Raw genomic sequence first — 144,179 nt, 5'->3', positions numbered from 1 at the left:
CTTTTGCTTTCTTTTTCTTTGCTGATCTGCCTGTATTGCAGATCATGTTTCAAAATTTTATATAAAACTTTCTGATCCATGCACCAGCCTTGTCTCTTTATTTGTCTTTTTCAAGTTAAACTCACTTACTTAAACCTTTCTGCCTTACACTAGTCCCAATGACACACATTTGGGATAGGCTCTTCTTCTCTTTCTAGTTACATTTTCTTTATCTTAAAGAACTATTACATTATTGTGGCTACTTTACCCCAGGTAATAAGCTCCAGGCACAATCAGCTGCTTTTAATTTACCCTGGGGGCAACTATGGCCATGCTTCTTTTTTATAAATGTTTTTTCTTTGCCTCTTGCCTTTTCTTTCTTTTTTTTTCTCTCTTCTCTGTCTGCTACTTTTTCTATTCCTTCTTTTCTACTTGCTTTTGTCTTTCTTTCCTTGTCATCCATTGGGAACCACACTTAGTATCATTTGGAGTTGCAACTAACACTAATCTGCAAATATCACATATATTTTATGATATTTAAGAAATCATAAAATATACACAACAAACTTTTTCTGCAATTTAATACAATGAATGGAAAACACTTTTTGCATGGTAAGGCATGATGGAGCAGATCCAGCAATCATACTGCTCTTCTGGCTGAAAGCTCAGGGCTCATCAAAATCAAGGGACGGGCATACCCACACACGCAAAGAGTTCTAGGTCACCATTTTTGCATCGGCAACTCCATGCTGCATGAGTTCTGGCAGAAGGAAATCTAAAAGTTATAGATCAAACTCAGCCTGCTGTACACTGAGCTGACTACAAACACAGACACACGGTTCACAGCGATGAGAGTTCAAGTTTATCAAAAGCTTTACAGCACTGTCCATGGCAAGTCTTTGACAATTTAAAATTTTAGTTCACGTGCAGAGTGTCTCTAAAAAGCTCAGATGATGATGGAGACAAACAGAGAAGGCTCTGGGCAATGAAGATGCGATGTTTTCAGCAAAGGCTCTCTACTTTTGCATCAGTTTAAAAAGGGAAAGTGTGGCCCTACACCCCTTCTGACAGACAAGGGCCTTTAACTTTTTAGCAAGGCCTCTGTCTAAACAGAGCGGCACAGCTCAGCTCTTTAGCCGTGACGCTTTAACCTGGGCAACTCTTCTGTAAATTTTATTTTACCTCTGTCAAGTTCTCACAGACTTACTCTTTAAAAACTTACTCTTTTTTTCCTCTCAGCTCGACCTTGAGCTTTTTGCTGTTTTCTCTTTCTATTCTGAATCTTTTTAAAAAAACCTTTTTCCTTCTTTGTTTGACATACATCTCAAGGGGGTGCAAGGTTTGCTTCCCCCACCACCCATAGCCTCCCTCTTAAATTGAAGACTGACACAATTAGGGAATGGAAATTGGTCAGTGAGTAAGGGGTCTCACTGGCCGACACAAGAGGATTTTTCACACCACGCACTTTGCTACTGGCCTGGGCACCCGGATGGTCAACGGTATGCTTCAGAAACCGCAGTAGCCACTCACACAATCATCAATCTCTCCACTACATCCATATGTCCCTGCCACCCACTTTTCCCACTTTTTACCAGAGCGGAAAACAGCTTCCCCAGCTTCCTCAGCTTCCTACTGAGTACTGGCGTGCTGGGTACTGGCGCCCACTCGGGGGTGTGATCAGGCCCCCCTTCTACCCGCAAGGAGTAGGTTCTTTTGTATACGTATACCACCAACACTGACCTTCTTCATAAGGCGGGGCCCTCTTTTTTTCTGCCCAGTGGCCTTTCTCCCTAAAGGCGGGGCCCTCTTTTTCCCATATACTTGCCTTTCTCCTGAAGGCTTCCAATGTGGGTTTCAACTCAATTGCAGCTGCGATACAGGCAGGGCTCAAGTTCCTTCCTCTGCTTCCCAAGGTTCTCTTGCCGCTCGCTACCGTTTGGGCGATCCCGGTGCAGGCTTTCTCCCATTCACTCGACAAAAAGGTCGGTGGCGCCAAGAAAGGGAGGCATGCGCCGAGCTCGTCTTCCCGGTGCGGCGATCAAGAGCAGGCAACTGCCACCTGTCTGGCTCAGAGCCTGCCACATCCGAGTCACGGCACCATTTATGTTGCAGAACCCAGAGTCAGAGAGACCACGGAGTGAAGGAAAAAGAGATTCTTTATTTAACGCGCGGGCTTAAGGCTGGAATCATTTCCAAAGAGCCAGAAGCCCCGATTTACATTAGCACATTGGTTTTATAGACATTGTGACACATATGAAATGGCTCCTCCTCTCCCTCCCGCATGGGGTTGCAATCCTCAACATTTCTTCTCCTATCACCATTGTTTATAATACAAGAACTGGGTTATAGGGTAGCCATGTTAAGGAGAGAACAGAAAAGAACAGCAGAGAACACGATATACAGCTGTATGACCTTTGACAAGATAAGGAATTCCTGTGTCTCGTCAGCTTACAACAATATATTCAAGGGAGAAAGAGCTCAGCAAGAACACGAAGCATGAGACTGCATGAGGCTACTTAGTCTGACCCCCGATATGGCTGCTACACCTTGACCATATGCCTATCGATCTCAAGCTGCAATCCTGCCCCTTCAGCCTGTACTTTGCCTTTGCCAGGGGGGTCATAGACCCTCTTTTGGGAGAAGACTGAGCCAAAGTAGGAATTGAGCACCTCTACCTTTTCTTTGTCATCTATTATCATTTTGCCATCCTTATTTAATAGCTGAACAACCATTTCTTTCCTCTGCTTTTACTATGCACGTATCCGAAGAAAGCCTTTTTGTTGTTTTTAGCATTCCTAACCTCAGCTCATTCTCAGCTTTAGCCTTCCTGATGCCATCCCTGCAATTCTGTGCTACCTGCCTGTACTCTAGGGATGTACGAAAGTCACCTTTTCGCGGATTGTGTTCGCGGTGGGGGGGGGAGGTGCTCCGTCCCTCCCCCTGGAATCCTCGACGGGGGGGGGGGGGAGGCAATCCGGTCCTCCTCCCCAGAATCCTGCCCAGCCGGCTCCGCTCTGTGGCAGCTCTGCAGAGCAGCCAGCCAGGGCCGTCCACAGCCGGAGTTCCGGCCACGGACGGGCTGCTGCGGATTCAAATGACGTCCGCCATAGCAGCCTCCATTTGCATCCAGCCAGGCTGCCATGATAGGCTATGTAAGTATTTATGGGGGGCAGGCCATTCCTATCACGGCAAGCCAATAAAAAACAAACAAACCAGCGTACGCAAATGGCGGCGGCCAGGGCGGCTGCCATTTGCGTTCCCTATTTTTTGCCATTTTAGTCTACGTAAATATTTACGTAGGCTATTACGGCAAAAAAAAGAGGGAACGCAAATAGTGCCCACTAAGCTATTTGCGTTACCCTTTTTTTTACCGTAATAGCCTACGTAAATATTTACATAGACTAAAATGGTGAAAAATAGGGAACGCAAATGGCGGCCGCCCTGGCCACCGCCATTTGCGTATGCCCTTTTTTTTTTTGCTTGGCTTGCCGTGATAGGCTACGTAAATACTTACGTAGCCTATCACGGCAAAGACCAGGATGCAAATGGCGGCCGCGGCAGCCGGTCGAAAGATCAGCCACCGGAGCCGCCACCGGAGCCGCCGCCGTCCGGAACATCCGCCCCAGGTAAGCCTCGTCCCGGGGGGAATCCGCGGGGGGGCGGGGGGCAGGCCGTTCCACCATGGATTTTGGGGAGCTGAATGCCAGTGCATTCAGCCTCACTGAAATCCATGGCGGAATCCTCCGCCATCCCTACTGTACTCTTCCTTTGTTACTTGGCCTTCTTTCCACTTCCTATATGTGGCCTTTTTTGTTTTCAGGTCATCTCTAAGCTTTTTGTGAAGCCACATTGGCTTCTTCTGTTGTCTTCCACCTTTTCTTCTTGTTGGAATTGTTTGTAATTGTGCCTTGAGAATTTCCTTTTTTAAAAGCTCCCACCCATCTTGGACTCCTTTTCTCATTAGAGTCGCTTGCCATGGGACCTTACTGATCATTGTTCTGAGTTTATGAAAATCAGCTTTCCTAAAATCCAGGGTTCGTGTTTGACTATACTGGGCTTTTGCTTCCCCTAGAACCAAGAACTCAAGTACAACATGGTCGCTTTCCCCCAGAGTTCCTGTAACTCTACTTTATCCACTAAGTCATCTCTGTTGGTTAGGATCAAGTCAAGGATAGCCGATCCTCTAGTTCCTTCCTCTACTTTCTGTAGGAGGAAGTTATCCACCACACAAGTCAGGAATTTCCTGGAGGGGCCATGTTTTGCAGAACGTGTCTCCCAACAAATATCGGGGAAATTGAAGTCCCCCATTACTACTGCATCATGCTTCCTTAAAACACTGGCTATTTGCTTTTCAATAGTTTCATCCTCGTCTTCTCCTTGATTGGGTGGCCGGTAGTAGACTCTAACCACCAGGTTCCTTTTATTCTTTGCTCCATTTATTTTGATCCAGATGCTCTCGATGGGGCTACCAAGCTCATCCTCCTGTATTTCTGTGCAGAGATATGCATTTTTCACATACAGTGCAACCCCACCTCCCTTTCTGTTCCTCCTGTTCTTTTTGAACAAGTTATATCCTTCAATGCTGTGTTCCAGTCATGAGAGTCATGCCACCAAGTCTCAGTTATACCTATCAAGTCATAATTTCCCTCTTGTATTAAGAGTTCAAGTTCATTCTGTTTGTTTCCCATACTCTGGGCATTAGTATATAGACATCGAAGACCATGTGCTTCATAGTCTGGCTTTCTTCCTACATGTGTCTGAAGACTATTATTGGGTGCTAATAGAGCTGTTCTCTTTGTTGTGGTGCATGAGACTTCATCCATTTTTACCCCCACCTTTATGTCTCCCTCCCCTGTAAGATTCAGTTTAAAGCCCTCCTGATGAAGTTCTTCATGCTGTGGCCAAACACATTCTTCCCATCCTTTGTGAGGTGCAACCCATCCCTTGCCAACAGCCCATCTTCCAGGAATCATAGCTCCTGGTCCCAGAATCCAAATATCTTTTGTCAGCACCACCTTCGTAGCCAGTCATTCACCCGGAGTATTTTTCGTTCCCTTTCTATCCCACTTCTAACTACTGGAAGTATGGATGAGAAAACTATCTGGGCTCCAAAATTCTTGAGTTTCCTTCCCAAAGCTTCAAAGTCTGATGTGATTTCTTCATAGCTCCGCTTGGCGGTATCATTTATTCCCACATGGATGAGAAGAAAGGGATACCTGTCACTGGGCTTTATGAGTGCAGGCCCACTCATTTCAGTCACGTCTCTAATCCATCCTCCTGGGAGACAACATACTTGGCGAGTCCACGGGTCTTTGCGACATACTTGGGTCTCGATCCCACGCAGCAAGGAGTCTCCCACTACTATCACTCTTCTCTTCTTGTTGTAGGCCTGGGTTTCATTTCATCACCTCTGTTTGACTGACCTTCAGCCTCTTGCTCACTCTCATGCAGGTTCCCCTGTGATTCTTCCTCTGCAGGCTGTCCTCCAGTCCCATCCGCAAGTACCTGGAATCGGTTCCACAGCTCCACTGCTTCCACTGGTGCAGAGTGGCGTCTAGTTATACGTACAAATACAATCATGCATACACAGACAGTGGAATTATATGCCAAGAAATATTTGTGTAAACTGGAAATCTGGGCCTTTCTGAAGAACATACAATATTTAGATCTGGCTATGCAACCACTTATGTTTGTTTCACATTAGCCCACCTTATTCATAAGTACGTAAATGTGAAGAAGATGGGAGTCTATGAAGACTTTATGAATCTTGAAGCAGCATGTGATACAATAAACAGAAAGTTATTATGAGGGAAATGTTCCAGTACTAATCTAGATCATGGACTACAATTGATATTGTACTTTAGTTTTGTCTTTTATTCTTTCAATACTATATTTTATTCTTTTTCTTTTTTTTTGTGAGCCACTCAAACAATATATGTTATTGGATGGTCTATAGAAATATAGTAAGTAAGTAAGGGTGCAATCCTATGCGTGTTGAGACAGAAAAATGTCCTATAATTCCCAGCATGCCCTGGCCAGCATGGCTGGCTGGGGAATGCTGGAAATTGTAGGGTTTTTTTTCTGTCTAAACATGCATACAGTTGCGCCCTAAGTAAGTAAAATAAATGAACAATTAAATAAGTAAAATACTTATTCTGGTTAAAATGTTGCCAGATTTGTTCTACTCCTTAACAAACTTTGTTCTGCTCCTTAAAATGCACTTTCTGCCTCAACGAGGAGGTAAAACAATGGTGCATTTAGCTCCTTTCCCATTTATAAATATTATTTTGCACTTAAAGGTACTCAGTTACATGCACCGGTAGTCATAGGGAAATCTCTTTCCTTTTATAAACAAATAACGTGGTGCTCCATTCTTTTTGTTCATCATGGTTGAGAAGAATATCATCCCCATTAGGGGATTATTGTAAAGAACTTTCTTTCCATTAATTACAAGAAAATTAAAGTGATGGTCTTTAGTCAAAGCCCTAGCAGCACAAACGGCAAATTGGTTCTCACATAATTGAATAGGTCAAGTCTTTTGGATATCTAGGATTCTTTCCAATTCAGGTATGGTAGAGGAAACATCTGGGCTATGTTAAATTACCCATTGTCAGAACACAGGCATTTTAGATAACAAATCTGGAAAAGGAGGTTTCCTGAGTTAAAAAGAAAAGAAAAGATCTAGAATCTTCACTTTATACCCAGATCCTTTTGGACCTGAGGTATGGAGATTTAAAGGTCATGTACAGAGATTGAAAGATAAGACAGACCCTGCTCACAGCTTCAGAATCTAAGGGCGTAATCCTGTCGGATCTGCCTTGCATACTCGTAAGCCCCTGAACTCATGTGTATCCAATGCAGAGGGGGGGGGGCATGTTGCTGGCTGTGAGGGGGTCAGGAAGGGGTCAGGGAGCTTGATTTCCTGGCTCCAAGGTCAGTCTCCAGCCTTGGATCCAAGAATCCAAAATATCCTATGTCCCCCGGATGCTGTCTAGAGGACATAGGATTGCTCCCTAAAAGACACAATACAAAAGGGAACAGGGAGGGAAGAGTCCCAAGTCCAGTTTAAAGATAAAGACCCAAAAGAAGGGAGAGCTGGGCCTTGAAGTTGCCCATCAACAGTTAGTATGTGGACAACAGGCTGAGAGATCACCTGGTCACAGTCTTCTCCACTATGACGAGATGTATCATATTTCTATTTAAATTATAGTCATTATTTCTAAATTTGCATCTAGACCTATAAATAAGCACATGCACATTTCATGCAAAATGGTGTCCTCTTTTGTCCTTTCATTTTTGGTGATGCATTTCTTCTTTTTTGGCAATATGTAAGCAAACACCCTAACTGGACCCTATTTCCAGTAGCTATCTGGTTTTCTCAATATTTAGTTCATCAGTTCTTCACCAAGCATTTGAAAAAGAATGTCGTTTTCAATTATATACTAGGAACACAAACTAACACAGATTAACATTGGGATGTGAAATTGCGTGTGCGCGGGTCTCCATGCCACCTCCCACAGCTGTACCCTACCACCGGTCAGGGCTGGCCCAAGACATTTTGCTGCCTGAGGCGAAGACGGCACCCGACCCATTTCATGTACAGAAGCTGACTGGACTGGCAGGTAAATCTGTCTTCACTACAGATGATGGGATAGCATCCTCCACTGCAGCTGAAGGCAGCAGGCTAACTTAGGGGGTGCAGAGCAGGCTGTATGACACACAGGACTTTTCTCCAGCACCTTGCTCCCTCCTCCTAGCATCTGCCATCTGAGGCAACTGGTTCACTCTGCCTAAAGATTGGGCCGGCCCTGCCACCAGAGGTGGCATCTTGATTATCCTGTTGTTTGCAGGCCATGGGCCTCATAGGTCCATAGAAAGTTAGTCGCTTTAAGTCTCGCTGAAATCAATGGGAGATCTTGCCCCATTCTTTTCAATGGGACTTCAGCACAATTATCTCTTGGCACTGGAGCTATCGGGCAAAAGGGACTTTCCACTCAGTCTTTTCTCCCTGTTAACACCCCCCTCCATTCCCCCACTAATTTCTAGTCTGGTCACAGATTGTACTGCACCTTATTTAACACTCTTGCAGCAAAACTCTGGGAGGTGGAGGGGAACATCGGGGGGGAAAGCGTGATGTTTTGAAAAAAAAGAATTACTGTGCAAAAGTGATTTCATGCTCTGTTTACAGTTCACAAGTGTTTAGTGGAGTGTCCCATTTGCATTCTCCGCAACGCACATCACAAATAAATTTGATCATTGCTCTGTTTAGAAACATGAAGTCAGGTAGCATTAGCAAAATTGCTCACATTGGCTCTCATAATTGCTCCCTTTGTAAGGTAATGGCAAAGCCCGTCCATATAAAGCTGACAGCCCTCCTATTGTTGGCACAGATTCCTGACACAGAGGCCAGGTCAGGCAGATGGATGTTATTGCTTTCCCTGCCCACTCACCAGCCGTATCCCCACCCCCAGTTCTTTCAAATGAAAAGTAAAATATAACAATACTTTTATATCAAATAGGATGTTGTAAGGCAGTAAAAGAATATAAAGAAGCTCTCTCCAAATTCTTCCTGGAATAAGCTTTTTTAAAAACACACATAAGCAGCTGCCTGTCGAACTTCAATCCCACATCTGGCATGGAAACCTTTATCTATCCATTTGTTCAAAGCAGGACCCAACAGAATCAGTGTAGGCTTCTCTGGATATACTGTCCAGTCAGATAATCTGTGTTAAGAGGGGACTCTCCCAAACTTCATTTCAAGGGAATGAAGAGGAGAGAGTGGAATGCTCATGCAAGCTGCCTCTCTCAGATTCCCCCCCCCCATCTACTTTTGGGGGAAGCACCATGGGCCGCAGAGGGGACAAGGCAGGCCAAAGACATTTTGCTGCACAAGGCAAAGCACATGGCACCCCCCCCCCTACACACACACACCAAAATGCACAGTACCTAAGCCGAGATATTTTGGTACATGAGGCAGAAAATCCTATAAGCACCTCTCACCATCTCTGGCAGTAAAATACAATAATAAAAAATAATAACCAACAATTCCCTGCCCTTTTATGACACCCAAAATTTGCTACCTGAGGTGGCTACCTCACTCTGCTTAATGATAGGGTGGCCATGTGTCCTCTTTTGCAGAGCATGGTCCTCTGTTTGAAGGGATGCCCAGTCCAGGTTTATCCAGGTCTGGGATAAACATAAAGACCCATCGAAAGGAAGAGCTGGGCCTTTGGCCCAGGAGGTTCGCCCAGCAACAGCACTTGGACAGCAGACTGGGTAAGGCACACAGGTCACCTGGTCACAGTCTTCCACACAATGGTGAGATGTGCTGTATTTCTATTTCAATTATAATAATTATTTCTAAAATTCTATGTATACATACATTAGCATATGTAATTTTTATGCAAATCAGTGTCCTCTTTTTTTGGTGATGCATGACTGCTCTTTTGACAATTTACAGGTGGCCACCCTAAGGCTGGTCCTGAGAGGGGAAGATAACTTTTGTATACCACACATTAGCACCAATATGATGTGTCTTCATCAACTTTGACTGGCAGTAGCTTTCCCAGGGAACTACCCAAACCAGTTCTTTTGGGCTTCCAGGTACAATCTCTGGGGTTCTGCACATAAAAGATGAGCTCAGTTACTGAACTATAGGTATTTCCTTCTATTTATAAGTAGACTGTTGGTTATTATCAACATTCCATGCACAATATATTTGCTTATAGCAACGTCATTTAATTTCCTGTCTATAACCAGCACAATGCGCCGTAGGAGTTGAGCCTGAAGAATGGCCCTTCCCAGCAACGTGCAAAACTGCAGAGGTTCGCCCTCCTTCTAATATGATCTCTGGAGTGTGTGGAAGTGTATCCTCTTCACATTTTTAGCCCAATATAAAATGGGTATATTCTTCTTTCAATAAACATCACTGATGGCTTCACACCAGCAAAGGAATCCCTTTGAGGCCTAGTTCACAATAATGCGATTAGTTCGTGAAGTAACTACTAGTGTTCACTCCAAAGTAAAAACTGGTTTGAGTCCAAAGAAGGGTGGGTGGGATTCTGCTCATACCACTGGACTTTCCTGGCTCCTTCTCCCCACTGCAGTCCCCTGTCCCCTTCCTAAAAGGTGCTCCTGAGGATCTCGGGATCCTTAAGGAAGACCTCTGAGTGCAGTGGGACATGAGAACTGGTGAAAACCAGGGAAACCACTTGCCCAAGAAGAAAGTCTTTTCTGCTCATGGAGGGCATGGCTGAGTCCAAACATTCATTTCTCCAGAAGCTGAAAGAGTGACACCACAAAAGGATAAAGAAAGTTGAGTGATGTTAGGGGAATTAGCTATAGGAATTAGCCCTCATTCACCTGCATAGAGAAATGGGCACTTGTCCACATAGTTTGAATAGATTCAGTCTGCTAATCAAGAAAATGTGCTTTTAGTTGGGTTGTATTTAAAAATTTATTTATTTATTTATTGCTTTTATATCCTACCTTTTTTCCTCTTCTTAAGGAACCCAAGGCAGCTTACATTATCCTCCTCTCCATTTTATCCTCACAACAACCCTGTGAGGTAGGTTGGGCTGAGAGTCTGTGACTTGCCCAAAGTCACCCAGTGAGCTGCCATGGCCGAGTGGGGACTAGAACCTGGATCTCCCGGCTCCCAGTCCAACAGTCTCACCACTACACCACACTGGCTCATTTAGTAGGCTTATCAATAAGGAACATCAGAGAAGTGTGCATTTAAACCATTTTTTAAAATCTAAGAAGAAAGCTGACTTGCCCTGACAACAAATCTGCATGGTTTAGACATGCCAGAGCTTGAATATGCAAATTAAAAGAATGTATTAATTATCATTAGACGTTCCTTCACAAAAGACTAGAACTAATTGGAGAAATAATTTGGAAAAATTGAGCTACATGACAGAAAACATTAAGATTCATCAAGTTTCAATTCTCTAATTCTGTCAGCTTGTCAAAAGTAGGAGTTTGCTATTAATACCAGAAGACTAGAAAGGATTTCATCTCCCGCCTTCCTTTACTCCTCACCCAGGTAGTACAACTTAAATCCTCTTAAATATTTACTTTCAAATTAGAAATGGTATGCCCTCCCCCCCTTAGTTGAGGGTTTTTATTGCAAATATGTTTGAGAAATTTCTATAAGAGTTTTCTAAAAATGTAAACTGGATGCATCTCTTGATTAGCAACTTGGGGGATAGAATGAACTATGACTAGAAATCCAGAAGATGGCATCACACCAGTATACATTTCTCAGGCTCACCTCAAAGCCTCACACTGTCTTGGAACCTAAATGAGTTTGTGGATGGAAGGTTTCCTGTCCTCCTCTCTCTTGCAGTCACCAGCATGCTCCAAAAAGCCTCTTCAGCGGGCCAGGGGATACTCTGGAATAATGTGGGATGGGTCAGTGCTGGGAAAGGGAAAAATTACACAGCAACATCCCACATTCCCTCTCACGTTGCTCAGGTGGGCTCTTAGTCCTCCAGGGGACTACAGGAGTGAGGAGGGGACAGAAAAACTCCTTGGTGGATTACTTAAGCTGGGAACTGGGGGGGGGGGCAGGGAGTATGGCCCTATAAGTCTCCTGGACCTATCAGGATCTTTAGACACCATTAACTATGGTATCCGTCTGGACTGTGTGGAGGGTTGGCCTTAGGGGACACTGCAGTGTTGCAGTCCTATTGGGTTGGGTCCAAAAGGTGGTGCTGGGAGACTACAGTTTCAAATCATGGCCTTTGGTCTATGGTGTTCCAGAAGGTTCTATCTTGTTCCTCTATTTTGTTTCTTATCAATATGAAGCCACTAGGAGAGGCCATCCAGAGGTTTGGAGTGAGGTGCCAACAATATGTGGATGAAACCCAGTTCTACTGCTCTTTGTCACCTAGCAGCAAGGAAGTGATCGATACCCTTGAACTTTTCCTGGACTTGATGATGGACTGATTGAGGGTAGGATGTTGGAGAAATCCACAAAGCATTCAAATAAGTTCAGATTCCTATTAATCCAACCTGCGGATTTCACAGCGGACTGGCTTTTTCCGAGTCACACAGATTCCACAGACTTGCAGATCAGTTTTTCACAGGGGGGGGGGGATTTGTGCTAATATGCATTTGCGCAAGGGCGCATTAGCATTACTGCGAATTAGCTAGAACAACATTCTGATAAAACAACAAGGATTCTGTCAATGAGCGGATGGTAGAACAAAGGACGTCTGACAATCGACAGAACACAGACGGAACAGATTAAACAAAATCTGTTCATCCCTAGTTAAGGGTGAACAAGCTGAGATAAATTCAGGTAAGATGCAGATGCTGCTGGTCAGGTGAAAGCCAGGCTCAGTGATTTGGACTCAGGTGATTCTGGAAGGGGTTGCACTTCGCCAGGAAGGTCAGGCTCGTGGCTTGGCACTCCTTGATCATGTGCTGTCCCTGGATTGTCCCAGGTGGCAAGAAGTGTATTTGCACAATGGCATGCAGTGTGCCAGCTGTGACCTTTCCTGCATCGGTCTGATTTGGCAATAGTTATCTATGCCCAGGTCACATCACGGTTAGACTATTGCAACACGCTCTGTATAAGTGCTACCTTTGAAAAGTAGCCAGAAGCCTGCCTCAATGGGTGCAAAATATGTCGGTGAGGCTGCTCACCAGTGCATGATATCAAGGTGATATTGCTCCACTACTGATCTGCACTGGTTACCAATTGTTTTCTAGGCTCAGTCCAAAATGCTGGATTTAACCTTTTAATCCCCAAACAGCTTAGAACCTGGCTATCGAAGGGACCACCTGACTTGCTACAAACTTGTCTGGTTATTAAGATCTGCAGGAGAGGCCCTTTTGAGGACATCATTGCTCATGAAGGCCCACTTGACAGGCATACGCAAGAAGTCTTTGCCTGTGTTGCTCCCAAATTGTGAAATGCACTCCCCTTGGTTTGGTGTCTGGCCCCCTATTTCTACTTCTAAAAAAAGGCAGCAAGGAACATCTTTTAAATTGGCACTTAAAATTGGCTTAGTGGTTTCATTGTTATTTTTAGTGTTTTAGTGATGGCTTTACTGCTAGTTTTAATGTTTACATTGTTATTGTTTTGAGCTATTGTATACTGCCTTGGTTGTTTTGACAGAAATGTGGTATTAACATACTTAAAATGAAAAAAACAAAAACCAACAACCAGAGAGCAATCTTATGGTCCCTGGGTGAGTGTCCCAGGGACCATAGGATGGTTTGTAAAACCCTTCTGAGGTCAGAGACAGCACTCCAACCTCGGAAGGGGAAGTTGGAGACCTGACCTCCCTCCCCTACCTCGTGGAAAGAACCTCACCAGTTGCCCTCCAAGATCGGAAAATTGACCTCAGAGAGGGGGAAAGGGGGCATTCCGGTGGGTGGGGAGGGGAGGAGACTGGAGAAGCCAGGATACAATTTATGTAGCCTGAGCTTCCCCCAGCCTCCTTCCCTCCCCCTCCAAAGCACCCTCATTAGGTGGGCTGAAAAGCCTATCTATCTGAAATAAAGGACATCAGAGGACAGGGAGGCAAAGATCACCTCTGCTGCTCCTCCTGTTCTGCCGGCTTAGGGACCTACCCTATGTTAATCTATTTTAGGATCTAAGAAATTACCTTTTGGGTGTACTCTTAAGACTGGGAAGGACAATAGTTCAATGGTGGAATACCTGCACTGCATGCGGAAGGTCCCAGGTTCAATCTCCCATTAAAAGGATGAGGTGGCAGCTGATAGAGAAGGTTGTTTCCCCTGAAACTTTAGAAAGCCACGACCAGTCAGAGCAGGCAATACTGGGCTAAATGGATGAAGAGCCTGACCTGGTTTAAGGCAGTTGCCTGTGTTTCCCTAAGTATTTAGTGTGTGCTGAACAATAAAGTGTGAATAAATCAAACTTGATAGCAGACATCCACAGCCCGTTAAATGTACATGAAAGTACATTTGGCTGTGGCTCACAATAGACTTCACAATTGTGTAGCAAATCCAAAGCTTGCTACCACATTATATGTGAAATGGTCTTCATTCTCCACTATTCAACAGTGCAACAAACCACTTGGCTCCAAGGAATGTCTGTATAGGACACATAAATAGAACTGCATTTTAATTCACAACATGAACGTTTGTCTAGACCTGGCAAGTCATCCCCACTCTTGAGGCCCTTGTGCTGTATCCCTTGGTCATAGGTGGACACCATTTTGACTCACATCAGATACTTTTCTTCTTCATTGAATGAATCATATTTTAAAACTGAAACTGTGCAAAGAGGTGCACCAGGTACAGAAAAAAAAGGGGATACTCGAGAACAAATTGCACTTCCACTCTGTACAATGCAGGCCTGGAAGAGTTTCAGTGATGTCTATGACCACCAGTATTGAGCCTTAAGTTAAGCCCTCTCAGAACTACTTCTCATGTTTATGGCTTGGATTGATGGACATGTTCCAACAAGTTACGCCACAATACAAGTCATAATGTGAAAAGGAATTATACCTCTTTGCCTGAGAAGGGCTAAGCACAATCATCACTGCTGTTAGACATACATTCTTCTTTTGTTGCAAATGTTGTTCAAGGAAAGACGTGAGGAAGCATCTCCACAAGTGAACAGTGCAACATAGAGCAGTGTGGACCTGTCAGAGCCTAAGGCAGACCTTTTGGAAAGACGCACTAGCCACGTGCATTAACATCTTGCACTGTTCAATTGAAGTGGATCCAAAACTAGTTTTGTGGCATATGATGGAATCAGATCACCCTCTAACCCTTCATAAACAGCTTCTGCTTTCCCCCCGTAGGAACTAAGGTAGCTTGGACAAGTAAGTCGAAGAAACACAAAGGTTGTGTTGATAAAAAACAGATATCTAAAGTGTGGGACATTATGATAACACACAAGCGGACTTGCCAGGGGGGTATCTACATTGGGCTTTTACACCAGTTCTACTGTGCCCCCGAGTTGATGGTGCCAGGCGACGCATGCCCTTCTCCATAGCCAGCACACTGTTTCTAGCTGTGAAAGATCTCTTGGATGCCCTGCTGGATTTCCAAATATGGTCCTGATTGGCTTCCCCAGAGCCAATCAGGACCCATGTATTTTTCTGTGAACAGAGCAGCCCTTCAGGAGCCCCGCAGCAAGTGTACTTTAGTTGTTGTTTGTTTAATTATTCTTCCTGGGCCTGCTGGGCCGTAGAGAAAGACTGCAAGAAAGGCAGCAAGAGCAGCAGCTGGATGGTAGGTTGCTTTCTTTGTGAGATTAAATTGCATGTGGGTGTGTGGTACCCACTGCTTTTATGTGTTGCTGTGCAGCTCCACACACACCCCTTCCAACCCTCTGCATTGCAGGCATGATCGCAGGGTTAATTCGCCTCAGTTTTCTGTCCAGTGGGTTGCTACCTTGGCTCCACCTTCTGCAACCCCTCCACCCCCAATAGGCTCCAACTGCCACTGACCAGATCTAGTCAATGTATCATAAGCCGCAGGTTAGGGATCTCATGTTTTAATGCCCCCCTTCCCTCGCATCAGAAATAATCCAATTGTGGAAAGCTAGGAGAATGCTAGACCTGATCCCTCGCCTTGACATGCTGGTTTTCTATATAGCCCGAAGATCATTCAGCACCATCCATTGGCGCAATGAGAAGCTGAAAGCAATAGAACACTTACACCAATGTTTAAATTGCCATTTCCTCTCATGGGTAGGATAGTTTGTAATGAAAATGGTTTGTAGAAATGGTGCAAATGCATTTAAATTTATTGTAGTTCTTAAACATTAAAAAAAAACCAGACTCAAGACCTGAAAGAAAACATAACATCATACTCAGTAACTGAAACATTCTAAATATTTTCCAGAACAGTTAAGCATTTTAAATATATTTCCACTCATATTAATGCTTGATCTGGGAGACAACATCATGCTGAATATAAATGAAATTATGCAATATGTATGTGCTGCAAATGCACAGAAAAACAAACTGAAGGTGCTGAAGTAAACAATCACATGGACTCTTGCTTCCAGCATATGTTATGGGACTTGAATTTGCTCATGTTATTCGGTTTTCCAAGCCTCCCTTTCCCACTGTTTCTTTCTCAATGCCTTGAGATTAAAAGACATCACATTTCTAGATCAGATGTTCTCAAACTGTGGACCTGAGTTCCACTCAGGTTGACAACCACCCTAACTTCAAATACAAACTAGGATGAGTGCTGAACCTGACCAGAGGGTAAAAATGGCAAACATGACACTTGACATCACAGAACTTTGCTCACCAAAATAGACACAACTTTCACAATGGAAATACAAGATTACAGTTATTAAAATATGTGCATTGATTTGTATAACAAAAAAATTATTAAGGGCACAATCCTATGTATGTTTAGACAGAAAAAATCCTACAACTTCCAACATTCCCTAGCCAACATGGCTGGCTGGGGAATTCTGCGAGTTGTAGGATGTTTTTCTGTCTAAACATGCATGGGATTGTGCCCTAAGTGGTCCACAGGGCTCCAACCATTTTGGGCCAGTGAATACATTTCAAATTATAAGAGTGCATCATGGGTGCTCTCACAAAATGTCTGCCACAGTGGGCATGGCTTGTCAAAAAACATCAATTTCCCAGAAAGCAAACTGGTGAGGCTAAAAAAAACAATAACTAGCTCAAGAACCTCAAGAACCTAAGTCCAGGCAGAGGTGGGGTTTGAGCTCCAAAACACATGACTACTTTTTGAACCCAGTTTTCTGCTCTAACACCCATTTCACAGAAGGCAAACAGATGAGGCTCAAAGCTGAGTAACTTGACTAAAGAATGACTTATAGGGCAGAAGTGTGGTATCAGTCTCAAATGCCAAATAATGTATTTCCTCCCACAGAGCAAAAATGCTAGTTTCACAGAAGGCAAACTAGTGATGCTCAGAGAAACACACCCAGACAAAATACATTAAAAAGCAACACCTCTCTCCCACAGGCAAAACACACACTACACCAAATAATAAAAAAGGAAACAAATACAGGCAAAATACCACCCTTGCTCCCCCACCAACCACATGCTCTCTAGGATACCCACCCCTCACAGCTTACTTTCCTTTTTTCAGGACATGCAGGTATACTTCAAAATGAATCTTTTTTTCTCCCTCTCTCTTAATACTAGAACCGAGAGTCATCCCATGAAGCTGATTGGTGGGATATTCAGGACAGATAAAAGGAAGTACTTCTTCACACAGCACATAGTTAACCTATGGAATTGGCTACCACAAAACGTCATGATGGCCACCAACTTGGAGGGCTTTAAAAGGGGGTTGGACAAATTCCTGGAGAAGGCTCTCAGTGGCAACTAGGCTTGATAGCTATGGGCTACCCTCAGTACCAGAGGTGGTATGTCTATGTACACCAGTTGCTGGGGAACATGGGTGGGAAGGTGCTGTTGCACTTGTGTCCTGCTTGTGGGTTCCTGGTCGACAGCTGGGTGGCCACTGTGTGAACAGAATGCTGGACTAGATGGACCCTTGGTCTGGTCCAGCATGGCTCTTATGTTCTTATGAAGTGATGGGCTATGGCCACCTGCCAGTTTTTATTTTCTAATGACTCTAGGGGCCCCTACAGACCAAGGTCCCCACAAAAGGGGCTGTTGAGAGTTGACTGACCCACCGCAATGGCATGGGATTGCACATGGTGTGCTGCAGTGGGACAGGGAAATGGCTGAGCTTGTGTGTTTTCTGAGGATGAGAGAGAATTAAAAACAGAAGTGGTCCCATTCAAGCAAGGCAGGACCTTTCAACTGATTCTCACTTAAACCTGTTCTTATGACCCTATATATTTCAGTATGTCCTTCTCCCCCCATATGTTCCATCCAATTATTCTGTATGTAGGGCAAGGGATGAACACCAGTGTGAAAACAACATTTTAAAAACTGAAAGAGCAGCTATTTACATTTTTCAGGCTACAATTTCAAAATCCTCCCCCCTCCACACACACACACACACACACACACACACACAATATTCCTTTGCCAACACTTAGTGTGAAACTATCTTCCACCCCAGGCTAAATGTTATTGGAAGAATTGTGTTACAGGGCTGGGTGGAATTCAGATTCATAAGCATCTGCTCCAAATCAGTGCAATTGTATGTATGTCACAGAAGTAAGCCCCTTGGAGTTCAACAGGGCTTTGTCCCAGAAAACTATGTATCGGTGCAGTATAAGTGATTAAAAAGCCAAGGCATTTTAGTTGGAAGAAAGCAATAAAGTACTCATTCGCTGAAAATATGTAGAAATCCTGTGAGAAAAAAAGGATTAACTGCCTTGTGAAGCCAATATAAAGATTTTCTCTCTCCCCCCCACAATCCAACAAGTGTAGAATAACTAAAAACAGAAAAGTGAACAAAAATAACTATTTTAATTTCCAAATGCCTGGCAGAATATGTATGTCTTAAGACGTATGTGAAAAGATGCTAGAGAAGAAGGTAAAACAAGATTTTCAGTGGAGATCAACTTCTGGTGCCATAACAGAGGAAGCCCTTTTCCCGGTAGATGAGAATGTTACAGGTCAAAAGTAGTAACTTGAAATGGGCTACCAGTGTAGCTGTTTCAAAACAGATTAATATGTTATACCTGCATGCATCTATATCAGTAGACTGGCAGTAGTATTCTGTACCAGTTGAAGTTTCTGAGCCGTCTTCAAGGGCATGTCCTGTAGGGCACATTATATTAGCCTAATCTGGAAGTCACCAAGGCATGAATTGGCAAGTAGCTCAGGGCCAAAACAGACATCATTTTTAATGTGTGTCTAGTTACTGCTCCCCCAGCCCTTTCATTTTTACTTTAGAGTTGGCACAAGGCCCCCAATCTGGATCTTAAAAGCCTCCCTATTCCCCACACTAGGTCCTGATCCAGATTAGTGCCAGGGCTGTGCACCGTTTTGGTCTGAAGCTTGAATAATACAGCAAAGCGGGCTGATTTGGAGGTGCCTCATTTTGATACGAAGTGGATCAGACCATCACCAACGTGCCCTGAAGTGAAATGGCTCCTCCATGAGGTGTCTCGTCCACCTCGTATATTCAGAGCTCTTCTTATGCCTTCTGAGTAGCCCAGACAGGCGGTCTCCAAAATGTGTCAACTTCCAAAAGATCACTCAGAGGGGCAGGAGGAGGGGGAGGGGGAGGGAGGGTGAAGGGGGGAGGAGGCAGAGGCACCAGATGTATCAATTTGAGAGATATCCAACTACTGGGAGGGGCAGGGGAGGGGAGAGGAGATGGAGGATGAGGATGACGAGGGAGAGAGCTTTGCTGTGACTTGTTTGCTCATTGTGAGAGAGGTGGTGTTACAGAAGAGAGGACTGTCTGAACATTATTTGGCTAGAGCAATGGTCTCCAAAGTGGGGTGCACACACCCAAGGGTGGTGCAAAATGATCCATTGGGGTGTATGAACCACCTAATTGAGCAGCCTCCTGCTGCCCTGACGAGCAGCCATTGTGTGAAATGATAGTGGTGGTGGTGGCAGGATGAGATGGGAGCCAAGAGGGAAGCTCCATGGCATTTCTCTCTCTGCTCCAGTCCTATCCTACCTCTGCTGCGGCCACTGAGAGCAACTGTGCCAGTCTCTGCCAGGCATGGCAGAGGAGACCTTAACTCTTCCCACTCTCCTTTTGCAGAACGAAGCCAAGAAGAAGCCTGGTCGGTCCAGTTGCTCCGGAACCACTGGAGCATTCTAAGGCCTCCCATGAGGCCTTGGCAAGGCACTTTGCAGATAAAATTGATTGGATTAGGAGTGTTATTCCGTGCGCCATGGATACAGTTAGCGAGCGAGAGATGGCCTGTGGCAAACTGGTTTTGTGGGATCGGTTCTAGCTTCTTCCTTCTGATGACGTGGACAAGGTGCTTTCATCTGTAAAGCTGACCACCTGCTTACTTGATTCCTGCCCATCTTGGCCCATTATGAGCTGCAGAGAGAGATTGGGTGAGGGGATCAGGGTGGTGGTGAATGCCTCCCTTGAGGAGTAGGGATGTATGAAAGTCACTTACCTTTTCAAAGGGTAACATTCGCGATGGGGGGAAGGCGCTCCATCCCTCCCCCCGAAATTCTCTCTGGCCAGCTCCGCTCCGTGGAGATTCCGCTGAGCTGCCGGCTGGGGCAGCCCGCAGCCAGACATCTGGCCGCTGGGCAGCCTGCAATGACGCAAATGGCAGCTGCTGTAGCTGCTGTCATTTGCGTCCCTGTAGTTTGCCGTGATAGGCTACATAAATATTTACATAGCCTATCACGGCAAAACAAAAAAAACCCCAGCGGACGCAAATGGCGGCGGCTATGGCGGCCGCCATTTGTGTTCCCTTTTTTTCACCATAATAGCCTACGTAAATATTTACGTAGGATAAAATGGCGAAAAAAGGGAACGTAAATGGCGGCCGCCGTAGCCGCTGCCATTTAAGTCCGCTATTTTTTTTTCGTGATAGGCTACGTAAATACTTACGTAGCCTATCATGGCCTCCACAGGGACGCAAATGGCATCCCTGCATTAGCTGTGATAGGCTATGTAAGTATTTAAATAGCCTATCATGGCTATAATGAGGAAGCGAATCGCGGCTGCAGACACGGCTGCCATTCGCAAGTCAGCGTGGACAGCAGCAGGTAAGTGCTCCATTTCGCGTGCCTTTTGTGGGGCAGGTGGGCGGGGGGCTTCGTTCCGCCACGGATTTCGGGGGGCCTAATGCATTGGCATTCGGCCTCACCAAGATCTGTGGCGGAATTCTCTGACATCCCTATTGAGGAGGCAGAGATGCCATCAGCCCTCAAGGAGGCAGTGATAAGACCACTCTCAAAGAAGCCCTTCTTGGATACCTAAGTTTTGAACAATTTTCGCCCAGTCTTGAATCTGCCATTTTGGGGCAAGATCATTGAGCAGGTGGTGGTGATGCAGTTGAAGGCACACTTGGAAGAAGCCGATTATCTAGATCCATTTCAATCAGGCTTCAGACCTGGGCATGGGACAGAAATGGCCTTGGTCGCTTTGGTGGATGATATGAGGAGGACTTTGGATAGGAGTGAATGCTCCTTCCTTGTTCTCCTTGACCTCTCCGTGGCTTTTGATACCATTGACCATAGTATCCTCCTGGACCGCCTGGAGAGGATGGGCATTGGAGACATCATATTATGGTGGTTCGAGTCCTTCCTCTCCAGCAGGTACCAGAGGGTAGCACTGGGAGAGGAGGTGTCGGATCCGTGGCTACTCACGTGTAGGGTGCCACAGGGTTCCATCCTCTCCCCGGTGCTATTTAACATCTATGTGAAGCCACTGGGGGCTATCATCAGGAGGTTTGGGGTGCGGTGTCATCAATATGTGGATGACACGCAGCTCTACCTCTCGTTCACCTCTTCACCAGGGTTTTCCGTGGAATCCCTGTCCAAATGTCTGGAGTCGGTGAGTGGCTGGATGGGGAGGTATAAGCTGAAGCTGAACCCTGACAAGACTGAGGTACTTCTGGTGGGAGACAAGAGTCAGCTGGGGGTTGTTGACCTGTGTTGAATGGGGTACGGCTACCCTTGAAAGACCAGGTCCGCAGCCTGGGGGTCATTTTAGACTCCCAGCTGTCCATAGAGCCTCAGGTGTCAGCCGTGAGGCAGACAGCGTTGTACCAACTCCATCTGATATGGCTGCTGTGCCCCTACCTTCCCGACCATCTGCTCCCATCGGAAGCACGTGCCCTGGTCTCCTCTCGTCTAGACTACTGTAATGCACTCTACGTGGGGTTACCCTTGAAGACGGTTTGGAAGCTGCAGCTGGTGCAGAATGCAGCAGTTCATCTGATTAAAGGCAGCTGCTGGCATGATCACATCACTTCAGTGCTGAAGGAGTTGCACTGGTTACCAGTTGTTTTCCAGGCCAAATTCAAGGTGTTGGTTTTGATCTTTAAAACCTTATGCAGTTCTGGCCCAGCCTATCTGAAGGAGCACTTCCAGAAACAGCAGACAGGCCGCTTAACAAGATCAGCCTTGGATGGCTTCTCTCTGTCCCATCAGCCAGGACAGCTAGGCTGGTGAGGACGAGGGAGAGGGCCTTCTGTGGTGGCCCCCACTCTGTGGAACTCCCTCCCTAGGGAACTCTACCATGCCCCCTCTTTAATGAGCTTCCGCCACACAGTGAAAACATGGTTATTCGGGGAAGCATTTGGAGTGGGTTAAGGTATTTCTTAAGGGGCCGCGGTGGCTTAGTGGTTAAGACGCTGAACTGCAGACTGGAAGGTCGGCAGGTCAGCAGTTCGAGACCCGAGTGCCGCGTGACGGAGTGAGCTCCCGTCTTCAGTCCCAGCTCCTGCCAACCTAGCAGTTCGAAAGCAAGAAATTGCAAGTAGATAAATAGGTACCGCTTCGGCAGGAAAGGTAACAGCGTTCCGTGCACCTCGGTGTTCAGTCATGCCGGCCACATGACCACGGAAGCGTCTTCGGACAGCGCTGGCTCTTCGGCTTAGAAACGGGGATGAGCACCGCACCCTAGAGTCGGACACGACTGGTTGGGGACACCTTTACCTTTTACCTTTTTTAAGGTATTTCTAAATAATGTTTTAATGTTAATTTTACTGTTTTAAATTGTACCATTGCACATCACCCAGAGTGGCCGGGTGACCGGCCAGATAGGCGATTAAGAAATTTAATAAATAAAATGTAATTTAATAAAGAAAGCCCATACTTTGCGGAATGGGCAAAACAAGGATCCATAAAATCAAAAACAGTTCCTCATGATTTGATTTTTACAGAGCAAATCCCCCAAACCACCATCATATCACAAAGCACATCTGCCTCCATGAACTGAACCAGAAAAATTACAGCTGCACCACTCATGGGCACAGCCAAAGCACAAAAGCAGGGATCTGAGGCAGGGATCCCCAGGGATCCTCAGGATTTTTACAAGATACCCCCAAACACTGTCATATCACAGAGCACGTCTATGCCCACGGATTGAGTGACAAAAAACATAGATTTGGGCCTTCATAGCACCGTCATGTTATAAAGCCATGCATAAGATGCCCAATTCATTATGGATCCTCTGAATTTTTACATGGGGTCCCCCCTGCCCAACCTCCCCATTAAAGCACAGAATTTATCTTTGTCCAAGTATGCACACTAAGAATCCCAGATCTCTTGCTTCACCTCAAATGGCGTGAACCATTTGTGAGACATGGTTCCTGATAGGTCATCTGGATTTTATAGTGCATCCAGAATCATAGCTGAATCACAAACCAAGTCCATGTCAGTGGCATGGATCCTATATTTCTCAGATTCAGGATGGTGAGAAAAAAAATAGATTCAAGATGCAGTTCCTTATGGGTCCTCTGAATTTTAATATTCGAAGCCTGGACCAGACAGGGGAAGGCACCCAGGACATCCAACAGAGGCAGGTGGGCCACCTTACCACCTTACTAGCCTTGCCTGGGACTGTGTAGCTGCCAGTGAGAAGCCACCGCCCTGGCTGGAGCTGAAGAGGGAAAGGAAAAACTCCTCCCAGCTGATTACGGCTGATTTGAGCTGGCTGGGCCAGAGCTCCCTGGGAAGACTCTTATCTGCCCAGCTCTGACGCAGGGGGGCAGCGCCCTGGCAGCAGTGACACTGAAGGTGTCGCTGCCCCTTTGGGGGGAGACGCTTCAGGGGAGACGCGAGGGCAAGGGCCACCCCCCCAACCCTGGGTTGACTGGTTCTTGTGGCTTCTGTGTGTGCGTGCTGGTTGTTGTTGTTTTTGTGTTGTTGTGTGTCTGTTTTGCTAGGATCCTGTTATGTGCCTGGATAAGACAGGTCCAGATTTCAAGCACTTCTGTGGAAACAGTGAAAAGTTATAGCTCTTTGCTCTGAGAGTTTGTGGGGAAAAAGCAATTTTTAACTCCGTCTAGCACAAAAATCACTGGTTCAGACTGTCTGAAATTTGGCAGGTGGAGTCCCCTCCAGGGTGGCTGAGAGGTCCCCAAACAATATGTATGTATCATGAAAACTGAAGAAGTTATGGCTGTTTGTGTTTTCCCATGCAAGTCAATAGGAAAATGTCAAAAACAAGTGATTTGGATGTCCGAATCTCACTTTGGATCCGATGTGAGATTGAACTAGATGGGGTTTGAATTGGAGCAGGCCGCTTTGGAAGATCCAAAGCATCATCTGAAGCAGAGCAGGGGGTCCATGCACAGCCCTAATTAGGACCCCCTGTGCCTATTGTAGAGTGGGAAAAAAAGAAAAAAAGATGTAGCTGCTAAATATACACTTAAAGTAATGTCTGGTATGGCCCAAAGTCCATAAGGACTCTCAAAGAGGGTTCTATCATGCTGACTAAGCCATCCAATTTATCTCAGCTGGCTACCAAACCAGCCAGCAAGGGCAACCGTCAAGATGACATTTTGGGGCTCGGACTTTTCAAGTACCTTGTCTACATCTTCTGGTGAAATTAACCATGGTTCATCTAAACCAATGTGACAAGCAAAAGCCAATTTGGCTTGTTTCAATATATTGTTCCTTGCTTTTAATGGTATTCTTTATGCCACTTGCTACAAAGAGTTGATTTTGTGATGTGATATCCCATTTGTCTCTCCAAACTCTACATGAACATAACGTATTGAAAAAAAGATGAACTTGGGTACCAGATGTCTACCAAGTGATCACATCCAACTACAAGCAGTTTTCTATTAGTACGTGAATAAATACAATGGCAAAACACACACTGAAAAATGTTATAATCATGTCTGCTGAAGTGGCTGTATCTCAAGGGAAATTACTCTGCAGCAAAAACTACAAGATCAGTGTCCAAAAAACAAGGTGCACAGAAGAGTTCTGAATAAGTAACAACTTTATTGTAACTTGATGTCCTGAAATGCAAAAATATTTTCAGCAGCAAGGTACAAAAAGTATTTCACTGTTAACATCAGGCGGATATAAAAGGCTGGATGGTTTGATGCAAGTGTTTTAACATGATAGGTAATATGAATAGCTTCCAACTAAGACCAGGTTGAAGTTCTTCCAATGCTTAGATTTTAAAACAGGACTCAAAAATAAACCTTCATTCTGACATATCAAAAATCCAGGATTAACTAGCTTACAGAGTATGATTAATGCAAACCACAGCAAACACTGACAAAAATAATGAGTGTCCATTTGCAAGAAAGTCCATTTGCTGCAAGCGGAAAGCAAGTAAATCAATGCAGTTGTGTTGTATAACAACTAACAGTTTATCGGAAATGTAAAGAAAATCCAATCAACCCAGCCAACAAAAATCAAACTTGGGGAAAACATCCATTATTTTAACTTATACTGTATGACCTAGAACAGAGAATCTCCAAATGGTTACCCTAATATTTTCTATAGGAACTTTACTAGCACAATTAGCCTTGAGTTTAAGGAACTTCCCCTTGATAAGGGGACCATCATGCAGACTGCACCTTCTAATACTTGCTGAAGGCAGAAGTAATAAAGAACTCATTGCCATTCCACACCTACTGAATCATCAAAAACACAAAAGCCTGAAGTCTGCCTCTTGTTAATAACCTCATTTTAGGACTCAGAGTCCACAGCAATGCTTGCAATGATTTCTGGAAGAAAATATACCTCTGAAAAATATGTTGCCTCCGTAGCTTCTGAAGATGGACAATTTGATGAACATATACTGCTCTATTCTGCACTCATTACTTCCTTATATATCAGTTCCTCTATCTAGCTTCCTTAGGAATTTTCAGTTTTTTCCATCCTATTATCTTGCATTTCAAAAAGGCACTATGCATTCATACTCCAGCATGCAGTAAATGGACTGTCAAAATCTGGATGAGTTACTGAAGTGTCCTTCACTGAAAACACTGTCACATAAGTTATTTAAGTGGAACCTCTGCCACTTTTAACAGCAAACTGAGTCCTATTTTCTGGAAAATAAATCTTCGTTAAAAACCACATATTTCATTACACAACACATGCAGGTGCTCCCTTAGGGGGAAACAATTTGATAGTGATGGTTGATAGGTATTGAAGGGACAGAGTTGGCAAGCCAAGTATGGCACTTTGATAATTCTGCTGAAAATCTTGTTAAGTGGGCTGTTGCCTACTCCCACAAAATTTCTAGTTTTCAGCCCCCAAATATATCTGTAAATAGTTTTATTCCTGCAGTACTTTTAATTTTACAATATATTTTATGGAAACATTGAAAATATAAGCAAGTTGCAGTGACTTGGAGGAAGTTGTTCTTGCCAGCTGTTTTGGAAGTGTGAGAACACCGTGTGGTTCAACTAAGGAAAAAAGGTGTATTAGTGTACCTATTGATCTTCATTTTGTGATTGTAAAAAAAAAAAAAAAAAAAGGAAAGGAAAGGAAAAGAGGAAGATCCCTTTCAAGAACATTTGTTTTACGCTTTTTGTGTCTTTTTTAAATAGCCAACAGATAAAATATAGTAGATCAACTGTCATGATTGGCTGTTAATGTAATTTTGAAAAGTGGACTTTTTATAGAGAAGCAGATATTCTTACAGCACAGTGTTTGATATTTTTGGTACAAATTGTGCCATTAAGTTTTTTAAAAACCTTTAAACAAAATGCTTAAGATTCTTCATCTGATTACTGTATCTAGTAATATCTGAACAAGCTGAAATGGACAATTACAGCATTAAATATTCAAGTCACTTTGTATATTATAGCTGCAACTTTCAAGATGCAAGGTTGCTCATTATGATTATTTGTTACATTGCAGCAGAAGTTTCTCTGTCACAGAGGAACACACATTCTTACACCTTATCTGATAACACCTGCAAGACCTTAAAGAGAAACTTCTGATACATGTTAAAAGCTATAATGCATCTCTGGATAGAACGCCTCTGTCCCACTTCGGTTCACTGAATAAAGTTTAGGCCTACTGAAACTACAAGAAGTGTAACTAAAATGGCCCTTTTAACTATGACTCAAGGATGCCAATTCAAATTTTGTATTGACTTCACCCCAAACAGTGAGTTCAGCCACAATGTGGGCTTGTTTTAAGTTTTTGCACAGTGCTGGCTTGTGAGTATTTCTCTTGCCCCCAATTGTTCTTTAAGAAGTTTTTAGTCAAAGTAATCGTTCAGAATAAATACTCTCCAGATCTTTTAACATGTCAGTGCCTCCTTGCTAAAAACAGAAGAGACATCTTTTGAGAAGGTAAAGAAACCTTTATGGACGAAGTACATGATGAAACCAATGGGCCAACTAAAATCTTTAGCTGTAAAATTCAGAGGAATTCCCTTTTCTCGTGACTAAATGCATTTTTTCTCACGCAACAGATATAGCACATCACAATTTTAAAAATAAAATTCAAATGTCGTAAGTCAAGAAACGTTTACAATGTGCACTGTTGCAGACAAATCCTCCCAAATGTAAACAACGGTAGCAAACACATTGGAAGTGGTGGCGTTAAAGCTAAGGTTTGTATAATAAAAAACTGGCCCATTACAAGCAGTTTACAGGTTGTTATATCCTTTTCACATTATGCAGAATTTCAATACCATCCACAATGCTAGTACAATAACGAATGCTAAAAACAGCAAGTCAGTGCTTACAAATACTGACATTTCAGACTTCTATTCTTCCTGCTAAGTGTGTGTCTGTGCAACTTCCACTAGTGTGAACAGGCTTGTGCGTACACACACTAAGGGAACATAGTTAAGCCTGTTTGAAGTGTGAAAATAGAATGGATTCTAACATGAACGCTTGAGATATTCACTTTAAATCAACATCTCCAACGTCATGCTTTCCTTGTTTGCAGTAACAAAACTAAATCCCATGTGGCTGTGGGAATCTTAATGTATTTCAAAAGTTAGGCCACAATTACTGTACCATATTTATCAAAACCAAAATATATATGTACCACACAACATACAAAAGTTACACATTAAAAGTGCATACTGAGAATCCATAATTTGGCCCATTTCTGAAATTTACATTTGGTCGTTCTTATGCATCCTTGATCTTCCATGTATTCCACTTAATAACCATTTCTTCCCCAGCACATATCACTTAATTCTCTCTCTATACTAACTTTCACTCTGGTTCAGTACAATGTAAAATAGCAATGAATCATAAAGCAACACAGGCCAAAAGGGTTACTGTGTGTTTCTTTTTATGCTTGATGGACACACTCTCAAAGTAAGCATTTACAAATTCTAGTAAAATACATTTCTGGGCCAAGACATTGCATATTCCCTCACTCACCTGAACCAATGAAAAATAAATTATATTCAGAGTAGTATATTGCCACAGCATGTCTGACTGCACCCTCTGAAGATAGGCAGATGCACTCTTAATACAGTACTTAGACTGGAGTGCTTCTTGGCCCCCAATTCAATTAATGAGAGGCTAGTTGAAACCTTCCAGTTACCACAAGACCAAATGATAATCTTCATTTTGGGATTTTTTAAAAAAAGGAAAAGAGGAAGATCCCATTCAAGAACCGTCTTCATTTATCAGCATTACTGCATTATGGAGCTAGTGCAATCCTACATAGCCGAGTCAAAAAGACGAGGCACCATTTAAAAAACAAAAACAAGAAAATCACAAATGAACTAGAGTAGTTGACGTTAAGGCCTTTCAGTGAACTGGAGCGTTATCAGTCTAATTTAAAGCTGATTATTAAACCATATATTATCCATTCTTAAAAGCTTTCAGGTTCTGTTCTGTGGACAGGGGTAGCAAATTCTGGCAGATGGTTTGTAAAAACCCCTCTTGGACGTGAATGAGGAGTCATTCATTCTCTATAGTTCATGGAAGATTTCATGACTGTTTTAGTCGTTTGCGTGGAATGCCAAACTGTGGACACTGTGCAGATGCTAGTGCTCGAAAGGCCTCAGCTACTAAGTGGGGATGGGAGTGGATCATCGACTTCCAGCCTGCTGTTTCCATTATGTCTGTTGCTTGGCTGCAAATAAAGTAAATTTACAAGAATCAGTTTCGAGTTTAGGATCCTAATAATGCAACCGTATGCATGTCCACTCAGAGGACAGGCCTTTTCAGTTCAGTGGGATATACTCCAGGTTAAGATAAAGAGATAACTGAAAGTTTTGTGACTGCAATCCTGTGCACACTTACCCAGGAGTAAGTGGCAACAAACTTAAGGAAACTTACTTCTGAGTAAACATGCTTAGGATTATACTGTTAAGGAATAATTTTCTAACTGTTTCACAAATGGAATGCTTGGCTACAAAGGACAATGTAATTGATAGATACAGTTCTTTGGATAGTCTAGCACACTTTCAATTTTAAGCCAATGACCACCAAAGCAGAATTTAAGAACAAACTGGGAAATGTTGATGTGACATGATTAAGTCAGATCATGATTACCAAGAGCCATCTTTCAGATCTTGGAGAGCAGGCAATCTTGTTTAAGGTTTCAACAAATACCTTCTACTGTTCCCGATAAACATTACAGAAATATCCTATATGATATTTAAGGCATTGCATTTGTCATATGGAAATAATGGAAGACATTCCCTGCTAATTTTAGTTCCCTATCCATACAGAAATAATTGTCTTAGTTTATCCTCAATTCACTTTCTGGGTAAGTCTATAAAGAGTGGATAGACAGGGAGAAATCAGTAACAGAAATTGTCTTCACTTTCCTTGCAGCAGAGAGACAAATCTTTATGGATATGGATACTTATGTGGTAAACTGTTTTAATCATTGGTATTTAGTACTGTTTATTCTGTTTTATTATAGCTCAAAGTCAAAACAACCAACACCTGATTACAGACAGCTTTAATGTGTGAGCAGTGTACGTACTTGCTGTTCCAGTTTTTCCCATCTTTACAACCGAGTTGCCTAAGAACACTGCACCTATAGCATGAGAAAGTATCCAGATATTAATTTGGGGGAGTTTTCACTTTAAAGGATAAGGAATTTTAAAAGAAGGAAGGAAGGAAGGAAGGAAGGAAGGAAGGAAGGAAGACAGACAGACAGACAGACAGACAAATAGATTACATACCTGTTAATGAAGTCTATTGCTTGTGCTTTCAGCTGTTCTGCACTGTGCAAATCTGCGAGAATCAGGATGTCTGCAACGTTTTCTACTGAGAGGTTACTACACAGAGCTTCTTCACACATGATCTTCAGTCGTTCCAGTGCATACTAACAAGAGAAAAAATGCTCATTCTTCACATTCTTTCCTACTGCAGTCCAAAAAACAAACATCTCTAATATATACACACACACATCTGCCGAGAACTATGAAGTACTGGGCTCCTCACAAAGAACTGGCAACTGCTTCAAATACATGGACTATAGACCACACGTCTATGCGTGAGCACATGCACACACGTTCAATGAATGTGCAAGAAGGGAATGGGACAATGCCAGCTAGTCATGCCTTCCAGTGGTCACATATCTGGTGAGACCCTATGTGCTTATGGCCCACTATTTGTTAGAAATGTGTTTGCCCACTATTTGTTAGAAATGTATGCAGCTCTTATTTATTTATTGCTCAAGATCAAAGATAAACAACAAGATAAAAGAATGAAACCCCATAATTAAAACAAATCATTTAAAAAACAGATTCTGAATTTAATAAACCATGGCTGGTCAGTCAGGGAAGGCCTCTCGAAATAAAAGTGTCTTCAGGAGGCACCGAAAGCAACACAACGTTGGTGCCTGCCTGACCTTCAAAGGCAGGGAGTTCCACAGGAAGGGGGCTGCTACGTTGAAGGCTCTCTTCCTGGTGGACTCCAACCAGGCCAAAGGCCCATGTGGAACCACCAGGAGCAAGCCCTCTGATGACCTCAGTGATCGGACAGGTTGGTAAAGAAGAAGGCGCTCTCTCAGCTCTTGTGCTAAGTTTTAAACAACAAATATTAAGGATTCACTTAAACTATCTGAACTTCACCTCTGTACCTTCCCACTGTGCTAAGTCTTGAAAGAGGATGACCTGTAATAGGTCTAAGAGTAAATAAACTTCCTTTTTTGTAAATACTCCGATCAGTTCACAGGGGTTGTATCCAATATTGGCAGTCTGCCAGCATCAATCATGTTGCGCTAGCAGGAACAAACTCAACTTACGCAAGCACAACAGGAAGCTAGCACTTCATAGCATAGCAGGAAGTTAGTTGAAACTCCCAATAATATAAAAACACCCAAATAAGCACTTTTAAAGGTTTTGTTTAAATTATCTGTAAGGCCCTTGTATGGCCAATTACTTACTTTGTCTGCTGCTGCCAACAAGCTGTCAGCCATTTTGTCAAGGTTTGGAGCTTTCCCTGTATAAATGAATCTCATCATCTCTTTAAAAACGTCAGGGTCTACATCATTTATTTCTACGCGATTCTGTTACACACAATAGAAAAATCTTGTCATGTAAAATATTAAGATCCACCTATACTGCATAATTTATAACACTTCTAAATTCTTTAAATGCCAAGAGATATTTGGTCCCATTATAGTTACTGAGGATCCTTAACTAAATCTAAGGCTGGTACATTCAAAACCTATTTAAATGTTAAAGAATGTGAGACTCTAATGCCTTAATACCTAACTAGTTAGTTCCCTGACTCTCTATACACATTTCAGACAGGCTTCTAGAGCATGCTGAACAATAAAAATTACACTTACTGCAATGCATGGAATTAAGGCTGCAATTCTGGGAGTAACTCCCACTGAATACAGTGGGACTTGATTCTGAGTAAATATGCTTAAGACTGTACTGTAAGAGTGATATGTGTAGCTCTTCTGAATGTAAGGTTAGACATATTGCTCTTAATTCTATGTACCCAGTAAGAAAGCCCCCACTCCCCAAATGCCATAGCTTTTTTGTGGCTGCTTCTTCATGGTCATGCCCCTGTCACTTCCAGATTGGGTTACTGTAATATGATCTACATGTGACTGCCCTTGAAGACAATTTGGAAGCTTCAGTTGGTCCAGAACAGAGCTGCCAGATTGGAGCATATACAGTTAGGGCCAGAAATACTGGAACAAGGATAACTGTTTTGGCAGCTGGCCTCTGTACACCACCACACTGAAGTTGAAAGGAAACACACCCAGATGGGAGCAAAGTCAGGACTTTCAGCTGTAATTCAAGAGGGTTGACAAATGTGGGGCACTAACCATTCAGGAAGGACAGCCAGTGGCATACACACACACCCATCATTGGTGGCTCATAAGTAATGGAACAAACCAACATAATTTCAAACGTAAGGATCGCCTTTAATACCTGGATGAAAATCCTTTGCAGTCAATGACTGCCTGAAGTCTGGAACAAATGGACATGACCAAATGCTGAGTTTCCTCCCTCGGGATGCTTTGACAGGCCTTTACTGCAGCTGCCTTCAGCTGCTGCTTGTTTGTGGGTCTTTCTGCCTTCAGTCTTGTCTTCAGTAAGTGAGAAGCATGCTCTATTGGGTTGAGATCAGGTGACTGACTTGGCCATTGAAGAACATCCCACTCCTTTGCCTTCAGAAACACTTGGGTACCTTTTGCTGTATGTTTTGTGTCATTATCCCTCTGCTATATGAAGCGGCGTCCTATCAGTTTGGCAGCATTTGGCTGAATCTGAGCAGAAAGTATAGCCCTATACACTTCAGAATTCATCCTGCTGCTTTTATCAGCACTCAGGTCATCCATAAACACCAGTGACCCAGTTCCATTGGCAGCCATACATGCCCATGCCATAACACTGCCTCTACCATGTTTGACAGATGATGTGGTATGCTTTGGATCATGAGCTGTTCTTTTCCTTCTCCATACTTTTCTCTTTCCATCATTCTGCTACAAGTTAATCTTGGTTTCCTCAGTCCGAAGAATCTTTTTCCAGAATTGGGCAGGCCTTTTTAGGTGTTTGCTGGCAAGGCTAATCTGGCCTGTCTGTTCTTGAGCGTTACCAGTAGGGATGGCGGAGAATTCCGCCACGGATTTCAGTGAGGCCGAATGCACTGGCATTCGGCCCCCCGAAATCCGTGGCGGAACGGCCTGCCCCCCCGCCCGCGGATTCCCCCCGGGACGAGGCTTACCTCATATTGGGAGTTCCAGTGAACAGCTACCAAATGCAAATGTAATACTCAGAACCACCTCCAGGCCTTTCATCTGCTTGATTGGTCATGGGGTACCCAGGAAACAGGCCACACCTGGCCATGCAGCTGCTTGTCAGCCATTCATTCCATTACTTATGAGCCACCAATGATGGGTGTGTGTGTATGCCACTGGCTGTACTTCCTGAATGGTTAGTGCCCCACATTTGTCAACCCCCTTGAATTACAGCTGAAAGTCCTGACTTCGCTCCCATCTGGGTGTGTTTCCTTTCAACTTCAGTGTGGTGGTGTACAGAGGCCAACTGCCAAAACAGTTATCCTTGTTCCAATATTTCTGGCCCTGACTGTAACTACAATATTGTATCTTCTAAACTGGCTACAAATTTATTTCAGGCTCAGTAACAGTGCTGAGTTTAATCTTTAAAGCTCGAACGCATCTCAGACCAGAATATTACCTCCATCCACATGAATCAGCCCTACCCTTGAGATCACCCAATAAAGGCTTGCTCTCTGTTTCCCTACCGTTTTATGCACAGCAGACATACATGAGAGACAGGGCCTTTTTGTGGTGGTTATCAAGACACTAGAATGCCCTGTCAAGAGAGTTCAGCTGGTCCAATTGCTGGTCCTTTTTTGGTAAGCAGCCAAGACTTATTTTCCAGTAAGTTTTTTTTTAATCACTCTATGAACGTTGATTTTTGACGGCTGCTGGTTGATATTGTCTATGGATATTGATATTGTCCATTTAATTCGAGTTAGTATTGTTTTAATTTTGGTACTTTGTCAGCTATCTTGAGTATCTTTTAGGAAGATGTCACAGAAATATCAGAAATAAACAACCTGAAAGAGGTAGTGGCTCAATTCATAAAACGGAAGATTGGAAACAAGATGCGGGCTCACACAATCCTTCCTCTCTCTTGCATACGGCTAATACGATGTATAATTTGACATGACATCCAAATCAGATGACTACCAGAAACTCAAGTTGGTCTCTAGTTCTGGTTTAGAGTTAGCCACTTGCTGATCTGGACATCATAGCAAATGCTGGCTAGCACTAAACAGGGAAGCTGCATGTGAAGGTGAAGGGGGAGAGAGTATGAACAGAAAGCAAGTAAGCCGTTCGCTCACTTCCAATCCACTCTAAACCATAGGTTGGAGGATCATCTCAGCCTGTGAGTATTCTATTAACAGAAACATGAACATCGTGTACTATGGCTATCACTGAAGAGCACTATGGTTATCATCCAATTAAAGGAAGCTTAGGCAACTGTGTTTATTTATATTTCTAATATTTTAAATCTGTTCTTCAACCATGGCTCTCAAGCAGGTTATAAAATACAATCAAAACTGAACTGTCATGGATCCACAGTAGGCAGTTAAAATTAAGCTTAAAACAAAAACCACCAAGGTCTCTACAAGGCCTGGCCTGGGCAAATGAAGCTTTCACCTTAGGCCAAAAAGAAAACAAAGCTAATGCTAGGTAAACTTCTCTGGCAAGGCAGTTCAAAAATAGGATGCCTTAGCGCAAAACTGTATAGTTTTTACTTAGTTTAGGATGCAATCCTATGCATGTTTAGACAGAAAAAATCCTACGACTCTTAGCGTTCCCCAGCCAGCATATGAATAAAAATAGTTTTAAAGAATAAGTCATATTTTCCAACTTTTTATGGATGCACACACAGTGTAGCAGGTGCCACCTTAGAACAGGTATTCCCTCTTGTGAGGGAGGGAGGGAGGGAGGGAGGGAGGGTGGGAGGGAGGGATCAGGAAATGTATGCCATAGCAGCCATATTGTAACACATACTAGTCCTACTGCAAATGCAGCCCCTCCTGGGAGAGCATGAAAACAAAATGCAATTTTAATATTTTTAATAAGGCACCCACTAGCTACACTTGTATTATAAATAATTACATTTTTGAAAACCATCTGCTGTTGAATTAAAATCTGTAGCACTTTTTTGGTTAATCATAAGATTTGAGATCAGTTAACCTAACCAATTAATTGACTAGATGCTGCAGTCCTAACTTACAGAAAACCTTAAGGTCTTCTGTAAACAGCTCATTAACTGATTACAAATCAGACGACAACAACATTGACTCACCTTTTTGCTTTCCTCCATTTCATGTTCAAACATTGCATTAAAAACAGGTGAACGAGCTGTAGCAAGGGATATAAGTATTAATACCATACCAAAACTATAATTTTATTAAACAAATGATAAAACAGAAGTAGAAGGTACCTGCTAGAACTGATTTATGAGCTTTGAACTCTTGTCCTCCTACATAAAAACTGCAATCTGTAAATCTTGTTGTTTCCCAGAGATTTCCTAGGTCTTCTGCTAGTCGGCATTCAGGTACCTTTAATGTGTTTGTACTGGACTGCCCCGATATATTCACTGAGTCTTGGACCACACTCACCTAGCAGAAACAGCAAGGTAATGTGCTAATAATCATAATGTCACAGCTCCTATAGTTTCAATATAGGTCAATATTACATAAAATAGACAGTTGCACTCTTCAGTCATCAAACAGTGAAGCACAGGTGAAGCTAATCTCACAAGCTCACAATTGCCCATTTGACTGACACAAGCCAAACAGTTTCTAGTATAATGAACATAAAGCAAGAGATGAAGGTCAGGGATGGACCTTTCTTTGAAATCCAACCCTGATGAAACACAAAAGCAACATGCAGGACAACCACTCTTGCAGCTCAAGTGGTTCCCCTAGTCAGCAGATTAAAAAACACAGTAGACTGTGGGCCTTGTTCACATGTCACGCTAACTCATGGTGAGTGACAAGCTATGCAAAGTAGGTTGTTTGGCAAACCATCTACTATGCTCCCTTCAGACGATCTGTCCTTTGTGCTGCTGCTATGATTTCCTAGCCCAATTTTCAAGCCTTTGCCGTGTCTCCTTTTCTCTGCCCATGTGCAACAAAAAGTGTATGTGCATGTGGGGGCCCCTCTAACTTCTTGAACGTTTGCAGAAATTGAATGAAATTTAATATACAGGCTCCCCTTATGGGGAACCACCACATGCCCTACTGTAAAAATGCACATTTATCCATGTGTAAAACAAACCATTTGCTTCCCTTCCCATACCTACCCCCTTCTCCCCACTCCCTATTCTTTACCTGCCACCTCCATTTCCAAGCCTTTGCCGGATCCCCAATCGCCAGCAACAAATGAACAATGTAGACTAAAAATAAACTTTTCAATGGTGTACAAGGTGGCTTATTTGGTTTGCTTAATACTGGGCTTGCTTAATACTGCTTTGAATCTACTAAGGTACTATCTGGCATCACTTTGAGGTTGGGGTGAGTTGGATGGTTGGCTTGAGTGGTGGTGAAAAGGGGGGGTGCATCTGCTGAGTTGGGAAAGGGTAGCCTGACTGGAATGGAGGGATGCTCACACTGCACCAAAAAGGGGGAGGCTCCAAGTCCTTGAAAGTTTGCAGGATGAAATTTAATGGAACAAAATTTAATATACAGGTTCCTGTTATGGGGAACCACCACAGGCGCTACTGGATAAATGCACTACTTTGCATTTTCATGGAAAAGTGAGGATTTATCCACTTGTGAAACCGTTTGGGAACTGCATGGGAGGAGGGAGGAGCTGATCTGGAGTCGGAGATATAGCTGAATGTGGCAGGAAAACACGCTTGCTCAGAGACTGGTTGAGAGGAGCAGAGTGGTGGCGGCAGCGTTGTTGGCTGCTCTTGCCGAGTGGCTCTCTAGGCAATCACCATAACCCACACTGATGTGCCAGACAACATGCTAGCCCACCGCAGGTAAAACAACCCCTACCATAGACTGTGGGTTCGCAGGGTAGATTGTTTGAGGGAAACAAGCCAGCGCGTGTGGAAAAAACAGTGCACAGAGGACACACTAACCCATCATGGATTGTTCTGGAAAACAACCCATCATCGGTTAGTGTGTCATGTGAACCTAGTCACTTAGTTAAGTGGTACATCCGAAACTAGGTGGAAAGAAATCTAGAACTGATGCTTTTGTAGATAATCAAAAAGTTCTGTTAGCTATTATCTTGTAGTTTAGTAAGCTGGTGAACCAAAGTTGTTTTTTTACATTATTGCAAGACAACATGGAATGCAAGTAGAGCAACTAAGTTCAAAAGGAAGTGGTTTCGATAATGACAGAGCACAAAAGGAGAGGCAGTTTCAAAGTTATTTCATCAGAGGTATTCAAGAAAGCAAACAGCCACTCTCTTCTGCAGTCCACATTGGGGAGGAACAGCTCAGTGATAGAGTGCATGCTTTGTATGCAGAAGGATCCCAGTTCAATTCCTGGCATCTCCAGTTGAAAAGATAGCAAGTGATATGAAAGAGTTGTTCCTGAGAACCTGCAGAGCTGCTGCCAGTCAGACTAGACATTAATGAGCTAAATAGACAAATAGCCTGCACTGATACCAAGCATTTTGCTCTGACAACAGAAGAACAGTTTTACACTGTGAAAATAGTAATAGCACCCTATGTTCTATGAGTACTCTCTTGACTACCAAGTGAGGTCAGCTTCCCAAAATCCACAGTTAACCAAGTGTTCAAAGCCAAGATGCAAAACTAGTGCTTCAGGCTTGTTCTGCTTTCAAGCAAAGTATTTTGAGATACTAAACAAGAACTGAGCAACTCTGAAGAGAAATGTCAAAACGAAGTGCAAGGATTGATTTTCCCAAGTCAAGCCACCTAAACCACTGCAATGCAACATATTTCATCTTTTACACACAAACACCTCACCTCCATCCTCATTAACTATTCCCTTATAATGCTAATTTGGTATATCGCACAAACTATTTGAATCAGGAATATTTTATAGAGTAAAAATCTTTTCAGACCTAGATATGTGTTACATCCACTTACCACTGGATAATTGTATTCATAACAAATTCATCACAAAGCTAATTTAGCCTGTCTATCTAACTAAAATAAGATGCAGTATATTTGCACCATTTAGTCTCAGGGGCCACATTTCAATTATTCTTCCTACACAGCATAATGACACATAATTAAGTTGTAGTCTTGCCAAGAAATTTTTGTACACATTTCTTGTAAATACAAAGATCAAAGCAAACTTATTAGCAGTTAGAGCATCTATCATCCTCCTAAGCCACTAATCAGTCCATGGCAGCGCTGATAACCTGCCAGTGTATATTTAACACTCAGTGTACTGGAATCATAACCTTCTTCACTAGATTCCATTTTATGTATCATACATAGTCTTACTGGGCTTTATTAAGACAGTTTAGGTTACTGGCATAATTTATAGTGATTTACATATATTCTTCCCTTAGGCTAAAGATCTATTTCACCACAGAATCGATATTCATTGGATTTTTCAATTAATCTAAGTAACCTGCATGTGCTCAAACACTCATGAATAGTAAGAGTTGCCACTATTTTGTTAACAGGCTTAAATCTGAAGCGTGCCATAATGATTTACTTCTAAACATCTAATACCATCAAGGGACAGTTGCCGTAGAAACCTTATCAATATATGGAAAGCTACAATGGCTTTTAAGAAAATAATTATGTCCATATTACTGAGATTTTACTAACTCCAGAATGTCAAATTCAGCACTATTTTTGGTAACCAGGGGCATAAAAATTCAATTCTTCAGTTGTCACTAGGGAATTTAAAAATGGAGCCTAGCAAACAAAGCAGAATTTGAATCAGAGGAGGAGTTTTCCTCCTCTTAGTCCCACTTTATATCTCCTTTCCTACCTGGCTTCCCTGTAGGCTAGCTGGCCAGGGAAGGACAGGTGACCAATGCCAGTGTGATCATCAGACTACTAACCTAGGAAATGGCACAATAACCCTGTCTTAAAACATTTTACATCCAAGCTCTGATCAGTTATACCATTCCTACTCTCTCCAAAGAGTGGTGCCTTTGAAACACCCCCTCAAAAGAAAGAACCAAAAGCTGACAGTAGATGGATGTACATGGCAGAGCTATGTGCTTCAATGGGGCAGGAGCAGCTCTGCTTATGTGAACTCTAAATTAAAAGCTAGACTTACATACTAGTTATATACAACTAGTGCTCAGACTGGATATCAATAATCTAGGCCTGTGTACATATTACACAGGTGACAAATCATATGCTTTGTAGATATTAAGAGAACACATTCAATCCCTGGTATATCCAGTTAAGAGATCTCAAAATTTTGAATAGCTACTGTCAGTCAAAGTATTAGCCCATGTGGGCCGATGGTCTGAATCAATGTATATCACTACATAATTGTCTCCAAACCACATATGATAGAAATCCAAAGTTACAATGCAAGCACATGGCTCTATGGAGATACAATCAGGATGCCTCACATTCCAATACCCCCTTCTGGTCGAATCACCCTGAAATAGCTAGGGAAACATAATTAAATTCAAGCATGCTCTGCTGCAGATCCCAATGCAACACAGGAAGAGGTGGACCATAAGAATCATTCAAGTGCTCTGTGGCAACCCTGGAGAGCCAAGTACATCCATTACATGCCAACACAATGAAAGTTCTTGCCATTTTATAGATATTTCAAAGAAAACATTACCCTCTTCCAGCCCCTACCTCATCGCCATAAGACGACTGAAGTTTTATCCCTGGACCATCCCCCAATTTGCCTTTCACTTCATGCCACGTAGCAATAACTGATCTATTTATAGAAAATGGATCTTGTATGAAATAGTTAAGAAAACCATTAAACCTTTGATCAGGGTGTTTCTTTAACACAGAGGGGATAAACACAACATTTAAAGCATTCCTCATTTCTCATTCATAGCCATGGAAACCAATATTCTATTTTTAAAAGCACTGGGTGATTACTTACCTCACAAAATAATGTAAGCTTATCATCTGGTAAAAGACCATTAGCTTCATCAAGTAAAAAGTCTCTCCGAATGAATTTTTTAAAACCCCAGTCTTTGCCTTGAACAAATCGATATGCTCTTTGGCTTTCTAGTAGCAAATAAATAAAATAGAATATATTCAATTAAAACAGACTCAAAGTTTTAAAATAGTTGCACATGAGAAACAAAATACAAGAGCCAAATGAAACCTAGTTTTAAGTCAATACATTACTATTAATAATGTATGTCTACAAATATTGTTTGCTTTAAAGGACTATTCAAGATAATAGAAATAACTGTTCCAGTTATTTGGCGTAAACACAACTTAGTAGAAGTTGCTATCAGTGAAGAGAAAATGTATTAGTGGCTTGATATGACTGAAATAGCACCAAAGAAAACCAGAGGTGGCACAAATGCAAACTATGGGTTGGCTGGATCCAGTGGTGTCGTTCCACCAGCAGAAAGGGAACCACTGGTATAACGGGTTTCCCCTTGCCCTCTACAGCCCCTGCTCACACATCCATATTTACTTTTGAGAATTAGGAGAGCCTCCAGAGCAGATTTGGGTGTGCAGGGTGGTGCAGAGGAGATGAGAGGATGGGGAAGCCTCATTCTATGAGCAGACCTCTGCTCGCACAATGTTAGATCCAATCCTATATTTTAAATTAAGCTAGAAAAAAGAGGTTGCACATTATGTTCACTTTCAGGATCCCAAGCACTGTGCTGTGTAACTTCCTGATGGTTTTGGAGGACCCTCTTCTGATCGCAGTTCTCCTTGCCATTGAAAATAGCACTGTACTGTGTAACTTCCTGATGGTTTTGGAGGACCCTCTTCTGATCGCAGTTCTCCTTGCCACTGAAAATAGCACTGTACTGTGTAACTTCCTGATGGTTTTGGAGGACCCTCGTCTGATCACAGTTCTCCTTGCCATTGAAAATAGCTGCTCCAGAAATTCAGGATACCCTTGGGAGCAGTTTTTGACACAGCACAAAGAGCTGCAGTCAGAAAAGGAAATTGGGGGAAGCCCTGGTATGTGGACTTTGCATCTACCACTGAGATTCTTTGGATCCTAGCAACTATCTTCAGTTGTGTAGAATTACCACATTCTTCTCTACATTGTAGAAAAAAGGGCCTTTCAGTACAGAAGCGTAGTTAGAAACAAAAAAGTACACACTTCTGGTTACCAGCTTTATACTGAAGATGGAAGTTGTATGCATACAGAAGTTTGCAAGTCACCAAGAAATACATAGCCGGTAAGATTCACTGAAGTAAATGGACCTACTTGTAAGTTTGTATAATTGCTACTACTGCCCAGTTATCCTCCCCCACCCCCAATCTGCCCCCTCGCCAAGCCAAGCATTTCCTGGAGGCACCTGATGTTGAGAAGAGGCTTTTAAGGAGGCTACAGTGGGGTGGGGGGAGGAGGAGGAGGAGATAGAGAATTCCCTTTGCATTCATAGCACTGGATATTACTCACTATTCTGGTGCTAAGTTCATGCATTTAGGGAAAAGCAGTCATAACTTTTCTAAAACTAAAAATTATTTTTTAAAAAACAAAATGCTGGCAGCAACTTAGACTACTAAAGGTAATGGATTGTATCCAATTGTGACTTTGTCTTAGCAGAAAGCTTCCGCTCACTGATTCCCTCCACCACACCCACGCTTCACCTTCTGCAGCTCCCCATGCTCTTTCATTTCCCATTCTGTTCTGGAGAGTCCCCCAACCCCCAGAAACAGCTTTTTGGGGGGTGGGAACAGGTGGTATATGTGGGAGGGTGGGGAATTGGTGAAAATTGGGTCCCCGAACTCATAAAAGTGGAAGCGTTTTCTGTTAAGGCAAAGCCTTCACTGGTTTCAACCCCATGGATTCATTTTTGTACTTAGCGGCCAAGATTACATTTTAGTGTACTAAATGCTTCACAATCCTTATCCCATTAATGACAGAGAAAGTTTTTTTTTTCATAAATGAATGATACAGAAACTAATCTAAACAACAGTTGATTTCCTGCCCCTCTTCAACAGAGGGTATGATGTCTGGGATCTGAACCAGTATTTTAATGAACCATACACTGAAGACCACATCACATGTTACAATGTAGAAAACACACATTTGACACCACATGAGCCTACAGCAAAAGAATGGACACCAAGCCCAGCTCTGACGCATATTTTTGTATGATGCATACAGTTGTGCACACACACTTACCTTTTTAGGTTTACCAAAAACATGTTTTGAGAATGCAGCAGCCTTCATTCTCTTGCTTGGGATAATAATAATGGGTGGGAAAAATTCAAACTGCACACATCTATATCTCTTAGGTCATACTTCCATTGGGCTTCAGCAGAGGGAGAGATGGGAAGCATGGCTATTCCATCTGCTCTGCTGAGAGACCAGGTCCACCAGACCTTCCCTCTCTCAACTGTCACCTGGCAGCAGCCCTTCCATCAGGCTACAGCAGAGAGAGAGAAGAGAGATGTGATGCAGGGTCACTCCATCAGCTCTGCTGAGAAACTACCTGGCTACTCCTCCCCCAGAACTGTTTCCAATCCAGCTGAGCATATAAGAACTACAGTTACTTTAAGAATTTACACCTGAGTTTGATTTTTTTCTCTTTCTTCCTCATCCCTTTTTCCTTTGGTGTCATGTCATTTAGATTGTTAAAACTGAGGGTAGGGACCATCTTGTTTTCATTAATCGTATGTAAGCTCCTCTGAGAGCCTTTTGGTTGAAGAGTGGAATACATAAATAATGACTTCATAAAGTATTTAGATAAGTGGGATTCTTGAAATCAAACAAATTTCTTTGTGCCATTTCAGTACAAGATATGTAGAACAGATTTTTAAACCAAACTTTAGTCTCATTGTTGGCAAATATTCTTAGAATTAGCCAAAACTGTGAATAGCCCTCTTTGTCAAATATTTATCTGGCAACATTTAGATAATTGTCATGGTGCCCTGAAAAACTGTTTTAAGATGTTATATTACAAAAATTTAGAGAAATACCACTACACAATCACTTTTGAGTAATGACAATATACAGACAGAATGACAAGCAGCCAAATTCACATCCGAATTTAAATAACTGAATTACCTCTACTGCAACTAGACCATTACCAGTTTAAACCTAGAGGCAACTATTATGTATGCAATGCTAAGAATAAAAAATTGAATTTATAAATGACCAGAGTTTACAACCTTTCTGGAAAAGTCTGATATAGCATACAGGAACTGGGATGCTTCTGGAGGTGTAAAATGGTGACAAAGTTTAGATTAGGATGGATATCTCTTTAGCAAGTAGAAATGGGCAAGGCCCAAGTATTTATTCTTCCAACTGAAAGTCAGCTATCAATGCTGAAGCATTTTTAAATACACTTACCCATTGCTTTTGTTTCCTCTCTCTTTGCATTTAAAAGAGAAAATTTAAATTTTGCTCTCACTTCACTTTTTGGACAACTAACTAGAAGTAAATACAATGAAAGGTAATCTTTGCTTTCATCGTCTAACCCTTTAGGGTTTACTCTCAGGCACCTGAAATGAAAAATATAAGAAGCAAGTCTTAGAAACACTGATTAGGCATCAATGATCTATAAAGTCCTATTTGTTTTATAAATTTTACCAGGAAAGTTCAGTTGAGTACACAAAAAGTTAGTAACAGTGGCTTCTCTTCCTCTTTGGAACTCCATCTGATAAAGGTCAGATGTGAACACACTTTTCCCTTTAAACAGTAACCACAATTTGTTACATTTGCATCTCACCCAAGAAGCTCAGGAAAGTACATCATCTCATTTTATTGACTGTATTATATTTCACCACTCAAGCTTCGGGGACGAATCCCGCCATCAAACAAAAACAAAAAAGAGTGGCTTATAATTAAGACAAGATTAAATACAATTGCATCAAATCACAAAAACAGAATTATACCAAGCCATTCAAAGAGCACACTAGCTAATACATTAAATTTTTTTTTTTAAAAAAAACAGTGAAACAGTTAAAATTGAAGCAGGATGCTAAACTCACCTTGCAGCCCCCAAAATCTTCTGAAAGAAAAAACAGGGGTAAGAGACACTGACCTGGTTCACATGTCATCCTAAGCCACAGTGGGTTGTTATTATGGGTGGTTGCAGGGTGGCTTAGCATGACGTCTGAACCGGGAACGTTTTTCTTTCGTGGGTTGGGGGGGCAAACAAGCCACCCTGAGAACCCACGGCTTGTAGGAGGGTTGTTTAGGATGCCTTCTTGTGATGTCCAAACTGGCAGGGCAATTTTATCATCGATTCTCGGGAACGGCTAGAGAGCTGCCTGGCAAGTGATGAAAACCCCTGCCACTCCTTGTGATCTCACTAGTGCCATTGCCATTCTCCCTAATTTCTTCTCAGTGCCCTCAGCCTCAGGATAGATTTTTAATTTTTTTTCCCCATAGAAATCTTGAAGGGACACTGGAGAGTGTCCTGAACGTATTCGCAAGTTCTAAATTTGTTTTTATTTTCGGTCCAAGAAAGAGCGCAGGAGTGAATCCCCCCCCCTGAATTTTACATCACTGTCCCTCAGTTTTACTGCCCTGTCTTGAAATTTGCACAGTTTTCCCCTCCATCTCACTGCTTTGCCATGAAATTTGTGTATTTTTAGCAAACTGCCATACTTGACTCCCTTGAAATGTGCATATGTTTACCCTTCCACCTCACTTGTCTGCCTTGAAATTGGCTTATCTTTACCTACTCAGTCCCCACTCTGCCTTGAAATTTGCATATGTTTAGCGATCCCACTCATTGTTGTGCAACTCTCATGTACATCTGACAGCTAGCAATGGAGACCAGTGGAGAGAAGTGACACGCATGAAGTGTGTGTGTGGTGGGGCAGGGCGGGGAGAGGAGACGAAGGAGCTTTAGGGGCAGGTGTTATTACTTCAAGAATGTGAAGCAGACTTTTTTTAAAAAAGGTGTTTGCTAGCAAGGGAAGCACCAGTGGAGGATGAAATTGGCAAGATCATTGACAAGAGTGGGATATTGATATGCTTGGCTAATTAGCAGCCAGGCGGTCTTGCTGTAGACCCTGAAAATATTTTATTAATGAATGAATGAATTAAATTTATTGGTCGCCCATCTGGCCGGTCACCCAGCCACTCTGGGTGATGTACAACAATAAAAACAGTTTACACAATAAAATTCAACATTAAAAATATCACAATTCTAAAATTACCCTAACCCACCCCAAATGCCTGCCTGAACAACAATGTTTTTAATGCATGGAGGAAGCTCATTAAAGAGGGGGCATGGCGGAGTTCCCTAGGGAGGGAGTTCCACAGAGTGGGGGCCACCATAGAGAAGGCCCTCTCCTTCATCCTCACCAGCCTAGCTGTCCTAGCTGATGGGACGGGAGAAGGCCATCCGAGGCTGATCTTGTTGAGCGGCCTATCTGGTGTTGCTGGAGGTGCTCCTTCAGATAGGCTGGGCCAGAGCCATATAGAGTTTTAAAGGTTAAAACCAACACCTTGAATTTGGCCTGGAAAACAACTGGTAGCCAGTGCAGCTCCTTCAGCACTGGAGTGATGTGATCTCGCCAGCGGCTGCCTTTAATCAGGTGAGCCACTGCGTTCTGTACCAGCTGCAGCTTCCAAACCATCTTCAAGGGTAACCCCACGTAGAGTGCATTACAGTAGTCTAAACCAGAGGAGACCAGGGCATGTACTACCGATGGGAGCAGATGGTCAGGAAAATAGGGGTGCAGCCGCCGTATCAGATGGAGTTGGTACAGCGCTGTCCGGCTCACAGCTGACACCTGAGCCTCCATGGACAGCTGGGAGTCTAAGATGACCCCCAAGCTGCGGACCTGGTCTTTCAAGGGTAACTGTACCCCATTCAACACCAGGTCAACATCCCCCAACCTTCTCTTGTCTCCCACCAAAAGTACCTCGGTCTTGTCAGGGTTCAGCTTCAGCTTATTCCTCCCCATCCAGCCACTCACCATCTCCAGACATTTGGACAGGGATTCTACGGCCAACCTTGGTGAAGGTTTGAATGAGAGGTAGAGCTGTGTGTCATCCGCATATTGATGACACTGCACCCCAAACCTCCTGATGATAGCCCCCAGCGGCTTCACATAGATGTTCAATAGCATCGGGGAGCGGCCACAAGTGAGCGGCCACGGGTCCGAAACCTCCTCTCCTAGTGATACCCTCTGGTACCTGCCAGAGAGGAAGGACTGGAACCACCATAATACGGTGTCTCCAATGCCCAACCTCTCCAGGCGGTCCAGGAGGATTCCGTGGTCAACGGTATCAAAAGCCGCTGAGAGGTCGAGGAGAACAAGGAAGGAGCATTCGCCCCTATCCAGAGACCTCCTCATACCATCCACCAAGGTGACCAAGGCCATTTCTGTCCCATACCCATGCCTGAAGCCCAACTGAAATGGATCTAGATGATCAGTTTCTTCCAAGTGTGCCTTCAACTGCATCTCCACCACCCGCTCAATCACCTTGCCCCAAAAAGGCAGATTCGAGACTGGGCGAAAGTTGTTCAGAACTTGGGGATCCAAGGAGGGCTTTTTAAAAAGCGCTCTTATCACTGCCTCCTTGAGGGCTGATGGCATCACTCCCTCCTCAAGGGAGGCGTTCACCACTGCCTTGATCCCCTCACAAAATAAAACTGTGAATGCGAGAATGCATTCATAAGGGGTCAGAAAATTATTTCCGTTTTGTGATCTGATGCAGGTGAGGGGGAGAGTTTCATTTGGGAAGCTCGGAAGTGCAGGATGAAACTGACAAGGACACTGACTGCCAAGAAAGGGATATGGCTATTGTGGGCTCAATAGCAGACAGGTGGTCCTGCGCAGTTGAACAAATTATATTTCAAACAGTGAGCTGAATTGCAGCCAATAATCCCTGGCAGTTTTTTACAGCTAAAACAGTAAAAACTGTTTTAATACTGGAGGAGACATACCATAAGCTTGACTTGATTCATGATATATTCATAGAATCTAAAAGACTGTATACTAAAGAGAAAATGAAATGACTAATACCATCTTACCATTTCATTTTGTCATTCGGCCCTGATGAAAAGGTAGAACTCTTTAAAACTTCACCCATTTCTTCTCGGCAGAAACTGAAGTTATTAATGGTCCACATATAAGAAAACTTTACAACTTTAACCTGAATAAGAGATGCAGACAATCACATAAATTTGCCAAGTTCACTTTTCTCCAAATTACTTTTTTTAAGCTGTTCCTGAAGAAGTAGGCTCAGCTGCACAGTTCAAACTGCTTAAGGGAAACCCATTCTCTTGTAGAATTAAGGAATCCCTTAAACTTATATTGTAGAAAACGTTTAAAAACCAATGTTTTACAATGAGATTGCATTAGCTCAGTCTTCTCAAACCTGGGTCCCTCCAGATATTTTAGATTACAATTCCCATTGTCCCTGACCATTAGCCATGCTGGATGAGGGCTGATGGGAGCTGTAGTCCAAAATATCTGGAGGGAGACAGGTTGGGAAAGGCTGGATTAGCTACTGATTTGCTTTGTGACTTTTGAGCAAGTTACTTAACTCCTTAGAGGAAACTTCTCTGCATTAAGGACAGTTCAGGACATAGTGTTTTCCTGGTGATTGTGACAGACAACACAGCTACTAATCCATAGTTCTAAACCTCTGCCGTTACAAGCTCATTATTTTCAGGTAATTCCTGTTACTGTTCTGGGTTTAATAAAGCAGGACTATAACAGAAAGAAAGAAAGCTAAAAACAAATTACTAACGGATTTATATTGAAAAGACCAGAAGCGTTTGCTGACAAAGTATGAAGTTGCTGAAGGAGTGGAGTAACTGTGGCTCTTAAACTTTAACAGGTAGAGGTAGGTTTGTGTGTGTACTTAAGAGTGTGTGTGTGTGTGCGTGTGTGTGCGCGTGTGTGTGTATGTATATAGATTTACATGATTTGTTATATTACAGAATATACCTTTCATGAATTTTATGTTGTGGTACATTTTTGCCAGAACTATAATGATTGTCATTGCACTGGTCCAAACACATAGATGCATATGAGTTGTGCAACATGGATTCCTGAAGTTTCACTCATGATGAAATGGCTAAATGACCAGCCACTATATGTCTTTTCAGGGCCAGGTTAAACACTTGTAGATTTTAGGTGCTTCATTTCTGTTCTAATACCTCAGCAAATTCCAGTATTTGATCTCTTGCCTGTTATGATCCAATACGTTAGGGTGTAATGCTATTGTTTCCACCCTCGGTGATCGGAAGCTCCTGAAATCGGAAGCTTCTGATCTTCAGTGCAGGGCAGGAGGAGCGGTAGAGGTGATCTTTGCCTCCCCAGCCTCCCGACCTGCATTTTTTGCTAGATGGACTTTTTTGCCCATCTAGCTGGGGTGCTTTGGAGGGGGGAAGGAGGCTAGAGAGGCTAGTTTGTATCCTGGCCTCTCCAGTCTCCATCCCTCCCACCGAAATGCTCCCTTTCTTCCCTGTCCGAGATCACTTTTCCAAACTCGGCAGGCAGCTGGCATGGGTCTTTCTACAACAGCTGTGATGGGGCAGGGAAGCAGGGGTTACATCTCCAACTCCCCTTCAGAGGTCAGAGTACTGTCTGACCTCAGAAGGGAGAATCTGAACAATCCTATGGCCCCACAGATAATGTCTAGGGGCCATAAGATTGCTCGCTTAATCTTTTTAATGTAAACCTGTTACTATATTTTGATCCTTCGTTTGGTACATTGTGTACTTTTTCTGATTTGTTATCATTATCTCACTTTTTGATTCTTCTTTCTTAGAACCAGAATGGCTGGTCCTTTCTTTGGATGGCCCTTCCAGGCTTGGCAATACCATTACTGTTAGGAGGTGTATCTATAGTATTCCTGCTTCTTAAGACAAATGTGAAAGCATTAATTATTGCAGTAACCATAAATAGAACTTAATCACTTATGTCAGATATGTAGCTTACCTGTGTGTAACACCAGCTTTCAGCTATAGGCCCACTGGACATCTCTCCAGGTGGTGGTGGAGTGGAGACTCTTGACATCCCCACTTTATTGCAGAATTTTACAGTATAACGGCAGAAATTCAACCATCAGTATTCTTCCTACACACATTGATGAAAGCAAGCAAACCATTAGTATTATCTGAAAATATTTATTTAGGTAATACTCAGTAAAACCGTACTACACCTGAGGACATTTGAAGACAAGTGAGTGGAAGATTTAAATAGAGTCATTCTTATCTTCAACTAGACAGTGGGACCAAACTTTCTGGGGCCCATGGATACATCTGGAATTCTGAGAAAGAACTATGGACACTGTCACAAAATAGCTGCCACAGGGGTGCCCATTCACAAAATGGCCACAGTGGTGGGCATGGCCAGTCACAAAACAGCCATTTCTCAGAAGGGAGACTGGTGAGGCTGAGAAACAAATAACATGCCCAAGAACCTAAGTACAAGGTCATGGGGAGAGGCCTGAGTCTCCAAACACAAAACTGCCACTTTGAACCCATAGCTTTCTATTCAGAGCACATAACACCCTTTTCACAGAAGGCAATTAATTTTCCCAAGTCATCTCTACATAAATTACTCTAAAATAAACTTATTCCCCCAACTTCATTTCCCCAACAGAAATATCATGCCCAAGTAAATTTTCCCCAACTCATTAGTCAAGGTGCTTGACCATATTCAGACAACCACTTGTATACTTGACCTTTGCCCCTCTTGACTTATTACATCCAGTAAGGCAGGGGATATCTGGGTGGGTCTGAGGCATTGTACATTCCACTCTGAGTGGGTAGTAGTAGCCTCTTTAAATGAGGCAGTGATCAGGAAGCTCCAGAGGAAACATAATCTGGCCCCAGAAGATAAAAACAACTATAGGCTAAGATCCCCTTCCCAGGCAAGGTACTCGAGCAAATGGCTACTGTTCAACTCCAAGCTCTCTTGGATGAAACTGATTTTCTAGATCCATTTCAATCCAATTTCAGGCCTGGATTTGGAACGGAAACTGTCTTGGTTGCCTTGTGGGACTACCTCAAGGCAACTTTGGTTCTCTTGGGCCTCTCAGCAGCTTTCAATACCATCAACCATGGTATCCTTCTGGATAGGCTGAGTTGGGATGTGAGGATTAGAGAGTACTGCATTGCAGTGGTTCCGCTCCTACTTAGATGGCCAATTTCAGAAGGCGATGCTGGGGGATTACTGCTCTGCCCAAAAGCAATTTGCTGAGGGGTTCCTCAGGTCTCTATTTTATCCCACATTCTTTTTAACATCTACATCAGGGGTGTGCAACCATTTCGTCCCTGAGAACCACATCGGGTGTCTGATGAGGTGGCAGTGACTGCACATACATGCACACACATCCCACTCAAATACACACACCCCAGAAGCAGCAGATCTTAGTCTTGCAGCAACAGCATCATCTCAATCTCACTGTATCAAGGTTGAGTCCACCTCCCCTCCCCAGCTCACCAAAAAAATGATAGAAAATGTTCAAGCAACAGGCTGTATGGTTCCTGCCAGAGAAGCCTTATTCCTAGAGCATCTCTAGAGCATCCTAGGAACTTGGCAGGAACCTATAAGCACTACTTCCTTGAACATTCCAGGAACACCCTAGGAATGAGGTTTCTATGGCAGGAACCATAGAGCCTGTTTCTAGAGTGCTCCCCCCTTCCCTTTCTTGGCAAAGGCAGATGCTGGGGGCCTGAGGACCACCAAACAAGGCTTGGGATGCTAACTGCAGCTTGCACATTTTGCACCCTTGATCTACATGAAACCACAGGGAGAGGATATCTGGAGATGGAGGGTGAGGTGTCACCAATATGTGGATTACACCCAGCTACACCCCTCCTTTTCATCTAATACAGGTGAGGCTGATGTTCTGAACCTTGGGCAAGGTGACTGGATGAGGGTCAATAAACAGACTGAATCCAGAACAAGACAGAGATACATGTGTTATGGGGTGGTTCATCTGTCCAGTTAACATTCAACCTGTTTTGAAGGGGGCTGCACTTCCCCTAAGGGAGCAGGTTTTTAGTTTAGGGGTGCTCTTAGAGCCACCACTGCCACCAGAGACTCAGGTGGTCTCGATGACTCAGAGTGCCTTTCATCAGCTTTATACCAACTATGATCCTACCTTGACAGAAATAGCCTTGACAGTTATTCATGCTCTGCTAACCTATCATTTAGGGTTTGCAATCCGTTATATGTGGGGCTGCCTTTTCAAATGGTCTGGAAACTTTGTTAGTCCAACACAGGACAACTAGACTGCTAACCGGGACTAGCCGATTCTTACAACTACATTTCCCAAGAGCCCTTGCTGTGACCTGTGTCTGTGAGGGCTGCCTTCTGGTGAGGAAGGAGGGTCACTCACACAGAAATAAAAAGGGCTACAGACTGGGAGCAGGACTGTGATGCACCAGTGGCTTGTGTCTCTGAGAAGATTATCCTTTTTGGCAGTTTGGAACAAAGTGAACTCTGGGACTGTTGGGGGAAAGACCTGGAACAGGAAGGCCTAACGTACTGTTAAAGCTGTGGAGGCCTAAGGTTTAACTGACAAACTGTTACACTGTGGATCCATTCCTTGTGCATGCCACCCTCTAAGTGACTGAAAACCTTCCCTGTATTACCTGACCCATGAAATCACCTGTTTCTACCTACATGTCAGATCACCTGGAACCCAGCAGGGTTAGTATGATCTACGTGTCAGATCACCTGGAACCCACCAGGGTTAGTATAGAGGTTATAGTGAAGTGTATTCAGCACTTGCCTTCAGTCCCTGATTCATAAATCAGGTACACTACTGATTTATAAATTTATAAATAATTTATACATTCATTACAATATTATGCCAGTACTTTTTCATCTGCACTGGCTGCCAGTCAGTTTCCAGGCCCAATTCAAAGTGCTGTCTCCAACCTTTAAGCCCTAAACAGCTTGGGGCTAGGTTACCTGAAGGAGGGTCTCTTCCCATATTTACCTACCTAGATACTAAGTTCATCATCTGAGAAATGCTCCTTCAGGTGACCTAGTCCCAAGCTGTTTAGAGCTTTAAAGTTTAAAAGCAACACCTTGAATGTGTGGCACACACAGAAGGAATGGATCCACAGTGTAACAGTTTGTCAGTTAAACCGTAGACCTACACAGCTTTAACAGTACGTTAGGCCTTCCTGTTTCAGGGCTTTTCCCCAAAAGTCCCAGAGATCAGTTTGTTCCAAACTGCCAAAAAGGATGGTCTTCTTCTTCCAGACACAGCCTTGTGTAAACAGAAGGACTCCTATCCACAGAAAGCTTTTGATCTATCGAAGGATCTTGCAGGCAGAAGGAGGAATTTTTTTTGCCAATTGCCCCTCTCACTGTAGATTTTTGGAAGGCACAAGGATGGAAGGGGAAATTGGCAAAAGTTGATTCTCCCCACCCCTTCTGCTAGCAGGAATGTTCTCCAAGTGGAACTCCACTCAGGGGATGTTCCTGCTAGCGAAAGTGAAGACTGGATCCAAGCCACAGATTCTGCTACCATAATAGAATATACACAGCCATGTGCGATGGTTTTCCATCGTTCAATTCAATAAAATATTCAGATACAGCAAGCAGACACAAAAAAATAGCATTTTTGCCTGGTGTTACAATATTTGTCATGCCACTTTCATGAAGTTGCTCATGCTGGCTTATTAACTAGACAATTAGCACAATGCTAAATCATTGTCTGCCACAAATCCGCATTAAAATGGCAAATACAAATACGTCTAACTACAAAGACAGCTTTGGCTGTTGGGCAGTATAGAAATGTAATAAATGAAATGAATATGGATTAAATGGAGAAAGCAAATGAGTAACTACTAAACCTACCCATATTGACATTGACTGCTCTAAAATAGAAAAGCATTTATTCAATTAATACTACAATTACCATCTTATTACATATTTTAATGTGCCTTAGCTTTCCAGATTATTAAAACTCTTGAACAAACCAAGAAAACATGAAATTCCAAAAAGCCATGTAAAAACCAGTCTTAAAGACATATAGCAAAACATACCAATAAAACCACAAGTCTTTTTTTTTTTAAAGAAAATCCACCAAAACTAACTGTATTTGCCATAATTGTTTGATATTTGTATTAAAAATCTCCAGCCATACAAGGTAGCTGTAGTGTATTGTACCCTAACGTATACTTCAGTCAGAATCTCCAGAAGCAGACATCAGACGACTGGGACAGGCTGAAATTGGAGCTGTTAAGTCTCTTCTACAGTAACGATGAGCTGGAAGTATAAGTGTGGCAGCAGCATGAGAAAGTATGGGGCTCGTATAGATCCTGAATGCGTTAACAAAGTGCACTACAGGATGAAACATTGGTAGAAAGGAAAAGAAGGGCTGACTTGAAATTAAAGCCTCACAGAAAGAGCAGGTAAGTCATATGTGACTATTATAAAGTAATGTTTGTTTTTTTCCAAAACAAAACAACCTAATCTAGCAGTGTACATATAAACTCTATTCAACAGTTTCTAGCTTTTATTCCAAAGTCACACATTTTATAATTGAATTGACACACAAAAGAACCAGAAGAGATATAAGCTAGTCAAGCATTTGTACTTTCATGACTCCTGCAAGTCTGGGAAGCAAGTAAACTTCTCACTGGTATTTGCTACCAGTTGATGCAGAAAAAGACTAGGCCAGGGGTCCTCAACCTTTTTGGTTCTGTGGGCACATTTGGGAATTTTGGAAATTGCTGTGGCCGCCACTACAAAGTGTCTCACATGGAGAATATGAGTAGTCACATAACGGCTGCCATGGGGGCCTGGCTAGTCAGAAAGGATAAATAACTCACCCAAGAAACTGAGAACAAGCCGAGTTTGGGTCTGAACTCCAAAGCCAATTCACATATTTGACCCAACAGAAGCAAACAAAATACCCATTTCACAGAAGGCAAACTGGTGAGGCTGAGAGATATTCCATCTCTTCTCAGAGATCCATATACTCTTCCTTGTTCTCTCTTTCTCTCTCTCTCTCTCTCTCTCTCTCTCACACACACACACACACACACACACACACTAATTTCTGCTCTCATCTATCCCACCTCTTTCTAAGGTTACAATCCTATGGATGCTTACATGGAACTCAGTGGGACTTGCTTCTCAGCAGGCCTACATAGTCACACCCCACCCACCCCAAAAAGAAAGGAAAATGCCCCCAGATCCAAAGGAATTTCTCACCATCATCACCTCGATCCCAGACTCAGTCATTCTGTTTCCCACCTGGCGCTCCACTCCTACCTCCTCCTATGCCGTCAGAGACCCCCCTCCCACACCTGGTGCTCTGTGTGTGTGTGTGTGTGTGTGACACTAGTATGGCCAAACCTCATCTACATTGTTACTTTCAGCTTTTCTCGAAGGGATTTATCTGCACTTCATTTCAATGAAAACGTGCTTTTAGTGCAGGGGTGGGCAGCTAATGGCCCTCCAGATATTTTGGCCTACAACCCCCATCAGCCTTAGCTAGCATAGCTAAAAAAAATCTGGAGGGCCACAAGTTGCTTACCTGTTATACTGCATCCAGGTTTCCCACAAGCATAGAATCTGGAATTGCTGAAAATACACTCTAAAATCCTTATCAGCCACTTTTGACCATCTAGTTGCATTCCAGTCATGCAGGTTACGTGACTCAGAGCACACTCCTAACTGGGGAAGATGAGTGGAAACAGTGGATCCAGTTCTCACAGGCCAGGGAAGGTGGTGGGGCACGGTTTCTGTTTTTTTCATCCCCAGAAGTTTTCTCTTTCATTCCCCTCCAACACTGATTCCAACAGGAGGGAAAATACACATGCCAGCCTGACAAGGGTATAGGCAGGGGACCCGATCCTGTGGTCTCCTAACAGAACCGAGGGGCCTCAAATTCAAACTGTGGTCTCTCAGAATACCCCATTTCAGCGTCTACCACCAGGAGTAGATGTAATTGGGCTTCAAAGGCAGATACACACCACACTAGTGGTGGAGCTCATCTCCACAAGTCCCTGCCCATCTCATTCTAACCCCTGTGGCCAGCGGATCTGGGCATTAGGACTGCCCTGTGAATCTTCTTATCCTATACATTCAATAGTTAGTATCTTGCCATACTCAGATTTCTAATTTAACTTAAGAGGGTACTAAGCAGGTTGTGTTAAAATATCCTTGGCTTATGTCCAGAGATGTCTTACACAAGTAGGAAGGCACTTCTATTTGCACAAGGCGGTTCTGCAGAATTTTCCTTATTTCCCCACCCCACTGCAGCCTCCTGTGTGAGATCACGTTTCATTCCAGAGGGTCCTTTGATGTGCAAGTCTGGCTTTGTGAGGCGGAGAAGAGCCAGGAAAGCACTACCGCATGAGCAAAGTTCCATTTGTCTAGTTTTGGATCCAACCCATATATATTGCTGAAAATAATCCTCCTGTTTATTTACTGCTTTCCTATGACTGGAACAATATTTTACAAAGAAATCCCATTTCTTGTAGATTGTATAATTATCCTTCAAAGAGACCAAACTTTGGTATAACACTGAAAGACTTCTGATTCTAGTTAAAAATGTATATTCTAGTACCGATTTGACAGTCCGAACAAATCTGAGCAGCTAAATGTAAAACAAAATTCCTGCAACATGAGAAGTTAAGCAAGAATGTCTTAACAAATATTGTAAAAAGATATTGTGGAAGAACTTAAAAAGACCAGCTTTTTCTTACCATTTATTCACAATTATAAAATCCTAGTTGTGTTACAATCAAAGAACATGGCCCTTAATTCACAATATACCAATCAGAAGATTTGATACCTTTTGCTAACATCCCATCATTAGCTATAAGAAAACTAAGATAATGATAAAAACAAACCACCAAGACTGAAAATGAAAGGTTTTCAGTTTAAGCGGCGAACAGCTTTAAATACTGAGGGATCCACTTTAATGAATGTCTGTACAATCAGTCAGGGAGGGAGCAATCCTACGGCTGCTAGACAGTGTCTAGATGGTCATAGGATATGCTGTTTTACGGGAACAGACCTCGGAGCTCACGCTCTGAGGTCGGTTCCTGGAAAACTGACCTCCCCCCACTTCCACACACTGCCTCAGAGGCAGCGCGGAACAGCACCGTCCTCTGTGCTTGCAAGAGGAGCACGGAGCAGTCGGAAAGGGGTGTGGTTCGGGGCGTTCCAGGGCGGGGAGAGCATAGCTGCCTGTACAACATGTCCTATGTGTCGTACAGCAGCCTACCTCCCCGGTCCATGCTCCCGCAGCCAGATAGCCGCAATCAGCTGTCTAGCTGAAAAAGCACGGCAGGAGAAGCGCGGAGGGTATGATCCCCTCCGTCCTTCTCCTGCCCTGCTTTGGATAGGCGGTCGCCTCCGAAATCAGAGGTGGCCGCCTATCTAGATAGGATTGCGCCCTAAGAGCACAATCCAACAGGCCTGCTGCTCTTTAGACTGAGGGCTCCACAAGCAGAGCCCTCCACAAATCCAAAGCCCTGCAGCAGGGCAGGTAGAACACCATGATAAACCACACTGAGCCAGTAGCCTGTACCAAATGCAATGGACTCTTAGATTCCTGGGCAGTTGTGGCCTGGGCCACTCTGACTGACCAGTGATGTACAGTGATTCCAAAACAGAACATTTTCTGGTGCTTTATTTTTCCGCGGAAGCTTTTCTATTTTATAAGTTCATTAATAACAATGAATGGATGCCAATTGCAAATACAATATTAAGCAAACCTGGCAGTTTCAAAGTTGTAATTAAAGTTTTTTTTTCAGGTGATTCAGATACCAATATAAATATCTACATAACATTTAAGCCACATCAAGTGTGCTTTAATTCCCCCCCCCCCACACACACACACACAAAAGATTTCAGGTCACATACTTGTGGTTTATTGGCACAAAAAAATTAATATGGGATACTTTTTTTTAAGCCTTGTTATTTACTAAATACAAGTAAATATTGAAGTTGAAAGTTTTTCAACTTCAGTGAATATCTGGGAAGTGATTCTGGTTTTTCCAGAAAGGGCCAGGGGCAGGGAGTTACAGCTGAGAAATCTGAATAAATATTTAGTGTTCATCAAACCTCACTCTATAACATTTTTCAAAATGAAGGCTATATCTACAGCTCCCAAAAGGCCAGATATTTTTTTTAAAAGCTTCCTAAAGGAACCAGCATTACTTATAGTGAGACACAATGGTATACATTATGAGTAATTTCAGTGGGGTTCCAAATCTATATTTCTACAATAGGGTGGATATCCACTCTTGAGCTTATTGGCTGCTAAGGGGCTCTGCAAACCATGTAGACATATGTTATATGCAAGTTAGATATTTTAATCCTTCCATTAAGAATTATTTTGAGGGATAAAGTGATTGCTGAGAGAGTGATTTCTAGCATCTTAAGTTGATTTTAAAATTTCAATTATCATGGGCACCATCTAGAGCTTTTCTACAGAGGACTGTTAATTGGCTATTAATCCACTGTATCTACTTTTGGTTGACCAGAACTGAGATCCTAATATTTCCTTTCCTGCTTTTCTACTATATAACGCCTCGGTGGCGCTGTGGTATAGTGGAATAGCGCAAATACACAAGAGGAAATCACACTTTCTTTTGTTTCACAATTGAATGCCACATATTCCCTGCTCTTCAAAAACCTTGCTGAAAGTACTGGTTAGATACAGACAGGGTTGATTTGATTTAAATCAAACTGATTTAAATTATGATTAAAATCGCTTAACTGAAAGACTCAATTTTAATGATTTAAATCAGTTTAAATACTAATGAAGAAGATTGTATTTAATCATCATTTTTAGTAGAAGCATATTATTGTTTAATATAACCTTAATATATATTTAGATATGTAGTTTTCATTAGAACGTAGGTACACATTGGAGGCTATATACAGCAGAAGTTTCCTCTTGAGTCAGGACTGCATGTATACGTTCTGTTCACTTTGGTTTCACATTCAATTCCCTTCCCAATCCCTTGCATTTATATCCAGACTCCTCTTCCTTGTTCAGATCTACTCCATCTCTGCAAATTCTCTATTCATTGACCTTCTCTATCATTGCACTTAGAGAGAGGCAAGGCCTTGAGAGACAGACACAGAACGAGAGCATGCACTTCTGCATACCACCTGCAGTGCAGAACTGGACTGATCAGGTTATCTCCCATCTCCATAAACCGCGGTTAACATATTCATAGACTATAATTAGAAGTTGTAGAATTCATATTCATGATTATATCTTTGACCTAGCCTCTTTTTTTACTAACTGTTTTAAAACAACTGATTTAAGTAAAAACAAATCTGATTTAAATTTTAAAAATCAATTTTTTAAAAAACGATTTTTATTCACCCTGGATACAGAAGTTAAACTGAAGGGTCACATTGCTGTCTAAAGAACCCGTAAAAAACCATGAGTAGGGAATGATGCCCCTTCATGGATCACTGCCTTGTTGTGGCGAAGGGGCTTGCGTAACTCAGTGAAGCCATAAGCTATGCCGTGCAGGGCCACCCAAGACGGACAGGTCATGGCAGAGAGTTCTGACAAAATGTGGTCCACTGGAGAAGGAAATGGCAACCCACTCCAGTATTCTTGCCAAGAAAACCCCATGGAACGTATCACAAGGCTAAAAAATATGACGCCGGAAGATGAGCCCCTCAGGTCGGAAGGTGTCCAATATGCTACTGGGGAAGAGCAGAGGGTATTTCCAAGTAGCGCCAGAAAGAGTGAAGCGGCTGGGCCAAACCCGAAAGGACACTCAGCTGTGGATGTGTCTGGTGGTGAAAAGAAAATCCGATGCTGTAAAGAACAATATTGTTTAGGAACCTGGAATGTCAGATCAATGAATCAAGGTAAGCTGGAGGTGGTCAAACATGAGATGGCAAGATTGAACATCGACATCTTGGGAATCAGCGAACTAAAATGGACAGGCATGGGCGAATTTAATTCAGGTGACCATCATATCTACTATTGTGGGCAAGAATCCCTTAGAAGAAATGGAGGAGCACTCATAGTCAACAAAAGGGTGGGAAAAGCAGTACTGGGGTACAATCTTAAAAATGATAGAATGATCTCAGTACGAATCCAAGGCAAACCATTCAACATCACAGTAATTCAAGTCTATGCCCCAACCACTGAGGCCGAAGAAGCTGAGGTTGATGGGTTCTATGAAGACCTACAACCCCTTCTAGAACTAACACCAAAAAAAGATGTCCTCTTCATCATAGGGGATTGGAATGCTAAAGTAGGAAGTCAAGAAATCACCGGGATAACAGGCAGGCATGGCCTTGGTGTACAAAATGAAGCAGGACAAAAGCTAATAGAGTTTTGCCAAGAGAACATGCTGATCATAGCAAACACTCTTTTCCAACAGCACAAGAGGCGATTCTACACATGGACGTCACCAGATGGTCAATATCGAAATCAGATTGATTATGTCCTTTGCAGCCAAAGATGGAGAAGCTCCATACAGTCAGTAAAAACAAGACCTGGAGCTGACTGTGGCTCAGATCATGAGCTGCTTCTTGCAAAATTTCAGCTTAAATTGAAGAACGTAGGGAAAACCACTAAACCGTATGACCTAAATCATATCCCTGATGAATATACAGTGGAGGTGAGGAATAGATTTCAGGGATTAGACCTGATAGACAGAGTGCCTGAGGAACTATGGACGGATGTCCGTAACATTGTTCTGGAGGCAGCAACGAAATCCATCCCAAAGAAAAAGAAATGCAAGAAAGCCAAGTGGCTGTCTGATGAGGCTTTACAGTTAGCTGAGGAAAGAAGGGAAGCGAAAAGCAAGGGAGAAAGGGGAAGATATACCCAACTGAATGCAGAGTTCCAGAGAATAGCAAGGATTGACCAGAAGGCCTTCTTAAATGAACAATGCAAAGAAATCGAGGAAAACAACAGAATGGGAAAGACTAGAGATCTCTTCAAGAAAATCGGAGATCTCAAGGGAACGTTTTGTGCAAAGACGGGCATGATAAAGGACAAAGAAGGCAGGGACCTAACAGAAGCAGATGAGATTAAGAAGAGGTGGAAAGAATACACAGAAGAACTATACAGGAAAGATCTTAATGTCCCTGATAGCCATGATAGTGCGGTCACTGAACTTGAGCCGGACATCCTAGAGAGTGAAGTCAAGTGGGCCTTAGGAAGCATTAGTAACAACAAAGCTAGCGGAGATGACAGTATTCCAGCCGAGCTATTTAAAATCCTAAAAGATGATGCTGTTAAAGTGCTGCATTCAATATGCCAACAAATCTGGAACACTCAACAGTGGCCACAAGACTGGAAAAGGTCAGTTTACATTCCAATTCCAAAGAAGGGCAACGCCAAAGAGTGTTCAAACTACCGCACCATTGCGCTCATTTCACATGCCAGCAAGGTGATGCTCAAAATCCTGCAAGCTAGGCTTCAGCAGTATGCGAACCGAGAACTACCAGAAGTACAAGCTGGGCTTAGAAGAGGCAGAGGAACTAGAGATCAAATCGCCAACATTTGCTGCATCATGGAGAAAGCAAGAGAATTCCAGAAAAACGTCTATTTCTGCTTCATTGACTACGCTAAAGCCTTTGATTGTGTGGATCACAACAAACTGTGGCAAATTCTTAAAGTGATGGGAGTACCAGACCACCTTACCTGTCTCCTGAGAAACCTGTACAAGGGTCAAGAAGCAACAGTAAGAACCGGACATGGAACAACCGATTGGTTCAAAATTGGGAAAGGAGTACGACAAGGCTGCATATTGTCACCCTGCTTATTTAACTTATATGCAGAGTACATCATGAGAAATGCCGGGTTGGATGAATCAGAGGTCGGAATTAAGATTGCTGGGAGAATTATCAACAACCTCCGATATGCAGACGATACCACCCTAATGGCAGAAAGCGAAGAGGATCTCAAGAGCCTCTTGTTGAGGGTGAAAGAGGAGAGTGCAAAAGCTGGTTTGAAACTCAACATTAAAAAAACTAAGATCATGGCATCTGGCCCCATCACTTCCTGGCATATAGAAGGGGAAGAAATGGAAGCAGTGACAGATTTTACTTTCTTGGGCTCTAAGATCACCGCAGACGGTGACTGCAGCCATGAAATTAAAAGACGCTTGCTCCTTGGGAGGAAAGCTATGGCCAACCTAGACAGCATAGTAAGAAGCAGAGACATCACCTTGCCGACAAAGGTCCGTCTAATCAAAGCTATGGTTTTCCCAGTAGTAATGTATGGCTGTGAGAGCTGGACTATAAGGAAGGCTGAGCGCCGAAGAATTGATGCTTTCGAACTGTGGTGCTGGAGAAGACTCTTACGAGTCCCCTGGACTGCAAGGAGGTCAAATCAGTCCATCCTAAAGGAAATCAACCCTGAGTGCTCATTGGAAGGACAGATAATGAAGCTGAAGCTCCAATATTTTGGCCACCTAATGCGAAGAGAAAACTCCCTGGAAAAGACCCTGATGCTGGGAAAGACGGAAGGCAAAAGGAGAAGGGGACAGCAGAGGATGAGATGGCTAGATAGCATCACGGATGCAATGAATATGAACTTGAGCACGCTTCGGGAGAAAGCGCAGGACAGGAAGGCCTGGCGTGCTATGGTCCATGGGGTCACGAAGAGTCGGACATGACTGAACGACTGAACAACAACAAGGGAATGATGAGTGCACTATAAATGCCTTGTAGAGAGAAGCCCCTAGTCAAAGTTAAAACACTTACATCCCACTGATTTCTATGAGGAATTTCAGTACATGCTTAAATGTCTTCCATTAAAATAAATAGGGTTTGTTGTTGTTGTTGTTCAGTCGGTCAGTCGTGTCCAACTCTTCGTGACCCCATGGACCATAGCACGCCAGGCCTTTCTGTCCTGCGCTCTCTCCTGGAGCATGCTCAAGTTCATATTCATTGCATCGGTAATGCTATCTAGCCATCTCATCCTCTGCCGTCCCCTTCTCCTTTTGCCTTCAGTCTTTCCAAGCATCAGGGTCTTTTCCAGAGAGTTTTCTCTTCACATTAGGCGGCCAAAATATCTGAGCTTCAGCTTCAGTATCTGTCCTTCCAATGAGCACTCAGGGTTGATTTCCTTTAGGATGGACTGATTTGACCTCCTTGCAGTCCAGGGGACTCATAAGAGTCTTCTCCAGCACCACAGTTCGAAAGCATCAATTCTTCGGCGCTCAGAGAGAGCTGGACTTCCTTATAGTCCAGCTCTCACAGCCATACATTACTACTGGGAAAACCATAGCTTTGATTAGACGGACCTTTGTCGGCAAGGTGATGTCTCTGCTTCTTACTATGCTGTCTAGGTTGGCCATAGCTTTCCTCCCAAGGAGCAAGCGTCTTTTAATTTCATGGCTACAGTCACCATCTGCGGTGATCTTGGAGCCCAAGAAAATAAAATCTGTCACTGCTTCCATTTCTTCCCCTTCTATATGCCAGGAAGTGATGGGGCCAGATGCCACGATCTTAGTGTTTTTAATGTTGAGTTTCAAACCAGCTTTTGCACTCTCCTCTTTCACCCTCAACAAGGGGCTCTTTAGATCCTCTTCGCTTTCTGCCATTAGGGTGGTATCATCTGCATATCGGAGGTTGTTGATATTTCTCCTGGCAATCTTAATTCCGACCTGTGATTCATCCAACCCGGCGTTTCTCATGATGTACTCTGCATATAAGTTAAATAAGCAGGGTGACAATATGCAGCCTTGTCATACTCCTTTCCCAATTTTGAACCAATCGGTTGTTCCATGTCTGGTTTTTACTGTTGCTTCTTGACCCTTGTACAGGTTTATCAGGAGACAGGTAAGGTGGTCTGGTACTCCCATCACTTTAAGAATTTGCCACAGTGTGTTGTGATCCACACAATCAAAGGCTTTAGCATAGTCAATGAAGCAGAAATAGACGTTTTTCTGGAATTCCCTTGCTTTCTCCATGATCCAGCGAATGTTGGCGATTTGATCTCTAGTTCCTCTGCCTCTTCGAAACCCCTCTTGTACTTCTGGTAGTTCTTGGTTCACATACTGCTGAAGCCTAGCTTGTAGGATTTTGAGAATCACTTTGCTGGCATGTGAAATGAGCACAATTGTGCGGTAGTTTGAACACTCTTTGGCATTGCCCTTCTTTGGAATTGGAATGTAAACTGACCTTTTCCAGTCTTGCGGCCACTGTTGAGTGTTCCAAATTTGTTGGCATATTGAGTGCAGCACTTTAACAGCATCATCTTTTAGGATTTTAAATAGCTCAGCTGGAATACTGTCATCACCGCTAGCTTTGTTGTTAGTAATGCTTCCTAAGGCCCACTTGACTTCACTCTCTAGGATGTCCGGCTCAAGTTCAGTGGCCGCACTATCATGGCTATCAGGGACATTAAAATCTTTCCTGTATAGTTCTTCTGTGTATTCTTTCCACCTCTTCTTAATCTCATCTGCTTCTGTTAGGTCCCTGCCTTCTTTGTCCTTTATCATGCCCGTCTTTGCACAAAACGTTCCCTTGAGATCTCCGATTTTCTTGAAGAGATCTCTAGTCTTTCCCATTCTGTTGTTTTCCTCGATTTTTTTGCATTGTTCATTTAAGAAGGCCTTCTTGTCTCTCCTTGCTATTCTCTGGAACTCTGCATTCAGTTGCATATATCTTCCCCTTTCTCCCTAGCTTTTCACTTCCCTTCTTTCCTCAGCTAACTGTAAAGCCTCATCAGACAGCCACTTGGCTTTCTTGCATTTCTTTTTCTTTGGGATGGATTTCGTTGCTGCCTCCTGAACAATGTTACGGACCTCTGTCCATAGTTCCTCAGGCACTCTGTCTATCAGGTCTAATCCCTGAAATCTATTCCTCACCTCCACTGTATATTCATAGGGGATATGATTGAGGTCATACCTGAATGGTTTAGTGGTTTTCCCTACTTTCTTCAATTTAACCCGAAATTTTGCAACAAGAAGCTCATGATCTGAGCCACAGTCAGCTCCAGGTCTTGTTTTTACTGACTGTATAGAGCTTCTCCATCTTTGGCTGCAAAGGACATAATCAATCTGATTTCGATACTGACCATCTGGTGATGTCCATGTATAGAGTCGTCTCTTGTGCTGTTGGAAAAGAGTGTTTGCTATGATCAGCATGTTCTCTTGGCAAAACTCTATTAGCTTTTGTCCTGCTTCATTTTGTACACCAAGGCCATGCTTGCCTGATATCCCCGTGATTTCTTGACTTCCTACTTTAGCATTCCAATCCCCTATGATGAAGAGGACATCTTTTTTTGGTGTTAGTTCTAGAAGGTGTTGTAGGTCTTCATAGAACCGATCAACCTCAGCTTCTTCGGCATCAGTGGTTGGGGCATAGACTTGAATTACTGTGATGTTCAATGGTTTGCCTTGGATACGTACTGAGATCATTCTATCGTTTTTGAGATTGTACCCCAGTACTGCTTTTCCCACCCTTTTATTGACTATGAGTGCTACTCCATTTCTTCTAAGGGATTCTTGCCCACAGTAGTAGATATGATGGTCACCTGAATTAAATTTGCCCATGCCTGTCCATTTGAGTTCGCTGATTCCCAAGATGTCGATGTTCAGTCTTGCCATCTCATGTTTGACCACCTCCAGCTTACCTTGATTCACTGATCTTACATTCCAGGTTCCTAAACAATAGTGTTCTTTACAGCATCAGATTTTCTTTTCACCACCAGACACATCCACAGCTGAGTGTCCTTTCGGCTTTGGCCCAGCCACTTCACTCTTACTGGCATTACTTGGAAATACCCTCTGCTCTTCCCCAGTAGTATATTGGACACCTTCCGACCTGAGGGGCTCATCTTCCGGCGTCATATCTTTTAGCCTTGTGATACGTTCCATGGGGTTTTCTTGGCAAAAATTCTGGAGTGGGTTGCCATTTCCTTCTCCAGTGGACCACATTTTGTCAGAACTCTCTGCCATGACCTGTCCGTCTTGGGTGGCCCTGCACGGCATAGCTTATGGCTTCACTGAGTTACGTAAGCCCCTTTACCACCACAAGGCAGTGACAAGTGCTTAACTTTGGATGAACTGTGCCCAATATCTATTATGATAGACAGATTACCCAGCAGTGTCAGAAAACAAAGCTTTAAATGGAAGTTCTGGCAATAGATGACTGAACATATGAAATCACTATTGAAATTCCATGGGTTGTAGGCTATGCTTGCAGCAGCTATCAAAACATAGTTGTGGATGTGCAATCAATGAACTTCCAAAAGCACAACCTCAGTAGGGGTTACCAGTTCTTCGGAAAACTTGCAGCTTCTGTTTATGGCAAATAACTCAAGCTGAATTAGCCTCAGGTGGTGTCTCACCTTAATCCTTAAAATTTTTGCTAGCATTATTAATACTTCGCAGTCCCATTGTGCTATGTATTGTACAAGACTGATGTCTTCCCATTCAAGATCAAAGGCAACATGTACCAGAAGCTCAGAAAAATACAAAGTAACAGTGAGATTAAGATGAATAGCTGCCAAAGGACTTCACAATTGTCAGCTACTGTCAAGCTTTCTTTCATGGTTCACAGGATAGCACAGGGAAGCTTTTAAAGATGGATCTGAGGATGTATGCAACAGCTGCTTTTCAGATGTTTGCAGTGAACTACTTCAATGCACCTAGTGCCCTGGGAACAGGAAGAAACTTGTGAAGTTTGATCAAATGGGGATCTTTAGAAGAGCACTGGTTTAAACATCTCAATAAAATTGCTCTAATAATGAATGCTGTCCTTTTTGCGAATAAATCCTACCAACATCCTCAGCACTATATTATCTGCAATACTCCAGCTCCAGGTAACTCATGCCCACCAGGATCAATCTGAGGATTCCAAGGAGAAACAGAAGCAGTGACCAAATCCTGAAACAGGTTTCTAATCAAAATGTCAACTTTAGACAAATCAATTTTTCCTATATATTTCTGTATCAACTAGTCAGTAGCAACCAATATCTAAAACAATGGGGCTCTAGGTAGGTATAGTCATAGCAGACCATGTATGAAGTCAAAAATTAGGACAAAACACTGAAGGTGAAGCCATTTTGTCTCTCCATTCAGCTAAATTAGATGTCTAGGATCTTGGATTGGGATAAGAGTAATTTGCGGATTGCTGAAAAGAGAAGAGAAGGATTAGTGGCGGCTAAAGATCCTTTCCGATTACACAATTTTACTTATTAACTTTTGCATCTAATTGTATCTTGAGAGGTCTGTGAAGTAGAAAATGTGAAGCTATCTACCTTAATTTACTCTAAGGCAACTGTTTAACATGATATGTGTTCCTTGACAGGCTTGTGAAATACAGACACTTGTAAAGGGATAATGCAATCAGTTTGTGCAATTTAAAACACTTGCATAGGGATAGTGTAATGGGGTGTTGCTGCTTTAATATGTCTGGAAATAATACAATGAGATGTTCACCACGTTAAAGGTCTATAATACAATATAATTATTTGAATGGGGAAACAGGGTAAGAAAAGAGAGATAACTGAATTAGTGAAGCCTAATACTGTCAAATTAGTGAAGTGTGATTATGTGAGAAGTATAACATTTGGATCTAAATCTAGGAAATGAATCAATCTATGTTGAGTTGACTAGTCTGGAGATGGTTATCATCACAGGGAAATATATATAGTAGAACTGTCCAGATTGTAGTGTATATGGGAGAGCATAAAGCGAATATATATGGGCGAGCATAAAAAATGTCACTGGCCCAAAGTCATTGGACACATCTGTCAAAATAAGTCCTGAGAAAGGAGGAAAGATAGTAAAACAGCAGGTGTGACACCACCTTCAGTTTATTTGGAAAAAAATTAAAATAGTCATAGGAGAGGATGAATCAAAGACTGAAAGATAGAGAAGTTAGAAAACATAGTAAGTGTGAAAAAATATTACAGAAAAGGGATAGAAAACTATGTGAAAGTCAATTAATTAATTAATTAACACCATTAATTAATACATGTTATAACATTTATTATCCGACCTTTCCTCCAGTGAAGGGTGACACACAGGGTACTAACTCCCTTTTATCCTCACAGAAACCCTGTTGAAGTAGATAAGGCTGAAAAAATGCCACTGGCTCAAAGTCATCCAGGGAGCTTCAAGGCTGAGTGGAAATTTGAATCTTGGGCTTCCCAGTCCTAGTCTAATGCTAGACTGTAAGTTTCATGCTCTTGTAAAGAATGGAGTTGATTGGCTATAGCTATAAAAGAAAAAGGACTAATAGGAAAGTGCACTATGCGTACATAAAGTTTCATTATACACTAATGATGTAGCACTAATACTGATGGAGCCATAAAGATCTATTTCACATATTATAACACCGTTGGGAAATTTGCAAACATTTCAGGATAATCTCACCAAATTGGAAATGATATCAACCTGGCAAGAGATTGTAAAATTCAAAGGAAATCCTCAGGAATTAAATAACTGGGATTGTATCCAACTATTCTGTCCACCAGTGGAATGGAACCCTCCACCATCTGCTCCAAAGGGTTAGGAGACCCTATGGAACAGATTGGGAAGCATGGAGTACAGGAGGGAGGAAAGGAAGGGGGTGTCTCACATGGCATTGGATGTCATCCCTGAATGGCTGCCTGTCTGAAAAATTTGATCTCTACTACTTTGTCAATCATAAAAAAACCTGCCAAATAATTAGTGTGAACCTCAAGCAGTGAGCAAAGTTCAAATTTAACCTGATGGGTTGTGTGCATTGGTAGGAATCACTGTTCTTTCCAGGACACTTTTTTTATTGATCACAATTCCACTTGTGGGTAAAAGGTTCATTTGAAGGCATGCAATATCTTTTTACTAATTTTACATGAGAAGGAAAAAGCCCAGGTAATGCTCTCACATCTGGAAGCATACTGTCAATATGAAGAGAAGCAGATCTTCCAGAATGTTCACCTGGAAGCAGACCTTCAACATTAGGAGTAGATTTTCCAGCATTTTCAATATATTAATAAATCTTGTCACTTTCCTAATATTACAGTCAGGGCCAGAAATATTGGAACAAGGATAACTGTTTTGGCAGTTGGCCTCTGTACACCACCACATTGAAGTTGAAAGGAAACACACCCAGATGGGAGTGAAATCAGGACTTTCAGCTGTAATTCAAGGGGTTTGACAAAAGTGGGCCAATAACCATTCAGGAAGTACAGCCAGTGGCATACACACACCCCCATCGTTGGTGGTTCATAAGTAATGGAACAAATTGCTGGTAAGCAGCTGCATGGCCACGTGTAGCCTGTTTCTTGGGCGCCCCATGACCAATCAAGCAGATAAAAGGCCTGGGGGTGGTTCTGAGTGTTACATTTGCATTTGGTAGCTGTTCACTGGAACTCCCAACATGAGGTCCAAACAAGTGTCCATGCAAGTGAAGGAGGCCATCATTAGGCTGAGGAAACAAAATAAACCCATCAGAGAGAGAGCAAAAACAGTGGGAGTGGCCAACACAACAGTTTGGAACATCCTGAAAAAGAAGGAATCAACTGGCAAGCTCAGCAACAGCAAAAGGCCTGGCAGACCACGGAAGACAGCTAAAGTGGATGACCACAGAATTCTGCTCATGGTGAAGAGGAACCCTTTCACAACATCTAGCCAGGTCAAGAACGCTCTTGCAGAGGTAGGCATGTCATTGTCAACATCTACAGTCAAGAGATGGCTTTATGTATGTAAATACAGAGGCTTCACAACAAGGTGCAAACCACTGGTAATGCTCAAGAACAGACAGACCAGTATAGCCTTTGCCATCAAACACCTAAAAAAGCCTGCCCAGTTCTGGAATAAGGTTCTTTGGACTGATGAAACCAAGATTTAACTTGTACCAGAATGATGGGAAGAAGGAAAGGAACAGCACATCATCTGTCAAACATGGTGGAGGCAGTGTTATGGCATGGGCATGTATGGCTGCCATTGGAACCGGGTCACTGGTGTTTATTATGACCTGACTGCTGAGAAAAGCAGCAGGATGAATTCTGAAGTGTATAGGGCTATACTTTCTGCTCAGATTCAGCCGAATGCTGCCAAACTGATAGGACGCCGCTTCATATAGCAGAGGGATAATGACACAAAACATACAGCAAAAGCTACCCAAGAGTTTCTGAAGGCAAAGGAGTGGGATGTTCTTCAATGGCCGAGTCAGTCACCTGATCTCAACCCAATAGAGCATGCTTCTCACTTACTGAAGACAAGACTGAAGGCAGAAAGACCCACAAACAAGCAGCAGCTGAAGGCAGCTGCAGTAAAGGCCTGGGAAAGCATCTCGAGGGAGGAGACTCAGCATTGGGTCATGTCCATGGGTTCCAGACTTCAGGCAGTCATTGACTGCAAAGGATTTTCATCCAGGTATTAAAGGTGATCCTTAAGTCTGAAATGATGTTGGTTTGTTCCATTACTTATGACCCCCAATGATGGGTGTGTGTGTATGCCACTGGCTGTCCTTCCTGAACGGTTAGCGCCCCACTGTTGTCAAACTCCTTGAATTACAGCTGAAAGTCTTGACTTTGCTCCCATCTGGGTGTGTTTCCTTTCAACTTCAGTGTGGTGGTGTACAGAGGCCAACTGCCAAAACAGGTATCCTTGTTCCAATATTTCTGGCCCTGACTGTAAATACTGGACAGGTCCTATGACTGGAACAGATGGAACAAGAAGGTGAATTTCCCTCTTGCTGTGGTTCCACACTAAAGAAGTCTTGAGTAGATCTTTAAACAATCCTTCTGGAAGGGGGTTGGACTCGATGGCCTTGTAGGCCCCTTCCAACCCTACTATTCTATGATTCTATGTTCAAACCATTTATCCAATATGAGCCAATTACAGGGAAAACCAATTCTGGATATGTCTCCATAAATTTTCTGCAATTATGAGAAGATTCACAGCAAATGGATTCATGGTAATATGTCTGCCTCAGAAAAGCCACAACTAAGACTTCAAGAGCAATACTAAACTTTTCTTGCACATTTTAAACACTTTGTTGCTCACTGTTTGGTCAATGTACCCTTAGCACATACCTTCTTAACATCATGCAGTCATAATATCAACCTAAATATATTTAAAAGCTATTTTCTGCACTGAAAAGTCTTGCATAATCACTTTTACTTACAGAAGTCTAACCACAATGCACACTGGCCAACAACTTACATATTTCTAGCTTCTCCTCTCCACTTCTTCCTTTTAACAGATTCAGTTTTGTCTTATAACCAGAAGTGCTTTGATTTCCTATGGTTTTTTGTTTTGTTTTTGAGTGATGGATATACAACTGTTCTTTATTTTTGGTGGTGTTCTATGGCTAGGCTAGTTAATCTGTGCCTACTGCCATCTTCCCATATTTTAACCTTCTCTAACAGATTTAAAGATGCCCTATCGCTGAACTCAGATGCACCCAATGATCCAGATGCTCATCAGGGCAATAGATTTGAAGTGATCTGAAATTGTACAGTGAACTTTCAGTTCTGTTCTAAAATTAGGGCAATAGAGCATAAACAAGTTTTCTATAACATCTATCTAGTTAATTGTAATGCTGCAGTCAAAGTCATAGTTCCCAGACAAATCTAAAGGGAATTATACAACAATTCTAATGATAATGTACCTAAGGCAGAAGTCGCCGCCTCTGTCAAGGAGAGTCCAAAATCAGACTGTAGCAAAGCTGTTCTTTCTTTACTTCAAAAAAGATGAGCACATTTCTTCTGAGACCTTAAATTCATCAGGATATGCTTGATTTTAATTGACAATTGCTCACCAGAATCAGTTGAGAAACAGGTTATTCAACTCTACACATGCTTAGGACTATTATGTTAAATCTGTATCCATCTGTGGTTGCAACAGAACAGAAAAGATTAATTTAAATCAAGGCAACAAATGATTCAGAGTACACTCCTAGGGGATTGCTGCTTGATAGAGAGAGAGTTCCGAGATCAGAGCCCTCTGTCTATCCTATGTCCTGTTGGCAGGATCAGGTAGGGTGGGAGGAGGACAGAGGCAAAAACGCCTCTTGTTCCTCCTTTTCTTTACATTTTTGGCTTGTCTAGCTAAATTACCTTGTTGGGGGCAGGTCAGGTGATGGAGAGACTCTAGGAACCTGGCCGCTCTTACTCCTTCCCCTCCCCGCCCATCATCCCATCCCCTTTTACCTCTCCCTGAACTCTTCTCATGTCACTGTTGCAACCTTGGAAGAGCAGCCGTTGAGGTGCTTTGTGCAGCAGCTGTGAGGGAGTGGGAGATGATCCAAATTCCCCCTCCCAAGGTCATAGAAGTGGAGGGGGGGATAAACTATATGCTGTGGTCCCTCAGATGCTCTTCCCAAGCATGATTTAAATCAGCAAGAAAGTTTCCTGCACATTTCACCACTAAAGCATGTGAATTAACTGAATAGAGTATTATTTACAATGTTTTATTCTTATTCTTACAACCAAGCCTAGTATTTCTTCTTTATGACCAGCAACCATGATTGAGAGCTTTTCTACACAATGCATTTATTGTGCGTTTGTCATTCCGTACTCATGGTAGCTTACACATTCTTTAGACAATCATGTCTAGTTTCACTCCAGTTTCACATCTGTTTTTAAACACCACTTTTGGTGAGTTTTTCTAGAGCAGGGAAATTGAAGTATAATTTGTGAAAACAAAAGAAAATGCTATTTCCAGTCGCGCTATTTATAATAATTGCACTATTCCACTATACCACAGTGCCACCAAGAGGTTATGTAGCAGAAAAGGAAACACTTTCCATGTAGTGCTCAGATCTCAATTCTGTTATGAAACTGAAAGCAGATACAGCTGATTAACAGCCTCATGTAGAAAAGCTCTGATATTTAGTATGGAAATATAGGAATATTGGATAATTTTGTCTTTTTTTCTTTCTAGTGTTGCTCCTTTCTGCTTCATTTTGCCTCACAAAAACAGTAGCAAATGAAAATGAAATACCTGTGACTGAAAGGTCCTAGCAAGATCTTATAGTTCCTGGGAGTACTCTAGTAGTTTATTTTCAGGAGGTGAAAATGAAATGCCTATGTTTGAAAGGTAGGGTATAAATATTCATATTTGAGAAATGATCAGATTGGATCTTCACTGCCATAGAAATCTTCACTTAACTCTATGTATCTGGTAGCGGGCACTGATTTAGTTTTGAGATTAATCGTAGGACTAACATGCTTATATACAGATTATTAACCACATAATTATTTTTTTTTAAAATTAGTAGCTGCAATTCTTTTTTCCTAACAAGAAATCCCCAAATCTGATTTCAATTAAAAATCTGATTTGAATTCTTAAAAAACCCAATGGGAAAAATCCAACAGTATGTGAGTGGACTTACACAAAAGTACCCTTGCAGCCCCATGTCCCTTTACCTGCTCCAGAGAGTTCCCAAAACTCTGGAGCAGACTTTTAGGTAGGAGGAACCACCCCATATCCATTCCACACCTGAAAGCCGTGGCTTAATAGGATGGGTTAATTGGATACCACCCAGTTTAAAAAAACACCACCACCAATGTGTTTTTTTAAATTATCACTTTGTATCTACACTGTAATAGAGAATTATTGTGCCCTGTTCACGTATGTTTCATTAAGCATTGCTTTAAAACATATCCTTACAATTCCATGTCTGCCTTCCAAATACTGAGAGGAGCATAATGTGTTTGTCATGTGGTTTCTTATTGTACATGTTGCATTCCATCCTAAGCACCTGTGCTGGCCCAGAACATCTTAAGCTAAGCAAATCGAAAGTCATTTAGGATGCAATCCTATGCAAGTTTAGACAGAACAAAAGTCCTACAGCTCCCTGCATTCCCCAGCCAGACATGCTGGCTGAGGAATGCTGGGAGCTGTAGGATTTTTTTATGTCTATACTTGCATAGGACTGCACCCTCAGCTGGGTTTTAATATAAGCAAGAGAGATAGAATTCTGCTCTGATATCCCTAATTCTGGACTACATAAACTGTTAGATTTCATATCTTGCTTTATTTGCATTCTTTTCCTTTTATAATGAAAACTGTATTCCTGTATAATATAAAATGGTGTTCAGTTATGGCCAGGGGGTACCATAGAGACATTTTCACAATGAAATGATTACTATGTTCTTGTTATTATTATATTATGTGTGTGTGTTGGGGTGAGGGGGGTGTCTCCAAACACACACTGGTATATGAGACCTGGATCCAATAAACTTTAGCCTAGTGAGCTTTGATGCTGAATTCCACACTTTTAACTAAAGGCTTATGTCTCTAGATTAAGAAGAGAACATTTAGTACAGGGGGCAAGAACAAAAGGTCCCTTTACTTGAGTATAGCCAACAAAGTAACCTTTGCAGAAGCCCACAAATTTATCATGGCATTGCATCCTAAATATTGATCATTCATCTCAACCTGCAGCCTTTTATGTGTATACCTAATATGATAGAGCAGCTAATTATTAGAAGCAGAGATCAAACAGGTTAACTGCAAGTTTATACATGCAAACAAACTGCAGGCATGTTTGTTTTAAAGAAAAGAGCATACAGGGCAACCCTCTGAACCCTGTTTACCTTCTACTTTAGTAGATCAATCTTTGAAATGCAGATAAAAAGATAAGGCCAAGAGTGCAAGCCCAATTTATACATTATAGTTAACTCTATGCAGGCTAAAGCAAAGTTTCAGCACATAATTAGAGACACCCTGAACTCCAATTTAAAGTCCCTATGAATTGCATATCAAACTAAAGTAGTTAGGGTTGGATCCAGAGAAATGTGTGGGGAAGGATACTGGTGGAAGGTGAGTTTTCTGCATCCTCCCCTCCCACCCCAACCCCGCAGCAGCCCCCTCATCCAGCAAAGTCTCCTGACCCTCAAGAAAGGCTCTTTGGGGGGGAGGGGATGCTAGAGGGATGAGGGCCATGGAAGTCACTTTTCACCAGCCACCTTTTCCATAATTTCTCTGGATCCAGCCCACTGTCTGTTTTTTTGTAAACTATGAGTAAGAGGTATATTGATTACACACAGATCTCTACGCTATTACTTTGGTGAACCCAGGGGTACCATAGCTGGGTATTTTTAGAAGATCAAGGTCATGCTTGGGCCATATATATACACATACACACACATAATGAAAAAGCAACAGGCTACATTATATGGTTCCCAAGCTTGGGTCCCCAGATTTTGGACTAGAACTCCCGTACCCTTTGACCATTAGTCCTGCTGACAGGGGTTGATGGGAGTTGTAGTGCAACATCAGGGGCCCCAAGGTTGCGAACCACCATCCTAAAGCGATAATCTTCAAAATTGGAACAAATGTAAGTCAGCTGTTAAAGTATGGGTCTATACACACTTTTAGTCATAATTTCTTGGGATCTTTTGATAGCTTCACCTTATGCTGAAGTAGCATGCAAGAAATCGAAATTCAGTTAGTCTCTCTTTCTGAAACCATTTTTTCAGTAAGTGAATTTTATTGCCAACCACCATTATACTCATTTATGAGTATTAAAACCAAACAGCATTAGAACTAGTCCTCCACATTTTCGACTGCCATGGTGAGTGTGCAACCACTTCTGGTAAGTGTTATGAGCCCCAGTTTCCTTCTCAACTTGAGCTACAGAGGTGATTGGGGATTAGTCTAACTGTTGCATAGTAATCCCAGCCCCTTTCCCAGCTCCAACGATGGGAGGAAGGCTGGGGGTTGTTTGGCCATTACACTGCAGGGATGGTCAGAGTGCCTTGGCCATGTAGGGCTAAGCCAGCAAGCTGTCACATAATGCAAAACCATGATGTGGCTGTTCTTGCTCAAATCCCAAACTCACACATCCTCCCTTTCTCCTCATATCCTTTAATTCCCTCCCTCACTTTAGAGTTTAAATATTCATGCCTGACTCTTGGGCTCATACTTCCTTGTCCTCTCATGCATGCCAACCCCACTCCTTCACTTTCTGGTTTAATCAAGCCATAGTTGACCCAATTTAGATGTGATGGCAAACTATGGTTTGATCAAACCAGAAAATAAGGGAAAGAACTGGAATGCCCCAGAAGAGAATGAATCACAGGAACACAAGTTCAGGTATAATATTCAAAACATAGTTTTCTATTATGTCTGAACTAACCTAGTATTGGAAAGCAACAGATTTTGTGTAATATGTTCCGGAAATTAATTTAATCTAGCTAGCAAGAATGCATGGAATGTTATACATGCAGAAAATAGTTCTATAATGTTCCCAAGAATTCAGGATCCAGAAGACAAGGTAATTCAATCTGCTGTAGTAACTCAGAGAATCCAATGTCCTAGTATGCTACCTTAGTACAGCAGTAAATCACAAAGGCCCGATTCTCATGCAATGACAACCCTGGGTTTTTTTGAACAAACCAGCATGCTAGAACCATGGCTAGAGTGCTCCTACTGCTAACAGGAGCAGCTAAACATCCCTGGGTGGTTTAGCATGCCGTTCGAATCCAGAATTCTGTCTTGTCTCTCTCCCACCAGCCAGAGTTCCAGGTTTGGATGCCATGCTAAACAACCCAGGGATGGAGCATCCCTGAGATGTTAGTTACTCCCAATGGCAGGAGCTGCCAAGCAGGAGCACTTGAGCTGTGGTGACTAACACGCTGGCTCATTCATGACAATCCAGGGTTAAAAAAAACAACCCTGGGCTGTCACTGCATGTGAACTGAGCCAAAGTGGCCTCTTGGTGCCCCTTCCTAAAGACAAAAACAATGAGGTACAAGAGTAACAGGGACAAGACAACAGAAAAGACTGTGGCAACAACAAAGAACTACAGAATTGTCTCTTCCTCGATCATGTTTTCATTAGCAACCAAAAAAAGCCTAACTCACTTATCAACCCGCTAAATTATATATGCTTAAGTCATAGAATCATAGAATAGTAGGGTTGGAAGGGGCCTACAAGGCCATCGAGTCCAACCCCCTGCCCAATGCAGTAATCCAAGTCAGAGGATCCCCGACAGATGGCTGTCCAGCCTCGTCTTCAACGCCTCCAGTGTGGGAGACCCCACCACCTCCCTAGGGAATTGGTTCCATTGTCATATTGCTCTAACAGTCAGGAAGTTTTTCCTGATGCTCAGCCAGAATCTGGCTTACTGCAACTTGAGCCCATGATTCCGTGTCCTGCACTCTGGGATGATCAAGAAGAGATCCTGGCCTTCCTCTCTGTGACAACCTTTCAAGTACTTGAAGAGTGCTATCGTATCTCCCCTCAGTCTTCTCTTCTCAAGGCTAAACATGCCCAGTTCTTTCAGTCTCTCTTCATAAGGCTTTGTTTCCAGTCCCCTGATCATCTTTGTTGCCCTCCTCTGAACCCTCTCCAGTTTGTCTCCATCCTTCTTAAAGTGTGGTCCCCAGAACTGGACACAGTACTTCAGATGAGACCTAACCAGTGCTGAGTAGAGGGGAACTAGTACTTCCCGGGATTTGGAAGCTATGCTTCTATTAATGCAGCCCAAAATAGCATTTGCCTTTTTTGCAGCCACATCACATTGTTGGCTCATATTCAGCTTGTGATCGACAACAATTCCAAGATCTTTCTCGCTTGTAGTGTTGTTAAGCCACGTATCCCCCATCTTGTAACTGTGCATTTGGTTTCTTTTTCCTAGGTGCAAAACTTGGCATTTATCCCTATTAAATGTCATTCTGTTGTTTTCTGCCCAGTGCTCCAGTCTATCCAGATCACTTTGAATTTTGTTTCTGTCTTCCAAAGTACTAGCTATCCCACCCAATTTTGTGTCATCTGCAAATCTGATCAACATTCCCTGCACCTCCTCCTCCAAGTCATGAATAAAAATGTGGAAGAGCACTGGGCCCAGGACTGAGCCCTGCGGTACCCCACTCGTTACCTCTCCCCAGTTTGAGAAGGTCCCATTGATAAGCACTCTTTGAGTCCGATTCTGTAGCCAACTGTGGATCCACCGGATCATTGTTTCATCTAGCCCACTTTGAGCTCGTTTGCTCATCAAGATATCATGGGGCACTTTGTCGAAAGCTTTGCTGAAGTCGAGGTATATGATGTCTACAGCATTCCCACGGTCTACAAGGGAGGTTACTTGATCAAAAAATGAGATCAGATTTGTCTGGCAGGACTTGTTTTTGACAAATCCATGTTGGCTTCGAGTAATCACGGCATTTTCAAGGTGCTTACAAATTGATTGCTTTATCATCTGCTCCAGAATTTTCCCTGGGATTGATGTCAGACTGACTGGTCTGTAGTTCCCAGGTTCCTCCTTTTTACCCTTTTTGAAGATAGGGACAACATTAGCCCTCCTCTAGTCATCTGGCACTTCCCCCGTCCTCCATGATTTCTCAAAGAGAATAGACAGCGGTTCTGAGAGTTCTTCTGCCAGTTCCTTTATTACTCTAGGATGCAGTTCATCTGGCCCTGGAGATTTGAACTCATTCAAAGTAATTAGGTGTTCCTTGAACATATACCTATCCATCTCAAGCTGCAATCCTGCCCCTTCAGCCTGCACTTCGCCTTTGCCAGGGGGGTCATAGACCCTCTTTTGGGAGAAGACTGAGCCAAAGTAGGAATTGAGCACCTCTGCCTTTTCTTGTCATCTGTTATCATTTTGCCATCCTTACTGAATAGCTGAACAACCATTTCTTTCCTCTGCCTTTAACGATGCACGTAGTCGTAGCTGAAGGCTTTTTGTTGTTTTTAGCATCCCTCGCTAACCTCAGCTCGTTCTCAGCTTTAGCCTTCCTGACGCCATCCCTGCAATTCTGTGCTACCTGCCTGTACTCTTCCTTTGTTACTTGGCCTTCTTTCCACTTCCTATATGTGTCCTTTTTTGTTTTCAGGTCATCCCTAAGCTTTTTGTGAAGCCACATTGGCTTCTTCTGTTGTCTTCCACCTTTTCTTCTTGTTGGAATTGTTTGTGATTGTGCCTTGAGAATTTCCTTTTTTTCAAGCTCCCACCCATCTTGGACTCCTTTTCTTGTTAGCGTCGCTTGCCATGGGACCTTACTGATCATTGTTCTGAGTTTATTAAAATCAGCTTTCCTAAAATCCAGGGTACGCGTTTGACTACACTCGGCTTTTGCTTCCCTTAGAACCAAGAACTCAAGTGCAACATGGTCGCTTTCCCCCAGAGTTCCTGTAACTGCTACTTGATCCACTAAGTCATCTCTGTTGGTTAGGATCAAGTCAAGGATAGCCGATCCTCTAGTTCCTTCCTCTACTTTCTGTAGGAGGAAGTTATCCGCCACACAAGTCAGGAATTTCCTGGAGGGGCCATGTTTTGCAGAATTTGTCTCCCAACAAATATTGGGGAAATTGAAGTCCCCCATTACTACTACATCATGCTTCCTTAAAACATTGGCTATTTGCTTTTCAAAAGTTTCATCCTCATCTTCTCCTTGGTTGGGTGGCCGGTAGTAGACTCCAACCACCAGGTTCCTTTTATTCTTTGCTCCATTTATTTTGATCCAGATGCTCTCAATGGGGCTACCAAGCTCATCCTCCTGTATTTCTGTGAAGAGATATGTATTTTGCACATACAGTGCAACCCCACCTCCCTTTCTGTTCCTCCTGTTCTTTTTGAACAAGTTATATCCTTCAATGCTGTATTCCAGTCATGAGAGTCATCCCACCAAATCTCAGTTATACCTATCAAGTCATAATTTCCCTCCTGTATTAAGAGTTCAAGTTCGTTCTGTTTGTTTCCCATACTCTGGGCATTAGGATATAGACATCGAAGACCATGCGCTTCATAGTCTGGCTTTCTTCCTACATGTGTCTGAAGACTATTATTGGGCGCTATCAGAGCTGTTCTTTGTTGCAGTGCATGCAACTACGTCCATTGTTACCCCCAACATTACATCTCCCTTCCCTGTAGAATTCAGTTTAAAACCCTCCTGATGAAATTCTTCATGCTGTGGCCAAACACATTCTTCCCATCCTTTGTGAGGTGCAACCCGTCCCTTGCCAACAGCCCATCTTCCAGGAAGTATAGCCCGTGGTCCCAGAATCCAAATCTCTCTCATCAGCACCACCTTCGTAGCCAGTCGTTCACCCGGAGTATTTTTCGTTCCCTTTCTATCCCTCTTCTAACTACTGGAAGGATGGATGAGAAAACTATCTGGGCCCCAAAGTTCTTGAGTTTCCTTCCCAGAGCTTCAAAGTGTGACGTGATTTCTTCGTAGCTCCGCTTGGCGTTATCATTTGTTCCCACATGGATGAGAAGAAAGGGATACCTGTCAGTGGGCTTTATGAGTGCAGGCAACCTTTCAGTCACGTCTCTAATTCGTCCTCCTGGGAGACAACATACCTGGTGAGTCCACGGGTCTTCGTGACATACTTGGGTCTCGATCCCACGCAGCAAGGAGTCTCCCACTGCTACCACTCTTCTCTTCTTGTTGTTGTAGGCCTGGGTTTCATTGCCTCTGTCTGACTGACCTTCAGCCTCTTGCTCGCTCTCATGTAGGTTCCCCTGTGATTCTTCCTCTGCAGGCTGTCCTCCAGTCTCATCCGCAAGTACCTGGAATCGGTTCCACAGCTCCACTGCTTCCACTGGTGCAGAGTGGCATCTAGTTCTTCTTCTCCTAACTGTCACCCTTTTCCAAGGAGTACCCTCAACTGCATTTTTCTTCACCTCAGCATTTCCCACTGCTTAAGTCTTAAGACTTACTCAGGTCCTTCCACTCTGAAGTCAGTATCCTTCTTGGGATGGTGCCTTTTTATGATCTAACTTTTGAATTATTTCTTACAGGGGGGCAGATAGCAGTCTAAGCTAGGACTAGGTCTACTTAGCAGCAGACATGAAGTACTACTAAGCAGAATGCTTTTTCAAACCACAAAGGTGGACTCCCATAAACAGAAAGACATAATTCCCATTTGTTCACTGACCCTCAAGTTTAATGAAGGCTACATTCTGTGCCACCCATGTGGCAACACTCCTCCCCTCACCCAATATTAAGTCTTAATTAGTAATCAAATAATTAAGTATTTTGTAACTCCACAGAAGCAAGCACCACACAATATTATTGAGGTTATCGTACACTACAAAGAAATCCTAGTACTGTGCATACAAAGTAGAATGCTCCCTTTGGCAGCGTGTACTTGATTTTCTTACCCATGCACTAGTGATGCAAAAAAAAAAAAGGAAAATGGGAATAGGAGTGGATTATTGCACCCCTAGACTTCTACCTCTTTTACAGGAATGCTGCCCTGGGGACCCCTTCAGTGCTCCCACAAAGAGTGATGGGATACAATACAGTTCCTACTCTTCCCTTTAACAAACATACAACAGGCAGAGATACATGCCAAACACATCTTTCTGTTCCCTCTTCAAGGCCGTTTGCATTTAGTACAAACATAAGTAGCACATCACCTGAGAGCTGTGTAGCTAACAATATCAAGCCAACGAATTAGTTACTTTAAAAAAATCATATTTGTATTTCAGTTTTTCTTCCCAGAACTCAAGAGGGCTTCTCTCATCTGAACTTCACAACAACCCTATTAGGATGGTTAAGTAGAGATAATGAGTTGCTCAAAGTCTGCTTCAGGCCTGAGTAAAGATGATCCAAACATATAACTCTTAGTACTACACCAAACTGGCTCAGAGAGGGTTTGCAGAAAAGCAGGCCTTATTCAGTCAAATTAAATATATCTCCCTCTTGTGAATTTGTTATACCCATTCAATGATGATACTGCTATAACTATGGGATATTTGTAGCCCATTATCACACTTCAAAATCTAAGATGCAAAGCTTAACAGTAAGCATATGGAACAACTTCTGCTCCATTAATCAACATCTATTACCTAGTGGGCACAGAAGCAACTGAAGTTTTATTTAAAAGAAAAATGGCGAAGTCATGATGTATCTTTCTGCTTGTACTTTTAATGTAATAAGTAAAGCTACCCATACATATGAGTTTTCTCCTCCCCACAAAAAAATAATTCATATAGCATCAGAAGGTGTATTTATGAACAAATCAAGCACCTCTTCTAAGAGGTGCCATCAATAGAACACATTTCAGTGTAAAACCTAAGATGCCAAGCTATTGCAGTTCTAGTTTAGCCTTCCAAGCTTAGCTGAATGCTACATCCTTAGGTATTATGCTGGGGGTGGAGTGGGGGGTGTAAAATGTGAATATGATAAACCTGTTTACAAGCATGTGGATCAACCAGGTGTACTTGTCAAAAGGTCGCAATTGGCTGCAGGTTCTTACTGAGTATATATTTTGTAAAATCTGAATTTGCATCTGTGGAATGGTTTAAATGGCTCTATGAGGTCACATTTATCAGCACACACTAGAGAACAGTTCTTTCACAGTAATCTTCTGTGCAGTAATAATGCAGACAGAGCACGTATATAAGCCTTCATGTAGTTTGAGGCCTTTAAGAGAAACTCTGCTCTGAATGTCACTGCCTTCAGAGGTGAGGTCAGTTTCTACCAGGAGCAGGTCATTATATTCTTTATATAATTCCCTCTGGATGAGGCCTACCAGGCTCAATCCTTCCAGGTTTTGAGACATACAGCTAAAAACTTCAGCAAACGTTTGGGCTGCGGATAATTGTTAGTGTTGTTCTGTATTATAAAACTTTTCAGTTTTCAATTTTGGCACTGTTGTTTCTATGCTGTATTAATTGACCGTCAGGTTGTATTATAGTCTTATAGTTTACCTCTAAGCTAATATGGGTATCCTATTAGTCAAAGAGCCTGGTAAAAGTAAAGTAGACCTTATAAGCAACCTACAGGAAGAGGTAGCAATCAACAATTCCTTTAAAGCCACAGAGCCATCTGCAGATGCACTAAGAATTAGCATTCTTAGAATTCAGTAATTTTGAGGGGGGATCTTTTCCTTCCAAAACACCAACCACTTTGCATGTATGCTGGAAGTGCAAGCACTTTCCTTTGATTTTGGAGTACAAGACAATGAAATGTAACATACTTGTGGTGTATAAAATGTATTAATTAGAATTTAATTAATGCCACTGAGAGATCAAAGCTTCCCTGCCAAAGAGGAGGAGACACATAATTTGTAGTAAATAGAGTGATTCACTGACTACAGTGTGGCTGCAGCTGTATAAATGGCAACACCACCACACCAGCAATTCATTTCCTGTGTAGGAGGAGAAGGTCAAAGCAGATTAATTCAGGCCAAACAGACTTGCATACTGGTTCTAAACAAGCTGCAAGAAGTTGCATTCAAATAACGCAACTTACTTCCTGGTAAATGCATTTAAATGTGGGTATCTGGCAGTCACTGCAAAGCCCGTCATTCAACTATTTCAAACTGCTCAGCAATATGTGATTCAAGGATTACAAACTTAATCTCTGGATCAATACATTCCCAATCCATACCCATACTAGTAGCTATTTCTATTTTCATTTCTCATGGAGTTAGCAACTATCACAATGATCGGCTTGAAAGCAACGAAAAACGAAAGGGTTCCAAAATGCTGTTCTCACACATCTTGCCACTGAGAAATCTAACCCATGAATTTTGAGCAGTGTGCATTTGTGCTACCAAGTACAGCAATGTACAACACTCTGTACCATTAAACACAACATCTACATATAAAAGTTGGGACTGCTGCTATACAGGATCTCTCAAATACAATGATATGCAAACCAAGTCTCCTCGATACTTTTAAGAGGATTAAAACTATTTGGTTTTGTACCAATTAGAACTGAATTTTACTGCAATTATAATATTTACATAAATACTTAAACATTGGTAACCTAGATAGCATCACTGATGCAATGAATATGGACTTGAGCAAGCTCCGGGAGAGAGAGCAGGACAGGAAGGCCTGGCGTGCTATGGTCCATGGCGTCACGAAGAGTCGGACACGACTGAACGACTGAACAACAACAAAACCTGGCATATCTAGGTTAACAGCAATTTTTCTTTGTTCAAATTATCTTTAAAATGAATTTATGTTGATTGCTTGGCACAGTGGAATATTCTATTTCCATTAGCACCACCACTTTGATATGGGAAGTGAAGGTATGTATACTCCAGTCCTATGAACATAAAACTGGATCACCCTTCAATTGGAGTTTCAACAGCAGAATGGCCAACTTGTGGCCTTCCAGATGTTTTGGCCTACAACTCCCATCATTCCTCACTATTGGCTATGCTAGCTAGAGCTGATGGAACTTGTAGACCAAAACATCTGGAGGACCACAAGTTGCCCACCTGCATGGAATCTGAACCAAATTGACTTAAACCCAAGCATTTCAACTTAACTGGTTTATACACTGTTTTAAGTCTCCGGCAAGATTATGTCACATTTTACTGATAGAATAGACTACTTCAAACGCTATTATCAGTCTCTCATTTGATCATAAATTTAGGAGGAACAAAACCCAAAGTAGGCCTTATATCACAGAAGATATCCTGATCGTTACTTAAAAGGTTTCCTAGGTAAAAGACCCCTGTAAGAATTTAAGTATTTTTAATAAACAAAAAATAAGAAAAGGCAGGGGAAGCCAGTGATGCAAGCTAGAAAAGTTTCCATTAGGAAAAATAATCCATTTCCAAAATATATTTCCATAAACTTAACTAACTTCATTTCCCCCCTTAAAACTGAAATTGTCATGACTGTAAATTTTAGTAGTATTCCAATAACTGTAATTTCCAACTACAATTTTGCAATTTCCAGATAACCCACATCACTGGGAGAAGCACAAAGATGAAATTATCAGCAGAACTATCACAGCCAATTTTTCATACTAAGTATTTCAACCAACTGGGCCCTGGAATTACGAAACTAAGATTGGTCTTTTAAATTAAGACCTATATGGATCATTGACAGTCAAATTACTAGGAAACGTAAAAATAGAAGGCAGGAATCGAACAGCAAGAAGTCTTTCTATAACAATTCTGAAAACAACACATTACAGTTGTGTTCCTACATATTCAAAGGAGAACATGTTCAACAAACCAATTAGGGCCTAATTATGTTAATGACATGATTAGCAATCATGTTGTAGTTTTTTAAAAGGGGGGCACAATTGCCCTCAGGAACACAGTGCACAGGAAGGGGAGGTTTCAGCCTTACTTCCCAAACAGTGATGCAGTTAGGCCTGGACTTAATGGGCTTATGGGGGCCTCACTTGAGATGGCAATGTGAATTACTAGAGTTGTGAAGCAGGCAACTAACATCCCCCCCCCCCCAATTCCATGTTTTACAACTGCTTCTACATTCTTGGTATGTTACAGCAAAAAAACTTTTCTAACCCTGATTTTAAAAATAAAATTAAAAAAATACTCTGAGCAGGTGCAGTTTTGCTTTTTAAACTCCATCATCATGACAGGCCCCCGTTTGTAGTACTTTGGGAATGAAGATTTCCCCAAGGCCTCCAATGTAAAAGGTCTACATTGCTCACACATCTTCAGGGGATTCTATCCTCAGAACAAATGAGTAATTGTGCTCAATTATGGTAAGAAAACTTTATTAGCCAAATATTCTATAGGATGATCTCCTTATAAACACATTGTACAAAATGTAACTAGTGAAGCATATCCACCTGAAATACAAGTGAGGCCTGGGTGTCAGCAGAAGAACACTGAGAAAAATTAACACCAGAGACCAATGTGAATTGCAAGTACAGATTTGAGATAAAATGCATACAGAAACCCTACAGGAGAAACACTTTGATAAGCCCCAAAAGCATCTTGTCAATATTGCATCAGGAATGGATAGTAGCAACATACAACAATATATATGGAAATTCAGGAACAGACAGATTGGTTTCTTAATTAAAAAAAGGGGAGGGTGCAGTGCCCTGCCACCAAAGAGAGCAAGTCACTTGCTGTGCAGTGCTAGCTTCTTCTTTTCTCCTGTCCTGACCTCCATTAGTGTTGGCAGGGGCTGGAGCAAGGCCAGCTGGTGCTTCCTGCCTGCCCTCTTTCCTCTGATGACTACAGCACTCTTTCTCAATTCAATTCAATAAAATGCATTTCTAAGGCGACAGGCAGAACATCCAGGGCTGCTCTGCCAGATTTCCAAATTTGGTCCTGATTAGCTCCACAGACACAATCAGGACTCAGATATTTGTTTCTGAATACGGCTGGCATGGAGGACACCCACAGCCAATGGGAAACCTTGGTTTTGTTTTTTCATTCTTCCTGCTGTGTATTAGGCCTTGAAACAAATCAGAGGGAAGCAGAAGCAGCCAGAAAGCATGTTGCTCCGTGTGTGTGTGTGTGTGTGTGTGTGTGTGTAGAAATTGATGGTGGGGCTTGGAAGCCCCTAATGATTTTTTAATTACATATTTTTAAGTCTTCAATAACTTTACATTTATGGGGACAAGTAAGCGTGGGATTTCCCAAGAGCCCCCAGCCCATTACTACTTTTTCCTATATTTTTTTCCATTTTCAAGTGATTTCCACCACCCACCGCTCCTTTCTATTTATTACTCTGCTTTACATTCATATCTTGGAATTACTTGTCTCAGTTTTCCTTTTTCTGTACAATGGATTGGTACTGGAGGCTGGAGCAGAAAAATATTGATCCAAAAGAATGCTTTCCTACTGGTGTAGGTCAGATGCCCCAACCCTGTATTTTGCACTCACGATTTTGAAGTGACTTGTCTTTTGAAGTTATTCTGTCTATTGTGACCCCTGGGCCCTACCTACTTTTGGCTCCATGTGCAGTTAGCTGCCCTACCCTAGGCCTCACCAGCCCCAACAAGCATCAGCCACCACTGGGAACAAGGGCTCCACAACCTTTCTGGACCCATGGGCATATTTAGGAATTACTGCTGTGGGCACCACCACAAAATGGTCCCATGATGAATGTGGCTAGTCACTTAATGGCTCCCATGGGGGCCTGACTAGTCAAAAGTGAGCTAAAGGGATGTTGGAGGTGAGGGGAGAGAAATAGGAATGTTTCTCCTATTTTGGGAGGGGGAAATAGCGAGTCAAATGGGTAGAAGGGAAAGAAAGCCCAAGGCTAGAAAGGGAGGGAAAAAAGACTGTCCTGATATTTTCCAAGGATTATTTTAAATAATTATTTTTAAAGGAACAGGTAGGGGAGGGCTTTGTGAGTGCCATGGTGTCCATGGGCACCACCTTGGGGACCCCTGTTCTATTGTAATACAGTGCAGCATAAACCTTCATGGGCTACTTATATGATATAACCCTGCTCATTAACCAGTAGAAATCTTTTAGCAATTAGGGCCTACTTCTGGGAGCAACACAGCATTTGTGTGTGGTCATGAAGTAGGGAGAGCAAAATTATTATTAATAATAATACAGTTCAGCCATTCTGTTGCAGGAACTATTTTAAAAAATACACACATACCTACACCTGAGTAGTTGGTAAAGAAGCTCTGTTTTTGTTTAAGAAGCAGGCCTTGTTCAAGATATGCACCTCATTTTATGCCTTTTCACCAGGGATGGGGAAAGATGCTATGCATGCTCCAAAAGAGCTCATGGGCATAAGCAGGGGTGGGTCCATATTACAGGAACATGCCTTGGAGGTGGGGTGGGGCGTTACAGTCTGTGTTTTTAAGACACAAGTCAAAAGGCCCAGGACGAGCAGGCCTTTTGGGAGAACCAGAAAAAAGAGTTTCATTTTTGCAACAGCAGCCTGTATGCGTGGTTGGGCATGCATAATCTCTCTCCAAGGACTAGAGACCAATCCTGGGCTCAGATCGATGAGTAAGGAGGATCAATTCCTACTTATACTTGTGAGTCGCCTCCCCCCCTGCCTCCTCCAACCCACGTTCTCTTACTGGGGCTTTCCTGGTGCCGTGTAATAATGAGTATTTGAATTTTTGGAAGACGTCTGGTGCATATTTCCTCCGCTCAAATATTTTCTCCTTTTTTGCCCCCCCCCATCACCACTGTGCTGCTAGAAGAGCATGAGAAAGTGGGCTTGTACACCACCTCTCTCTTGCTTATATGAAAGGCAGATTCTTGCTGCCTAGCATGAAAGAGAGCTGTCTCTTATTTGCTCATCTGCCCACAGAGAGAGAGAGAGAGAGAGAGAGAGAGCGAGCGCGCGCAAGTGGGCAGAGCAGCTGCTCCTGCAACTTCCTATACTTGCTTACCTGTGTTCTTCCTCTGGGTGGCATTGCAATGTAGACTGGGTGCAACGGCAAGCTCAATGCATCATACTGTGCCACCGGGAATTAGGTAGAGGGGGCAGTTTCCGCTCACTCACTTTGGCAGGCCTGCTGGGCCCAAAGAGAGACAGCAAGTGAGCAGATAGTACTGCTATTACCACCCCTTCTTCACTTCCAGGATCAACATGGCACTAGTGATGGCACGAGGGGAAGAGCGTGCGTGCATGTGTGTGTCCTCATGAAGGAGGGAGAGAAAAGTAATACCAATGGAACGTAACTATTAGGACTTGCCTATAACTAAACTGTGGAAGTTGCCCATGAAACACTGACAAATATATCCTTACATTCTCTAAGACTGCAATCCTTGGTACGCTTGACCGAGAATATGTCTCACTGAAATTAGTTAGACTTACTTCTGAATGAACATGCAGAAGACCACCCTTGGAGAAGAAAACCCCTTTTCAGAGAAACAAATTCGGGGGTGGGAGAGTGGTGAGAAGAAAGTAGAGAAAGCACTTGTCCAATGAGTTGCATTCTAGCAAGGTTTCAGGTGTTTGTTGTTGATTTAAAGCAAGCTAAAAATAAAATAAAACCATCTCCACGATATTCCATTCTAATACACAATAATAAAAGCCAGAAAACAGGCAAGATAGAGAAACATGAACGGCAGAAATATGAAGGCATCAGGCATTTTCCTACAGCACACATCAGTTAAAGTAGGTACACAAACATACCAGACTGACCTGCCCTGCCGCCTCTGAAAGGTCAGCAAGGGCAGGGCGGAAGGGCTTCCTCTGAAGAGGGCTCTCGTATTGCGCTCTTAGCAGCCATCCTCTGCGCGCGCACCCCTTTCCTTATTTTGGCAACCCTCGGCCTGCAAATTTGCGGGGAGAGAAGGCTCAACGAACGGAAGACGAGGGCTAGAAGTGTTGGCGGAAAGGTGGGGGGGTTCCCCCCCTCCATGCCCCTCAGAGAGATGGGCCGGCTAATGGAGAGATGAGGGGGACCAATAAAAACAGTAGTAAGCAGCAGCAGCAGCAGCAGCAGCATCACCTACCGGTGTTGGGCACGGGCTGGGGGTCTCGGCAGGTCTCATACTGACGGTGCTGGAGGACGGGGCGCGGGAGGAGGGGGAAGCCGCTACTTTGCGGCCCCCAGGGATGGCGCGAGGGGAAGCGAGGGAGGAGGAGGAGGAGGAAGGGGCTGTGGCGGAAACGGCGCGTCCGGGCAGAGCTGTTGGCGGCGGAGCCGCATTTCTCCGTCAAAAGCCTCCTCAGCCGCCACCCCTCCGGTGGGGGAGCGAATCGAGAATCCCGCTTGGCCCACGGCCGCTCCTGGCTCCCGTACTCGGAGAGGAGAGGAGGGGGAGCCCCTGACAGAGGATGCGGCGCAAGCGGAGGAGGCACCCGCCGCCGGAGCAGCTGCTGCTTCTTGTTGCTACTAACTGCTGTTACCGCCGCTTCCTCACTTCCGGGAGCGACACAGCGCTGCTCCGCGGCCCCCAGTGATGGCGTGAGGGGAAGCGAGGGCGGCGGAAGTGTCCCGGCCGGGCAGGGCTGTCGGCCGCGGGGTTCTCCCTCGGCGGCCGCCCCTCCGGCGCGGGGGCGAAAGTGAAAAACGCGACCGGCCCACCGCCGCGAAGTACGACAGGGGGCTCCCCTGGAGCCAGTACGCGGGATGCAGCCCTCGCGGCGGCAGCCTGTTGCGATCCTCGCCGCTTCCTTACTTCCGGGGAGTGACGCCCCAGTTTGTGCGTGAGGTCATGAAGCAGCGAGAGCCAAATAACAACAACAACAACATTTTTTAAAAGTTGGGCCATTCTGCGGGATTTAAGAATACACACACACACCCTATATCTGGGTATTTGGTAGGCAAGCTCTGTTTTTAAGGAGCCGGCCTTATCATTATTAGAAGGAGGAGCAGGCCTTGTTGAAGATAGCCGCTTCATTTCATGGCCTTTCGCCAGGGTGATCTGCATGCTCCAAGAAAGCTCATGGGCATAGGCAGGGCCCGTTCCATGTTACAGGAACATGTCTTGGGGTGGGGAGGGGGTGTTACCTTCTGTGTTTTCAAGAGGCAAGTCAGAATGCCCAGGACGAGCAGGCCATCTGAACTGGAAGGAGTTTCATTTTTGCATCAGAAGCCTGTAGGATTGGTTGGGCCAGCTTATTCCCTTCAAGGGCTAGAGCTCGATCCTGGGTTGCTATGAGAGTCAGCACTGTGCTGCTACAAGATCATGAGCAAGTAGGCGGAGGTGGCAGATTGCCCACCGTCTCTCTCTGGCTGGCATGAAAGGAAAATTGTTTCAGTGTCGCTGCCAAGAAAGCAAGAAAAAGAACTTTTTCTTCTGTTTGCTCACCTGGCCACAGAGAGAGTACGGGTGTATAAAGGAGCAGAGGCAGTTGCTCTTGCAACTTCCTCTTCTTGCTCACCTCTGCTTTTGCTCTGGTTGGCATTGCAATGGAGATGGAAGCAGCAGCTAACTAAATCCTCTTTAGTGTGCCACCTAGAGTTAGGCAGAGGTGGGGTCAGCCTACACTCACTCACTTTGGGAGGTCTGCTGGGCCCAAAGAGAGGGCAGGTGAGCAGGTAGCACTCCCGGAGGGAGACAGTTCACTAGTAATGACAAGAGCGGCTGCCACTCCTTGCAACAACTGCTGGCTCAGTTCTCTCCACCACACTGCTGAGAGATCCAAGTGAGCAGGCAAAAGGAAGCTGTGACTGCTCCTTCAGCTGCCCCCTCCCTGGACCCAGTTCTTTCTGCCACACTGCTCATAGGCAAGAGGGTGGCTGAGGTTTTACGACAACTACTGAATGAGACATCCGATAGTCCAGTCTTGCATAACTCCACTTCTTAGGTCCTTTCACAGGTCAAAGCGATATTAGAAGAGGAACATCCCATGGGCCGAATTAGTTTATCAGAATAAAATGTCTTATTAAACAAAAATCTTAAAATCCCATTATTCTAAAGGTTACCTAAGATCCATAAAGATACTTATACTTTTCCTAAAATGCATAATCACCACCAGCATCCTGTTGTTTCTGATAATGGTTCCTTCTTCCGTTACGTTATATGTGCAAGATTCCATGCATTTTTAAAACAAAAAACAGACTTCATAGCAATACAACTAGAAGTTGTTTTAGTTAGTACGAATGTTAAATCATTGTATATTCCAGGAATAAGCATTATAGGTTATTTTTGATGTTTCACAAAAATGCAAACTATGAAGTCCACCAACACATTTTTCCACCAGCACACCAACAATTTCTCCCACAGCTATAGCTATACAAAAAAAAGTATTTTTCGTTTAATAAAACTTGCTATTAGCAGACTATGGGGGTAGCTATGGGGTGTTACATGTTTCCTGCAGTTACTAATTTATGCATGTACAATTTTGAACAGCAATTCATTTTTCTAATCTATTTGGGTCATATTTGATTTTATGGCTGTGGTATATTGACAATATCTTTTTGATTTGGAAGAGTCCATAGGATGTACCAAATAATTCTTCCCTTCTGTCAATTTTAGGAACACTAATCTCAGTCTAGAGACTTCTTCCAGTATGCAATAGATCCATTTTTGTGATACTTTGGTTTCTAAAATATCTCAGTGTCTTGTTACTACAGTATTTTTAAAGAAACCTGTGATAAAAATATTTTTTCTCAGGTATTATAGCTATCATCCCATTCATTTGAGAAACGTTTGTCGTATAGTCAGTTTTTAAGGATTAAGTTTAATTGATCCGACAATCAAAACTATACTATTTGGGGCGACTTTCTGAGTTGGGAGTAGGAGGCACTGTCTTGCAGTGGTTTTGCTCCTACTTGGAGGGTCGGTTGCAGAAGGTGGTGTTTGGGGAACATTGCTTGGCCCTGTGGATTCTCCAGTATGGGGTTCCACAAAGATCAGTTTTGTCCCCCATGCTGTTCAACACCTACATGAAATGGCTGAGTGCGGTCATCCAGAGTTTTGGAGTGTGCTGTCACCAATATGCTGATGATATACATCTCTTTTTCTCCTTTTCATCTTCTTCAGGTGAGGCTGTGGATGTGCTGAATCAGTGCCTGGCTATGACAATAGACTGGATGAGGGTTAATTAACTGGAACTCAATCCAGACAAGACTGAGATGCTGTTGGTGAGTGGTTCTCCTGACTGGATGGAGGGTGTTCAACCGGTTCTGGATGGGGTTGCATTCTCCCTGGAGGAGCAGGTCCATAGCTTGGAGGATCCTCCTGGAACCATCTTTGTCACTTGAGGCTCAGGTGGCCTCAGTGGCACCGAGTGCCTTCTACCAACTCCAGTTGGTGGCCCAGCTACACCCCTATCTGGACAGGAATAACCTGGCTTCAGTTGTCTATTCTCTGATAACCTCCAACTTAGATTACTGCAATGTGTTCTACATGGGACTGCCTTTGAAGATGGTTCAGAAGCTGCCACTCATGCAAAATGCAGCAGCCAGATTGATAACTGGGACTAGAAGGTCCGCGGGTATAATACCGACTCTGGCCCACTTGTGCTGACTGCCTATATGGTTCTGAGCTCAATTCAAGGTGCTGGTTTTAACCTATAAAGCCCTGCAGGGCTTGGGGCCGCAATACCTTCGGCCCCAATAGAGAGCTTCGGCTATTGGGCGGTATAGAAATAAATAAATAAATAAATAAATAAATAAATAAATACCTGACAGCATGCCACTCCTGAAATGAACCTCCCCATACTCTACGTTCAGCTTCTAAGGTCCTCCTCCAAGGGAAGCTCAGAAGGCGGCAACGAGGGAGAGGGCCTTCTCAGTAGTGGCCCACCCATCTGTGGAAGGAGGTCCGCCTGGTGCCAACATTGTTATCTTTTCGGTGCCAGGTCAAGACCTGTCTCTTTTCCCAGGCATTTTGGCAGCACATGATGAGTTTTAATTGGTCCTGGATGTGTCTTTAGTTATGACTGTTCAAACTTGTTTGTAGTTATATGTTATTTGTGTATATTGTCTGTATGGTTTTATTTAAATTGCTTTTAAACTTTGTATATTGTATTTTAATGTTTTAACTTCTATAAACCGCCCAGAGAGCTTTGGTTATGGGGCGGTATAGAAATGTAATAATACACTAAAAAAATCACATATTTTAGCAAAGCATTTTCACAATAGAAGGTACCCTATTTGGATCATGTGATCAGTAATAAAAAGGCCAATACCTTATTGTCTCCTCAAGAAAAAACTAACAACAATAGAGTAACATGTATTTTCCATGTAATCGAGTTACTAAAAATTTGCAAATGTGTATACATTCCAATTGGCATTTGGTACAAGGTCTTCCAGGTTTTCCATCCAAACCAGTGGTGGCATTTAAAGGAACTAGAAATCTTAAAGACTGGCTGGTGCATATGGACCACACATGCTTTAGGCCTATTGGCATACAATCCACTGTTTTTCAGGCATCTAGGCCACAGGGACATCATCTATGTAACCACCACATACCAGGTTGACCAGGTATCTGGAATTTTCCAGGCTCGCATTACATCAATCTATCTTAAAGGAAACCACAGAAAGATAAACAGCCTGAATATACCATGGCCTTTGAAGAAATAGTTACACACTTTCCTCCATTCCATGATATGCTTAAACAGAATTTTAGACATAGGTAACAGAAGCACACTTGTTTCTGTATACCTATCAATCCCATCAGTTTCAGGAAGCGACTGAAACTGATGGGACTGAATGCAGGGCAGCTAATTGCAGGCAGAATCATGTGTAGCCAGAGGTCACAATAGGCAGAATAACTTCAAGTCACTTAAAAATAATGAGTGCAAAGCAGAGGATTGGGAGGGTGGTGAGACCTCTGCAAAAGCACTCCTTTGAGCCCTCATTTTTCTAATCCAGTCCTGAGCATCAATTCATTGCATAAGAAAAGGCAGACTGAGGCAACTGGTCATCCACACATTCCCCATCCCTGCAATAAAGCTTTCCTTTGAACACACATTTTTTTCTATTCATGTAGCGACCCATTGCAGAGAAAAAGGCAAACTTAAGCACATAACTTCAAGATCATGTGTGTGAAGCAAAATGTTAGACATGTGTTCTGATCTGTGCAGCAACACAAAACCAGTCCTTTGAACCTATATTTTTCTGCCCCAGCCTCCCATTTTCTGCTCCAGCAGGAACCTGGTGCATCAGAAAAGATAAATTGAGGCAAGTAATTTCATGATCATGAGTGTAACCAGATTGAAAAACAGAAAGAAAACATGGAAAAATATAGGGGAAATAGCAAGGGGCTCTTAGGAAAACCTGCATACACCCCATGATTTCTTATCATGAAGGACTCGTGTTTTAAAACAAGGACTCAAGTGTTTTAAAAGGTGTTTGGGTTTTTTGTTTTTTTACAATTTAAAAAATTAGTGATGGGCTTCCAAGACCTCTCACACACACAAGCACCCCAATTCGTGCACACACCATAAAAGAAGCAATATACCTTCTGGTGGCAGCTGCAGCTTTCCTTGGTCCCTGCAAGGGCCTGCTACACACAACGAGGGAAGAACGATGATAATTTTAAAAACCAAGGACATTCATTGTCTGAGGAATGGAACCTGTGGAACCTATCAGAACCACATTTGGAAATCCGACATAGCAGTCCTGCTGGATGCTCTGCCTGCTGCCTTGGAAGTTCATGAGAATTGAATTTCTCCTCTTCTGTGGCCTTAGTCACAGAACAAAGGAGAAGAGAAGACAGCAGGCAGGAAGCACCAGCCAGCCTTACCCCACTCCACTGCAGCCACTGGCAGCACTAATGGAGATTAGGAGGAGAGGAGAAATCAGTGCTGCACAGAAAGTGACTTGGGCCCCATCTACATGGCACCGCTCTCGCCTTTCAGTCCATCGCAACTGCTCAATATTTCAACTTGGAATTAGCTTCTGCTGGGATACACTCGCTATTTACTGCACATTTCCCTAACAGACTCTGCCGTGCCCTTTTTTGCTATTGTACTTTAATGCACAGCTGTGCAGTCCTGTGAGTGTGGGGGTGCGACACTGCAGTGTCTCTTTTGTATTTTATGAGTTCTGTTGTGTCTTTTCGTCCCTTGTTAGGCAAAAATTGGTTGTTCTGTGCTCCTTCATTTCCACGCCAACTGTTTGTCAGTTCCTCAGCTGGAGACTTTCACAATGGTTCTCACTCACAAGCGTGAGTGGTACATGCCTACCCATCACTCCAAAATGGTGGTTGGAGCAGTTGGTCCTCCCCCAAGACCCCCCGGGCCTTGGGCAACCATTGCAAAGATACGAAGCTGCAAAAATGTGCAAAAGTGTGATTAAATATATGAAAACGCCTCTGTGCCTCTGTAACTGCGCAGCTGTGAAGGAACGGGGGCATTAAAGGAGCTTCATAGAGTGGCACAAGCACTATGCATGCCTACAACATGCCCACTGCAAAATGCAAAGTTGGTTTGGGGAAGTGACAGATGGCTCACAACTGTGGGGGAACCCACAGCAAATTAAAAACATCTCAGTAAAACGCCTTGGAAATCCACATTTTCCAGGTGAAAACCATGGAGAGCTGTGAAGTGGTGACTGCGTCATCTGTCCCAAGGGACCTCGACTCACAGCTGCCACAGAGTAAAAGGCTCGTGTAGATGGGACCTTGCTGTGGCAGGGACAGAAAGAATGAGCTCTGGTGGCAGGCCAGTGGCCCCTATTGTTGTTAAGAAATCACCTCTGAAAGATCCTATACCAGAAATAGTTAGCAACAGTGTCTGGGCAATCAGGGCCATAGACAGAATGTAAAGCGCTGTGAGTTTCTTCTAATGGAAGTCGCAATCTCCACCACTCTGTCAGTTCTAGCATCCTATATTTTTATTTAATTTATGCTTTAGCAACCATTCCATATACCCTACAATTGCTGATGTTTTAGGTCCAAATTGGAACATACAGATGTGTGTAACATTCTTCCAATGGCGATGTGCATGTGCGCATGTGCACACACTTTCAATAAAAAGCAGCCTCTGGCTGTTGCAATCTTGAGCAAGAAGTGGTAGGGGTGATGGTGATTACTTCCCCCCCCCTCTACCAGCCCTTTTTTCTGCTTAGAATTCCTCTCTGGGTCACCAACTGCAGGGGAAATGATATGGAAGGATGTCAGAGGATTCCGCCACGGATCTCAGTGAGGCCGAATGCACTGGAACGCAAATGGCGGCCGCCGTAGCCTGTGAACGCACCCAGCTGGCGGCTCTGCAGAGTTGCAAATGGCGTCCCTGCGTTAGCCATGATAGGCTACGTAAATACGATCAGGGCAAAAATGGGGAAGCGAATGGCAGCCGCAGACGTGGCCGCCATTTGCAAAGCAGCGCGAACGGCACCAGGTAAGTGCTCTGTTTCGCATGCCTTTCGCGGGATGGTGGGGCGGGGGGGCTACGTTCCGCAACAGATTTCGGGTGGCTGAATGCACTAAATACTTTCGTAGCCTGTCATGGCTAACACAGGGACACCATTTGCAACTCCGCAGAGCCGCCGGCCGGGTGCATTCGCAGGCTACGGCGGCGGCCATTTGTGTTCCTGGTTTTTTTTGCCGTGATAGGCTATGTAAATATTTACGTAGCCTATCACGGCGAAAGACAGGTGCAAATGGCCGCTACGCTGCTACATAAATAAAAATATTTACGTAGCCTATCACGGCAAAAAAACCAGGAACACAAATGGCAGCTGCCATAGCCTGCGAATGCACCCGGCCAGCAGCTCTGCGGAGTTGCCATGGAGCGGAGCCAGCCGGGTTAGGATTTGGGGGGGCGGCGCAAAGTGCCCCCCCCACCGCGAATCACCCCTTCAAAAAGGTAAGCGGCTTTCACACATCCCTAATGATATGTATTCCTGTATCTTTCCTATGGCGGGTAAGGGATGTAATTTGAACAGGAAAATGGCTGGTGAGAAAGAGTTAGGATTCCCTCTGTTCCTCGCTCAGCCTCTGGAGACTATTTTCATTAAAATAAATTTTTTCAAAAAACTTTTGGGAGGAAGCTACATGCATCTTTCTGTAATTTCCAATATGACATCTAAATTTCTAATTAGAACGTGGATGAAGGAGGTGGGCAGCAAAAAAAAAAAACACCTCCAAAGGAGTGGTAGCGAGGGATTCCGCTGATTTTCAGCCATTATTTATTGATTTCATTTCTATCCTGCCCAGTAGCCGAAGCCATTGCATCCATCATGTCAACCTAAGGCTCTTACAGTACTCCTCCCTTATTTTTAAAATGTAAAATAATCTCCCTCCCCCCTGAACGAATAGGTTTTTGTATTTGTCATTACTGTCTTAAAAATGGGACTGTACTGGAGCAAATATGTTACCAAAGAGAGTGAAAATCCACACTAGACCTTCCCATTCCTCTCCCCGCCTCCCTTTCATCTCCAGAAAAAAAATAGCACTTTATAGAAACGTCTAAAATACTATTTTGTTGGCAAGAACAGCTAAATATGTTTTCTAGAGATATCCTTCCACGGTTGTGGATGAGTCTCCTGCTTTTCTAATTGGATTCAGTGTCCGATCTCTGAAAAGGGGGACAAGGTCCCAATAAATAAATAAAAATCATAATGTTCTCCCCTTTGTGGTCATTCAATAAGCTACGATAAAGGACTTGAAAGCTTCCAAGTCTTGTACAGGCATTACCACTCAGTGAGTGCAAAGAATTTAACATGCGAGTGTGGGTTAATTATGTGTGTGTCCCCCGCCCCTTGCATTGTTGTAAGTTTAAGAGTATTTGTTTGCAAGGGACATAAAGCACTGGCTAGTGGTGCTGAATGCTATGGGAAGAGGGGAGTCAGAGAACAAACCAGCTGTGATAGTACATAGTTTGCATAACAGGAACATAAATTGTACAGAAGAAGAAAAAAAAAACCCAACATCCTGTTCAGGTTCTTAATGGTGTAAAGGCTGGGAACCAACAGAACTACAGCGTAACTTAGGTCTACATGTGCAAGAGAGTAAGCTGGGAATGAAGTGGAAGAATTCTGAGGTGATAAATTATACTACACCACCTCAGACTGAGATGACAGGATATATTTGTGAATGCTGCACTGTGTGCAAAACTCATCGCAAGTAGAAAACTAGAACAGGGAAAGGAATAGGCTAGCCTAGAACCTTTAATCGTTATGCGCTAAAAACAATTTTACTTGCAGAGATATATTATTTAGTATCATAGAACTCAAAATTAGCACCCCACAGCTGCAGCATGAACAGTACCTACTTAGGATTCCATCACCTCATTTTTGCAGCATGCGTTAGATCAGGCTTGTCAGCGACATAAAATCTGGAGATGGATTGAACCGCCACAGAAACTTCTGGAAAAGACAGCAATTCTCACAGGCCTGGTGCCTCTATGCAGCATACTGGGGCAAGGGCCAGGGTTCTGGGGCCCTGACAGGGCCAAATGCTGCTGCCACCAGTGTGGATGTGGCTCAGCTGGGTGGCAGCAGGGACTGGAGGAGCGAGGGACATCTAGGCCCGGCAATAAGGCTGAGGGGTGCTCTAGGCCTCACAACCTTAACTTGCCTGCATAGCCATATTAGTTATGCTCGTGCTGCTCATGCGTATTTAGGGAATTGGGCCAGCTTAACGGAGAGGACAGTAGCTGCAAATTCAAGTCCTCATCCCCAGAGCTCCACTTGGCCTCACAGCTGGACTACCAACACTGCTGCTGCTGGGCTGCCTGCAGGAACGGAGGGTGGGCTAGCTGTGTCACTGAGCAAAGCTTGAGGCCCATACACATTGCCCTCTTCATTATGCTGGCCCACAATCGGGGCAAGGGCTCCCCAAACCCTGGAGCCAGGCCTGTCCACAGTAATGGTTTTATTCTGTTTTATTTAAACAAAACCCTCCACCGTATTGTTTTGGAGGAAGAAAAGATGGTGTGTTTTAAATGCCTCCTGGAAATGTATGTGCTGATGCAGGCTTTTTCTGGCTTGTAGCTGATCATCATGCTGCTGCTGCTCCATTTTACTGTCTTTTGAATTGTTTTCTTTTGGTTATTTAACTTTTGTTAGTGTAGCTGTAATTGTTTATTAATAGTATATTTTAAACTATAACATCAAAAATATAAATAAACTGCTTAGGAATTTTTATTATATCAAGCAGGTCTATGCCCCAACCACTGAGGCCAAAGAAGCTGAGGTTGATCGGTTCTATGAAGACCTACAACACCTTCTAGAACTAACACCAAAAAAAGATGTCCTCTTCATCATAGGGGATTGGAATGCTAAAGTAGGAAGTCAAGAAATCACCAGGATAACAGGCAAGCATGGACTTGATGTACAAAATGAAGCAGCACAAAGGCTAATCGAGTTTTGCCAAGAGAACATGCTGATCATAGCAAACACTCTTTTCCAACAGCACAAGAGGCGACTCTACACATGGACATCACCAGATGGTCAATATCGAAATCAGATTGATTATGTCCTTTGCAGCCAAAGATGGAGAAGCTCTATACAGTCAGTCAAAACAAGACCTGGAGCTGACTGTGGCTCAGATCATGAGCTTCTTGTTGCAAAATTTCGGGTTAAATTGAAGAACGTAGGGAAAACCACTAAACCATTCAGGTATGACCTCAATCATATCCCTTATGAATATACAGTGGAGGTGAGGAATAGATTTCAGGGATTAGACCTGATAGACAGAGTGCCTGAGGAACTATGGACGGAGGTCTGTAACATTGTTCAGGAGGCAGCAACGAAATCCATCCCAAAGAAAAAGAAATGCAAGAAAGCCAAGTGGCTGTCTGATGAGGCTTTACAAGTAGCTGAGGAAAGAAGGGAAGCGAAAAGCAAGGGAGAAAGGGGAAGATATATGCAACTGAATGCAGAGTTCCAGAGAATAGCAAGGAGAGACAAGAAGGCCTTCTTAAATGAACAATGCAAAGAAATGGAAGAAAACAATAGAATGGGAAAGACTAGAGATCTTTTCAAGAAAATCGGAGATCTCAAGGGAATGTTTTATGCAAAGATGGGCATGTTAAAGGACAAAGAGGGCAGGGACCTAACAGAAGCAGATGAGATTAAGAAGAGGTGGAAAGAATACACAGAAGAACTATACAGGAAAGATCTTAATGTCCCTGATAGCCATGATAGTGCGGTCACTGAACATGAGCCGAACATCCTCGAGAGTGAAGTCAAGTGGGCCTTAGGAAGCATTACTAACAACAAAGCTAGCAGAGATTACAGTATTCTAGCTGAGCTATTTAAAATCCTAAAAGATGATGCTGTTAAAGTGCTGCACTCAATATGCCAACAAATTTGGAACACTCAACAGTGGCCACAAGACTGGAAAAGGTCAGTTTACATTCCAGTTCCAAAGAAGGGCAACGCCAAAGAGTGTTCAAACTACCGCACAATTGCACTCATTTCACATGCCAGCAAGGTTATGCTCAAAATCTTACAAGCTAGGCTTCAGCAGCATGTGAACCGAGAACTACCGGAAGTACAAGCGGGGTTTCGAAGAGGCAGAGGAACTAGAGATCAAATCGCCAACATTCGCTGGATCATGGAGAAAGCAAGAGAATTCCAGAAAAGCATCTATTTCTGCTTCATTGACTACGCTAAAGCCTTTGATTGTGTGGATCACAACAAACTGTGGCAAATTCTGAAAGAGATGGGAGTACCAGACCACCTTACCTGTCTCCTGAGAAACCTGTACGAGGGTCAAGAAGCAACAGTAAGAACCGGACATGGAACAACTGATTGGTTCAAAATTGGGAAAGGAGTATGACAAGGCTGTATATTTTTGCCCTGCTTATTTAATTTATATGGAGAGGACATCATGAGAAACGCCGGGTTGGATGAATCACAGGTCAGAATTAAGATTGCCGGGAGAATTATCAACAACCTCAGATACGCAGACGATACCACCCTAATGGCAGAAAGTGAAGAGGATCTAAAGAGCCTCTTGTTGAGGGTGAAAGTGGAGAGTACAAAAGCTGGTTTGAAACTCAGCATTAAAAACACTAAGATCATGGCATCTGGCCCCATCACTTCCTGGCATATAGAAGAGGAAGAAATGGAAGCAGTGACAGTTATCTTGCACATCACCTGTGCACTTTTGGGGGTTGGAAAAGTAGCTCATAGTTTTTTGATGTTTGAAAAACAATCCCAGTGGGCTGTTCTAGCTATGGTTTTATGAAATTTGATTCTTGGGATGAATCCAATGGTGTCTTTACACTAGGGGAAAACACTTCTGCTCATGAAAGGCAGAACACCCCGTTTTTGCCAATCCCCTCTGCAGCTCCCTAAAAAGCTGCTCCTGAGGGTTGCAGGACCCCCTGCAACAGTATGGGATATGATGCAGCTGAAGAGGGCTGCAGTAGATGGGGGGGGGGACTGGTGAAAATCAGGAGACCTTCCTTGCACAACTGGAAGCACTCCCCCTCATCCCCTGAGCCCTCCTGTCTTGCTGGGTCCCAGGTAGCCGGCTCAGGTCGACTCAGCCTTCCATCCTTCCGAGGTGGGTAAAATGAGTACCTTTCCTGGAGGAAAGGTAGTCAGACTCAGGACTGGGGAAGGCAATGGCAAACCACCCCGCTATAGTCTGCCGTTAAAACGCCAGCGAAAGTGGTGTCCCTCTAGGGGTCAGTAATGACCTGGTGCTTGCACAGGAGGAACTTTTCCTTTTTCAGTCTGCAATAAGACCATACTCATCTAATCATGGATGAGAAGGCTGATCTAGCGTGTATTACTGAGACTTGGGTGGGCAAGCTGGGTGGGGTCGACCTGACCAAGCTCTGTCCACCTGGGTACTCGGTGCAGCACCAACATAGGCTGGAGGGCCAGGGGAGTCACCGTGGTTTACAGAACTTCCATCTCCCTCACCAGGAAACTACTCCACCTTGGGGCAGGCCTTGAGGGGTTGCACCTGATGTTGGTCCATAGAGAAAGATTAGGGATGCTGCTCGTGTACCACCCACCCTGTTTTCCAGCATCCTCCCTGACTGAGCTGGCGGAGGTGGCCTCAAGTGTGGTGTTGGAGGAACCCAGGACAGTAGTTCTGGGTGACTTTGGGGCCATGTACACAGCACCACTTTCAACCTCCACTCTGTCGTAACTGTGCAGCATTGCAGCTGAGAATTAGCTTCTGCTGCGGTACACGCACATTTTACTGCGAACTTCTCCAATGGGAAAATCCGCTGCGTGCTGACACATAGCTGTTGAAGCGAAGTGAACTGTGGCACTCGTGCTGCTGTTTTTTTTACCATTATAATTAAATGCACAGCTGCGCAGGTACATGAGGATGGGGGTGCGACACTTTGGGGTTTAGTGGCTGTTTTGTATTTTAGGGGTTCTTTTGTGTCTGTCCATTCCTCATTTGGCAGTTCTCCAGCCCGAGACTCTAGCAATGGTTCACCAAGATGTGTGTCCTTGAGAGGTACGTGCCTACCCATCATTCCAAAATGGTGTCTGGAGCAAAGATGGTCCTAGACCTTCTGCTCCCCTGAGGCCCACCGGCTCTTGGTCAGTGACTCCAAAGCAGTCATTGTGAAGATACAAAGCTGCAAAGGTGTGCAAAAGTATGGTTGAAGAAATGACACGCTTCCCCATGCCTCTATAACTGCACAGCCCCAGAAGAATGGGGAGGAGTGAAGGAGTCTCACAGAGTGACACAAGCACTAGGCATGCCTACCACATGCCCACCACAAAATGCGAAGTCAGTTGGAGGCGACAGATAGCTCGCAACTGCAGGAAACCCACAGCAAACCAAAAACGTCGCAGCAAAACACATCTTTGGAAATCTGCATTTTCCGGGTGAAAACCATGGTTAGGCTGCAAAGTGGTGACTACGTCATGTGTCCTGAAGGACCTCGAATTACAGTGGTCCTGGAGACTTGTGTAGATGGGGCCTTTAACTTCCATGCTGAGGTTGTCTCTGGAGCTCTGGCTTGGGACTTCACAGCCTCCATGACAACCATGGGGCTGTTTCAGTTTGTCATCAGCCCAACACATGATGCAGGGCATACCATTGATTTGGTTTTTGCTTCAAGCTGTGAGATGAGTAGTAATCTGAAAGCTGGGAGGCTCCAAGTAACCCCATTGTCATGGTCAGACCATTTCCTGGTGAGATCTTTTCCTTTAAAATGTTGTTGGTATGGGGCTTTAGCTTAATTCTTTAAACCATCTAGATTAATTTCAAGTTAGTGGTCAGCATCAGTGACTAGCTACTTACTGATTTTAATGGGGCATTTGTATAAGACCTTTGGAGCTGAGGAGCTCTGTCAAGAGACTGACTTAGTTAGTAGACCTGTATTTGCTTGCAGACAGCCCCCAATGTAAAACTACGACTCACCAGCAATAGCAAAGTATGTAACAAATATTCAGACACAGAAACCAGGCCCTGTGGCAGATCCAGATGCCAATTCTGTTCCTGTATCTACTCTAGCAACCCTACTACATGACCTAATAATATTACCCACAACATCAGGGGCTTGTACACCTGCTCACCTTCCAAGGTGATACATGCCATCATTTGCCAGCAGTATCCTATTACATTCTGCAAACTGGCCAGTCTTCTTTACACAAAAGAATAATGGATAGAAATGTAACATCAGAAATGGCAATATTCAAAACCAGCAGGGGAACATTTCAACTGCCCAGGACACTCACTGACCATAAGGTGGACATTCTGCAGTAAAGGAACTTCAAACAGCCAAACTGCATTTCACTGAGAGGTTGAACACTTTCTCCTCTGGCTTGAATAAGAACGGGGCGGGGCGAGGCGGAGGGCTTACTTTAATCAGCTCACCAATGCAAGGATGTCTGTGTTATCTCCCAACAACTGTTTTGTGGAGGGATAATATGGTAATTATCACTGTCTGTACTTTCTGTATTTCATTTTTCCCTGACCTCACTGCTCGCAATCGCACCACCACCAGCAGCTGTGTGTGTTAGAATATATCCTGGTAACTCAACATAACACTTCATGCATCTGATGAAGTAGACCGCAGACCATGAAAGCTTATGGTATAATACATTTGTTAGTCTTTAAGGTGCCCAAAGACTCTTTGTCTTTTGGATTTCCTCTGTTCACCTAATAGAAGAACTACATTAGAAGAACTACAATAATGGATGAAATCCAGTCAAAGTTCAGTACTTGTAAGTCCCACAGATTTAAGAGAAAGTCATAGAAATCAGTATGACTTAACTTTGTCTGGATCTCACCCTTTGATTGTTTTCTTTTTTCTTCTGGAAGGAACAAAGGGTGTGGATTGGGGTGGGAAATCAGTGTGGTTGGTTGGCATAAAACCTGTGGGGGCATGAGGGTTTATTTAAAAATGGTGTAGCTAATTTTGATGCACACAAAGACGTTGCTTTTCTCTCATCTTTTAATATCCTGACATTACAGTTCAAGAAGATTTAGTACACAGAGCGCCTGGAAGTTTTCTTGGGGGGTGGGGGTTTGGTGCTCCAATATTAAATTAAATATTAACTTGAAAAGGGAATCCAACACAACTGAAAAGACACAGTTCATGAATATTATGCAGTGGCAGATGAACTAGAAGCTTGTTCTGAATTGTTAGAGACAATTCATAGGCAAAAAAGTTCTAAGCTACACAGTGCTTAGTAAGTATCCAAAGGACTTCCGTTAAGGTTCTTGTGGTTGTGACTCAAGTCACAGTACGAGACGAGCAAGAAGGGGGAAATCCCCCTTGTACTTCATTATGTCTGCACCAACACTTTCAAGTTTGCATTCTTTTACTTTGGGTTGTCTGCCAGTTTCTTGTAGAACTTTTTATGCGCTTCCTTTCCACAGGTGTTTCCTCCTCCCAGGACCATAAGCTATTGGGGGGGGGGGGCATATCGCATGGACACCTGCTCACCTCCACACTCCACTTCCCCTTAACAAATGCTAAAACGTGAAGAAAGAAAACATCAGATGTGTGAGATTTGGAAGAAGTAAGGCCTGTGCAGCATTAGGGGGGAAAGACGAAGACAAGAGGTGTTTGGAATGGGTGAATAATTCTGTGTCTGTGTGTGTGTGGGCTCCAGTAGTTGAGGAGGAGTGGCAGGCTAATAGCTAGGAAATTGTAAGAAATCTGATAAAATAAATACAGTGGGTGAAATCTACAGTCACACAAGCAGATGTTTGCTTGCTCAACAGGACTTTACCCTCCTCCACAAACCCCTCCCCACCACACACACACAAATCTGCTCCGGAGGTTCACCCAACCCTCTGAAGCAGAGGGCTGCAGGAGTGAGGGAGAATCACTCCCCTCCCTGTTCCACAGATGGAAGCTGTTCCATTAGTGCGGGGAATAACTGGATACCATCCAAGGGATGCTGCACAAAGTATGAATTGTGATAGGGCCTGGGATGAGGTATGGATCACACAACCTTTCAATTATGCCTCCTCCCTCCCAATCCTTTCTCCTTTTGTGTCATGTCTTCTAGACTGCAAGCCTGCAGGCAGGGGCTGTATTATTTCTGCTCTTTCTAAGCCTCTCTCTGGGAGTCTTTGGCTGAACAGTGAAGCAAAAATGCTTTCAATTAATTAATTAATATGTGCACTCCAGTACAAATGTTGTGAAAGACACCCTCTTGGTCTGGAACCTCAACATACATTTATGCAGGAATACGTACTACCTAAATCAGTGGCATGTATCTTTCCAGATCTATTGGAGAGAAAGGTGCCAACTCTTCAGATTGTGTATGCTTCAGCTTATTTTTCATTCTACTGAATTGGCATTTGGAAGAGTCACCAAAATCTGATCCTGGATTAGATTCTGATAAAAACCCTGGTTTGAGACCCTAATTTTTAGGCTTGTAATTTCAAGGCCATGTATAGAAATATGTTTAAGATCATGCACTGTAAGAGGCTAAGAGCTGCATGTTAGAAATATACTGCCTTGAGCACTGCTACATAGGCACATCCCTCTTTCTCATGTCACAACCGGGGGGTGTCTCCACCAGCGATCTACTCCGAGATGGCTGGGTTTGGAGGTTGTTATGGATAGATGACATTGCGGCCATCCAGCAGCCACCCCAGAGTTTATCTGGGAAAAACCAGATTTCCTGAGACTGCTTAAAGTCCAATTCTTTTTCTTAAGTTGGGTTCTCATCGGTATAGCTGTTGTGTGCCCCAACCCCTGCATTGACCTCGGGCATGCTAGCCCTGCCCAGGGGTGTGCCATTCACTGTGACCCTGGTCAAGGGGTGTTTCCCATCACAAATAAATTAGTGTCTACTCAGAAGTAATTCCCATTGTGTTCAATGAGGCTTGCACACATCAGAATTTACAGAGATCCCCTTGAATTGAAATACAGATTTTAAAGCACTGAGTCCGTGAAGCCTGTAAAGCACTTTACTGAGCCTGTGATTCTCCATGGCTTGGTTTATTGCCTTTGGAAGTAACTAATTCACACCTCTGTTACAGTGATCCTGTGCTTAGAAAGGGGGCTGGTTTCCCATCCCTGTGTCCCCCCCCACCTGCCTTTCCCAGCACAAGCCTATGTATGTATACTCAGAAGTAACTCCCATTGTGCTCAATGAGGCTTGCTCCTGAAATGCATCTGGAGTTTCAGGGGAAAGGAGAAAGCGGGGGAGAGCAGCGGGGGTCTCTGTTATTGGTTGAGCAGCCCCTGCCAGTCAGATGACATTCACTCCAACCCCCACCCCACCAGGAAGTATGTTCTGTGAAGCGATTTTTACTGGTGTGGAGCACTTACTCATGGAGCCCTGCGCAGACCAAAGAGCAGCAAAGCTGATCCTTTTTAAAAAAAATCCAGTACTCCTCCATTTGCTTCTCCTTCCATTGTCATGGACACATGGTCTAGGTCTTAGTTCTTCACCGTTAACCAACCAACCTCTTAGACATTTGTTTCAGAAATACTATAATCTTCTGCATGTTGCTTTATGTACTTTTGGGTAACTGCACAGACCTTGGGGGGGGGGAAGGCCAGTTTGCAGTTGCTCTCCCTCTCTATTTCCTTCCTGAAATCAGTAATTTGGCTTAAGGTTGTACTTTTAAGTTTAGGCCTCTTGAGATTCCTTTAAGCAATGTTCGAGATTCCCACACCCACCCCATAAATCTGAAGCAAAAATTCTCATGATTTCAGCAGTTCCACCAGTTACCTATTTATTTATTAATTACTTGCTTTTCATTATAAATATTCCCAAACCTCTGATTTGTAAAATTATCACAAAACCAATAAAACATAATATAATCATACAGCATCAACCAGTATAACAGTGGCAATCATGTTACCAAAGGTGCTCCCTTCTGTGCAGACACATGTACCCTTGCCCACATACTCATATGAACATAAGAAGAGCCATGCTGAATCAGCCCAAGGGTACCTCTTATCCAGCGTTCTGTTCACAGAGTGGCCAGCCTGTGGGAAACCTCCAAGTAGGGCATGAGTGCAATTGGGAATTAACATGGTAGGGCAGTGGCATCTAAACATAAGCATAAGAAGAGCTGTGCTGGATCAGACCAAGGTCCATCTAGTCCAGCATTCTCTTCACACAGTGGAGAACCAGTTGCCTGTAGGAAACCCACAAGCAGGACATGAGTACAACAGCACCTTCCTGTCCATGTTCCCCAGCAATTGGTGTACACAGGCATAATGCCTCTGATACTGGAGGCCACGTATAGCCATCAGGACTAGTAGTCATTGATAACTTTATTGTCCATGAATTTGTGTAATCCCTTTTTAAACCCATCCAAACTGGTGGCCATCACTATATCTTGTCATAGCAAATTCCATAGGTGAACTATGTGCTGTGTCAAGAAGTACTTCCTTGTATCTGCCCTGAATCTCCCACCAATCAGCTTCATGAGATGACCCCAGGTTCTAGTATTCTGAGAGACAGAGAAAAATGTCCCCTGATCCACATTCTCCACACTATACATAATTTTGTACACATCTGTCATATCTCCCTTTACTCACCTTTTTTCTAAGCTGAACAGTCCCAGATGTAACCTTTCTCCATAGGGGAGTTGCTCCAGCCCCTTGATCATTCTAGTTGCCATTTTCTACACTTTTTCTAGCTCTACAGTTTCCTTTCTTAGGTGCAGTGACCAGAACTGTATACAGTATTTCAAGTGTGGTGACACCATAGATTTGTATAAGGGCAGTATGATCTTGGCAATTTTCTATTCCTTTCCTAATTATGCCTAACATGGAGTTTGCATTTTTCACAGCAGCTGCACAGTGGGTTGACATATTCATTGAGCTGTCTACCACAACCCCAAGATCTCTTTCTTGGTCAGTCACTGATAGCTCAGTTCCCATCAGTGTATACATAAAGTTGAGATTTCTTACACCACTTTACACTTGCTTACACTGAACCTCATTTCCCATTTTGATGCCTGTTCTCCCAGTTTGGAGAGATCCTTTTGGAGTGCTTTGCAATCCCTTTTTGTTTTAACCACCCTAAATAATTTGGTCCCATCAAATACTCCTAATTCCAGATCATTTATGAACAAGTTTAAAAGCATTGGTCCCAATACAGATCCCTGTGGAACCCCACTGTTTCCATCCCTCCATTGGGAAAATTTACCATTTATTCCCACTCTCCGCTTTCTGTTCTTTAACCATTTACTGATCCATAAGAGGACCTGTCCTCTTATTCCATGACTGCTAAGTTTGCTCAGGAGTCCTTGGTGAGGGACTTTGTCAAAAGCCTTTTGGAAGTCCGAGTAAACAACGTCTACCAGATCACCCTATCTACATGTTTACTGACACACTCAAAGAACTCTAAAAGGTTAGTGAGACAGGACTCACCTTTGCAGTAGCCAATGTTATGAGCACTTCAGGGAGGTTTGAATTTATACGGTCAAATATGCTTACTAATTTTATCTTTAATAATACTTTCAGCCAATTTATCCTGAACAGATGTTAAGCTAACCAGCCTATAATTTCCCAGATTCCCCCTGGATCCCTTCTTAAACATTGGTGTTAGACTGGTCTTTCTCCAGTCCTCCAGTACAGAGACTAATAGGAACATATTACAAATTTTTGTTAGAAGATCAGCAATTTCGTATTTGAGTTCTTTCAGAAATCTAGGATGGATATCATTTGGGCCTGCTGATTTATTAACTTTCAATTTGTTAATAAGATGAAGAATTTCACTATTCACCACTATTTGTCTCAGTTCCTCAGACTCCCTGAAAATATCAGTTCAGGCACAGGAATCTCTCCTATATCTTCTGCAGTGAAGACAGATGAAAATAATTCATTCAATTTTTCCACAATTTCCTTATCCTCCTTTAGTACTCCTTTAACTCCATTGTCATCCAGCAGGCCAACTGCCTCCCTAGCTGGTTTCCTTCTGATATATTCAAATAATTCTTTATTGTTAGCCTTGATGTTGTTAGCAATATGCTCCTCAAAGTGCTTTTTTGCATCTCTTATTGTCTAACTTGCATCTCCTTTGTGCAACTTTGTGTTCCCCTCTGTTCTCATTTGGGCAAGATTTCCATTTTCTAAAGAAAGCCTTCTTTTCTCTAATAGCTTCCTTGAACTGCTTGTTAACTGTTGGTGACCTCTTGGACTTGAGACTACCTTTCCTAACCTGTGGAATACATTCTAGCTGAACTTGTCTTATTGTGGTTTTCAAGAACCTCCAAGAATTTTGAAGGGATTTAGCCCTCTTGACTCCCCCTCTTGACTTCCATTTTACCAGTCCCCTCATTGTAGAGAAGTTTCCTGTTTTGAGGTCAAATGTGACTGTGCTGGACTTCCTTGACAATTTTCCACTTGAATATATGTTAAATCTGATAGCACTGTGGTCACTGTTCCCAATTGATTCAGCAACACTCACATTTCATACTAGGTTCTGAGCAGCACCATTTAGGATTAAATCCAGGGTCAACCCTACTCTCGTTGGTTCCATGACCAACTATTCTAGGGCACAGTCATTTAGGGCGTCAAGAAATTTAACCTCTTTTTCATGACTGGAATATGCATTGATCTAGTCAATGTGACAGTAATTGAAGTCACCCAATAATGACTAGTGCTGTGCCAAATATGTTTCACACTTTTTTCTTTTCTTTTTTTACCATTCTCATTAAGTTTGATAGAAAAGAAATTGCTTTCAAAAAGAAATTCAGAGGCAAAGAAAATTTCGGAGAAATTCGCATGGGTTGGATTCAGAGTTCTTGTGCTTATCAGGTGGCCAAGGAGTGTGCATGAGTGTCCTGTCTTTCACTGTACAATCATCTCTCCAGCAGCCATCATCTCTCCAGCAGCCTTGGCTTCCCATATTTCAATTAAAGCCCACTCTGGAGAGTGTGTCTCAAGTACATGGGGGATTTCAGGCAAGGGAACACCAGCCGTGCACTAATTAAACAAGGGCCTCAGCCACAATCCTTACCACTGGAACACCAGTGTAGGCTTGCACAGAAGTGGCTGGGGTTCCAACCAAGTATCAGTTAAAGATTAGAGCCAAATTACCCCCTGCAACACACACACACACACACACACACACACACGCCTATTCAGAAAGTGGGTACAGAAGGGCTGGAGGATACATTTGCAGCAGGGCCTCCAAGAACTGTATACCTTTTTTTGGGCTAAAGCCCTTTCCTGAAGACTGGATACTGGGCAGCATTGAAACTCTGGGGTTGGAGAGATGCCAGCAAAAATATGCTCTTTTAAAAAGAGGCAGGAGATCCAGACTTACCAGGCAATGGCTTGGGCAAAAACTTAGGCTAATGAATGGCAGAACCTCAGAATACTGTACCCTCTATGAGAGCCCTGGCCTTCCCATAGAGGTAGTGAGTGGGATACCGGAGTTTGCCTTCCTAGAGGAAGATCGGCCTGGAGATTGGGTAGTGGATGCACAAAAGACCCGAACACCCAAGCTTGTCTGTGGTGTGAGAGCGAATTGGACGTGCCCATCAAGCCAATCACAAAGATGGCACACCTAACTACTGAAACACTTACTCTTTACACAAATGAATTGACGACACAACCAGTATGACACTCCAGCGAAAGACTGGCACAACTTGTTTGAGTACTGGAAATGGCAATACTCGTCCCAAGCCAAAGGACTCGATCACTGTTCCTGCCAAAGTTATTCCTGACATAAAAGGAATATTGGTGAAGACTGCTGCTTCAACGATGCACATTGGGGAAAGTTATTCATAGCACTGTGTAATATCCTGGATGCCTTGCTTAATTTTGCCCCCTCCTTTTGCTGTGGGGCATATGCACGTTTGCATATTTCGTTAGAATCTGATGACACCCAGTCTAGCCTTGCGTACAGGACATAACTGCAGAGGATTATTTGTTTTATCTGTGTTTTCCCCACCTTGCTGAGGTCAGACGTTAAAGGCACGAAGCTCAATGTTCTCTGGCCACAAGGGGGGCTGTTTGGCTCACTCTAAAACCGAGCTACTACTACTCCTAATGAACAGAAACATAGATAAGAAACTTTTCAAGATGCAAAAACACAGACTCAGTCAAAAGCATGGGCAAACAAATAGGTCTTTAGCTGGCACTGAAAGCTTGTACGACTTGGTGCCAACCATATATGAGGCGCGGGAGGGAGTTCCACGGTTGAGGTACCTGTATCAAGAACTCTCCTTCTTTCTCAGGTTGCCATGTATTGAAACCCAGACAAATGTGGCACTGTCAAGAGGGCATCCTCAGTAGATCGTAATATAACAGATTCAGCAGTGCTTATCAATTTAGGGTGCAATCCTATGCATGTTTAGACAGAAAACAGCCCTACAATTCACAGCATTCCCCAGGGAATGCTGGAAGTCCTGAGACTTTTTCCTGTCTAAATATGCATAGGATTGTGCCCTTAAGCAGTTTTGCCATCTTGTAGACTTTGGTCCTATTCTTTAGAGGAGCCACTGAATTGCATTTTATCTACTGCAGCGACCTAAGCTCTGACTCCAGTGTTGAAAGTACTATCTCAAAAGTAATCATAAACATGTGATTGCTGAACAGCACAGTATACTGTCTACAGATGCTTTTCAGTGCACATTCGACACTGTCAATTCCCTGCAGTGCCGATTTCAAGTTTTAGCCCCTACGCTGGAAACGCAGGAGACAGAACCTGCAAAGTTGGGAAGGGTGTTGTACAGGATTTTGTACAACATCCCTTCCTGTGAACTGTGCTACCTGCGCTGGCCTACAATACCCAAGTCTGCCATGAGAACTAGTATGGATTGGCCCAGTTTTCTTTTGTCAAAGAACACATGCAATAAATTAGCATATTTGAGTTTTGGGGGGAAAACAGACAGTCAAACTTTGTCAAACAGTGCGCGTGTGTGGGGGGTCAAAATACTCAAAGGAATACATGGTGTAAACCTAACCGGAATGAAAGGAGCTTTGAAGGATGAGTACCTGTGCAAATCCTCATTAGTAAGTCCTGACATCCTGTTTAGATTGTCAGATTCCACGTCCAAGTCAGCACAAACAAAGTCGATCGTATAGGCATAGCTTTTAGAAAAGGTATACCTTCCTCCTTCAGGTTCTAACTCTTTCATTTCCCATTCATAGTCAGTGCTATTTCTCGTGAGATTTTTTTTTTTTGGTTGAAATAATCATAATTTGAAACCTTTCAAAGCTCAAGGGGAAGGAAGAGTAATTTAAATTATTTTATGCAACATACAGCTGAATAATTTAATTTCCATGACTTACAGTAAAGTTGGGATGAGCTGGAAACTGAAAAGTTTTTATGCAATACCTGTGACATAAAAATGCTAATGTAAGGCTTTCTGACAGTCTTTTACTGAGCTCCAGAGGAGCTGTCTGTATATGGCTTTGAAATCTAGAAAGTAGAGCATATTTCTGTGAGGCAAATGTTGAGGATTATATAAATCCACTTTCATTGACCATTAGTTAAATCCAAGATGGAAATTTTTAGAACAACCTTCCTAGAACAATAATGAGAAGCAAGGCGTTGCACTGGTTCAAAGACAGAATTGTGTAGATATATGGGTTGTATCCAACGTTAGTCTAACTTAAGTCCCATTTAGTCCAATGGGCCTACTTTTAGTAGGACTAACATTGGATACAACCCTATGAAATGCATTTTATAACTGTTATTCTGGAGCCAGAAAGAGTTTTCACTTCATCTAGTTATTGGTTCCCAAAATAATTCCCAATGGAAATTAGGACCGTATTGTGTTCTGTTAAATACACCCACAAATGTCATTTAATTAAAACATTTTTTACCGCTCCTCATTATGCTTAGAATTCTAAGGCAGTGTATAATAAATTAAATGGCAGCATAGAATACAACAATAAAACAGCTAAAATCCTTAATTCTTGAAAACATATACAAGCTAAACTGCCTAGGTAAACACAAAGTTCTTAGCTTGGTACTAGAAGGCTGCGACACAGAACAAGGCAGAACTCTAAAAAGAGGGCTTTCCATACTTGGCGCACCTCTGCAAATAAAATGGTGCTGTGCTTCTGACAGTGGCACCTGAAGAATGGTCCCAGCAGGCGATCTCAGCGCATGGGCGCGCTGGTATGGGAAGAGGTGCACCTTCAGATATTTGGGTCCAGAGCCATTTAGGTAAGGACCAGCACCTGAACTGGGTCCAGAAGCAAATAGGTATCCAGTGACGTACTTTAAAAAAAGTGGTATAATCTGTGTAAACTCTGGTGGTCATACTTTGCACCAATTGAAGCTTCTAGGGTGCATTCCTATGCATGTTTAGACAGAGAAGAGGCCTACAACTCCCAGCATTCCCCAGCCAGCATTCTCTGGAGTTGTAGGCCTTTTCTCTGTCTCTGGGAGTTGTAGGCCTTTTCTCTGTCTAAACATGCATAGGAATGCACCCTAAGTGATCTTCAAAGGCAGCCCCACATAAAACATATTGCAGTAGTCCAACCAGGAAGTTACCAGTGCATGGATTACTGTAGCCAGACTTCCTGTCCAGAAATACCTAGGGAGGTGGTGGGCTCTCCCACACTTCAAGATGAGGCTGGACAGCCATCTGTCAGGGATGCTCTGACTTGGATTCCTGCATTGAGCAGGGGGTTGGACTCGATGGCCTTGTAGGCCCCTTCCAACCCTACTATTCTATGATTCTATGAAATGGTTGCATCTACCCAACCAGCTGAAGTAGGCAAAATGTACTCTGCACCACTGAAATTGCTTGGGCCTCTGGTGACAAAGCTGAATCTAGGAGTACCTCCAACCTGTGCACCATTTTATTTTAGGGGGACTACAACCCCACCTAAACAGGAAAAACAGCCATTCCCTAGGGCCAAGAACCACCAGTCATCAGTATTCAACTTCAGTTTATTGGCAGCTGTTCAGCATTTTTCCAATTTCAGCTCATTCAAATGACTAGGAAAAATAGAGTTGATTCATCCGCAAACTGATGGTGCCTCACCCCAGATGCCTGGATGACCTCACCCATTGGCTTTATAAAGATGTTAAAACAAGTGGGGGGAAAGTTGGTCCCCCTGTGGAAGCCCATTGCACAAGTGCCACTGGATTGAGCAAGAATCCCCCATGCTACTTTTTGGAACCTACTATGCAGTAAGGAGCAAAACCATCATATCCCAATGCCTCCCACCCTCAAAGTCGGTCCAGGAGGATTAACAAAATACAGATTAAAACAACCTCAATTAAAACATAACAAATCAATTGAAAGTACAATTGAAAGTACAATTAAAACAAAAAGGGAACAGACAGCATCCAACCTGTTAACACTCTCTTCAACTGCAGACCAGCTTACATGCCAAAGGGCTGCCAGAAGAAAAAAAACAAAAACACCTTTTTGTTCCGATACAAGCCAGGGCATCCTAGGTTGTAAAACCCGTTACCCACTTACTCACAACATCTGTATTCGAAATTCATATATAATTCATTAGGCGTGAATTAATGAATTCATTAATTCATACCTGGGAAGGCGTGCATGGAACTTGGTGGAACATCCTTCCAAATATCCATACATAGGATTGGGCTGCATGTTAGTCTAGATGTCTAACCAGGTTAAGTATATACTTGTCTTTACTAAAATCAATGGTGGGGCGCAGTAACTGAAACAACTGGAGAGTGGGGGAAGGGCTTCGATTACACCATCATCCCCGTCAACTCTCCCAATTGCTGCTGCACCAAGGAACAAACCAGAACTTACAGGGACATAGGTGGGCTAGGTAAGCCCACCCATGTGAAGTAATTGCATTTCCCACCAGGTGAAACATGGCAGTCTACACCTGGGGGCAGGGAGGGATACGTATTTCACCACCAAAGGAGATTGTGTGCCCCTTTGGGGTGGTGCTTTGGTGGCAAAATGGGGCTGCCCTATTTTCCTCTGAGGGGAGTGAGTGAGATTGCTAAACTGTTATTTCAGTCTCAAGCCCTTCCCGGGAGGCTCCATGTCCCTTGGAAACAAGATACTGCCAAAAGTCAACCAGGCCCTTTTAAAGCCAGCTGAACCTGTGTCATACTCATTAGCTAATTTATTTATTGGCTTAACTGTGGTGTGCTGGCTTGCTGGGGCATCTTACAGGCTCTTTGTTATGTGCCTGGGGGATTTGTTAATTAACCTGGGGACAGTACCCCTATTAGTGTGGTCATGGTTAGGATGATGTATAGGGTTGGGGTGTTATCAGGCCACCAGTTCAGGAGAAAAGTGATGAGGAATCTCATGCCTGTTCCCTCTTCTGATTTTCCTTCAACTGAAAGGTTTCTGGTTGCCTTCCCTCTGGTCTGTTGGTGCTGCTGCAGAATGCCAGTTCAGTCCAGAATACAATCTCTCCCTGGAGGCTAATGGATTCAGAGGGATTCCTGAAGCCTTTTTTCCCTGTCAATGCCCTGGTCGCTCTGTGGAACATGGAGCTGCCCTGGGCACTTGACATGATGTCCTGCTCTAGACTGAGTCCTGGCTGTTTGCAAGCAAATACACGAGTGATGCAATAGAATAGTCAAGTTGGCAAGCAAATGGTGAAGCACACAAGTTTCAGTCCAAGGAGGTTTAGGCTAAGGCAGGAGTGGTCAGAATCCACGTAGAGGTCAGAATCCACGTAGAGGTCAGAACACAGTCAGTCAGTTAGGCAGCAGCAGCAGTCAAGGTAAGAAGCAAGAGGTCAAGCAGAGCAAATCAGTCAGGTACGTTACACAGTCCAGAAGCAGGGTTGGTAGGCAGTCCAGAAGTTCAGTAAACAGGGCATCAATCAGAGGGCACAATTCAGGAGTCAAGGTACATGGCAGAGGCTGGATGGACTAAGTTGTTCCAACACTGGCTGGGTTTCTAGTGAAGGCTTTTAAGCCCAAAGCCAGCCAGCCAGACCCCATCCAGAGCTCAGCTGCAGCAATCAGAGCGCCCTTTCCAGAGCCTATGCCTGAGGAGACCCTTTCTCCTGAGGAAAGCTTTTCTGGAGGCGAGCACCCCTTCACACAGGGGTCCTACTAGCCTGTCGCTGGAGGCGACGATGCTCCCAGGGATCAGGGGGTGGCTCCGCCTCTCTCACAGGCCGAGTCCCTTTCTCCTGACAGGGATGGCCCTGCAACCACCTCCCCCGAGGACTCAGGCTCTTGTGGGTCTGGTGGCAGCCCCTGGTCTGAGGTACCCTGGGCTTCTGAGGCCTCTAGCTCCTCCTCTGAAGAGGACTCTAGTTGGAGCATGACACTAAGTGCCCTCTCTCTCTTTGCAGAGCCTGGACAGTGCCTTGGTATACATCTAACCTGAGGACATGAAGCAAGTAGAACAACGGCTAGAATGCCTGTGGAGAAAAACTCATGCCAAATCTGATCGAGCACAGCACAGCTTAGAGTGCATTATTGAGCCTATTCCGTGGTGCTGAGGGTGGCTAAGAAGGATTTTTCCACCTCCACTGCTTCTTCGGAATGTCATCCAGTGAAGCTTTTTCTGGATGGCAAGAGGCTTGTTGCAATTTGGCCCAGAGGGAGAGACTTGGTTGTACCCTCGGTGGCATGCTGCGAAAAGTTTGTGAGACACTTTAAAGGTAAAGTCACTCCTGTTCTGGAGGGAGTTGCAGGGGTGGCCAAATTCTGGAGATCCAGGGGCCATTTTCACTCCCTCTGCAAGTGCAGGGGGATTAAAAAAATAAAAAATAAAAACAAAATGGCATCTGAAACTGCTATAGAATGCCCCAAAGGGTCAAAAGTAGCTTGTTTTTAAGATAATTTTGATTCGTTTGGGACTCCGTAGCAGCTAAGGGACCCCTAAAGCTAATTTGAGCCATTTGGCAGGCCATAGTAGCTCCAGACACCATTTTGTTTGCAAAAAAATTATTTTTAAAAGATTTTGGGGGGGTCGCATGTTGCCCACCCCTGCCCTAAAGGATCAGGTTTATAGTTTGGGCATGCTGTTAGTTCCATCATTGTCACTAGAGGCTCAGGTGGTCTCAGTGGCTTGAAGCTCCTGAGCTGATGCACCAGTTACAACCTACTGTTTTATTCATGGTTTTGTTTTTTGTATTCTATGTTTTTCATATATTGTACACTGCTCAGAAAACTTGGGTTACTGGGTGGTTTAAAAGTGCATTAATTAATTAATATAACGTTGTTATTTATTATTTATATAGCTAGACAAATACACGTGGTTTCCAGGTGAATATTTTCCATCTTTTTGCATCTGTACAATTCGCTTTCCAAATGTGACAAAGGAGGGACACGTTAAACCCACTGTGGAAATGTGACGATTCATTCTTATACCATACTATATAAACACAGTGTCTTGAGGACTTCTGCGGAGAAATACTTTGCACTTCATGATCCATTTTGTTCTATATCTCTCATACTGCTTTTTGTGACTCAGAGATCCACATGTGAATTTTCAGATTTTTATAGTAATAGCTCCAGTGTCTAAAAGAAATAATTTTAAAAAAATTATTACAATGCTACTAAGGGAGGAATCCTATTGGGATAAGTGGCTGCCTCCGAACTCGGAGGGTGGGTAGAGCGGGGAGGGGATCTTCTCTTCCGTGCTCTGGCCGCTCTGCATTCCAGGCTAGATAGCCAATTTCATCTGTCTAGCCACAGGATTTCAGAGCAAACGGAGGGGGAGGAGGTCGGACGACACATAGGAAACGTCATACCAGCACTTCCACACACCCCGCCCCTGGGAATGCCCCCTTTTGCCCTGCTCCATGCTGCTCATCTGAGCGCAGAGCCCAAGGACGATCCATGCCACCTACGAGGCAGCGAGGTAGGGGGCGGGGAGGCGATTTTCCGGGAAACAACCTTGGAGCATGGGTTCCGAGGTCGGTTCCTGAAAACTGAACAATACGACACCCATCTAGCAGCTGCCTAGCGGCCATAGGATTGTGCCCTAAATACTGCGTACCATCTATACAGAATTGTAAAACTATTGGTCAGGTTACATCAATTAAAATGAACCCTGGCTTTCTGAATCTAGGGATGGCGGAGAATTCCGCCACGGATTTCAGTGAGGCTGAATGTACTGGCATTCGGCCCCCCAAATCCTGTGGCGGAACGACCTCCTACCCCCCGCCACCCTGCGGAATCCCCCTAGGACGAAGCTTACCTGGGGCGGCTCCGGCGGCTGGTCTCTTGGCCGGCTGCTGCGGCCGCAAATGGCGGCCGTTGTAGCGGCTGCCATTTGCATCCTTCCAGGCTGCCACGATAGGCTACGTAAGTATTTATGTAGCCTATCACAGCAAAGAGCAGGGGTGCAAACAGCGGCCGCTACGCCATTTGCGCCCCTGCTCTTTGTCGTGATAGGCTATGTAAGTATTTACATAGCCTATCACGGTAAAGGTAGCCACACAAATGGCATAGCGGCCACCGTTTGCGTAGCTGCCTTTACTGTGATAGACTACGTAAATACTTACGTAGCCTGTCATGGCAAAGAGCAGGGGCGCAAACGGCGTAGCGGCCGCCATTTGCGCTCCTGCTGTTTGCCGTGATAGGCTACATAAATACTTATGTAGCCTATCACAGCAGCCTGGAAGGACACAAATGGCGGCCGCTACGACGGCCGCCATTTGCAGCTGCAGCAGCCCAGCCATGGCTGGAACTCCAGTTGCGGCTGGTCCCGGCCAGTGGCTCCGCGGACCTGCCGCAGAGCAGAGCCGGCTGGGGAGGATTCTGGGGGGAGGGATGGAGCACCTCGCCCCCACCGCGGATGACCCAGCGCAGAACCAGGTAGGTGTTTCGTACATCCCTATCTGAATCACATTGTAATCTTAAGGTAAAAATGCTAGAGCTGTGTGCAAATGGCCCCTTGAAATTCTCCACCTTACTTGTGGGCAGAGAAATTTGGGAGACAATTTCACCGAATTTCTCCAGGGGGAGGAGAAATTCTCCAGTTTCTCCCAGCTAAGGTTTCCCTTTGGCAGGGCATGTTGTAGCACAGCTTCTTTCTTTCTTGGTAAGGGTTTTGGGGGTTTTCATGCTGCAACAGCATCAACTGCCTTGGTGGGCTGGTCCCCAGTTTGCATCCACCGCAATGCAGGTGGGGGCAGTGTTGTGTTCAGCTCCAGGGATGAGGTGGAGTTAGTGCTCTGCCAAAATCTGACCTCCAATTTCCTGAAAGTTTTCTCTCCCCATGAAAGAGGCTTTCTGCCTCATTCAGGATGTTTTATAATTTATTTTTGTGGAGTTTTTAAGCTTACCTAACCACAGCTAGCCTCCCAGGCTGCCTGCACATCCTGATCTGGAAAAAAAAAACCTATGGGAGGAATTACCTCATGGTGCCTTAAACTGGGCTTTAATTGAAGTGTGGGGAGCTGAGGAGGCTACAGACAGTAAGAGAGATGTTAGTACAGTGAAAAACAGGATACTTGTGCTCACTCTTCGGCCAGCTAAGTAAGGTAAACCCAAGAAACCCAAACCAAACCCATGAGAATTTCTCTGAAATTTCTTCATTGTTGAATTTTTTTTCAAAAGTAATTGCTCTTCTATTAAATTGAATGAGAATGGTTGAAAAAAATGTGGGAGAAATTTTCGGCACAGCACTAAAAAATACAGGGGTTTCTTTGTTTGGTGAGAGTAGGGAGCAAAGCTTAAATTATTATCTAAGGGAGCAATCCTATGGCCACTAGACACTGTCTAGAGGACCTTAGGATGTGCTTTTTTCAGGGAACCAACCTCAGAGCCTGCGCTCCGAGGTCGGTTCCTGGAAAACCGACCTCCCCACAAGTGAGCCCTGTTCTCCGTGCTCGGAAGAGGAGTGCAGAGCGACTGAAAAGGGGCAGGACTGGGGGCATTCCAGGGCGGGGAGAGCGGAGCTGCATGTACAACACATCCTATGTGTTGTACACTCAGCCTCCTCTCCTGGTCAGCCGCCTGCGGCTACACAGCCGAAAACAGATGTCTAGAGGAAAATAGCAGGGCAGGAGAGGCGTGGAGAGAACGATCCCACCGTGCCTCTCCTGCCTTGCTTAGGATAGGCGGTCACCTCCGAGTTCGGAGGCGGCCGCCTATCTTGATAGGATTGTGCCCTAAGAATGTAACTAGAGGAAGATTTCATTCTTGGGATTATTTTAGTTATTTTTCTTATGTCTCTTTCAAGTGTGTTACCAAGCCTGAATTCTCCTAATGCTAATCACCAAGGATTTTTTTAATATACCAAGCTTTCATTCTTGCAATGCTCCAGTAATGTCAGCTACATTTTAATCGTAGGCATAAATAATATGAGAATCCAATATTTCTAAAGGATCCATGAAGACAGATGATGTGGAGGAAGGGAAAAAATCCTATGATAATATACCACCAGAATGTCTTGAATACAAATTTGGAACTTCATCCTGTGTTTTTGGTATCCAAGGGAAAATCAATTAATCCACATTCCCTTCAGTAATACACCATTAAATGTGTCTTGATTGGGTTATGATTTGCCAAAACCCAATCCTAACCCAATTTGCCAAAATTTCCCATTAAATAGGAATTTACATGCCATCTCCAACTACCCTTTTTATGTCTGATTGGGGTGGGATATGTGCTTGTATGTCTGAATGGACGGGGCTGCATGTGTGTGTGAAAGAGAGAAGGGGGAGGGGGGAGAGAGAGAGAAAGAGAGAGGGCTTAGGAGGGATTTCAGACAGTTCCTGGAAAAGGGTGAGTGGTTTCTCGTGTGTGAGAAAGAGAAGGGAGGTGTGTGTGTGTGTGTGTGTGTATGTGCATGTATGTATGATGGATCCATTGTGTGTGTGTGTGTGTGTGAGAGAGAGAGAGAGAGAGCGCATGCACACCTGTGGATTATGAGCCCGAGAGACATAGTGTATGGGTAGTGATCCAGCATGAAAGAGAAAAAGTGATGGGGGGAATGAGTTGGCTGGCAGGGAAAGGGAAGATAAAAAGAGTTTGCCTTCTGTGAAAAAAGTTTCTGTTGGCACTGAAAACTCTGGGCTCAAAGGAGTTCTTTAAGGCTCAGACTCCTACCTCTGCCTTTTACTCAGTCTTTTGGGATTAGCCACACCTCGTATGGCAGCCATGTTGTGGTGGTGCACAGAACAGTTCCTCAAATTGCCAAATGTGGCCACTGAGCCAAAAATGTTGTCCTCCCCTAGTCTAAAACATAAGGAGATTTACATTCTGCCTAAAATGTTTACTTACCGCGTTGAGCCTTTTTCCTACCATACACCTTTTTCCTACCATATTGAGCCTATATAAAGAATAAACCCTTGCCTTATCATGTTGAGCCTATATAAAAATAAGGCACTGAGAGTATAAATGTGTATTATTTGGAGGACTTCCACATTGTGCTATATATGACTATTTATTTATTTAAAATATTTCTTGGCTGCCTTTCAGGGCAGAAGCCTTCCCAAGGTAGCTTACAGCAATAAAATACATAAAAATAGATTTTATATGTAATAAATTCTTGTTTTTACTGTGCAGCAGAATGAGCATTCAGGGTCAGTTATAGGAAGCTGAAATTAGCTTCTAATATATAAAAGCCCATCAGGATTTTAATTCTGCAGTTGCTAGCAGGTGGTACCACATTCTGCTATCTCCAGAGGAAATACGACTTAATGCGGCTTCTTTGATTATATTGAGTGGGCCAGGAATTTTATTCTGGCTATATGATCAGAACGATATTTATATTATTCTGTTCATCTGCTAACACCCTAGAAGGCATTTTAACAGCAGTTTTGCAACATTATAGTACCAGTACATTTTTGTAAAGAGTGAGAAAGCAAATTAGCTTGCAAAGTTAGCTGTTACTCTGCCAAGTTATTCTTTGTGCTGTTCTTTTGTTAGGATAGTTATAGCAACAATCCTCAAATGGTGGATCAGCTTGGTTGTCGAAAAAGCAGGCAGAGTGACCATATGGGGATAATGTGTACAGTGCATAGCTGAAAAAAATACCGAGGGTTCATTTGTATGCTCATGGATTGTTTTACAAGTATTTGCATTTTCTTTGCTCTTTTGTAAGCCACCTGGGCAATGTAGGTTGGCCACTGAAGGGCAGAGCATATCAGGGCCAGAAATATTGGAACAAGGATAACTTGTTTTGGCAGTTGGCCTCTGCACACCACCACATTGAAGTTGAAAGGAAACACACCCAGATGGGAGCGAAGTCAGGACTTCGAGCTGTAATTGAAGGGGTTCGACAAAAGTGGGGCACTAACCATTCAGGAAGGACAGCCAGTGACACACACACACACACACACACACACACACACACACACAGACCCATCATTGGTGATTCATAAGTAATGGAACAAACCAACATCATTTCAGACTTAAGGATCGCCTTTAATACCTGGATGAAAATCCTTTGCAGTCAATGACTGCCTGAAGTCTGGAACCCATGGACATGACCCAGTGCTGAGTTTCCTCCCTCGAGATGCTTTGCCAGGCCTTGACTTGCAGCTGCCTTCAGCTGCTGCTTGTTTGTGGGTCTTTCTGCCTTCAGTCTTGTCTTCAGTAAGTGAGAAGCATGCTCTATTGGGTTGAGATCAGGTGACTGACTTGGCCATTGAAGAACATCCCACTTCTTTGCCTTCAGAAACTCTTGGGTAGCTTTTGCTGTATGTTTTGTGTCATTATCCATCTGCTATATGAAGCGGCATCCTATCAGTTTGGCAGCATTCAGCTGAATCTGAGCAGAAAGTATAGCCCTATACACTTCAGAATTCATCCTGCTGCTTTTATCAGCAGTCAGGTCATCAATAAACACCAGTGACCCGGCTCCATTAGCAGGCAGCCATACATGCCCATGCCATAACACTGCCTCCACCATGTTTGACAGATGATGTGATATGCTTTGGATCATGAGCTGTTCCTTTCCTTCTCCATACTTTCTCTTCCCATCATTCTGGTACAAGTTAATCTTGGTTTCATCAATCCAAAGAATCTTATTCCAGAACTGGGCAGGCTTTTTTAGGTGTTTGCTGGCAAGGCTAATCTGGCCTTTCTGTTCTTGAGCGTTACCAGTAGTTCGAACCTTGTTGTGAAGCCTCTGTATTTACATTCATAAAGCTGTCTCTTGACTGTAGATGTTGACAGTGACATGCCTACCTCCGCAAGAGCGTTCTTGACCTGGCTAGATGTTGTGAAAGGGTTCCTCTTCACCATGAGCAGAATTCTGCGGTCATCCACTTTAGTTGTCTTCCGTGGTCTTCCAGGCCTTTTGCTGTTGCTGAGCAGCCTTGTCTTTTGGTCCTGACTATTGGCTTTGTCCCATTGCTCCAGGTTCTCAGCTAATCTGAGATTGGGAATAAGCATGTGTACACACATTCTTACAATAACTCGCACATATGTACACTCCACGTGAATGTGCAAGCCAGAACACTTGCATATGGCCGTAATCGGGATGCCTTGCAGATTGGAATGTATGCTTAGTCAACAAAATTCTAACTTGCGCGGGTCTAACACCTTGGCAACTCCATTATAATGTTACAGCTTTCTGAAGTGCTGCTAGCACACAGTCAGTTGCGCCATCCCCTCCCCCACATATAAAGGGTTTTCTTTTTCATTCTTTTTTTAATGCAGGCCAATCTCAGGATTGGGTCAGAGAAAACAGCAATCATTTTAAACAAAGCTTTCTATGCATGAGAAAGTTTGAAGTATCGAAGGATCCTGTCACAGGGCCAGGTTTGTGAGGGCTCTGAACAAGGTGCCCACTGGTGCCCCCCCCCTCTGTCAGTAGTTCTGCTGGGCTTACCTGGTGGTAGTAGGCAGCACCAGTGCTTGGAGGAGCGCCAGTTGGCTGGGTCTAGGCACCATTTCCGTTTCCCACAATGACTCTGACATTAGCATTGCCCCAGGGCATTGTGGGAAGCTGAAATGTCAGGTACACCAAGCCACCCAATCTGCTCAGAGTGCCAGCCAGGCTTTAAAAAGATTTTTTTAAAGGGGGATCGAGGACAGGCATCAGCCAGGGTGCTGGTGCCCCAGCAGCTGCCCAATGATGTCAGGTACTGATGCCATCTCTGTCCTTATCAGTGCCTCAGTAATAATCATAAGGACATAAGAAGAGCCCTGCTGGATCAGACCAAGGGTCCATCTAGTCTATCAGTCTGTTCACACAGTGGCCAGCCAGCTATCAATCGGGAAGCCACAAGCAGGACATGAGTGCAATAGCACCCTCCTGCCCAGCACCTGGTGTACATAGGCTCACTGCCTCTGATTCTGGAGGTAGCACATAGCCATCAGGACTAGTAGCCATCAATAGCCTTCTCTTCCAGGAATTTGTCCAATCCCCCTTTAAAGCCATCAAATTTGGTGACCATCACTACATCTTGTGGAAGTGAATTCCATAGCTGGACTATGAGCTGTGTGAAGAAGTACTTCCTTTTATCTGTCCTGAATCTCCCACCAATCAGCTTCATGGGGTGACCCTGGGTTCTAGTATTATGAGAGGGAGAAAAATGTCTCCCTATCCACATTCTCCACACCATGCATAATCCTTTTACAAACACTTCAGTTGCAATATATTTTGAGAATATCTTCAAAATATCTTATATAAATGGAACTAAGAACCATTGACATGAAAGAAAATGATGCTTAATTTAATCAAAACTGTGCTTGATAGAAAACTATTCAGAGATGAGATTTATTTCTCATCTAGGTAATGATCAAAAGAACAAACACCTCTACCCTGGAAAGAAAATTACGATAATTAGTTTTAAAGCTTTTATAAGTATCTCTGTAGTAGCGGGGGGCACTTCACTGAAATTCATATTATCCATCTTTTTTTATTCCTTCAGCATGGTTTTGCATTAATTGCTCTGAAATGTATAAACGTGTTGTCAGAGTGCATCAATAGAAGAGGGGAACTCTTGAATTCAAAGGGACTCAGAGGTAAAAATATGGCTGGCTATTATTTAGGTAGTTTATTTCATAGGCAGCAAGTGTTGTCTGTCAGTTTTCATTAAAAGCTCTGAAACCATTCAACCAAGTTCTATGGGCAAAGTGCTATTTGAAAGCATATGGCTGCATGCATGTAGGCAATAGTTTCACGGTTTAATTTACCAAACAATGTACAGGGACCTTTAGAGACTCCCCATTCCCCGTTAGCACTCAGCTGCCTGATCCAAAGCATTTCTGCCCTTCTGTGACATCAGAGTCAGTAACAGCTTGAGAAGCAGTGCCATTTTTGTCTGCCCAGCCCCAGGTCCATTGTGACATAACTGAACATAAGGAGCGTCATGTTAGATCAGACCAAAGTCCAGCATTCTGTTCAAAGAGTGGCCAACCAGATACCCATACGAAGTTCACAAGCAGGACATAAGTGTAATAGAACTGTACCGCTAGTGTACCCCAGCTGCCTCTGATACTGGAGGAAGCACATAGCCACCATGACTTGTAGCCATTGATGGCCTTTTCCTCCAGGAATTTGTCCAACCCCCTTTTAAAGCCATCCAAATTGGTGGCCATCACTACATCATGGGGCAGCAAATTCCGTAGTTTAACTATGTGCTTTTTGAAACAGTATTTGCAATTATCTGTCCTGAATATCCCACCATTCAGCTTCATGGGATGACCCCAGGTTCTAGTATTATGGGTGAGAGAGAGAGAAATTTCTCCCAGTCCGGTTTTCCTGCTGAGAAGCTGCTTTATGTTGGGTAGCACCTTTGCCCATGAACGGTGAAAACACTGAAGCATCACACAATTTTGACAGAAGCTAGTTCACACAATGCACCCCTTTGTCATGAAAAATCTTCACGAAACTGGCAACCGATTCTTGTGAAGCAAGTGAAACGATGCGATGAGGAAATTATGCATTGGCAGGAGATTTGGCTAGCCATTTTATACTATTAGCCAGATGGCAGATCTACTTAGGGCACAATCCTATCCAGATAGTCGCCAGCCTCCGAAATCAGAAGCTGCCGACTATCCTATGCAGGGCAGCTGGAGCTCCAGCTGCCCTGCATTTTTGCCTAGACAGGTGATTTCAGGGAGAGGGAGGGAAGGGGCCTGGAGACCCAATAGGAAGCTGAGTAAAACAGCTTCCGTGGTCCTCCTCCCCACTCCCGGGACCGCCCCCTTTTCCCTATCTCCGCACTCCATTTCTGAGTGTGGACACTGGGGGCTCCTTCACACTGAGCTTTTATCCTGCGATTGAAATGGCTCCTTCACAGAAGTTTGTGGGCTCTTTACACGATGCCGTGATCGTTCAAGGCGTCTCCTGCACTAAATGCCCTTTGTTCCGTTTTTAAATAGATCTCAGATAATGAGCTATCGAATTACCCTGTTGTGTTCTGCTTGAGTTCCCTCTGTCAAAAGACTTAAAGCAGCAAGAAGAGGAACGAGATCAATGAAAGATAATGGAAGACTCAGACACGGAGAGAAGAGGGGGGAGGGGGGAAGGGGGTCGTTGTGATCCTGCATTTAAAACGAAAGCAGAAAGCCCCATTTTAAATGTAGGATTTTAGGCTGGTGTGGAGATGCCCGGAGCCAGTGCAGAGAGAATCGCACCGGCTACGAGAGGGCAGGGAAGGGGGTGGGGAGCATGCTTTCTGGGAACCGAGGTCTGAGCCCTGGTTTGGTTCCCAGAAACTGAACAATTCTATGGCCCTCTAGACAGTGTCTAGTGCTCATAGGATTGCTCCCTCTGTCATGTAATCATATGATAATTGCAGGTATTCTGGGAGGAACCTGTTGTATGAATTTACCCTAGGAGTCAATGTGCCTCCTTAAAAGAAAGGTTATGTAGAGTAGCATTGTGACGGTTCGTTGAATTGATTCAAGTTGTGCATGGCATTGCTAGTCTCTTATCACTTAGCTTACAGCCATGTGATGGAAGATGCAGTTGTAATTGTAGCTTTACAAACATTAAAACTGTATGTAGCAAATAGTCATATTTTTTACAACAGAGGTTAAAAGGAAAAGCTGCGGTAATGGTGTTTTCTCTCTTTGAAAAAACATACACTGGGATCTTTCAGGGTCAAATTGGCAAGACAAAGTGTACATGAGATTTTTTATATGTTGTAGAAAAAGAATGGATTCTAAAATCTTAAAGAAAAGCTTTTGATTGAATTGTATGCTCTGAGAATTTATAACCCTCAGGGATGCTTTGACTTGGATTTCTGCATTGAGCAGGGGGTTGGACTCAATGGTCTTGTAGGCCCCTTCCAACCCTACTGTGCTATGATTCTAACCCTGCTAATAGACTCTTTCTCCATACAGCACTGGAAATGCATTACTCAAGCATAAAGCAGGGTGTATTGTCCAACTTCCTAACCATGCCACTAAACCTGAATTACTAGCAGGCGTTGACAACCCAGTGCCCTCCAAATGTTTTAGACTACAACACCTATAATCCCTGGCCATTGGCCATGCTGGCTGGGCTGATGGAAATTGCAGTTCAAAACATCTGGAGGGCACCAGGTTGCCTACCCCTGTACAAGAACATCCTGCGTCAGTGAACTTCACTCATTTTCAAGCAGAAACCACACTGGCTCCAGGCACAACCACTGAGGCCACCTGGGGGGCCATTCCCAGGCCATGTGAGGCTCAGACTCACCTGGAGGCATTTTCAGGCCTCTCCTCCCCATCGCCTTCCATGCCAGCCAAGCAAGGTCTCATCAGTCAGTCACCAGGCAAGCAAATTCCAACAGGCTCACTTGCTCCTTGGATTGGGATGGCGTTTTTTCCTCATCACTGAGAGAGCGCTGTGCTCTGTTTAGTGCTTCAGAAACTCCCAGCATAGGTCCGCGGTGCTCTCTCTCCTGCCTGCGCATTTAAGTTCCCCTCCACTGCCTGCCCAGCGCACCACTACAGCTAACCAACCACGTTTCTCTTCGCTTCTTGGGCTCCTCCCCCACCAGAGCTAATTGGCTGATCACTCCTATGTTTTTCTCTTCCCCAAACACCTCAGAGCGGACAAGCAGCTGACACCCTCCACCCCAAAGCCTCCTCAGTAGCCCAGATCTCAGCAGCCACCATTAAAGCAAACTGCAAGGAAAACCTAGAAAGCCCCTACTAAGGATGCGCAGCTATGGCAGAGAGAGAGAGAGGTGGAAAGTCACACTTGTGATGACTGGGAGCTACCAGTGGTTCTTGGGCCTTGCAGTGAAGAACCCTTTCCTTTGTTTTCAAGGGGGGATATTTATGAGTGGATATCTGGAGTAAAAGCTCTGCCTGAAGATGCCACCCTTCTGGTCTGGATACTCTTTCCCCCTAATCCTTAATATGTAGGGACTTGAGCTAACAAGTAGTGAGTGAAATGTACTCTGCGCATGCTCAGGCACATTTTCATCTACTCTTATTTCATATATTCCATAACTGAGCCCTACAGTTATGTTGGCCCTACAGTCATCAGATGCACAGAATTTCTGCAAGACTGACCAGAAAGACATGTTTGATACCTCCCTTGTTCGTGCAGTTGGAAACTGCTTGAGAAGTGGTGGTGAGAGAGGAGGATAGAGTCTCATTAATGCAGTAGGGAGAACTGTTTGTTTCATATATGTACATACGGCAGATGTGTATAATGATTATGTTGGTATTAGTATGGTTTTATCTCATTCATGCATACACAGAAGCACCAGGGGAGGTATCGGTTCCTATAAAACAGCTCAGAAGAATTGAAGTTGCTTCTTTTAAATGCTTTAAAAAAATCTTGTTGTTCTTTGTAATATGTATATGTAGGGATGTACGAAAGTCACTTACCTTTCGCGGATTATGTTGATGGTGGGGGGGGAGGCGCTCCGTCCCTCCCGCCGGAATCCTGGATGGGGGGGAGGCGCTCCGTTCCTCTCCCCCGGAATCCTGGCCGGCCGGCTGTGCTCCGCAGGGATTCTGCGGAGCCGCCGGCCGGCTCCGCTAGCAGCCAGACATCCAGCCGCTGGCTAGCAGGGACGCAAATGGCGGCGGCCGTAGCCGCCGCCGTTTGCATCCCTGCAGTCAGCCGTGATAGGCTACGTAAATGTTTACGTAGCCTATCACAGTTTGTTTGTTTTTTAACCTAGCCGTGATAGGCTACGTAAATCTTTACGTAGCCTATCACGTCTTTTTTTTTTTTTTTTTTACTGGAAATGGCAGCGGCAGCAGCTGGTCAGAAGACTGGCTGCCGCCGCCCCGCCGCCGCCCCTCCACCGGAGCCGGAGCCGCCGCTGCCAGGGAGATCTGCCCTAGGTAAGTCTCATCCAAGGGGTGGGGGGCGCGGGGGGGCAGACCGTTCCGCCACCAATTTCGGGGGGCCGAATGCGCTGGCATTCGGCCTCTCCGAGATCTGTGGCGGAATTTTCTGACATCCCTATATATTGGCACTGTGACACTTAATAGTCTGTTTGAATTTCCATTAAACCCTCCACTATCAGAAGTTTATAACTCTGGCATAAAATTTCACTCAGGGCTGAAACTTGTTATCCAAGGCCTCAGCCCAGAACCGGGATTTTTAAAACATTTTGTTTCATTAGACAAATTGCCTTTCACTGGAAGCCTTTCATTTCAATTCATTTCAGGCTGATGTATTCCCTCAATTGTATTCCCTCAATTTGGCAGCAAGACAACGTTCAACTGGGAAGTGAGTGGAATAGAATATATGTGATGTGGGAGGAGCAAAGGGAGAAGGCTGTAGAAGGGAGCTAGCGGGGAACTGTGTGTATTAGCCTTGCGTGGCACCTTGTGCTGGAAACCTCTTGAAAGAGAAACTTATTGGATTTTCCTAAAACCCATTAGCCAAAGTTAAGCACATTTTTTTGTTTTTTGTTGTTTATTCGGTCAGTCGCTTCCGACTCTTTGTGACTTCATGGACCAGCCCACACCACAGCTTCCTGTCGGCTGTCGCCACCCCCAGCTCCCCCAAGGTCAAGCCCGTCACTTCCAGAATATCATCCATCCATCTTGCCCTTGGTCGGCCCCTCTTCCTTTTGCCTTCTACTTTCCCTAGCATCAGCATCTTCTCCAGGGTATCCTGTCGTCTCATCATTATGTGGCCAAAGTACTGCAGTTTTGCCTTTAACATCATTCCCTCAAGTGAGCAGTCTGGCTTTATTTCCTAGAGTATGGACTGGTTTGATCTTCTTGCAGTCCAAGGCACTTTCAGAATTTTCCTCCAGCACCACAGTTCAAAAGCATCTATCTTCCTTCGCTCAGCCTTCCTTATCATCCAGCTCTCGCAGCCATAGGTTACTACGGGGAATACCACTGCTTGAACTATGCGGACCTTTGTTGTCGGTGTGATGTCTCTGCTCTTAACTACTTTATCAAGATTTGTCATTACTGTCCTCCCAAGAAGTAAACCTCTTCTGATTTCCTGGCTGCAGTCAGCATCTGCAATAATCTTTGCACCTAGAAAGACAAAGTCTGTCACTGCCTCCATGTTTTCTCCCTCTATTTGCCAGTTATCAATCAAGCTGGTTGCCATAATCTTGGTTTTTTTGAGGTTGAACTGCAACCCAGCTTTTGCACTTTCTTCTTTCACCTTTGTCATCAGGTTCCTCCTCCTCGCTTTCAGCCATCAAGGTGGTATCATCTGCATATCTGAGACTGTTAATGTTTCTTCCAGCAATTTTAACTCCAGCCTTGGCTTCATCAAGCCCAGCACGTCGCATGATGTGTTCTGCATACAGGTTAAATAGGTAGGGTGAGAGTATACAACTCTGCTGTACTCCTTTCTCAATCTTAAACCAGTCCGTTGTTCCATGGTCTGTTCTTACCGTTGCTACTTGGTCATTATACAGATTTCTCACGAGGCAGACAAGATGACTTGGCATCCCCATACCACCAAGAACTTGCCACCATTTGTTATGATCCACACAGTCAAAGGCTTTAGAATAGTCAATAAAACAGAAATAGATGTTTTTCTGAAACTCCCTGGCTTTCTCCATTATCCAGCGGATATTGGCAATTTGGTCTCTAGTTCCTCTGCCTTTTCTAAACCCAGCTTGTACATCTGGCAATTCTCGTTCCATGAATTACTGGAGTCTACCTTGCAAGATCTTGAGCATTACCTTACTGGCATGTGAAATAAGTGCCACTGTTCGATAGTTTGAACATTCTTTGGTGCTTCCCTTTTTTGGTATGGGGATATAAGTTGATTTTTTCCAATCTGTTGGCCATTCTTGTGTTTTCCAAATTTGCTGGCATATGGCATGCATCACCTTGACAGCATCATCTTGCAAGATTTTAAACAGTTCAGCTGGGATACCGTCATCTCCTGCTGCCTTGTTATTAGCAATAAGCACATTTAAGTCCCATTAATTTCAACAGGAGAGAATTAACATGCTTCAGGCACAAGCCTATGCATGTTTAGACAGAAAAAGTGTCTTACAACTCCCAGCATGCCCCAGCCAGCATGCTGTCAGCATAGGATTGCACCCTTAATTGTTCACTGTAGTCACTGTAGTAAAGGATAAGTGCTTTACTTGGGCAGGATTATGTTCCAGGAAGGCATGTTCTGGAACTGTTTTCCTTTCTCAAGAAACTGCCAAGTGGAGGACAGGTGCAGACACTGCATGTGCAAGAAAAGAGAGCCAGTCTTCTCTGGAGTAGTGGTTAGAGTGTTGGACTAGGACTGGTGAGGCCCAGGTTCAAATCCTCATTGAGCCACAAACAATAGTGTAGTGGTAACATTTGAAGTGCAGGCACTCATCATGACAGTTCCTGTAGCCACACCCCCAGGGAAAGTCCAAAATTGCAGGCAATGGTGCTGATGTGTACCAACAAACCAGTTCTAGCAGTTTTGATTTCCATCAGGAGACAGTCTTTTGTAAAGCCAATGGATCTTAATTGTCTATTGAAGACCAAGCAACCCCAAAATGCTTTGGACTACAACATGGATAGCTCATAACAATATGCTGTTGCTGGGAACATTAATTTTCCCCTTCACTACTGTGAGGATTGCAGCTAAGCTCTAAGGGAACAGGGAATCCTCAGGGGGTAGCAGATGACATCATTGTACCTGCTACTCAGAAAGTTGTGGTGCTTCAGCCCTACACACCTTAGCATCACTACACCTCTAGCCATAAAGCTCACAGGGTGAGAGCTGGCCAGTCGCCATATCTCAGCCAAACTTACCTCACAGGATGAAATGGGGGAGGGGACCATGTACACTGCCCTGAGCTGCTTGGAGGAACAGTCTGATAAAAATGTAATAAATAAGTGAATAAATACACTGGGTCCAGGTGGGCAGAGCTGCATGGATAATCCAGCGCTTGCAAGTAATGCAGACATGGACCCCACCGCACAGGTCTACAACCAGGGTTATGGGATCTTTCATCCACATTGGGATCTGGCACTCCACATGCTCATGTGAATACCGTTCACACCAGCTCAGCCAAGCAGGATGAGTGGTCCACCGGAACAGCTTTCCTACTGTCTTTCAGTATACTATGTGGATGGGGAGATGCTTCAGTTTCACATGAGACTTAGGGTTAGGGTTGGGAAGGCCTGGGTGCCTGTGCAGGAACAGGGGCCTCGGGAGAACCTAGCTGGGCCAGAGAGGCTGAGTGGTCCACCAGGACAACCATGTGGAAGGACCTCATCACACGGTGTTTATCCTGTTCCCCATTACTGTCTCTTTGCAGTAGACACATATGGTTTGAGAGTTCATCATTCAGATCATAAAGCACTTGATTCCCAAACTCAAGTTCAAAAAAATAAATAAAATCAACCCTGAATGCTTAATATTGTGTAACAAAAAAAAGAGCACCAAAAGCTGTTGGCATATCTACTAGAAAATAGGGGGGGGGATGTTATCTTTCTTTAATACATAATCCCTTTTTTCTTTTCTTTCAAGCAGTTGGAGGTGATGGGATTTATTGTGTCATTGGATATAGTGGCATCAGTTTCTCAATTCACCACAGTAAATAGAATTTTTGATTACATCGCTGCAGGAGTTATTTCTTGTCATTGCACCTAAGTAGCAATATGTACAGTTGGAGGCAGAAGCATAGGGTGCTCATTCTCTCTCTCTCTTTTAAGAGAGTCTCAGAGATTCTCTGTTGGACTACGATATCCTACTTCTATGGGAAACATTTTCACTAACCACTTCTGAAAAATACATTTCCGCTTGTAAGTGTTCATAAATTATATCCAATGGACAACAATATTAAAATGATTAAATATAGCCATATGTGCAAACATCATTTTGAAGTGTCTAAAAGCAATATCTAGGTGCTCTCATTTATTTTACTTTCCAGAACATTGTTTTCTGCAGGAAACATCCTGTCTCTTGGTTTTCTAGATGTAAAAAAGGTGGCAGCTGTTGGTGGCAGGCACAATGAGAGATACGTAGTAACTAAGTATAATATGGACATGATATTTGACATAGTATCAAAAGTAAATAAGTAAAAATGAGGACAACCTTTTACGTATGAAAGTGAAAAGCAGGGAAAACTCCACTTCATGCCACTATAAAGTATAAACATAAATATGGAACATTGGAACCTGCCATATCTGAGGTCAAATTATAATATTAATCCAGTATTCTCTACTCTGACTGGAAGCAGATCTCCAGAGTCTCAGGCAGTCTCTCCCATTACTTACTGCCTGATCCTTTAAACTGAAAATGCCAGGGATTGAACCTGATACCTTCTGCATTTAAAAAGTGTGCTCTGCTACTTAGTTCTCCATATGTGCATCCAAAAGATCATGGGAGAATAGGAAGGAAGTGAACAGATATACATAAAGTTTTGTATTGCCTCTTGAACATTTTGCAGTTTGAATGCAAAGAGTAATGGACTGTTTAACGGCTTTTCTACATGGGCTCATCATTCCCTACTCATCATTCACTACTCATGGTTGTTTACAGGTTCTTTACATGATGTTGTGACCCTCCAGATTCGCTTCTGTGTCTAACCAGCACTTTCGACAAGTTTTTTTTTAGAGCAGGGAAAATGCACCATTTATTTGTGAAAGCAAAAGAAAGCATGATTTCCTCTCGTGTGTTTGTGCTGTTCTACTATACCACAGTGTCACCTAGAGGTTATGTAGTGGAAAAGCAGGAAAGGAAACGCTCCTAATGTAGTTCTTGGATCTCAATTCTGTCATGAAACCGAAAGTAGATACAGCAGATTAACAGCTGATTAACAACCTCGTGTAGAAAAGCTCTTAACAACAGCTTTTCCAACAGGGACTAACAGTACAATCCCAAACATGTCTATTCAGAAGTAAGTCCCAGTAAGTTCAATGGGCCCTACTTCCAGGTAAGTCGGTACAGGATTGCAGCCTATATGCACCATCCAGAACCCAATTGGTGTTTGAATTTGAGCCGCTTCAGTACCAATTCACACCAGAGTACTTTCATTTGCCAGAAAAATTACTATCACTCCTGTGTAGAAAATTGCATATTCCCCCAAAGTATTCTGTCACATGTGATGAGGAAGTTAGGTGAGTTGGGAGAAGGGGGGTGAGGAGTGTCCTACACGAGTCACCCTATGCACTGCTTCTAGCTAGGGATGAACAGTGCAGTCTATTTTGTCTCCATGTCACTTTCTCTTGTCTTCTCTCCGTAAGTCCATTCCATCCCATCTCTGCATTAATCTGAATATTTAAAAAAAAAATCTGAATGCAAATTTGTATTTAAATACTATTTAAATATGTATTCCCCCCCCCATTGTAATGAATATTGCCCCCTTTGGAGGGTGACCTAGAGCCCAGCCTCTCGCAGGAGCAGCCTGCTTCCAGAATCCGGGAGGCAGAGGGATCCTTGGTTTTCAAGCGAGAAAGAGCCCAATAGAACCAAGGCCCCATCTACACTGGGCTTTTACTCTGGGGCAGGTGCGAGTCGAGGTCCCTTGTGATAGATGATGTAGTCGCAACTTTGCAGCCATCCATGGTTTTCTCCTGGAAAATGTGGAGTTCCAAGGAGTTGTTTTACTGTGATTTGGGGGGTTTGTGACGGGTTCGCCTGTGGTTGCGGACCATCTGTTCCTTCGCCAAACCGACTTCACATTTTACAGTGGGAGTGTTTTAGGCGTGCATAATGCCTGCATAATTCTGTGATTCCCCTTTATCCCCCCCATCCCTTGCAGCTGTGCAGATACAGAGGCACAGAGGGGTGTTTTAATCCATTTAATCACACTTTTGCACAGTTTTGAAGCTTCGTATCTTTGCAACATTTGTGGACTCAGTACCCAAGGGCCGGGGGGGGGGGGTCTTGGGGAAGGACCAACATCGCTCCAGCCACCATTTCAGAGGCTAGGCACATAGCGCTCACGCTTGTGAGTGCAAACTATCGCGAGAGTCTCAGGTTGAGGAACTGACAAACTACTGTTGCGGAAATGAAGGAGCACAAAACACCCACATTTTGCCTAAAAAGGGATGGAAAGACACAGCAGAGCCCCTCAAATATAAAACAGCCACTGAAGTGTTGCACCCTCACACTCATGGGACTGCACAGCTGCACATTTCAGTAAAAGGGGGGGAGGGCACGGCAAATCTGTAAGGGAAGTGTACAGTACATCATGAGTGTATCTCAGGGCATGCTGACTCGAAGCTTCATTGCTGCGCAGTTGCAACAGGGTGGGGGGGTCAAAGCGGTGCTGTGTAGATGTGGCGCAAGACACAGAGACCTCCCTTTCTGATTCAGAGCCACAAGCCCAGCTACTGCCTAGTCCAAGAGAAAAAAGTGCCTGCCTCAGGAATGAGACTCCTCTTCAATAAAGAGGTGATCATAAGTAAGACTTTCCTCATGAGTAGACCTTCCCTTGGGCGATTCTGACAGCCAGCAGGTGTGCCTTGGCGGGGCTCTGAATGCCCAGGCTTAAAAAGCCTTCAGTTGCTGGCAGAGAGTTGCTGAAATAATATCTGTCCCCCCAGGCTTGAATTCTCAAGGTGTTTGTTTGATTTGCACCCTGCCTTTCCATCATGCAAATGGAGCTCCATGGGTCTACCCAGCTCTCTGTGGGATCCTGTGTGCTTGGACTGCCTTTGGGCCTTGCTCTGGGTACTGACCTTTGCTGGTTTCTAGCCCCTCTGTCTTCGTACTGCCTGAAGCAGGACATATGTATTCCCACAAGATGCATTTTAAAATGGATTTTATGCATGTTGATACTTCTGTTGAGATGAGAACTGTGTTGTAGCGTTTGGAGCAGTGTGAAATAGGAAGGATGGCTATGTTCTGACCTGCACACTGATTTCTCAAGCATTCCTACTACTATCCATCACAGCTGTGTGTGTTGGACAGTAATAGAATAAGTACAAAGAAGGGCCACAGTTGTAGAACCCAATAGAAAATTAATTAACAAGCTCACAACTGTAAGTGGATCAGGTAATACTGGTGTACTGTTGTAACAATATACAATAACGTAGTGGGTGTTAGTCATCTATTTAAAATAGGATAGGTGTTAGAACAATATGATTATACATATGAAGCCAATGTGAATACAATTGTACAAACATTAGAAGATAACAGAAGCACACACATACGTACACACACATAATTTATTATTTTTATATTCACACGCATACACATACGTGTGTGTGCATACATGTGTATGTGTGTGTGTGTGTGTGTGTGTGTGTGTATATATATATGACTATAGACCTTATCATCTTAATATCTTTACAGTTATTATTTATCTGAAGAAGCAACTCATAAGCGAAACAGGATTACACTGGATTCCTGTAAAGACTTTTTGTATGGATTTTAAGATCCTCAGAAGAAACTATAATAATTTGTATATACCTGTGATACAGATGCTTCTGTTATCTTCTAATGTATGTACAATTGTATTTACATTGGCTTCATATGTATAATCATATTGTTCTAACACCTACCCTATTTTAAATAGATTACTAACACCCACTACGTCATTGTATATTGTTACAACATTACACCAGTATTACCTGACCCACTTACAGTTGTGTGCTTTTTCACTAATTTTCTATCAGACAGTAATAGAAAACATTTGCTCCAATCCAGCAATTACACACCCAGTATGCCCAGGATTTTTCTTCTCACAGTAGAGAAAGGGTGGATTTGGAGTCTTCTGTGTCTAGGGGCTTCTTCACATGGAGCTTTTATCCTGCTATTGAGATTGGCTACTCACGGAAGTTTGCAGGTCTTTTAGATTACGACGTGAACCTCCAGGGCATCTCCCTCTCTAAATGAGCGTGATTCCATTTTTTAAAAGAGTGGAGAGATAATGCGCTATCAAATTACCCCGCTTGAGTTCCCTCCATGAAAAAAGAAAAGCTGCAATAAGAGGAACTAGACCACACCACCATCTAGTGGCTGTATAATGAAACACATCAAAGACTCAGATAAGGGGGGAAAGGGGGGGAAGGAAGCATGTGTAAAGGGAGTCCATCGTGATCCTGCATTTAAAACAGAAGCAGAAAGCCCCTTTTAAATGAGGAATTTTGGGCTGGCGTAGAGATGCTCTAGGTTAGCACAGGATCGATCTACATATAAGTGACTCAGATGCAGATAAAGGGTCCATAGACCCGGAGATGTATGTGTGAACCTTCCTGTACAACCACTCCCTCAGACTGTATGAATACACCCTACACAGGGTTTATTCTCAACCCTCCACAGATGGAGGTGTGTGTGTCCTCCCATGCCACACTTATATGCAGGGGTGTTGCTAGGTTCTTAAAAGATCTGTGGCACAGGCCCATAACACAAATTTGCATAGATAGATAGATTTAAAATATCCGAGTCTAAGCATACCTCTAATATATATATATATATATATGTATATGTATGTGTGTGTGTGTGTGTGCATGCGTGCGCGCGTGTGTGTGGTGTGCATGTGGTATGCTTGCATGTGTGTATAGATTACATACATACATAAGAAGTGTGTACTGACTCCCCGCCCCACTTCAACTCAGACCCCAATTCAGCATTTTTTTTGGAAAACATCCTGCTTCTGCTCAGGCCAATTTGTAGTCGGACAGTTTCAGCTCAGCACCAAACCTGTCAAGGTTTGGAAAAATGAGACTTTATGCTTCCTGTTGACTACCATTGGAATTTAAAAACAAACAAACAAACAAAAACCTGTAACTTTTTTCTCTTGGTTAGAACTGGATGATGATTGCAGGCTTGGTAGCCCCCAGAAGGAGATTACACCTGCCTAATGTCAGAAAAATAGGAGCAGGGTTTATATTTTGATTTTCTTTTAAAGGGAACTTCCAATAACATTTTTATTACTTGGAAGAATTTGTTGTTGTTGTTTATTTGTTCAGTCACTTCCGACTCTTCGTGACTTCATGGACCAGCCCACACCACAGCTTCCTGTCGGCTGTCGCCACCCCCAGCTCCCCCAAGGTCGAGTCCGTCACCTCCAGAATATCATCCATCCATCTTGCCCTTGGTCGGCCTCTCTTCCTTTTGCCTTCCACTTTCCCTAGCATCAGCATCTTCTCCAGGGTATCCTGTCTTCTCATTATGTGCCCAAAGTACTGCAGTTTTGCCTTTAACATCATTCCCTCAAGTGAGCAGTCTGGCTTTATTTCCTGGAGTATGGACTGGTTTGATCTTGCAGTCCAAGGCACTCTCAATTTTCCTCCAGCACCACAGTTCAAAAGCATCTATCTTCCTTCGCTCAGCCTTCCTTATCGTCCAGCTCTCGCAGCCATAGGTTACTACGGGGAATACCATTGCTTGAACTATGCGGACCTTTGTTGTCGGTGTGATGTCTCTACTCTTAACTATTTTATCAAGATTTGTCATTGCTGTCCTCCCAAGAAGTAAATGTCTTCTGATTTCCTGGCTGCAGTCAGCGTCTGCAGTAATCTTTGCACCTAGAAAGACAATGTCTGTCACTGCCTCCACGTTTTCTCCCTCTATTTGCTGGTTGCTGGCTCCCTCTATCAATCAAGCTGGTTGCCATAATCTTGGTTTTTTTGAGGCGGAACTGCAACCTAGCTTTTGCACTTTCTTCTTTCACCTTTGTCATCAGGTTCCTCAGCTCCTCCTTGCTTTCAGCCATCAAAGTGGTATCATCTGCATATCTGAGATTGTTAATGTTTCTTCCAGTGATTTTAACTCCAGCCTTGGCTTCATCAAGCCCAGCACGTCGCATGATGTGTTCTGCGTACAGGTTGAATAGGTAGGGTGAGAGTATACAACCCTGCTGTACTCCTTTCCCAATCTTAAACCAGTCCGTTGTTCCATGGTCTGTTCTTACCATTGCTACTTGGTCGTTATACAGATTCCTCACGAGGCAGACAAGATGACTTGGCATCCCCATACCACCAAGAACTTGCCACCATTTGTTATGATCCACACAGTCAAAGGCTTTAGAATAGTCAATAAAACAGAAATAGATGTTTTTCTGAAACTCCCTGGCTTTCTCCATTATCCAATGGATATTGGCAATTTGGTCTCTAGTTCCTCTGCCTTTTCTAAACCCAGCTTGTATATCTGGCAATTCTCGTTCCATGAATTGCTGGAGTCTACCTTGCAAGATCTTGAGCATTACCTTACTGGCATGTGAAATAAGTGCCACTGTTCGATAGTCTGAACATTCTTTGGTGCTTCCCTTTTTTGGTATGGGGATATAGGTTGATTTTTTCCAATCTGTTGGCCATTCTTGTGTTTTCCAAATTTGCTGGCATATGGCATGCATCACCTTGACAGCATCATCTTGCAAGATTTTAAACAGTTCAGCTGGGATACCGTCATCTCCTGCTGCCTTGTTATTAGCAATGCTTCTTAAGGCCCATTCAACCTCACTCTTCAGGATGTCTGGCTCTAGCTCACTGACCACACCGTCAAATCTGTCTCCGATATTATTATCCTTCCTATAGAGATCTTCTGTATATTCTTGCCACCCTTTCTTGATCTCTTCTGCTTCTGTTAGGTCCTTGCCATCTTTGTTTTTGATTGCCTGGAATTTACCTCTGATGTTTCTAATTTTCTGGAAGAGGTCTCTTGTCCTTCCTATTCGATTATCTTCTTCCGCTTCCGTGCATTTCTTGTTTAAAAATAATTCCTTATCTCTTCTGGCTAACCTCTGGAATTTTGCATTTAATTGGGCATATCTCCCCCTATCACTGTTGCCTTTTGCTTTCCTTCTTTCTTGGGCTGCTTCCAGTGTCTCTGCAGACAGCCATCTTGCCTTCTTGGTTTTCTTTTTCTTTGGGACGTTTTTTGTTGCCGCCTCCTGAACAATGTTGCGAACTTCTGTCCATAGTCCTTCCCTATCTACTAAATCTAGTCCCTTAAATCTATTCTTCACCTCCACTGCATATTGATGAGGAATATTAGTGAGCACATATCTAACTGATCTGTGGGTCTTCCCTATTCTCTTTATTCTGATTCTAAATTGTGCAATAAGAAGTTTGTGATCTGAACTACAATCAGCTCCAGGTCTTGTTTTTACCAACTGCATAGATGTCCGCCACCTTTGGCTACAAAGGATGTAGTCAATCTGATTTCGGTGTCGACCGTCTGGTGAAGTCCATGTATAAAGTCATCTCTTAGGTTGTTGGAAGAGAGTGTTTGTTATGCACAGTGAGTTGTCTTGGCAAAATTCAGCCTATGTCCTGCTTCATTTTGTTCTCCCATGCTTGCCTGTAATTCCAGGTGTTGTTTGACTACCCGCCTTAGCATTCCAGTCTCCTATAATGAAAATAACATCTTTTTTTGGCGTACTATCCAGTAGGTGCTGCAGATCCTCATAGAACTGATCTACTTCTGCTTTTTCAGCATCTGTGGTTGGGGCGTATATTTGGATCACTGTGATGTTAAATGGCTTACCCTGAATTCGAATTGAGATCATTCTGTCATTTTTTGGATTGTATCCAAGCACTGCTTTAGCCACTTTATTATTAATTATGAAGGCTACTCCATTTCTTCTGTGGTCCTCTTGTCCACAGTAGTAGATCTGGTGGTCATTTGATGTGAAATGGCCCATTCCAGTCCATTTCAGTTCACTGACACCCAAAATGTCTATATTTAATCTTGACATCTCCCCAATAACCACATTCAATTTGCCCTGGCTCATAGTTCTTACATTCCAGGTTCCTATGGTGTGTTGATCTTTAGAACATCGGATTCGTCGTTCACCACCAGCGCCATCGGCTGCTAGCCGTCCTTTCGGCTTTGAGCTAGCTGCGTCATCACATCTGGGGCTAGTTGAACTTATCCTCTGTTCCTCCCCAGTAGCATTTTGACCATCTTCCGACCTGGGAGTCCCATCTTCCAATGGTATACCGACATATCTCTGGTTGTACTGATCCATTTAGTTTTCATGGCAAGAATACTGGGGTGGGTTGCCGTTTCCTTCCCCAGGGATCGTATTTAGTCTGACCTCTCTGCCATGACCTTCCTGTCTTGGGTGCCCCTTCATGGTTTAGCTCATGACATCATTGAGGTGCTCAAGCTCCAGCACCATGACAAGGTAATGATCTCCTTTGCTGAAGTGGAAGAATTTAGGGATGTACGAATCCCTTTCCTCATTCTGCATGGGGTCATTCGCAGTGGGGGGGAGGTGCTCCGTTCCTCCCCCCAAAATTCTCCCCGGCTGCAGCTGGACATCCGGCCACTAGGCTGCACAGGGATGCAAATGGCGGCCACCATAGCCACCGCCATTTGCGCCCCTGTCTTTTGCCGTGGTAGGCTATGTATATATTTACGTAGCCTATCACAGCAAAAGACAGGGGCGCAAATGGTGCCCGCTATGCCATTTGTGCCCCTGTGTTTTGCCGTGATAGGCTACATAAATATATACGTAGCCTATCACGGCAAAACACAGGGACGCAAATGGCGGCAGCTATGGCGGCTGCCATTTGCGTTCCTGCCTCCTGCGTGATAGGCTACGTATATATTTATGTAGCATATAACAGCCTCCGCAGGGACGCAAATGGCGTCCCTGCATTAGCCATGATAGGCTACATAAATACTTATGTAGCCTATCATGGCCATTCGCAGAGCACCAGACGGCCGACACAAGGTAGGCTCTGTTTCAGGCCCATTTTGCGGGGTGGTGGTGGTGGGGGGTTGCTTCGTTCCACCACAGATTCCGGGGGGCGGAATTCACTGGACTTCGGCCTCCCTGGGATCCGTGGCAGAATTCTCTGACATCCCTAGAAGAATTGGATAAACATTTCAGGATTCATTTCCCCATCAGAGGAGATCATGTCTCCAAATTTCAGAATGATAGCCACAAGGGTTTTTGTGCAAGGGTGGCCTTGACATTTTGAGCTCTCCAAAAGAGGTCATATTTCTCTCCTTATTTTCCTTGTGGACCATTGTTCTGAAAATTACAGATAGCCTACAGTTGTCCCTAAGTAAGAAACCAGCAAAGTTTCAGAAGGATAGGTGCAGCAGTTCATGTGGAAGGGGAGTTCTCCAGTTTGGGGGAGGGAGTGATTTGCTTTCCCTTCACCCCTTCCCCAATAGTTTTTTCGGTAAATTTGTATGAAAATGCACAGGTCATTAGAGGTGTCTCCCAGGCAAGAAACCTGAAAAGTTTCTGAAGGATATACATGCATGCAAATTTAGAATTACTAGAATTTATTTACATTTCTCCAATATTAGCAGCAGGGGAACATGGGTGGGAAGGTGCTATTGTACTCATGTCCTACTTGTAGGTTTCCTGTGGGCATCTGGTTGGCCCCTGTGTGAACAGAATGCTGGACTAGATGGACCTTGGTCTGATGCAGCATGGCTCTTCTTATGTTCTTAAATATAGAGTGCCTCTGAGCATATACAGAATGCTTTTTTTTCACCACTGAGCACTTACATTCTCCCCCTACCAATTCTATTCTCCTCTATGCAACCATCCCTCCTGATCCTACCATCCTCCAGCTCTTCATAAAAACAGATACTTGTTTTGTGCAACTCTCTACCTCCTCCTTGTTATGCACAAGCTCTCATTGTATCTTCCTCCCCATAACTTCATTTGTGCCAAGACTTCACCAGGTTTCAGACAATGTGTCTGTTTTCAAAACTAGGGCTAAGCTATGGAGAAACTCTGAGCATGTACTAAGTGCCTTTCCCTCACCACAGAAGCTAGAGTTCATGCAAAATGAAAAAAAATCACAAATGACAAAATACACATAGGACTGAGCTGAAAGGGTAGTCAGTTCATCAGATGGAATTGGGTAGGCACTGTATTAGGCCTGCAGTACCATGCTCACAACTCAGGACTTCTTTCTGAGTAAACACGCAGAACATCAAGGTGCAAACCTCCCTGCAAAAGTAACTCATGCTGGAATCCTATGCACACTTTCCTGAGGTCAAGCCTCATTAAACATAATGGGGCTTCTGAACAGGCATACATAGGATTGTATAAATGAGCACTATTTATCTCCCTTCTACTTAAAAAATAAACCAAAAGCTCCTATTTTTATTAAAGCTTTCTGTTCATAGGAACATAGGAAGCTGCCTTATACTGAGTCAGACCCTGGGTCCATCTAGCGCAGAATTGTCAACACTGACTGGGAGCAGCGGCTCTCCAAAGTTTCAGGCAGGATTTTTTCGTAGCCCTACCTGGAGAAGCTGGGGATTGAACCTGGGGCCTTCTGCATACCAAGCAGGTGCATACCAAGTCATACACACTGCCTTTTTTGTGTGGATGTACCTGAGGACCAGGCCGATAAGGTTGAAATCAAACTGGAAAGTAAAACAGGAAAATTAAACAAAACTATGCAGAATGCAGAAATATTTGACCATAACTGATCTTAAAGTGGATGAGGTTTGTGGGGTAGAATTTGGATTGCTTTGATGCCAAATTGAGATTTCTTTGGCACAATGTTGCAAACGGTTCTGACTGCAGGGGACACTTACGCTTTTATCATCCATACTATACTTCTGGTTGATACTTTTGGGGGGTATACGCTAACAGTGCAATCTTCTGCATACTTACTTGGAAGTAACTCCCTTCCCTACTGTGTTCAATGGAGTTAACTCCCTAGTAAATGTATTTTGAATTGCAGATATTTTTCTCATCTCCTGTTCTTCACAGAGATGGAAAAAAGAAAATACCAGCAGCATAAAGGTTAATAGAAACACTGACAGTCCCTTAATTGTAGCAGAGTAAACACCTCTCTGCAATTATAGCTAATGCTTATCTTTGTTTTTCATGCAATGATCAACCAATGAGGCATGCCTCCAGCATGAGATGAAAAGTGGGCATCTGGATCTGTTTGTATAGCTATCACACTAATGCAGAAATTATGCCCAACTCATTTCCTGAGCACACTCAATTCAGTTTCAGTGTAACTCACCTGGAAAATGCAGAAAACTAGACTGCCAGCCCAATCCACCCAAATAACACACATGTTTAGTACCGCAGCATTCTTGTTTTATTCTGACCTGCTGAATTGCATCAGGGTGCAATCCTATACATGGACAGAAAAAAAGTCCTATAACTCCCAGCGTTCCCTAGCCAGTCATTTTTCTGTCTCAGCTTCCATAGGATTGAGCCCTTTGAGAAGGTCTCGAGTGGCCAGTCTTTTGACTACCCTTTGACAGATTCCTTAAAGTGCCTGTCTCATAATGGAATTAGCAATGTACATTTAAATATGTTCTGCAACTTTTTCTTTGATAGCATAGCTGTCCTTTTAATCAGTTGAGCCGAGTGCCTTCCTATCAAAAAGAGCTTCTCTGGCATGTTGTAATTCTGGGGAATATTCATATATTTTAAAATCCTCTGCAGCAGCAGGAGACATGATAGCTACAGCTTCTCCTCTTTGTTCTTTCACCAGACCTGTTATCTGCCCCCCTCCTCTGCCTGATGTGGGTCATTGCTCACTGCCACAGGTGGTGTGGGGAGTGGCAGATGACAGGCCAAAGAAGAAGCTGTGCCCGCCTTTACTTTCTGCTGCATCGGGGCAATTCAAAGGTATATGATTGTTCTCTTGGTTGCAACCGAGCACACCTAGGGAAACTTCATTGATTTCCCTTGCCTTCCTTTCTTCCATCTCTGATTAAACTTACAGCATGAAATAGAGTAGTACATTACAGGCTGTACTGTGATTGGCCCTGACTGCAAAGGCCACTTACACTTTCACCATCTGTATATACACTCCTGGGGCCTGTTTCCACCAGCGATTTACTCCGAACTGGCCGAGTGTTGAGGTCGTGGACATCTAGCAGCCACCCCGGAGCTTATCAGGGAAAAACTGGATTTCCTGAGACTGTTTAAAGTCTGATTCTTTCCCTTAAGTCAGATTCTCCATGGTTCAGTTGCTGTGTGCCCCAACCCCCGCATTGACCTTGGGCATGCTAGCCCTGCCC

The 144,179-nt window shown here is 43.6% G+C and overlaps 1 protein-coding gene across 6 annotated transcripts; it reads right to left on the bottom strand.

Moving 5' to 3' along the window:
* Positions 1–25,801: 25,801 nt before the first annotated feature.
* SPOPL (speckle type BTB/POZ protein like) lies at positions 25,802–88,941 on the bottom strand. Of its 6 annotated transcripts, XM_084809532.1 has the most exons (13): positions 87,792–88,200; positions 87,469–87,608; positions 86,720–86,842; positions 48,730–48,867; positions 46,812–46,933; positions 43,166–43,317; positions 39,770–39,897; positions 35,182–35,359; positions 35,044–35,099; positions 31,122–31,244; positions 29,914–30,056; positions 29,712–29,765; positions 25,802–28,850 (listed from the first exon to the last, which is right to left on the bottom strand). In XM_084809532.1, exons 4-13 carry the CDS (start codon positions 48,805–48,807, stop codon positions 28,706–28,708), a joined length of 1,179 nt encoding a protein of 392 aa, XP_084665658.1. In that variant the 5' UTR covers positions 48,808–48,867; positions 86,720–86,842; positions 87,469–87,608; positions 87,792–88,200; the 3' UTR covers positions 25,802–28,705. The 6 variants fall into 6 exon arrangements, with proteins under 6 accessions (XP_084665658.1, XP_084665667.1, XP_084665649.1 ...); XM_084809541.1 differs by lacking the exon at positions 86,720–86,842; XM_084809523.1 differs by lacking the exon at positions 87,469–87,608 and having other exon boundaries at positions 86,720–86,845.
* Positions 88,942–144,179: the final 55,238 nt, after the last annotated feature.

Source organism: Heloderma suspectum, chromosome 1 (genome assembly GCF_057233095.1).
Source record: "Heloderma suspectum isolate Gila_16-S chromosome 1, 16-S_ref, whole genome shotgun sequence".
Lineage (NCBI taxonomy): Eukaryota > Metazoa > Chordata > Lepidosauria > Squamata > Helodermatidae > Heloderma > Heloderma suspectum.
This window is presented reverse-complemented; position numbering and strand designations above follow the sequence as displayed.

What these genes read in the sequence shown, in the direction of transcription:
- SPOPL (XM_084809551.1), bottom strand. Translation starts at nt 48,807, where the DNA reads ATGTCAAGAGTCTCCACTCCACCACCACCTGGAGAGATGTCCAGTGGG. An exon ending in CCGAATGACAAAATGAAATG is followed by an intron (nt 43,318 to 46,811) that starts GTAAGATGGTAT and finishes TTTTCATTTCAG; the next exon opens with GTGCCTGAGAGTAAACCCTA. An exon ending in TGTTGGCAGCAGCAGACAAA is followed by an intron (nt 30,057 to 31,121) that starts GTAAGTAATTGG and finishes TTCTCTTGTTAG; the next exon opens with TATGCACTGGAACGACTGAA.